Source organism: Nerophis ophidion, linkage group LG12 (genome assembly GCF_033978795.1).
Source record: "Nerophis ophidion isolate RoL-2023_Sa linkage group LG12, RoL_Noph_v1.0, whole genome shotgun sequence".
Lineage (NCBI taxonomy): Eukaryota > Metazoa > Chordata > Actinopteri > Syngnathiformes > Syngnathidae > Nerophis > Nerophis ophidion.
In genome coordinates, this window is record NC_084622.1 from 23,244,886 (window position 1) to 23,366,781 (window position 121,896).

At 40.8% G+C, this 121,896-nt stretch overlaps 2 protein-coding genes across 17 annotated transcripts in view; one reads left to right on the forward strand and one right to left on the reverse strand.

Moving 5' to 3' along the window:
- Window positions 1-17,379, reverse strand: part of LOC133563136 (zinc finger protein AEBP2-like) — an 84,277-nt gene extending 66,898 nt beyond the window's left edge. For 9 of the 12 annotated variants that reach the window (XR_009808997.1, XR_009808998.1, XR_009808999.1 and 6 more), the window contains exons 1-4: window positions 16,459-17,379; window positions 11,833-12,043; window positions 6,784-6,891; window positions 4,746-4,932 (exon numbers count right to left, since the gene is read on the reverse strand). Coding sequence is in view for 5 of the 12 variants with exons in the window: in XM_061917098.1 (XP_061773082.1) it covers window positions 4,746-4,932; window positions 6,784-6,891; window positions 11,833-12,043; window positions 16,459-17,342 (1,390 nt within the window). In the remaining 7 variants the exon portion in view is untranslated. The remainder of the gene's footprint in view (window positions 1-4,745; window positions 4,933-6,783; window positions 6,892-11,832; window positions 12,044-16,458) is intronic. The other 3 variants (XR_009809001.1, XR_009809002.1, XR_009809003.1) reach the window with 1 other exon arrangement.
- A 43,013-nt stretch (window positions 17,380-60,392) lies between these two features.
- Window positions 60,393-120,367, forward strand: sema7a (semaphorin 7A). Of its 5 annotated transcripts, none has more exons than XM_061917105.1 (15): window positions 60,393-60,556; window positions 65,801-65,940; window positions 70,021-70,062; window positions 70,137-70,232; window positions 71,844-71,925; window positions 72,060-72,170; window positions 72,250-72,392; window positions 81,106-81,284; window positions 92,070-92,178; window positions 107,814-107,994; window positions 108,423-108,535; window positions 111,381-111,523; window positions 111,591-112,042; window positions 115,831-115,862; window positions 117,134-120,367. In XM_061917105.1, the coding sequence occupies exons 1-15, from the start codon at window positions 60,436-60,438 to the stop codon at window positions 117,155-117,157; spliced, it is 1,968 nt and encodes a 655-aa protein (XP_061773089.1). In that variant the 5' UTR covers window positions 60,393-60,435; the 3' UTR covers window positions 117,158-120,367. The 5 variants fall into 5 exon arrangements, 4 of the variants coding, with proteins under 4 accessions (XP_061773089.1, XP_061773090.1, XP_061773088.1 ...); XM_061917106.1 differs by having other exon boundaries at window positions 111,591-111,652; window positions 111,731-112,042; window positions 115,831-120,367; XR_009809004.1 differs by having other exon boundaries at window positions 111,591-115,862.
- The last annotated feature ends 1,529 nt before the right edge of the window (window positions 120,368-121,896 follow it).

A 121,896-nucleotide genomic window follows, 5' to 3' on the forward strand; every position in this document is an offset into this window, starting at 1 on the left:
ACCACTGAGCAGTATCAAGAAAAATGATTGGGAAGAAAACCTCACGTTACACATTAGGCTGGACAGCTGCTACTACAGGTGAGGAAAAATAGTCCATTTTTGGATTAATCGCAATTCGGACAATTATAAAATCCATTAGTAAATGTCAATAATTGATAATCGATTTATTTATTGTAAACAAAGTAATGCAGACCGTTTCTAAAATTCGGTTGACTGCAGCGAGCCAACTCTATTATAGGACAATTATGTTCCAGTTTTGCACACATCTAATAATATAAGGGATGTGATCGGAATGAATTTAACTGTTTCCTATTACTGTATTTTCCGCACAATAAGGCGCACCTAAAACCTCAAATTTTCTCAAAAGCTGACAGTGCGCCTTATAACTAAAGTAAAGTAAAGTTGAAGTACCAATGATTTTCACACACACATTAGGTGTGGTGAAATTTGTCCTCTGCATTTGACCCATCACCCTTGATCACCCCTTGGGAAGTGAGGGGAGCAGTGGGCAGCAGCGGTGCCGCGCCCCGGAATTATTTATGGTGATTTAACCCCCAATTCCAACTCTTGATGCTGAGTGCCAAGCAGGGTGGTAATGGCTCCCATTTTTTTTATAGTCTTTGGTATGATTCGGATGGGGTTTGAACTCACAACCTACCAATCTCAGGGCGGACTACTAGGCCACTGAGTAGTTAATCTGGTGCGCCTTATATATGGACCAATATTGAGCAACAATAAGCGGTAGAAATGAATGGATGGATGGATGGATGTCTCGCAACTACGGTAAGCAGCCGCCAACTTCATTTTCCCCAGTGGAAGAAGCGCGCGGTGCATGCTGGGATATATGACTGCGGGAACCGTGGCGTTTCTGTGTTTATGTAAAGACCCCAAAATGGCTCCTATTAAGAGACACACTTACGACTCAGAGTTTAAAGTCAAGGCAATCAGTCACACAGTAGAAGACGGGAATAGAGCAGCAGCGAGAGAATTTAACATTAACCGCAGCGACACTGACTCCTTTAATGACGACTTGGACGAGACGAAGCCGGACATGTTGGATGCCGTATTTGCCCAACTGTTTGATCCCAACACTGAAGAAGAAGAATTTGAGGGATTGGTGGATGAGGAATAACTTAATAAAGTGAGCTTTACATGTTTATTTTGTGTGTTGTGTTGTGTGACATTATCCTTTGAGCAACGTTGAGTTATTGATATATTATTGCTTTGCACTATTTCTAGTGTTACTATATTGTGATTGCACTAACGTTTGATTTACCGTAACAATATCAGACTTTTTTACCGGTTTATTGAATCGGGGAAAATAATAAAACAGCTGTTTATTCATTTTGGGAGTGAACGGAGTTGTCAGAACGCTGGTTTGTAATCTATTAATAAAGTTTGACTGACCTATTTGACTGTTTTGTTGACATTCCTTTTAGCGCAGCTCCATCTAAAAGGATGCATAAGGTAACCCCAGCCTCTACTGTAGCATCTATTCTATGCGCCTTATAATGCGGTGCGGCTTATATATGAACAGCATTTTAAAATAGGCCATTCATTGAAGGTGCGCCTTATAGTGCGGAAAATACGGTATAATTATATTGTACAATTCATTGAATGACGTATAATGCTTTTCAATACCCCTGTGTTATAATAAAACACTTGTTCCCCTGACTTGTGATTTTAAAAGCAAAGACGTTATACATCAATTAACTAAAGAGTCAAATGCATATGGAAATGTGTAATGAGTTGTTACGTTAAAAGGAGAGGCGGGTCTATTTATAGAGCAGAGTTTGTACACAGGACAATTTAAAAGTGCTTTAAATTAAAATTCATATAAATTCACAGTAATAAGCGGCCCTCAGAGAGCAGCCATAACTGGAATGTGTCCCTCAATGAAAATGAGTTTGACAGCCCCACTTTATATTCTTACTTTACAGAGTTGCAGCTGTAATTTCATTGCAGCTTCGTCACATAAATGTAGGATCCATCCATCCATTTCCTACCGCTTATTCCCTTTTGGGGTCGCGGGGGGCGCTGGCGCCTATCTCAGCTACAATCGGGCGGAAGGCGGGGTACACACTGAACAAGTCGCCACCTCATCGCAGGGCCAACACAGATAGACAGACAACATTCACACTCACATTCACACACTAGGGCCAATTTAGTGTTGCCAATCAACCTATCCCCAGGTGCATGTCTTTGGAGGTGGGAGGAAGCCGGAGTACCCGAGGGAACCCACGCATTGACGGGGAGAACATGCAAACTCCACACAGAAAGATCCCGAGCCAGGATTTGAACCCAGGACTGCAGGAACTTCGTATTGTGAGGCAGACGCACTAACCCCTCTGCCACCGTGAAGCCTTAAATGTAGGATCACGTAGTACAAAACCCAGTACCAGTAAAGTTGGCACGTGAAATTCGTAAATAAAAAACAGAATACAATGATTTGCAAATACTTTTCAACTTCAATTTAATTGAATAGACTGCAAAGACAAGATATTTAATGTTCGAACTGAGAAACAATTTTTTTTTGGGGGGGAAAATAATCATTAACTTAGAATTTAATGGCAGCAACACATTGCAAAAAAGTTGTCACTAGCACATTTTTACCAGTGTGTTACATGGCCTTTCCTTTTAACAACACTCGGTAAACCTTTGGGAACTGAGGAGACACATTTTTCGAAGCTTTTAGGTGGAATTATTTCCCATTCTTGTTTGATGTACAGCTTAAGTTGTTCCAACAGTCTGGGGTCTCCGTTGTGGTATTTTACGCTTCATAATGCACCACAGGTTTTCAATGGGAGACAGGTCTGGATTACAGGCAGGCCAGTCTAGTACCCCCACTCTTTTACTATGAAGCCATGCTGTTGTAACACCTGGCTTGGCACTGTCTTGCTGAAATAAGCAGGGGCGTCCATGATAACGTTGCTTGGATGGCAACATATGTTGCTCCAAAACTGTATGTTCCTTTCAGCATTAATGGTGCCTTCACAGAGTTGTAAATTAGCCATGCCTTGGGCACTAATACACTCCCATACCATCACAGAGGCTGGCTTTTCAGCTTTGCGCCTATAACAATCTTGATGGTTCTTTTCCTCTTTGTTCCGGAGGACACCACGTCCACTTTGCAAAAACAATTTGAAATGTGGACTTTTCAGACCACAGAACACTTTTACACTATGCATCAGTCCATATCAGATTAGTTTGGGCCCAGCAAAGCCAGCAGCATTTCTGGGTGTTGTTGATTAATTGCTTTGGCTTTTCATAGTAATTTTAACTTGCACTTAGGGATGTAGCGACCAACTGTAGACATTGACGGTGGTTTTTTGAGGTGTTCCTGAGCCCATGTGGAGATATTCTTTACACACTGATGTCGCTGTTCGATGCAGTACAGATCGAAGGTCACGGGCATTGACGCTTACGTGCAGTGATTTCTCCAGATCCTCTGCACCGTTTGATGATATTACGAACCGTAGATGGTGAAATCCGTAAATTCCTTTCACTAACTCATTGAGAAATGTTCTTTAACTGTTTGACAATTTGCGCAAGCATTTGTTCACAAAGTGGTAAACCTCGCCCCATCCTTCTTTGTAAATGACTGAGCATTTCATGGAGGCTGCTTGTATACCCAATCATGGCACCCACCTGTTCCCAATTAGCCTGCACACCTGTGGGATGTTCCAAATGAGTGTTTGATGAGCATTCCTCAACTTTCTCAGTGTGTTTGCCACTTGTGCCAGCTTTCTTGAAACATGTTGCAGGCATCCAATTCCAAATGAGCTAATTTGTAAAATATAACCACGTTTGCTTCACGGTGGCAGAGGGGTTAGTGCATCTGCCTCACCATACGAAGGTCCTGTAGTCCTGGGTTCAATCCCAGGCTTGGGACCTTTCTGTGTGGAGTTTGCATGTTCTCCCCGTTAATGCGTGGGTTTCCTCCGGGTACTCCGCCTTCCTCCCACCTCCAAAGACATGCACCTGGGGATAGGTTGATTGGCAACACTAAATTGGCCTTCGTGTGTGAATGTGAGTGTGAATGTTGTCTGTCTATCTGTGTTGGCCCTGCGATGAGGAGGCGACTTGTCTAGGGTGTACCCCGCCTTCTGCCCGATTGTAGCTGAGATAGGTGCCAGAACCCCTCGCGACCCCAAAAGGGAATAAGCGGTAGAAAATGGATGGAAAATGGATAACCACGTTTACCAGTTCGAATATTAAATATCTTGTCTTTGCAGTCTATTCAATTCAATAAGTTGAAAAGGATTTGCAAGTCATTGTATTCTGTTTTTATTTACCATTTACACAACCTTACAATGGGTTTTGTAAGATAACATAGTAGAATGATCCAGATAACACACAATATCTATTCATTTTTCCTTATCCCATTTCTGACATGTCCTGAAAGATTCATCGAAATCCGCCCATAACTTTTTGAGATAACTAACCGACAAACAAACCCTGACAAATACATAAACCCTGTGGTGGAAGTATAGCACCGTTTATAGATGCACACCTTCTGGTTTCAAATGTTATGTTCATTAAAGTGGTCGACCGTGTATATTGACGCAAACACTTCTTACTAATAAGGATTAAAGTTGACTTCGACTAGATAAATTGGTCGACATAAAAGGTTTGTCCACATATGCAGGACCGACTTAAGCAAGTTCCACTGTGAGAGTGACATCAAGCCGATGAGAAGGTGTGTGTTGAGTAGTGCTCGACGGAGTGTCTTTTATTTTACGTACGTAGAGAGCACCTGCGTTTGTTTTTGAGTTTCTTCCTCTTGTTGAGACCAGCCTTGGAGGGCAACTCCTCCTTGAGTTTTGCCTGGCTGGACATTTTAGAAGAGCTTTGTTGGCTGAAATGACTGGGAACGTGGCGAGCCAGCCCTCCTTGGGAGGCGAAACTTGCAGTGCAGCCACCAACAACGCACTGCAGCAAAGCACAAGATAAGATAGTGAGTATTTTGATCAGCGTTACATAAAAGACACACTGGTCAACACACACTGGATGGGCAAAGGTCTTCAGCTCAGATAAGTCTCTTAAATAAGGTGACAATGTTGTCATTTTTTTCTAAAGATTCAAGTTCAAATTAAATCAAATCAACTTTATTTATAAAACACATTTAAAATTTACCACAGGGGTAGCCAATAGGCAGGTTAAAAGATAACAAAAGAAACGACCAAACACAACATGACACAAATAGAACACGATAAAAAAATAAATAAAATAAAACATAGAAATAGGTTTACAGCAGGTGCATGATGGGATGCCATAGCAGGATGGAGATCACAGAATGTTAAAGGCCAGGGAATAAAAGTGAAGAAAAGTTGAATGATGTTTTTTGATTGTGGATAATGGGGACTTGAAGGCCTACTGAAATGAGATGTTCTTATTTAAACGGGGATAGCAGGTCCATTCTATGTGTCATACATGATCATTGCGCCATATTGCCATATTTTTGCTGAAAGGATTTAGTAGAGAACATCCACGATAAAGTTCACAACTTTTGGTCGCTAATAAAAAAGCCTTGCCTGTACCGGAAGTAGCAGACGATGTGTGCGTGACGTCACGGGTTGTGGAGCTCCTCACATCTGAACATTGTTTACAATCATGCGAGAGTGATTCGGACCGAGAAAGCGACGATTCCCCCATTAATTTGAGCGAGCATGAAAGATTCGTGAATGAGGAAAGTGAAAGTTAAGGACTAGAAAAAAATAAAATAAAATACTATACAGTGGGAGCGATTCAGGTGTTATTACACAAATTTACTAGGATACTTCTGGAAAATCCCTTATCGGCTTATTGTGTTACTAGTGTTTTAGTGAGATTATATGGTCGTACCTGTACAACCTGAAGGTCGGCCCCGCACCTTTCTTCAGCACCAGTAGACGGGTGGTGGCGATGCCCATCTCTGCCCTTCGTAAGGGACCCTACCCTCTTCGAAACATGATCTTTCGAAATGGTCGCTGTATAATACACTGTACTTTGTGTGTGTGGTCCAATCCAACCGTGTTCGCTTGACAGCATTCTTCTTTGACGTCTCCATTATTCATTGAACAAATTGCAAAAGATTCAGCAACACAGTTGTCCAGAATACTGTGGAATTATGCGATGAAAACAGACGACTTATTGCTCGGAACGATGCTGGAACAAAATGTCCTCTACAATCTGTGACGTCACGCGTCATCATACCGCGACGTTTCAGCAGGATGCTTCGGCGCGAAATTTAAAATTGCAAGGATAGGTTGATTGGCAACACTAAATTGGCCCTAGTGTGTGAATGTGAGTGTGAATGTTGTCTGTCTATCTGTGTTGGCCCTGCGATGAGGTGGCGACTTGCCCAGGGTGTACGCCGCCTTCCGCCTGATTGTAGCTGAGATAGGCGCCAGCGCCCCCCGCAACTTCAAAAGGGAATAAGTAGTAGAAAATGGATGGATACATTTAGTAAACTAAACCGGCCGTATTGGCATGTGTTGCAATGTTAATATTTCATCATTGATATATAAACTATTTGACTGCGTGGTCGCTAGTAGTGGCTTTCAGTAGACCTTTACATATGTTCAACCCCAATTGTAACGAACATGCAATGTACTTGAAAATTGTACAACCTTTCAATGGAAAGCCCCATCCAAAAGTGGCTTATTTTAATACAGGTTGTGTTATTCAAATTGCTGTTTTGTTGGTTTATTGCAAACTACTGTATGTTTAATATACCTTCACAATGGGGAGTTGAACATTTTTGAGCGCACGTATACATGAAGAGAAGGTCATTAGTTTCACCTTAAAGGGTTTATCTCCACTGTGGGTCAGCATGTGTCTCTGGAGCCAACTCTGACTGGTGGATGGAGTATTGTACACCTTGCAACCTTTCCAAAGACACACAAACACCTGCAGGACAACACAGAAGATGGATACGGGATTTTAGGCATTTAGTTAGTGTATTAGAAAGAACAACTGAAATCAGCAAATATTATATTAGTATATTGTCTAAAAAATCTATGTTGTAATAAAAAATAAACTTATCCGCATAATTTTAGCCAATAAAATTTGACTATGATCGGAACTCAAATGTGCACGTCAATTCTTTAATCCAAACATTTTTGTTTTTTGTGCAGACGAAGCAGGAACAACGTGTAACAATGTATTAACTATCCATCCATCCATCTTCTTCCGCTTATCTGAGATCGGGTCACGGGGGCAGCAGCCTAAGCAGGGAAGCCCAAACTTCCCTCTCTCCAGCCACTTCGTCCAGCTCTTCCCAGGGGATCCCAAGGCGTTCCCAGGCCAGCCGGGAGACATAGTCTTCCCAACGTGTCCTGGGTCTTCCCGTGGCCTTCTACCGGTCGGATGTGCCTGAAACACCTCCTGAGGGAAGCGTTCGGGTGGGATCCTGACCAGATGCCCGAACCACCTCATCTGGCACCTCTCCTCTGGGCTGCCACCTTATCATTGTAGAGGAGTTTGCATTTCCCAATAATCCTAGGAGCTATGTTGTCCGGGGGCTTCTATGCCCCCTGGTAGGGTATCCCAAGACAAACAGGTCCTAGGTGAGGGATCAGAACTACAACATTCGAGACTCAGTTTTCCTTCGCCCGGAGCCAGGCCCGGAGTTGGGGCACGATTGCGAGCACCTGATGGCCAGGGGTCTGTCCCCATGGGGCCTTACGAATAGGCAACGTGGGTCCCCCCTCCAATGGGCTCACCATTCATGGGAGGGGCCATAGAGGACGGGTGCAATGTGAGCTGGGCGGCAGCCGAAGGCAGGGCACTTGGCGGTCCGATCCTCGGCTACATAAGCTGGTTCTTGGGAGAGTATATTAGTTATTGTTTAAAAGGAGACAGTCGTCGTCCTCCTCGAATCTCAGACCTACTTCAGGTCTGTCCCATAGGGGGAAAAGGTGGTGCCAATTCTAAGGGCCCACACATCGCCCTCAGTAGCCTCCATGACAAAATGATTATGCATACACTTAAGTAATATACAGTAAAGGGCCAAAAGTTTGGACACACATTCTCATTCACAACACAACTGATGGTTCCAACACCATTGATAACGCAAGAAATTCCACTAATCAACCCTGATAAGGCACACCTGAAGGCACCAAAACCATGACACCAATGAAGTGAAAACCATTTCAGGTGACTACCTCTTGAAGTTCATGGAGAGAATGCAAAGAGTGTGCAAAGCAGTAATCAGAACCAAGGGTGGCTATTTTGAAAAAACTAGAATATAAAACATGTTTTCATTCATTTCACCTTTTTTTGTTAAGTACATAACTCCACATGTTCATTCAGTTTTGATGCCTTCAGTGACCATCTACAATGTAAATAGTCATGAAAATAAAGAAAACACATTGAATGAGAAGGTGTGTCCAAACTTTTGGGCTGTACTGTATGTTCATACAAATGAAGCTGAATAAAAACAAAGCCACAAGTCATACAATATTCTAATTGTCATCATTTCAATGACCACTTGGCCCCATCTTGGTCCACACATTGTGGTTTATTCTTCTGTTGGACAGTGCTTCAGCGTGCGCCCATTAGAGGCGGGCATCCAGTCGTATTAAGACGCATTCAAGTTCTAAGTAATTATTAAACATTTATATTAATAATTACTGAGTAACAGAATAATGACCTTTGTCAGATGCTCATAATTATTTATTGTAAGCATCTGACGGATTTCAGTTAGGTTATCACGATGTGTTCAATGTGGTCTTGTAAAATGTGTTTAGTGGGAATCTTGAATGGCCTAAATACAAAAAAGATACGACAACTAATACATCATTTACGTAATAAAACTCTAGCTTGTTAAGTGCTTAATTGTAAAAAAGGAAACAAATTGTTTGAGAATATAGAACATTACACACGGCGCACAAAAATCTGCCAAAATGTTTTTAGTACGACTTTGGTAGGCACTAGAGATGCGCGGTTTGCGGTCTCATCCGCGAAGTCCGCGGATAAACCACGGGTCGGGCGGTTGACATGACGAAAAAATAGATTTTAATTAGATTCGGGTGGGTGGGGGTTGAACCATCCGGAAATATTTGATATACATGGTTCTGGGATCGGTATCCTTTGCCTTTCAAAGAGCCATTTAAGACCCGTGTCATAAAGCGAAGAAGACAATAAGAGAAGCTATTATTCTCTTGAATGACTGCCGGCAGTCACCCAGATAATAAGTATTAGGGCGTGCTATGAAGTCATTGGCTTTGTCACCTTCTACAACATGTATGATCTGCTTGTCAGTCCAGCATCATGTTGTGTGTGGCTTCCGAGGCAACACGCACACGACTGCAAGGCATACTGGGTGACACAGAGTACACTAATGGTTGTGATATAAACAATTTTAACACTCTTAGTAATATGCGCCACGCTGTGAAGCCACACCAATTAAGAACGACAAACACATTTCGGGAGAACATCCTCACAGTAACACAACATAAACGCAACACAACAAATACCCAGAATCCTTGGTAGTCATCACGTTCCTGACTATTTTATACACCCCGCTAGCAGCAAACCCCCCCCGTGCGTCGTAAGGTGGGCGGGGTTGGGGGTGCGGGGGTGTAAAATAAATTCAGGAGTATCACGGATACAAAGGATTCTGTGTATTTGTTGTGTTGCGTTTATGTTGTGTTACTGGTAGGATGTTCTCCCGAAATGTGTTTGTCAATCTTGTATTGTGTGGCTTCACAGCGTGGCGCATATTAGTGAGTGTTAAAGTTGTTTTTATCACAACCATCAGTGTACTGTGTCACTCAGTATGCCTTTCAATCTTGTACGTGTAATTGCGGAAGCTGCACACAACATGTTGCCGGACCAACAATCGGTTCATACATGTTGTTGAAGGTGTCTAAGGCAATGGCTTCATAGCACGCCCATATTCTTGTCATCAGGATGAACGCTATTGGATAGTCGCGAGAACGTTAACGGCTCTAATTGTCTTCATTACTCTGTGAAACAGGTTTAAATAGTTCTGTGAGTGGTAAAGGTGACCGACCTCTGATGCGGTTGGCGGGCGGGTAGGTCCTGATAAAATGTTGGTTCGGGTGGATGACGACTTTGGTGATGCGGTTGCGGATGATATAATTGCCTATCCGCGCATCTCTATTAGGCACACCTTGATACATACAAGTATTTTATATATATATATATATATATATTATATATATATATATATATATATATATATATATATATATACACATATACATACATACATACATATAATATATATATATATATATATATATATATATATATATATATATATATATATATATACACACATAATTTATATATATTATTGTCCTGGGCATGACGTTAAAGTGCATCCGGCATTGGAGGCTCCTCAAGAGGTCTTGGGGCACTAGGAGGTTAACCCCTTTACTGCTGTCACCCCAGGTGGCCATTGGCAAAAGACTAGTACCTGACTGACCCCTCGCCAGGTATACGGTGAAGACCTCAACAACGGACCAAGCAGAAGACGGTAGATTTAAGAAGTACCACAACGGCTGCAATGGCGGGCGAAGGCTGCAGCAGAAAAGGATCCCAAGTCGTCTTGGACGCCATGCCAATGGACCCTGACCCGATTCTGTCAAGGATCGTGTGGTGACTGTCTGTGCACCAGTCTCCCCACTTCAGATTGAATCACGCACAGGCCTCCTCCATAAAAGGGATACACCCCTACCAGGAGACTCGTCATACTCGTTCGAGTGACTGCCGATGATTATAGTATTAATGTTTCGCAAAATTATTTGACATGATGTCAAATATTTCAAAAAACTATTTGAAATGTGGACTCGTCAGACCACAGAACACTTTTCCACTTTGCATCAGTCCATCTTGGATGATCTCGGGTCCAGAGAAACCGGCGAATTTTCTGGATGTTGTTGATAAATGGCTTTCGCTTTGCATAGTAGATCTTTAACTCGCACTTACAGAAGTAGCAACCAACTGTATTTAGTGATAGTGGTTTTCTGAAGTGTTCCTGAGCCCATGTGGTGATATCCTTTAGAGGTTGATGTCGGTTTTTGATTCAGTGCCGTCTGAAGGATCGAAGGTCACGGTCATTCAATGTTGGTTACCGGCCATGCCGCTTACGTGGAGTGATTTCTCCAAATTCTCTGAACCTTTTGATGATATTATGGAGCGTAGATGTTGAAATCCCTAAATTTCTTGCAATTGCTCTTTGAGAAATGTTGTTCTTAAACTGTTTGACTATTTGCTCACGCAGTTGTGGACAAAGGGGTGTACGTCGCCCCATCCTTTCTTGTGAAAGACTGAGCATTTTTTGGAAAGCGGTTTTTATACCCAATCATGGCACCCACCTGTTCCCAATTAGCCTGCACACCTGTGGGATGTTCCAAATGAGTGTTTGATGAGCATTCCTCAACTTTATCAGTATTTATTGCCACCTTTCACAACTTCTTTGTCACGTGTTGCTGGCATCAAATTGTAAAGTTAATGATTTGCAAAAAAAAATAAGTTTATCAGTTTGAACATGAAATATGTTGTTTTTGTAGCATATTCAACTGAATATGGGTTGAAAAGGATTTGCAAATCATTGTATTCCGTTTATATTTACATCTAAAGCAATTTCCCAACTCATATGGAAACAGAGTTTATAGGTCTACTCAAATGTTTTGCTATTTATTTGGCTTTTTTGTTATATATTTTTTTTGCAACTGAAGAAAACCACAGCATAGCAACACATTGCTCCATACGTCATTTCATCCCAGTATGGGTCGATTAAGAATAACCTAATGATAATAACATGCCAACACAACCAGACAAAATCATTTAGAGGCTTTGATGTTTAGATCTACTGACCCCTCCTCTTTGTCCATCCACATGGATGCTCCTGATGTGCTCGGCAAGATCCGGACTGGAGTTGAAGTACTGAAGACAAAGATCCCAAGAACAAGAGTAGGCCACAGTCTTTGTAGCGGAGGAGCTGGCACTGCCCAGTCCGTTCATCATAGCTGGGGTGGAGCGGCCACTGGACACCGTGCTGTCCATCTCCATCAGGGTGCTGCTTATACTGAGAAGACAGCCAGATATGTAGGACAAGCAAAGGAATAGTTGCACAACAAAACATGTGCAACACCATTCTGTATCTTTTAACCCTTGTGTGACCTAATGATGGACAATACACACTTCTCTGCAGGATCCAAATGGAATCCACTCATTAAAAAAGTTATAAGTCAGCAATGTTGGTTTTTTTTTGTTACTTTCAACGCTAGATATTATATTATTTTTTTGTATGTTGTAATGCAGGGGTGCCCATTACGTCGATCGCGAGCTACTGGTCGATCGTGGAGGGTGTGTCAGTCGATCGCCAGCCACGCATTAAAAAAATAGACATAAAAATGAGCAATCAATCGTCACCAAGACTTCACTTTCGTCAATTGTTTGACATTCTCGGCACCCGAGGATCTTGTGGGATGACACTGGTTGCTGCGAGCTCATTATTAAGAAAAAAATCACTGACAGGACGGAGAGAAAATCTTTTTATTTCAACAGACTCTTGGGCCGTACCTGCTGTCAAAACTCTAAAGACCGACTGCACCGTTCCTGTCTTCACCATAAAAGACCTGCTTCATCCTGCCTGTGCTAACAAAATAAGAGTCTCAGAAAGCTACCGTGCACAAGCTAGCAAGCTACTGAGTTTGATGCCAATGTATTTCTTAATAAGTTGTTGCACCTTTCCTGCTTTCGGCGCCTAGACCGTAGTCAAGGAGCGCAGGGGAGACACTTCTCCAGGGCCGATTGATTCTTGGGGCAACACCCTTCACTTTACCCGGCAGTGGGTCTTCACAATTCCGGACGCCAGGGCAAAATGATGAGTCCAGTGATAAGTTGCAAATCGTGGCGTTTTATTTACGTCTTGCACACAGTCAAAATCCCACACAAAAATATTAGCCACTCCCCCGCCCTCAGCGACCGCTCCCTCTCTTCTCTCGCCCACACACTCACTGACGTCACTCGCCTGCTGTCACACATTAAAGGGCCGCACACACATATGCTACTCTCATAACAAAGTGTTTAAAAAGGAGTATACAAGTTGGACTAACGAGAAGACAAATCCAACCACTTTCATGTGGTATTGGACAGAAACGAGGACTTTTTTCTCCTCCATTTGAAAATGCGGACGTTATCAGCATCACTGTCTGATTCCAATCAATGCAAGTCATCACAATCAGGTAATACACCAACTTATATTCTTGTCTTCATGAAAGAAAGGAATTTATATGTGTTAAACATGTTTGTATTATCATTTAACACCATTAACTTGTTAACAAAAATGTATTCTTAATTAATAAATAAATATAAATTATAAATATGAATGAGGTAGATCTCCTCGACTTGGTCAATTGAAAAGTAGCACGCCTGCAGAAAAAGTGTGGCCACCCCTGTTCTAATGTATTCCGGTCAAACACAGCAACTGCTTTTTAATCATCTAAATCAAAAGGTGTCAAACTCAAGGCCCGGGGGCCAGATGTGGCCCGCCACTTCATTTTATTTGGCCCACAAAAGCCAGGAAATAATATGTATCAATAAAGTACTGTAATGTTTTTTACAAAATGCATTCTTTCTTTCTATGTTGTGAGAAAAAAATATACATGTAGCGTATAAGTCGCAGTTTTCATAGTTTGGCCGGGGGTGCGACATATACTCCGGAGTGACTTATGTGTGAAATTATTAACACATTACCGTGAAATATCAAATAATATAATTTATCTCATTCGCGGAAGAGATGTAGAAAATGTCAGCAATCGTCACATACACCTCAGCAATCAGCCACTGTGACACTATTCTTTTTTTTTATTTTTATAAATGTCTAATGATAATGTCAATGAGGGATTTTTAACCACTGCTATGCTGAAATTATAACTAATATTGATACTGTTGTTGATAATCATTTTTGTTTCACTACTTTTGGTTTGTTCTGTGTCTTCCGTTAACAGTTAGAGATGCTACCTCAGTAGAAGCATTTAAGTCCCATCTCAAAACTCATTTGTATAATCTAGCCTTTAAATAGACCCCCTTTTTAGACCAGTTGATCTGCTGTTTCTTTCTTTTTCTCCTGTGACCCCCCCCTCCCTTGTGGAGGGGGTCCGGTCCGGTGGCCATGGATGAAGTACTGGCTGTCCAGAGTCGCGATCCAGGATGGACCGCTCGCCTGTGTATCAGGTGGGGACATCTCTGCGCTGCTGATCCGCCTCCGCTTGGGATGGTTTCCTGCTGGTTCCACTTTGGACGGGACTCTCGCTACTATATTGGATCCACTTTGGACTGGATTCTCACGGTTATGTTAGATAAACTATGGATTGGACTTTCACAATATCATGTTAGATTCGCTCGACATCCATTGCTTTCGGTCCCCTGGGACCGGGGTTGGGGGGGGGGTTACTGTCAAGTTCTTCAGGTTTTTTCCACAGCCGTGCCCAAAATTGAAAGGGTCAGTTGGACTCGGGAAGGACACAAAGGGACAACTCAATGCTCTTTCCTTGTGATTTATTGAAGTTTAATTTGAAGCAAACAAATAAACTGTTATCGGTGTAAATGAATGGATGAACAGAATGAATAGTCGAATAGTAGAATAGCTGAATAGTTAAATTGTAGAATAGTAGAATAGTTGAATTGTAGAATAGTAGAATAATTGGATAGTAGAATACTGGATAGTTGATTAGCTCAATTGTAGAATAGCCGATTAGATGAATAGTTGAATAATTGGATAGTAAAATAGTAGAATAGTTGAATAATTGGATAGTCCCCTTATTTAAAGTGTCCTCAATGGGTGCCCGAGCTTTCAGCCGCTCTGCCCCACATCTTTAGAACTCTTTGCCACTAGACTTTCACAACTTGGACTCAATATCCCTCTTCAAGTCAGGACTCAAAACACACCTATTCCGGACTGCTTATTCTTTGTAATCATTTTATCTTATCTATCTTTTTGTTGTTATTATTGTTGTTTTCATCCCATTTGATTTTATTGTTTTGATTTTGTACGGTGTTCTTGAGTGCCCAAGAAGGCGCCTTATAAATAAAATGTATTATTATTATTATTATTATTATTATTATATGCGGTCCTCTCCAAGGTTTCTTATAGTCATCAATCAATCAATCAATCAATGTTTATTTATATAGCCCCAAATCACAAATGTCTCAAAGGACTGCACAAATCATTACGACTACGAACCCACAAAAATTGTCGACGTCCCATTGGGGTGAGGTTTTCCTTACCCTTATGTGGGCTCTACCGAGGATGTCGTTGTGGTTTGTGCAGCCCTTTGAGACACTTGTGATTTAGGGCTATTTAAATAAACATTGATTGATTGATTGTGCCTTGATTGTGCCGTGTTTGTGTCTCCTCTCAATTGCTCTGTTTATTGCAGTTCTGAGTGTTGCTGGGTCAGGTTTGGTTTTGCAATTGGGTTGCATTGTTATGGTATTGCTATGTATTGCTTTGTTGGATTGATAAAAAAAAAATAATAGATTTAAAAAAAAAAAAAAAAAGAGAGATTTGATTCTGAATTGCACAACGTGAGAATCGCGATTCGTATTCGAATTGATTTTTCCCCACACCCATAGTAATAATGTATATTACAGTATTTCATGTCCCACTGGGGTGAGTTTTTCCTTGCCCTTATGTGGGCTCTACAGAGGATGTCGCAGTGGTTTGTGCAGCCTTTTAAGACACTCGTGATTTAGGGCTGTATAAATAAACATTAAGATGAGTTTGAGTTTATTTCAAACATGGAAGCATACAACATGATCCATCACAATTTCCAATTCATCTTTTCAACATGTTGGAAAAGGAGTAGGAAGAAGCAGAGCTTATTTAATCCTACCCCTTTTCTTTTACATAACAATTGATAAAACTTTTGTTCACTTCCTGTTCTCAGAATCTTTATCATGGTTCTTCTTTTTTGTACTTTGTAAACACTTTAAGTTTGAAGAGTTTCTTGAAGTGGACCATTTTAGTACATTGTTTGATTGCTTAGCTTAATCCATTCCATCATTTAATTCCACATACTGATATACTGAAGGTCTTAAGTCTTGTACGTGCGTACAAATGTTTTAAGTTACATTTTACTCTAATATTATATTTCTCCTCTTTTGTTGAGAAGAATTGTTGTACATTATTGGGAAGCAGGTTATAGTTTGCTTTGTGTATAGTTTTAGCTGTTTGCAAATTCACTATGTCGTGGAATTTCAGTATCTTTGATTCAATAAATAAAGGGTTTGTATGTTTTCTATATCCAACATTCATTATTCTAACTGATCTGTTAGTGAATTAAGTGTACTTTTGTAATTGTTTCCCATATTTCTACACAGTAACTCAGATATGGTAACACTATAGTGAGCAGTAGAGAATATGAAGTTGATTGATTGATTAATAATTGATTGATTGATTTATTTCGTCCATGTGTCGGTGCTCACACTCCCTACCTGTCTTCGGAGTCCACGCGGCTCAGCGGTTCTCCATCCGAGGATGAGACCTCCAGGCTGGGTCGCCTCGTGTCTCCATCCCCGCTCTTCACTTTGTCGTCTTCGACACTCGCTTTGCTTTTGTCGCAGACCAAAGCCAAACACCCGCTCTCCTCTTTGCTGTCTCTCGCCGTGTGGCCATCACCAGGGTCGCTGTCTTGCCGCGGCTGTGACTGCACCGAGGCCGGCACTCTGGTACTCTGGCCGGGGGCTGACACCTCCACTCTGGTACCCAGGCCGGGGTCTGACACCTCCACTCTGGTACCCAGGCCGGGGTCTGACACCTCCACTCTGGTACCCAGGCCGGGGGCTGACACCTCCACTCTGGTACCCAGGCCGGGGTCTGACACCTCCACTCTGGTACCCAGGCCGGGGGCTGACACCTCCACTCTGGTACCCAGGCCGGGGTCTGACACCTCCACTCTGGTACCCAGGCCGGGGTCCGACACCTCCACTCTGGTACCCAGGCCGGGGTCTGACACCTCCACTATGGTACCCAGGCCGGGGTCTGACACCTCCACTCTGGTACCCAGGCCGGGGGCTGACACCTCCACTCTGGTACCCAGGCCGGGGTCTGACACCTCCACTCTGGTACCCAGGCCGGGGTCCGACACCTCCACTATGGTACCCTGGCCGGGGACTGAGACCTCCACGTCGGTGGGCGCCTGGCTAGCGGCCTGCTCCGGAGCCCCGCCGGCCTCCGCCTTCGGTTGGACAGTTTTCTTCTCTGGACGGCTGTCTGCTTTCCCAGTTTCCGCCTCGCTTTGGCCGTCGACGTCGGTGTCATGCTCGACCGGAGCGCCGCCCTCGACACGCTCCGCCGAGTGTAGCTTCGTGGCGGCCATAGTGCCACTCTTTGACTGACAGGCACGCACTCAGGACCTGGACTGGAAGGAGGCGGGGCATCACTAAGGGCACCCTGTGATTGGTCCTGGAATGGATGGAGGCGGGGCGTCACTCAGGGCACCCTGTGATTGGTCCTGGACTGGAAGAAGGCGGGGCGTCACTCAGGGCGCCATGTGATTGGTCTGCGGCGGCACCAGGCAGATACATTAAAGGCCTACTGAAAGCCACTACTAGCGACCAGGCAGTCTGATAGTTTATATATCAATGATGAAATATTAACATTGCAACACATGCCAATACGGCCGCTTTTGTTTACTAAATTGCAATTTTAAATTTGCCGCGAAGTGTTCTGTTGAAAACGCTGGAATGATAACGTTAATGTTGACGCGTGCTTGTGACGTTATTGGTTGGAGCGGACATTTTATTCCAGCACCACTCACAGCTAAAAGTCGTCTGCTTTAATCGTATAATTACACAGTATTCTGAAATACTGAATCTTTTGCAATTTGTTCAATTAATAATGGAGACGTCAAAGAAGAATGCTGTTGGTGGAAAGCGGTGGATTGCAGCTGCCTTTAGCAACCAAAACACAGCCGGTGTTTCTTTGTTTGTTGTGAAACTTTAATATGGAACAGAGCGGTCAAGCGAACATGTTTCTCTACCACATGTCAACTGGCAGGTTTCGTTGAGAAAATGGTGATATTAAGTCGGCTCTTAACGGAGACATGAGCGGAGCTTGCGTCCTCCTGCAGCTGTCAAAGAGGCAGCTGTGACTTTCTTGGCTCCTCCATGGCTTCCCTCAGAGACACTGGCGGTCACCACACCCCTCCGACTTTCAGGTATGACTTTATAATCTCACTAAAACACTAGTAACACAATAAGCAAATAAGGGCTTTTCCAGAATTATCCTAGTAAATGTGTCTAATAACATCAGAATCGCTCCCACTGCCGTCGCCTTTTTTTTTCTCTAGTGCTTCACTCTCACTTTCCTCATCCACGAATCGTTCATCCTCGCTCAAATTAATGGGGAAATCATTGCTTTCTCGGTCCGAATCGCTCTCGCGGCTGGTGGCCATGATTATAAACAATGTTCAGATGTGAGGAGCTCCACAACCCGTGACGTCACGCGCACATCGTCTGCTACTTCCGGTACAGGCAAGGCTTTTTTATTAGCGACTTAAAGTTGCAAACTTTATCGTGGATGTTCTCTACTAAATCCTTTCAGCAAAAATATGGCAATATCGCGAAATGATCAAGTATGACACATAGTATGGACCTGCTATCCCCGTTTAAATAAGAATATATCATTTCAGTAGGCCTTTAACCCTATGTTTGAATCCATCCATCCATTTTTCTACCGCTTGTCCCAGGGGTGTCAAACTTATTTTAGATGGGGGGGTGGACATCTACTCCCAAGTGGGTAAAATCACAGCACGATAAGTTAAAAACAAAGACAACTTCAGATTGTTTCATCCATCCATCCATCCATCCATTTTCTACAGCTTATTCCCTTTGGGGTCGCGGGGGGCGCTGGTGCCTATCTCAGCTACAATCGGGCGGAAGGCGGCATACACCCTGGACAAGTCGCTGGGTCAACACAGATAGACTGACAACATTCACACTCACGTTCACATCAATGCTTTTAAAATACCAAATCTAAGAAAAAAACAATGTATTGGAAAGATTTAAGCAAAAAGAAGAGCTTTAAATTATTTTACAGGTTTTTGTTTGTTTGTTTGTTTTTTAAAGTATTGGTCTAATCAGAACATTAAAAATAACAAATTGATGAGCAGATACTGCAAAAAGAAAAAAAAGAAAATTACCAGCAGCGGAAACCATTTCATTACTTTAGCGTTGTTGGCACTATAAGTGTTGTGTAACTTATTTTGTTGTAATGTAAGCAAGCAGAGTTAAAAAATAATTTTCAGGTTTTTTTGTTAATTATTGGTCTCATCAGAACATTCAAAAAAACGGCTGGATGAGCAGATACTGCAAAAAGAAGGGGGGCGGGGGGGAGTCTAACTACCAGCAGAGGGAGCCATTTCATTACTTTAGCGTTGTTGTAAGTGTTGTCTAACTTATTTTTATTGTAATGTAAGCAAGCAGAGCTATAAACTAATTTACAGTTCTTTTTTGTTAGGTATTGGTTTAATCAGAACATTAAAAAAAAGATGGATGAGCAGATACTGCAAAAAGAAAAAAAACAGTCAGTTACCAGCAGAGGGAGCCATTTCATTACTTTAGCGTTGTTGGCACTGTAAGTGTTGTGTATCTTATTTATATTGTAATGTAAGCAAGCAGAGTTATAAACTAATTTACATGTTTTTTTTTGTTAAGTATTGGTCTCATCAGAACATTTAAAAAAAATAGATAGATAAGCAAATACTGCAAAAAAACAAAAACAAAAAACAGCCAAATTACCAGCAGAGGGAGCCATTTCATTACTTTAGCGTTGTTGGCACTGTAAGTGTTGTGTATCTTATTTTTATAGTAATGTAAGCAAGCAGAGTTATAAACTAATTTACATGTTTTGTTTTTTTGTTAAGTACTGGTCTCATCAGAACATTAAAAAAAAGATAGATTAGCAAATACTGCAAAAAAACAAAAAAAAAACAGCCAAATTACCAGCAGAGGGAGCCATTTCATTACTGTAGGTGTTGTGAAACTTATTTTTATTATAATGTAAGCAAGCAGAGCTATAAACTAATTTACAGGGTTTTTGTTGGAGCCAAATATCCTTATTTGTTTATATTGTTTTATTTTATTTTCTCTAATTGACTGCCGGCCTCAGTTCATGTTGAATTTCCTTTTTGGCAGATTGCTCCGCCAACTTCCTGTTAAAAACCAGGAAGTGTAGACAGGGATGGGACTGTTGCTAAGGTGCGGTTACCATGGTAACCTCCTTAAACTGGGTTCAGGTGTGAGCACGGGCAGGGCGATGGAGGACAAACAGTGGCGTGACAATGCTGGAACAATGTGCAGCCCAGGTCAGCATACTTCATGTTGTAAAACCCACATTTCATTCACTTTTGATAGCTTGGAATAACCGGAGCCATATCCAAACATATTTCTACAGTACTGCATTTGCTTGCGTCAAACTTGTCGACACAGTCACCCTCAGTATCAGCAAAGAGGTAAAGGCTTTACAGTTTTTTTTTTTAAAGAATTAGTCTGCAGTCCTGGGTTCAAATCCAGGCTCGGGATCTTTCTGTGTGGAGTTGCATGTTCTCCCCGTGAATGCGTGGGTTCCCTCCGGGTACTCCGGCTTCCTCCCACTTCCAAAGACATGCACCTGGGGATAGGTTGATTGGCAACACTAAATTGGCCCTAGTGTGTAAATGTTGTCTGTCTATCAGTGTTGGCCCTGCGATGAGGTGGCGACTTGTCCAGGGTGTACCCCGCCTTCCGCCCGATTGTAGCTGAGATAGGCGCCAGCGCCCCCCGCAACCCCTAAAAGGGAATAAGCGGTAGAAAATGGATGGATGGATGGATAGTCTCATCAGAACATTTAAAAACAAATGGATGAGCAGATACTGCAAATAGAAAAAAATCCGCTAAATAACCAGCAGAGGGAGCCATTTCACCACTTTAGCATTGTTGGCACTGTAAGTGTTGTGTAACTTATTTTTATTGTAATGTAAGCAAGCAGAGCTATAAACTAACTTACAAGTTTTTTTTAAAGTATTGGTCTCTTCAGAACTTAGAAAAAACGGATATACGAGCAGATACTGAGAAAAGAAAAAAAAGGTCAACTTACCAGCAGAGGGAGACATTTCATTACTTAAACCAATGGTTCTTAAAGGGGAACATTATCACCAAACCTATGCAAGCCTCAATATATACCTTTATGTTGCAGAAAAAAAGATCATGTATCTTTTTAACCAATTTCCAAACTCTAAATGGGTGAAGTTTGGCAAATTAAACGCCTTTCTGTTTATCGGTCTTTTAGCGATGACGTCAGAACGTGACGTCACCGAGGTAACACACTCGCCATATTCATTTTCACATTACAAACACCGTGTCTCAGCTCTGTTATTTTCCGTTTTTTCGACTATTTTTTGGAACCTTGGAGACATCATGCCTCGTCAGTGTGTTGTCGGAGGGTGTAACAACACTAACAGGGAGGGATTCAAGTTGCACCACTGGCAAGAAATCTGCCGCCAGACCCCCATTGAATGTACCAGAGTGTCTTCACATTTGACCGGCGATGCTAAGACAGACATGGCACAGAGATGTATGGATAACCTGCAAATGCATTTGCAACGATTAAGTACACTCAATCACAAAGGTGAGTTTTGTTGATGTTGTTGACTTATGTGCTAATCAGACATATTTGGTCACGGCATGACTGCCAGCTAATCGATGCTAACATGCTACGCTAATCGATGCTAACATGCTACGCTAATCGATGCTAACATGCTATTTACGCTAGCTGTATGTACATTTGAAACTAGATACCCACATTTAATGCGAAACAAACACTTACCAATCGACGGATTTAAGTTGCTCCAGTGTCACAAGATGCGAAAGTCCTGATCGTTTGGTCCGCACATTTTACCGGCGATGCTAATAAGGCAGCCATGCTATGGGCCACTTCATTAGGTACACCCATGCTATGGCCGAATAGTGTCAATAGCTATTCGCTCAATATTTCTTCTTCAATTTCGTTTTTGCTATCTGCCTCCATACTCTGACCATCTGTTTCAATACATGCGTAATCTGTTGAATCGCTTAAGCCGCTGAAATCCGAGTCTGAATCCGAGCTAATGTTGCTATATCTTGCTGTGGTAACCGCCATGTTGTTTGTATTGGCAGCCCTGTATGACGTCAGAGGGAAATGGTTTCGAAGATAGCGAAAATAAGGCACTTTAAAGCTTTATTTAGGGATATTCCGGGACCGGTAACATTTTGAAACAAACTTCAAAAAATACAACAAGCCACTGGGAACTGATTTTTTATTGTTTTTAACCCTTTTGAAATTGTGATAATGTTCCCCTTTAACCTTGTTGGAGGTACCGAACCCCACCAGTTTTATTTGCTCATTCACCGAACCCTTCTTTAGTGGAAAAAAAAAAAAAAAAAAAAAAAAAATATATATATATATATATATATATATATATATATATATATATAATTTTATTTTTTTTAATTCAAGCCAAAGTTATATGTTTTCAGCAACACTTTAGTATGAGGAACATATTCTAAGTAAAAGACTTAGGTTGGAGTTTTTTGGACACTAGGGGAACATATTCCAAGTAACAAAAACTTAATTTAGAGTTATTTGGTTAGAGTTAGAGGGTTAGGGTTATAATGAGGCCATGCCGAATAAGGCATAAATAAGTACTTAATAATGACTAGTCAAGACCCAATATGTTACTATTTTCCATGTTAATAAGCAACTGATTAATGGTGAATTTTCCCCATACTAAAGTGTTACCATGTTTTCTTACTGGTGCACAAAATGAACCGTGCATGAACATCACCTTGTTCAAAGAACAAAACCAACACAGTGCATAAACTCACAACAAATTACACACCTGCAAATCAGTCAGCTGTTGCCGTATCCGTAATATGCTGATAGGGAGGAGTTTTTATTTACTCGAGGAGTCAAATATGTCTTGACCTCCGCCGAAACCCCAGTGTTCGATCAAACCCAGGTTAAGAACCACCAACTTAAACGTTTTTGGCACTGTAAGTGTAGTGTAACTTATTTTTATTGTATTCTGAGCATGCAGAGCTATAAACTAATTTACATTTTTTTAAAGTATTGGTTTCATGATCTCATCAGAAAATTAACAAAAAAAAAAGACGAGTAAATACTGCAAAAAAAAAAAAAAAAGAAAAAGTTAATTTACCAGCAGAGGGAGCCATTTTATTACTTTAACGTTGTTGGCACTGTAAGTGTCAAGGAAATTATTATAATGTAAGCAAACAGAGCTATAAACTAATTTACAGGTTTTTTTTAAGTATTGGTCTCATCAAAACATTAAAAAAAAAAACCCAAACAGATGAGTAGATACTGCAAAAAGAAAAAGTCAAATTACCAGCAGAACATTAAAAAAACAGATGGATGAGCAGATAACTGCAAAAACCAAAAAAAACAGCCAGATTACCAGCAGAGGGAGCCATTTCATTACTTTAGCGTTGTTGGCACTGTAAGTGTTGTCTGACTTATTTTTATTGTAATGTAAGCAATCAGAGCTATAAAGTAATTTATTTTTTTTTTTGTTAAGTATTGATCTCACCAGAACTTAAAAAACAGATGTATGAGCAGATACTGCAAAAAGAAAAAAAGGTCAAAATACCAGCAGAGGGAGACATTTCATTACTTTTACATTGTTGGCACCGTAAGTGTAATTTTATTATAATGTAAGCAAAAAGAGCTATAAACTAATTTACAGTTTTTTTTTGTTGAGTATTGGTTTCATCAGAACAGTAAAAAAACAGATGGATGAGCAGATACTGCAAAAACAAAAAAAAACAGCCAGATTACCAGCAGAGGGAGCCATTTCATTACTTTAGCGTTGTTGGCACTGTAAGTGTTGTCTGACTTATTTTTATTGTAATGTAAGCAATCAGAGCTATAAAGTAATTTACTTTTTTTTTTGTTAAGTATTGATCTCACCAGAACTTAAAAAACAGATATATGAGCAGATACTGCAAAAAGAAAAAAAAGGTCAAAATACCAGCAGAGGGAGACATTTCATTACTTTTACATTGTTGGCACCGTAAGTGTAATTTTATTATAATGTAAGCAAAAAGAGCTATAAACTAATTTACAGTTTTTTTTGTTGAGTATTGGTTTCATCAGAACATTAAAAAAACAGATGGATGAGCAGATACTGCAAAAAGAAAAAAACAAAATTACCAGCAGAGAGAGCCATTTCATTACTTTAGTGTGGTTGGCACTGTAAGTGTTGTCTAACCTTTTTTATTATAATGTAAGCAAGCAGAGCTGTAAACTAATTTATAGTTTGTTTTTTTAGACAGTATTGGTCTCACCAGAAAATAAAAAAAAGATGAGTAGTACTCTGAAAAAAAAAAGAAAAAAAACGTCAAATTACCATCAGAGAGAGCCATTTCATTACTTTAGCGTTGTTGGCACTGTAAGTTTGATTGATTGATACTTTTCTTAGTAGATTGCACACATATTCCGTACAATTGACCACTAAATGGTAACACCCCAATACATTTTTCAACTTGTTTAATTTGGGGTCCACGACGTTAATCAATCCATGGTAAAGTGTTGTCTAACTTATTTTCATTGAGCTGTCCTCAAAAAGTCAACTGAAGAGACTTTTGTTGAAGCGTGAACACAAAAAGAGCACACTTGTAATAGAACAAAAACATTTATTCACTATGATAGAAAACAGATGGGATTATAACATTTGGAAATTAAAAATTAGTATGCAACCAATTTTTATACTAATTTTTAATTTCCAAAAATTAAAAAATTAGTATGCAACCACTCCTCTCTGAGCTGCTACCTTACCGTGGTAGAGGAGTTTGCGTGTCCCAATGATCCTAGGAGCTATGTTGTCTGGGGGCTTTCATGCCCCCTGGTAGGGTCTCCCAAGACAAACAGGTCCTAGGTGAGTGATCAGACAAAGAGCAGCTCAAAGACTTCTATGGAATTACAACAAAATGAACTCAGATTTCCCTCGCCCGGACGCGGGTCACCGGGGCCCCGCTCTGGAGCCAGGCCCGGAGTTGGGCCACGATGGCGAGCGCGTGGTGGCCGGGCCTGTCCCCATGGGGCCCGGCCGGGCACAGCCCGAAGAGGCAACATGGGTCATCCCTCCAATGGGCTCACCACTCATAGGAGGGGCCATAGAGGTCGGGTGCAATTTGAGCTGGGCGGCAGCCGAAGGCAGGGCACTTGGCGGTCCGATCCTCGGCTACAGAAGCTAGCTCTTGGGACGTGGAACGTCACCTCACTGGGGGGGAAGGAGCCTGAGCTAGTCCGCGAGGTAGAGAAGTTCCGGCTGGATATAGTCGGACTCACCTCGACGCACAGTTCTCTCGAGAGGGACTGGACCCTCTTCCACTCTGGCGTTGCCGGCAGTGAGAGGCGACGGGCTGGGGTGGCAATTCTCGTTGCCCCCGGCTCAAAGCCTGCACGTTTGAGTTCAACCCAGTGGACGAGAGCGTAGCTTCCCTTCGCCTTCGGGTGGGGGGACGGGTCCTGACTGTTGTTTGTGCTTACGCACCAAACAGATGGTGCGTAAGCACGTCTGGCAGAGTCTCCTGTCAGAGAGAGTTTCAATTCACACCTCCGGGAGAACTTTGAACATGTCACGAGGGAGGTGCTGGACATTGAGTCCGAGTGGACCATGTTCCGCACCTCTTTTGTCGAGGCGGCTGATCGGAGCTGTGGCCGCAAGGTAGTTGGTGCCTGTCGTGGCGGTAATCCCAGAACCCGTTGGTGGACACCAGCAGTGAGGGATGCCGTCAAGCTGAAGAAGGAGTCCTATCGGGTCCTTTTGGCTCATAGGACTCCGGAGGCAGTGGAAGGGGGCCGACTTCCGGATGGCTTCGAAGCGATTCTGGACCACCATACGCCGCCTCAGGAAGGGGAAGCAGTGCACTATCAACACCGTGTATGGTGCGGATGGTGTTCTGCTGACTTCGACTGCGGATGTTGTGGATCGGTGGAGGGAATACTTCGAAGACCTCCTCAATCCCACCAACACGTCTTCCTTTGAGGAAGCGGTGCCTGGGGAATCTGTGGTGGACTCTCCTATTTCTGGGGCTGAGGTCGCTGAGGTAGTTAAAAAGCTCCTCGGCGGCAAGGCCCCGGGGGTATATGAGATCCGCCCGGAGTTCCTTAAGGCTCTGGATGCTGTGGGGCTGTCTTGGTTGACAAGACTCTGCAGCATCGCGTGGATATCGGGGGCGGTACCTCTGGATTGGCAGACCGGGGTGGTGGTCCCTCTCTTTAAGAAGGGGGACCGGAGGGTGTGTTCCAACTATCGTGGGATCACACTCCTCAGCCTTCCCGGTAAGGGTTATTCAGGTGTACTGGAGAGGAGGTTTCACCGGATAGTCGAACCTCGGATTCAGGAGGAACAGTGTGGTTTTCGTCCTGGTCGTGGAACTGTGGACCAGCTCTATACTCTCGGCAGGGTTTTTGAGGGTTCATGGGAGTTTGCCCAACCAGTCTACATGTGCTTTGTGGACTTGGAGAAGGCATTCGACCGTGTCCCTCGGGAAGTCCTGTGGGGAGTGCTCAGAGAGTATGGGGTACCGGACTGTCTTATTGTGGCAGTCCGCTCCCTGTATGATCAGTGTCAGAGCTTGGTCCGCATTGCTGGCAGTAAGTCGGACACGTTTCCAGTGAGGGTTGGACTCCGCCAAGGCTATCCTTTGTCCCCGATTCTGTTCATAACTTTTATGGACAGAATTTCTAAGCGCAGCCAAGGCGTTGAGGGGAACCGGTTTGGTGGCCACGGGATTAGGTCTCTGCTTTTTGCAGATGATGTAGTCCTGATGGCTTCATCTGGCTGGGATCTTCAGCTCTCACTGGATCGGTTCGCAGCCGAGTGTGAAGCGACCGGAATGAGAATCAGCACCTCCAAGTCCGAGTCCATGGTTCTCGCCCGGTGGAATGCCATCTTCGGGTTGGGGAGGAGACCCTGCCCCAAGTGGAAGAGTTCAAGTACCTAGGAGTCTTGTTCACGAGTGGGGGAAGAGTGGATCGTGAGATCGACAGGCGGATCGGTGCGGCGTCTTCAGTAATGCGGACGTTGTATCGATCCGTTGTGGTGAAGAAGGAACTGAGCCGGAATGCAAAGCTCTCAATTTACTGGTCGATCTACGTTCCCATCCTCACCTATGGTCATGAGCTTTGGGTCATGACCGAAAGGATAAGATCACGGGTACAAGCGGCCGAAATGGGTTTCCTCCGCCGGGTGGCGGGGCTCTCCCTTAGAGATAGGGTGAGAAGCTCTGCCATCCGGGAGGAGCTCAACGTAAAGCCGCTGCTCCTCCACATCGAGAGGAGCCAGATGAGGTGGTTTGGGCATCTGGTCAGGATGCGACCCGAACGCCTCCCTAGGGAGGTGTTTAGGGCCCGTCCAGCTGGTAGGAGGACACGGGGAAGACCCAGGACACGTTGGGAAGACTATGTCTCCCGGCTGGCCTGGGAACGCCTTGGGATCCCCCGGGAAGAGCTAGACGAAGTGGCTGGAGATAGGGAAGTCTGGGCTTCTCTGCTTAGGCTGCTGCCCCCGCGACCCGACCTCGGATAAGCGGAAGATGATGGATGGAGTATGCAACCACATTTTGTAAAACATGCTCCCGTCCGGCTGAAGCAAGAAGGTTATATACATAGTACGCCTCTTAATTACACTTTGTACACACAACCCTGGTCGACCAAAGCTTTAGTTTTTTAGTTTTTTATTAACATGTGCTAATATCCTCTGCTAGCTCTGCGCCTTCAAAAATGTCATAAAATAGAGTCAAACGTATACATATATTTCTTTATCTCTCAACTTAAATATCTCTCCCAGCCATTCAACAAACAGAAAGTGGAGAGCGACTCAAGCCGGAACATTCATTTAAAATAATTACAACCAAGGAAGAAGAGAAATTGACGTGATTTTTGTATCTGCAGTTCCAAAGTGGCGGTCGTCCTTCCTTAAGAAAGAAGTAGTTACCGTATTTCCTTGAATTGCCGCCAGGTATATAATATGTGCCTGTCTAGAATTTCCGCCGGGTCAAACTCGTCACGTCACGAGTGACACTTCACCTGTCATCATTTTCAAAATGGAACAGGCTGATTTCTTTGGAGGTGGGAGGGGCCTATCCCCAGGTGCATGTCTTTGGAGGTGGGAGGGGCATATCCCCAGGTGCATCTCTTTGGAGGTGGGAGGGGCTTATCCATTGGTGCATGTCTTTGGAAGTGGGAGGAGCCTATCCCCAGGTGCATTTCTTTGAAGGTGGGAGGGGCTTATCCATTGGTGCATGTCTTTGGAGGTGGGAGGGGCCTATCCCTGGGCGCATGTCTTTGGAGGTGGGAGGGGCCTATCCCCAGGTGCATGTGTTTGAAGGTTGGAGGGGCTTATCCATTGGTGCATGTCTTTGGAGGTGGGAGGGGCCTATCCCCAGGTGCATGTCTTTGGAGGTGGGAGGAGCCTATCCCCAGGTGCATGTCTTTGGAGGTGGGAGGAAGCCGGAGTACCCGGAGGGAACCCAGACAGTCACAGGGAGAACATGCAAACTCCACACAGAAAGATCCGAGCCCGGGATTGAACCCAGAATCCAATGATTTGCAAATTCTTTCCAACCTATATTCAATTGAATAGACTACAAAGACACGATGCTTAACGTTCGAACTGGTAAAGTCTTGTTATTTTTGGCAAATATTAGGTCATTTGGAATCTGATGCCTGCAACGTGTTTCAAAAAAGCTGGCACATGTGGCAAAAAAGACTGAAGAAGTTGAGGAGTGCTCATCAAACACTTATTTGGAACATCCCACAGGTGAGCAGGCTAATTGGGAACAGGTGGGTGCTATGATTGGGTATAAAATCAGATCTGTCCTCTCCAAGGTTTCTCATAGTCATTGACATTGACATCCCACTGGGTTGTGAGTTTTTCCTTGCCCTTATGTGGGATCTGAGCCGAGGATGTTGTTGTGGCTGGTGCAGCCCTTTGAGACACTTGTGATTTAGGGCTATATAAATAAACATTGATTGATTGACACAACGTGCCAACTTGACTGGTTTTGTGAGTTGCATCTGCACTAGCAGAGTAAGCATGGTGAGAAGAGAGTGAAGAAGTGTGGATGAAGGTGCTTACTGGTGCTACTACACACACATGAAGTGGGACCCGTCAGCGAGCTGAGGGTGGGTGTTAGGAGACGGCGGAGGGGGTGGGGAAGCTGACGACGGGCTTTTCACTGCAAACAAAACAGATGAGCTTGTTGAACACCACGACACACCCAAACAGCACACCCAAACAACACACCCAAGCAGCAGACCCAAACGACACACCCAAACAGCACACGCAAACGGCACACCCAAACGACACACCCAAATACACCCAAGCGACACACCCTAGTTTCACAACCAAGCGACACACCCAAACGGCACACCTAAGCAACACATCCAAACACCTCACCCAAACAACACACCCAAGCGACACACTGAAATGACACACCCAAGCGACACCCCCAAACGACACACCCAAGCGACACACCCAAACGACGCACCCAAGCGACACACCCAAACAGCACGCCCAAACGACACACCCAAACGGCACACCCAAACGACACACCCAAACACCGCACCCAAACGACACACCCAAATACACCCAAGCGACACACCCTAGTTTCACAACCAAGCGACACACCCAAACGGCACACCTAAGCAACACATCCAAACACCTCACCCAAACAACACACCCAAGCGACACACTGAAATGACACACCCAAGCGACACCCCCAAACGACACACCCAAGCAACACACCCAAACGACACACCCAAGCGACACACCCAAGCAACACACCCAAACGACACACCCAAGCGACACACCCAAACAAAACACCCAAATGACACACCCAAACGACACACCCAAACAACACACCTAAGCAACACACCCAAAAGACACACCCAAACGACACACCCAAACAGCACACCCAAACGGCACACCCAAACGACACACCCAAACACCGCACCCAAACGACACACCCAAATACACCCAAGCGACACACCCTAGTTTCACAACCAAGCGACACACCCAAACGGCACACCTAAGCAACACATCCAAACACCTCACCCAAACAACACACCCAAGCGACACCCCCAAACGACACACCCAAGCGACACACCCAAACGACACACCCAAGCGACACACCCAAGCAACACACCCAAACGACACACCCAAGTGACACACCCAAACAAAACACCCAAATGACACACCCAAACGACACACCCGAACAACACACCCAAGCAACACACCCAAAAGACACAACCAAACGACACACCCAAACAGCACACCCAAACGACACACCCAAGCGACACACCCAAGCAACACACCCAAGCGACACACCCAAACAACACACCCAAACGACACACCAAAGCAACACACCCAAAAGACACACCCAAAAGACACACCCAAACGACACACCCAGACAGCACACCCAAACGACACACCCGAACAGCACACCCAAACGACACACCCAAACGGCACACCCAAACGACACACCCAAACGACACACCCAAACAGCACACCCAAACGACACACCCGAACAGCACACCCAAACGACACACCCAAACAACACACCCAAACAACACACCCAAACGGCACACCCAAACGACACACCCAAACGACACACCCAAATACACCCAAGCGACACACCCAAACACACCCAAACACACCCACGCGAGACACCCAAACGGCACACCTAAGCAACATACCTAAGCAACACATCCAAACACCTCACCCAAACAACACACCCAAGCGACACACCCAAAAAACAAACCCAAGCAACACACCCAAGCAACACACCTAAGCACCACACCCAAAGAACACACCCAAGCAACACACCCAAACACCACACCCAAGCGACACACCCAAACGACACACCCAAACACCACACCCAAACAACACGGCGGTGGATGACACTCGCTGGTGATTACTGAAGTTCAACCAAGCCAACACATCAAATCAAAAGGTTCATTCATGGATGCCTGTGGAAGTCCTTATTTGGGCATACAGTCAAGTATTACTCCATCTAATGTCGGCCTGTGAATAACAACACAGACCTGCAACATGTGCTGACATAGATCAGCTTTTCAATGCAGTTCTGTTCTGAGTGCACAGGTGTACCTAATGTAGTGACCATGTGAATCTGCAGAATCAAAGTCTCAACTTCAAGATACAGTAAGTACAGTGTGGACACACCTTCTCATTCAATGTGACTATTTACATTGTAGATTGTCACATCAAAACTATGAATGAACACATGTGGAGTTATGTACTTAACAAAAAAAGGTGAAATAACTGAAAACATGTTTTATATTCTAGTATCTTCAAAATAGCCACCCTTTGCTCTGATTACTGCTTTGCACACTCCTGGCATTCTCTCCATGAGCTTCAAGAGGTAGTCACCTGAAAGGGGTTTTCACTTCACAGGTGTGATAGTTTGGACACCTTCAGTGACAATCTACAATGTTAATAGTCATGAAAATAAAGAAAATGTATTGAAATGAGAAGGTGTGTCCAAACTTTTGGCCTGTAATGTGTGTATATATATATCAGTGTTTCCCACAGGTAGGGCATCTATTTGTGGTGGTGTGGTCAGGCGGTGGGGGGGGCAGGGGCCGGGGGGTTATTGATGGGGGGTGGCAGCGGCGGCGGCGGCGATGACCAAGACGAACGCGGAGTTGGAATATAATTACAACACTTTATGTACATATTTATATACATATTTATATAATATGTAACTACAAGCTCCATTCACAGACAGAGTCCCATTGCTTTTATGAGCGGTCGAGCGAGTCAAAAGCCATTAAAAAAAAAAAAAAAAAAAATTATATATATATATATACATATATATTTTTTTTAATTTGTTGCGGCCGTAATTATTTCGTGGCAGGCCGCCACAATTAAATGAATGTGTGGGAAACCCTGTGTGTGTGTGTGTGTGTGTGTGTGTGTGTATATATATATACATATATATATATATATATATATATATATACACACACACAGACATACATACATACATATACACATAAATAAATATATATTATATATATATATATATATATAATATGTATATATATATGGGAGTTATGATGATGGCGGGGCCCGGACGGGCTGTGAGATGGCGGAGCTCCTGCAAAAGATGGAACATTTGGCAGAAATACCGGACAATTCTACAAACTTTATGGCTGGCTCACATCGTGGTCACTCCGTGATCACGTACGACCGCCAGACACTTCTGGATGTGGACATATTGGGCCGTTTTGGACTGATAGACGCGGGCTTGTTCGACGTGCTAACTAGCATGGGAATACGTCGGCGGCTACACCCAGCGGCCTGTGAAGCAGGGGAGTCTAGTAGCAGCGGGGGCCGTCTACGGAGCAGACGCTAGCGCTGTGATCGGATACGCAGATGTCGAGCGGGGCTAAAAACAAAGCAGAAGGCTAATCGCCACAGAACACCACTTCCCTCCATCCTGCAGCCGCATTTAAATGGAAGATGCGAGACTACTGGTCTGGGTAAGGAGTCAGTTAAATTAGAACAAGTTTTTTCTGCTTTGAGTGTTTCAGACTTGGACATGTGTTTTACTGAGGTGGCTAACTATGATGCGTGCAGTTTATCAAAGCAACAAACAAACAATCGGAAAATCCCCGTTACTGAGGTGGCTAACCATGATGCGTGCGGTTTATCAAAGCAACAATCAAACAACCGGAAAATTCCCGTCGTATCAATTCCTAGATATGGTCGTAATTATACTAAATGCACTGGGCATAATAAACACAACATTATTAATATTGCTACTACGGATAATTTGATCAAAAATTCCCTAAAACAGCCCACTACCTATAATATAGGTTTTTTAAACATAAGATCATTGTCTCCCAAAACGCTGTTAGTTAATGATATCATCAGAGACAACAATCTTAACGTCATCGGTCTCAGCGAAACCTGGTTTAAACCAAACAAATTTTTTGCGCTAAATGAGGCATGTCCTCCTAACTTTACACATGCGCATATTGCCCGTCCGCTTAAAAGGGGTGGGGGGGTCGCGCTAATATACAACGAAAACTTTAACCTTAGTCCTAACCTAAATGATAAATATAAATCGTTTGAGGTGCTTACTATGAAGTCTGTCACACCGCTCCCTCTACACATGGCTGTTATCTACCGCCCCCCAGGGCCCTATTCGGACTTTATCAATGAATTCTCAGAGTTCGTTGCTGATCTAGTGACACACGCCGATAATATAATCATAATGGGGGACTTTAATATCCATATGAATACCCCATCAGACCCACCGTGCGTAGCGCTCCACACTATAATTGATAGCTGTGGTCTCACACAAATAATAAATGAACCCACGCATCGCAACGGTAATACGATAGACCTAGTGCTTGTCAGGGGTATCACCGTTTCCAAAGTTATGATACTCCCGTATACTAAAGTATCGTCCGATCATTACCTTATAAAATTCGAGGTTCAGACGCATGTTCGTCAAACTAATAATAATAATAACTACTATAGCAGCCGCAACATTAATACGGCCACAACAACAGCTCTTGCTGACCTACTGCCCTCGGTAATGGCACCATTCCCAAAGTATGTGGGCTCTATTGATAACCTCACTAACAACTTTAACGACGCCCTGCGCGAAACCATTGATAACATAGCACCGCTAAAGTTAAAAAAGGCTCCAAAAAAGCGTACCCCGTGGTTTACAGAAGAAACTAGAGCTCAGAAATTATTATGTAGAAAGCTGGAACGCAAATGGCGCACGACTAAACTTGAGGTGCACCATCAAGCATGGAGTGATGGTTTAATAACTTATAAACGCATGCTTACCTTAGCTAAAGCTAAATATTACTCAAATCTCATCCACCGTAATAAAAACGATCCTAAATTTTTGTTTAGTACGGTAGCATCGCTAACCCAACAAGGGACCCCCTCCAGTAGTTCCACCCACTCAGCTGATGACTTTATGCAATTCTTTAGTAAGAAAATTTAAGTCATTAGAACGGAGATTAAAGACAATGCGTCCCAGCTACAACGGGGTTCTATTAACACTGATACGATGGTATATACGGCGGATACTGCCCTCCAAAATAGTTTCTCTCGTTTTGAGGAAATAACATTAGAGGAATTGTTACAACGTGTAAATGGAATAAAACAAACAACATGTTTACTTGACCCTCTTCCTGGGAAACTGATCAAGGAGCTCTTTGTATTATTAGGTCCATCAGTGCTAAATATTATAAACTTATCACTTTCCTCGGGCACTGTTCCCCTTGCATTCAAAAAAGCGGTTATTCATCCTCTTCTTAAAAGACCTAACCTCGATCCTGACCTCATGGTAAACTACCGACCGGTGTCTCACCTTCCCTTTATTTCAAAAATCCTCGAAAAAATTGTTGCAGAGCAGTTAAATGAACACTTAGCGTCCAACAATCTATGTGAAACCTTTAAATCCGGTTTCAGGGCAAATCACTCCACGGAGACAGCCCTCGCAAAAATGACTAATGATCTGTTGCTAACGATGGATTCTGATGCGTCATCTATGTTGCTGCTCCTCGATCTTAGCGCTGCTTTCGATACCGTCGATCATAATATTTTATTAGAACGTATCAAAACACGAATTGGTATGTCAGACTTAGCCCTGTCTTGGTTTAACTCTTATCTTACTGATAGAATGCAGTGTGTCTCCCATAACAATGTGACCTCGGACTACGTTACTACGGCAACTCTACATGCCCCTAAAGCTGACCAACACGCCGGATTGTAGTCAGCTGGAGGCGTGTCTTAATGAAATTAAACAATGGATGTCCGCTAACTTTTTGCAACTCAACGCCAAAAAAACGGAAATGCTGATTATCGGTCCTGCTAGACACCGAACTCTATTTAATAATACAACTCTAACATTTGACAACCAAAAAATTAAACAAGGCGACACGGTAAAGAATCTGGGTATTATCTTTGACCCAACTCTCTCCTTTGAGGCACACATTAAAAGCGTTACTAAAACGGCCTTCTTTCATCTCCGTAATATCGCTAAAATTCGCTCCATTCTGTCCACTAAAGACGCTGAGATCATTATCCATGCGTTTGTTACGTCTCGCCTCGACTACTGTAACGTGTTATTTTCGGGTCTCCCCATCCATCCATCCATCCATTTTCTACCGCTTATTCCCTTTCGGGGTCGCGGGAGGCACTGGCGCCTATCTCAGCTACAATCGGGCGGAAGGCGGGGTACACCCTGGACAAGTCGCCAACTCATCGCAGGGCCAACACAGATAGACAGACAACATTCACACTCACATTCACACACTAGGGCCAATGTAGTGTTGCCAATCAACCTATCCCCAGGTGCATGTCTTTGGAAGTGGGAGGAAGCCGCAGTACCCGGAGGGAACCCACGCATTCACGGGGAGAACATGCAAACTCCACACAGAAAGATCCCGAGCCTGGATTTGAACCCAGGACTGCAGGACCGTCGTATTGTGAGGCAGACGCACTAACCCCTCTGCCACCGTGAAGCCCGGGTCTCCCCATGTCTAGCATTAAAAGATTACAGTTGGTACAAAATGCGGCTGCTAGACTTTTGACAAGAACTAGAAAGTTTGATCACATTACGCCTGTACTGGCTCACCTGCACTGGCTTCCTGTGCACTTAAGATGTGACTTTAAGGTTTTACTACTTACGTATAAAATACTACACGGTCTAGGTCCATCCTATCTTGCCGATTGTATTGTACCATATGTCCCGGCAATAAATCTGCGTTCAAAGGACTCCGGCTTATTAGTGATTCCCAAAGCCCAAAACAAGTCTGCGGGCTATAGAGCGTTTTCCGTTCCGGCTCCAGTACTCTGGAATGCCCTCCCGGTAACAGTTCGAGATGCCACCTCAGTAGAAGCATTTAAGTCTCACCTTAAAACTCATTTGTATACTCTAGCCTTTAAATAGACTCCCTTTTTAGACCAGTTTATCTGCCGTTTCTTTTCTTTTTCTTCTATGTCCCACTCTCCCTTGTGGAGGGGGTCCGGTCCGATCCGGTGGCCATGTACTGCTTGCCTGTGTATCGGCTGGGGACATCTCTGCGCTGCTGATCCACCTCCGCTTGGGATGGTTTCCTGCTGGCTCCACTGTGAACGGGACTCTCGCTGCTGTGTTGGATCCGCTTTGGACTGGACTCTCGCGACTGTGTTGGATCCATTATGGATTGAACTTTCACAGTATCATGTTGGACCCGCTCGACATCCATTGCTTTCCTCCTCTCCAAGGTTTTCATAGTCATCATTGTCACCGACGTCCCACTGGGTGTAAGTTTTCCTTGCCCTTATGTGGGCCTACCGAGCATGTCGTAGCGGTTTGTGCAGCCCTTTGAGAGACTAGTTATTTAGGGCTATATAAGTAAACATTGATTGATTGATTGATATATACACACACACACACATATATATATATATATATATATATATATATGCATATAAATATATATATATATACACGTGTATATATACATACATGTATACATATATTTGCATATATATACATATATGCATACATATAGAAATATATATGCATATATATATATACACACACACATATCTACATACATACATATAAATATATATATATATATACATGTATTTACATGTATATACACATATATACATATATATATACATAGATATATATACACATATATACATACATATATAAATATACATATATATACAGTATATATGTATATATACACACACAAACAGATATATATATTTATGTGTATATATAATTATATATACATACACACATATATACGTATATATATACATGTATACATACATGTATATACATATTTATGTACATACATATATAAATATACATATATAAGTACATATATACACACACATACATATATATACATACATGTATATACATATTTATATACATATATACATACATACACATATATACATACATACACATATATATATATATATATATATATATATATATATATATATATATATATATATATATATATATATATATATATATATATATATATATATATCCATCCATCCATCCATCCATCCATTTTTTACCGCTTATTCCCTTTCAGGGTCGCGGGGGGCGCTGGCGCCTATCTCAGCTACAATCGGGCGGAAGGCAGGGTACACCCTGGACAAGTCGCCACCTCATCGCAGGGCCAACACAGATAGACAGACAACATTCACACTCACATTCACACACTAGGGCCAATTTAGTGTTGCCAATCAACCTATCACCAGGTGCATGTCTTTGGAAGTGGGAGGAAGCCGGAGTACCCGGAGGGAACCCACGCATTCACGGGGAGAACATGCAAACTCCACACAGAAAGATCCCAAGCCTGGATTTGAACCCAGGACTGCAGATATATGTATATATATATATATATATATATATATATATATATATATATATATATATATCCACTTATTCCCTTTCGGGGTCGCGGGGGGCGCTGGCGCCTATCTCAGCTACAATCGGGCGGAAGGCAGGGTACACCCTGGACAAGTCGCCACCCTCATCGCAGGGCCAACACAGATAGACAGACAACATTCACACTCACATTCACACACTAGGGCCAATTAGTGTTGCCAATCAACCTATCCCCAGGTGCATGTCTTTGGAAGTGGGAGGAAGCCGGAGTACCCGGAGGGAACCCACGCATTCACGGGGAGAACATGCAAACTCCACACAGAAAGATCCCGAGCCTGGATTTGAACCCAGGACTGCAGGAACTTCGTATTGTGAGGCAGACGCACTAACCCCTCTGCCACCGTGAAGCCCCTATATATATATATATATATATATATATATATATATATATATATATATATATATATATATATATATATATATATATATATATATATATATATATATATATATATATATATATATATATATATATATATAAATATATGTCTTGATTGGATTATCCGGAGAATAGTGCTCGATACCGTGGTAGAGCGCAATATGTACATATATATAAATATATATATATATATATATATATACATATATACATATATATAAAACCATCCATCCATTTTCTACCGCCGCGGGGGGTGCTGGTGCCTATTTTAGCTACAATCGGGCGGAAGGCGGGGTACACCCTGGACAAGTCGCCACCTATATATATTTATTGGTTATTGTATTATTTCAAATCGTAAAAAAGCAGTCCAGCTGATGGCAAACATTACTGCTATGTGGCCCTCAATGAAAAAGAAGTTTGACAAACCTGGCCTAAGGTATGTTTGGTGCCGAGACTTGTTGCTTATATTCAGAGGTGGGTAGAGTAGCCAGAAATTGTACTCAAGTAAGAGTACTGTTACTTTACAGATTTATTACTCAAGTAAAAGTAAGGAGTAGTCGCCCAAATATTTACTTGAATAAAAGTAAAAAGTATGTTGTGAAAAAACTACCGAAGTACTGAGTAACTGATGAGTAACCTGTTCCTTTAATGATTACGGCAACAAATAATGCACAAAAAAAATGAAAATAGCAATGAGCAAATTCAGAGCCAGGAATATCTCTTAAGCACCTAAAACAATATTATATATTAAATAATAATACATTAAAATAAAAATAAAAAATAGGGCACATTGAGCTACAATAACTTAACAGCACCATAGGCTCAGTAGGCGTTCATTGATTGATTGATTGAAACTTGTATTAGTAGATTGCAGTACAGTACATATTCCGTACAATTGACCACTGCCTTGCATGGCAGCTCCCTCCATCAGTGTGTGAATGTGTGTGTGAATGGGTAAATGTGGAAGTAGTGTCAAAGCGCTTTGAGTACCTTGAAGGTAGAAAAGCGCTATACAAGTACAACCCATTTATCATTATTTAAATGGTAACACCCCAATAAGTTTTTCAACGTTAATCAATTACTTAATAAATTACAAAGTCGAGGTGATCTACCTCATATATACATATACATATCACATATCATATATATATATATATATATATATATATATACACACACATATCATATATATGTATATATATATATATATTATATATATTTATATATACAGTATATAATTTATATTTATTTATTTTGCCGTCTTTGTTGACATGTTAAAGGTGTTTTAATGAATATACATGCATGTTTAACATATAGATTCCTATCTTTAATGAAGACAAGAATATAAGTTGGTGTATTACCTGATTCTGATGACTTGCATTGTTTGGAATCAGACAGTATAGTGCTGATAACGTCCCGGTTTTCAAATGGAGGAGAAAAAAAGTTCCTCCTTCCGGTCTAATACATCATGGAAGTCGTTGTTTTTTGGCATCTTATTTGTCCAGCTTCCATATTCGTTTTTATACACTTTACAAGAAATACATTGGCGGCAAACTCCGTAGCTTGCTAGTTTGTTTGCGCTGGCTTTTGGAGACTCTTATTTTGTTAGCGCAGGCGTGATGGAGCGGCACTTTTATTGTGAAGACAGGAACTGTGCGATCAGTCTTTAGGCTTTTGACGGGAAGTACGGATGAAATAAAAAGTGTCTTTTTTCCTTTACACTTTTGATTGATTGGTTGATTGATTGAAACTTTTATAAGTAGATTGCACAGTACAGTACATATCCCGTACAGTTGACCACTAAATGGTAACACCCCAATAAGTTTCTCAACATGTCGGGTTCTACGTGTGACGGTCACGTGACCACCTGGCTCTGTTTGATTGGTCCAACGGTACCTGTGTCTGCATGTGATTTGTGAAACGCAAGCATGCGTACTTCCTACTTTGAATGCGTGTCTGACAAAAACAAAACAAACAAAGCGTGCATTAACAGATCGATAAAAAAGAAGTAGCGAGTAGCGACCTGATTGCAGATAAATGGAGCGGAGTAAAAGTAGCGTTTCTTCTCTATAAATATACTCAAGTAAAAGTAAAAGTATGTTGCATAAAAACTACTCTTAGAAGTACAATTTATCCCAAAAGTTACTCAAGTAGATGTAACGGAGTAATTGTAGCGCGTTACTACCCACCTCTGCTTATAGCTGTCCCTACACACAGGAAGCATCTGTCCAAGAGGAACAACTAACATTTGCAGTCGTGTTGTTGTTCTTGCTAAATCAACACAAAGCTGACGTGCATGCAGGTGTTACGTACGTACAGGTGTGGTTATGTTCTTACTTGGTAAAAGCAGTAAGAGGGCGATATATCATTCTGAAGATACATTGGGAAGTTACAGCCCTTTAAGAATATATGTTGCAAACAGCCTCTTTAATTACCAACCGCTAGTTTGCACTTTTTAATACTTCAATTGGCCAGGTTGGCTTCCTTTGAAAAGAGCGAGAGTATGTGGACATCACACCTCAATGTGTGTGTTTGCAGCTCCTGACTGCTGCTGGATCACAAGGAGAGTAGGTCTGCTTTCTAATCTGCATCATTCACTGATTTTAAAACATCTGTTTTCACAACTGCTGCCTTGACCACTCATCAGCCAGACCCCAGGACTCCAGCCCAGAAAAACACCAGGTCGTCATGGCGACACACTTTCAAGTGGGCAACGGTGATATCATGGAGGGAAGGAGCCGCAAGTCGCGCTGTGTTCATTCAAGTCCAAGCCAGCAATATCTTAAATGGGAAATGCAGCGAACTCGACATTAAATACAAACTGTATGCAGAGTTAATCTCACTTTAGTGCACATAGTCACACTTGCACAAGTGTGTCTTTTAATGTCCTGTCTAGTAGTTGTCCTGTATTATTATGTATTTTACAATGTACTGCTTTTATTCATTCAGCCATCCATCCATTTTCTACCGCTTATTCCCTTTATGGTGGCGGGGGGCGCTGGTGCCTATCTCAGCTACAATCGGGCTTTTATATTTCCTGTATTTTATATTATTACTTTAAACTGTTCTATATTTTAATTTTGTTTTAATCCTTTAAAGCGTATTTGAGTGCTCAGAAAAGCACTATACCAAATAAAATGTATTATTATTATTATTATTAAGTCAAACCTCCATTTACAAAGCCCTCATGAAACCAACTTTTCCATCTGCTGGTCACAGACCAAATAAAAATATGCTTTGGTGTACAAACTTAGTCTCAGTGTTCAAACGCAGCACAGCCATATTGTGCCTGGCAGCACAGCCATTGTGGGCGGGGCTGATCGCTCTTGGCTGCTCATTTACTTAGCACGACGGGCTACCGTGCTAAGTGCTACCTATTTTTCGCACTATAAGGCGCACCTAAAAACCTTTACATTTTCTGTAAAGCTGACAGTGCGCCTTTTATATGGACCAATATTGAGCCACAATAAGCGGTAAAAAATGGATGGATGGATGGATGGAGGTCTCGCAACTATGGTAAGCAGCCGCCAACTTCATTTTCCCCCGTAGAAGAATAAGCACCCGGTGCATGCTTGGATATATGACTGCGGGAGGCGTGCCGTTTCTGTGTGTTTATGTAAAGAGCCCAAAATGGCTCCTATTAAGAGACACGCTTACGACATTGAGTTTAAAGGCCTACTGAAATAAGATGTTCTTATTTAAACGGGGATAGCAGGTCTATTCTACGTGTCATACTTGATCATTTCGCAACATATTGCCATATTTTTGCTGAAAGGATTTGATAGAAAACAACGACGATAAAGTTCACAACTTTTTGTCGCTAATGAAAAAGCCTTGCCTGTACCGGAAGTAGCAGACGATGTGCGCGTGACGTCACGGGTTGTGGAGCTCCTCACATCTGAACATTGTTCACAATCATGGCCACCAGCAGCAAGAGCGATTCGGACCGAGAAAGCGAGGATTTCCCTATCAATTTGAGCGAGGATGAAAGATTTGTGGATGAGGAAAGTGAGAGTGAAGGACTATAAGAAAAAAAAAAGTTTAAAAAAAAGCATGGCGGGTTTTGACAGTCCCGTTTCACTAAATGTAATCTCAGGAAATTAAATGTTGACAACCAACTAAACTAAGTATAAACCCTGTTATCATATGAGTTGGGAAATTGTGTTAGGATTTGCAAATCCTTTTCAACCCATATTCAGTTGAATGCACAACAAAGACAAGATATTTGATGTTCAAACTCATAAACTTGATTTTTATTTGCAAATAATATTTAACTTAGAATTTCATGGCTGCAACACGTGCCAAAGTAGTTGGGAAAGGGCATGTTCACCACTGTGTTACATCACCTCTTCTTTTAACAACACTCAATAAACATTTTGGAACCGAGGAAACTAATTGTTGAAGCTTTGAAAGTGGAATTCTTTCCCATTCTTGTTTTATGTAGAGCTTCAGTCGTTCAAAAGTCTGCGGTCTCTGCTGTCGTATTTTACCCTTCATAATGCGCCACACTTTTCCATGAGAGACAGGTCTGGACTGCGGGCGGGCCAGGGAAGTACCCGCACTCTTTTTTTACGAAGCCACTCTGTTGTAACACTTGTCTTGCTGAAATAAGCAGGGGCGTCCATGATAACGTTGTTTGGATGGCAGCATATGTTGCTCCAAAACCTGTATGGACCATTCAGCATTAATGGTGCCTTCACAGATGTGTAAGTTACCCATGCCTTTGGCACTAATACACCCCCATACCATCACAGATGCTGGCTTTTGAACTTTGCGCCTATAACAATCCGAATGGTTATTTTCATCTTTGTTCTGGAGGACACCACGTCCTCTGTTTCCAAGTATAATTTGAAATGTGGACTCGTCAGACCACAGAACACCTTTCCAATTTGCATCAGTCCATCTTAGGTGAGCTCAGGCCCAGCCAAGCTGGCGACGTTTCAGGATATTGTTGATAAATGGGTTTTGCTTTGCATAGTAGAGTTTTAACTTGCACTTACAGATGTAGCGACCAACTGTAGTTACTGACAGTGGTTTTATGAAGTGTTCCTGAGCCCATGTGGTGATATCCTTTACACACTGATGTCGGTTTTTGATGCAGTACCGCCCGAGGGATCAAATGTCCGTAATATCATCGCTTACGTGCAGTGATTTCTTCCGATTCTCTGAACTTTTTGATGATTTTACGGACCGTAGTTGGTAAAATCCCTAAATTCCTTGCAATAGCTCGTTGAGAAATGTTGTTCTAAAACTGTTCGACAATTTGCTTACAAAGTGGTGACCCTCGCCCCATCCTTGTTTGTGAATTACTTAGCATTTCATTTAAGCTGCTTTTATACTCAATCATGGCACCCACCTGTTCCCAATTAGCCTGCACACCTGTGGGATGTTCCATATAAGTGTTTGATGAGCATTCCTCAACTTTATCAGTATTTATTGCCACCTTTCCCTTTCCTTTTGGAGGCTTCTGCTGCCAGCTCATAAGAGATATTAATTATCTTCTCCTTTTCTTGCATCGCAACCATCTCTTCCGTCTCCACTGGGCTTAACGCAACGTTTGGCATCACATTCTGCATGCTGCAGTCGGAAATAAACACGTGGCTTCAATTTAGGACTATTAGAAACCCGACGTGGTTGAGACAACACATCTAATGACAGGCTTTGAGTCAGTCGGTTGAGCCTTTCAGGGAATGTCTTGGACTGGCTGATATCCACAAACAGTACAGACTAAAAGTATGGACCCGCCTTCTCATTCAATTCTCTTTATTTTCATGATTATTTACATTGTAGATTGTCACTAAAAGTTTGGACCCGCCTTCTCATTCATTTCTCTTTATTTTCATGACTATTTACATTGTAGATTGTCACTGAAGGCATCAAAACTATGAATGAGCACATGTGGAGTTATGTCCTTTACAAAAAAGAAGGCAAAATAACTGAAAACATGTTTTATTATCTACAACCCCCAAAACCAGTGAAGTTGTCACGTTGTGTAAATGGTAAATTAAAACAGAATACAATAATTGGCAAATCCTTTTCAACTTGTATTCAATTGAAGAGACTGCAAAGACAACATACTTAACGTTCAAACTGGAAAACTTCAAATATTAGCTCAATTGGAATTTCATGTCTACAGCATGTTTCAAAAAGCAAATTGTCGAACTGTTTAAAAACATTTCTCAACGGGCTATTTCAAGGGGTTTAGGGATTTGACCATCCACGGTCTGTAATATCATCAAAAGGTTCAGAGAATCTGGAGAAATCACTGCACGTAAGCGACGATATTAAGGACGTTCCATCCCTCAGGCGGAACTGCGTCAATAAGCAACATTAATGTGTAAAGGACATCACCACATGAGCTAAAGAACACTTCATAAAACCACAGTTTGTCGCTACATCTGTAAGTGCAAGTTGAAACTGTACTATACAAAGCCAAAGCCATTTATCAACAACACCCAGAAATGCTGCCGGCATGGCTGGGCCTGAGCTCATCTATGATGGACTGATGCAAAGTGGAAAATTGTTCTGTGGTCTGATGAGTCCACATTTCAAATTGTTTTTGGAAATTGTGGACGTCGTGTCCTTTGGAATAAAGAGGAAAAGAACCATCCGGATTGTTATAGGCGCAAAGTTTAAAAGCCAGCATCTCTGATGGTATGGGGGTGTATTAGTGCCCAAGGCATGGGTAACTTAAACATCTGTGAAGGCACCATTAATGCTGAAAGGTACATACAGGTTTTGGAACAACATATGCTGCCATCTAAGCGCCATCTTTTTCATGGACGCCCCTGCTTATTTCAGCAAAACAATGCCAAGCCACGTGTTGAAACAGCGTGGCTTCGTAGTAAAAGAGTGTGGGTACTTTCCTGGCCCAGCCTGCAGTCCAGACCTGTCTCCCATCAAAAATGTGTGGCGCATTATGAAGCGTAAAATACCACAACGGAGACCCCGGACTGTAGAACAACTTAAGCTGTACATCAAGCAAGAATGGGAAACAATTCCACCTGAAAAGCTTCAACAATTACTTTCCTCAGTTCCCAAAGGTTTATTGAGTGTTGTTAAAAGGAAAGGCCATGTAACACACTGGTAAAAATGCCACTGTGTCAACTTTTTTGCAATGTCTTGCTGCCATTGAATTCTGAGTTAATGATTATTTGCAAAAAAAAATGTTTCCGAGTTGGAACATTAAGTATCTTGTCATTGCAGTCCGTTCAATTGAATACGAGTTGAAAAGGATTTGCAAATCGTATCACGTTTCCAGTGAGGGTTGGACTCCGCCAAGGCTGCCCTTTGTCACCCATTCTGTTCATAACTTTTATGGACAGAATTTCTAGGCGCAGTCAAGGCGTTGAGGGGATCCGGTTTGGTGGCTGCAGGATTAGGTCTCTGCTTTTGGCAGATGATGTGGTCCTGATGGCTTCATCTGGTCAGGATCTTCAGCTCTCACTGGAGTGTGAAGCGACTGGGATGGGAATCAGCACCTCCAAATCCGAGTCCATGGTTCTCGTCCGGGAAAGGGCGGAGTGCCATCTCCGGGTTGGGGAGGAGACCCTGCCCCAAGTGGAGGAGTTCAAGTACCTCGGAGTCTTGTTCACGAGTGAGGGAAGAGTGGATGGTGAGATTGACAGGCGGATCGGTGCGGCGTCTTCAGTAATGCGGACGCTGTATCGATTCATTGTGGTGAAGAAGGAGCTGAGTCGGAAGGCAAAGCTCTTAATTTACCGGTCGATCTACGTTCCCATCCTCACCTATGGTCATGAGCTTTGGGTTATGACCGAAAGGACAAGATCACGGGTACAAGCGCCCGAAATGAGTTTCCTCCGCCGGGTGGCGGGTCCCTCCCTTAGAGATAGGGTGAGAAGCTCTGCCATCCGGGAGGAACTCAAAGTAAAGCCGCTGCTCCTCCACATGGAGAGGAGCCGGATGAGGTGGTTCGGGCATCTGGTCAGGATGCCACCCGAAAGCCTCCCTAGGGAGGTGTTTAGGGCATGTCAGACCGGTAGGAGGCCACGGGGAAGACCCAGGACACGTTGGGAAGACTATGTCTCCCGGCTGGCCTGGAAACGCCTCGGGATCCCCCAGGAGGAGCTGGACCAAGTGGCTGGGGAGAGGGAAGTCTGGGCTTCTCTGCTTAGGCTGCTGCCCCCGTGACCCGACCTCGGATAAGCGAAAGAAGATGGATGGATGAACATACCGGGCACCTTCTCAGTTGGTTATTTATGCCTCATATAACGTACACTTATTCAGCCTGTTGTTCACTAATCTTTATTTATTTTAAATTGCCTTGGAAATGTCTATTCTTGGTGTTGGAGTTCATAAAATACATTTACCCCAAAAATGTGACTTATGCATGTTTTTTTCCTTCTTTATTATGCATTTTCGGCCACTGTGACTTATACTCTGGAGCGACTTATAATGGGAAAAATACAGTATAAGATTGAAAAGGAAGAAAGATAAACATTTAATGAATATCCTACTGGTGGCTTGTAAAAGACCATCACTAGGAAATGGATATCCCAGGAGAGCCCAATTTTGAAGCAATGGATGGAAACCACAATGGACATATTTAACATGGAGAAGATAACTGCCTTTATTCATTATAAATTTACTTCATACTGGGTCAATTATGTCCTGACTTAAATTTCTCGAATTAGTGCACTAATTTAAAAAATAAGAATTTGAATTGAATTATATTTATATAGCGCTTTTCTCTAGTGACTCAAAGCGCTTTACATAGTGAAACCCAATATCTAAGTTACATTTAAACCAGTGTTGGTGGCACTGGGAGCCCGTGGGTAAAGTGTCTTGCCCAAGGACACAACGGCAGTGACTAGGATGGCGGAAGCGGGAATCGAACCTGCAACCCTCAAGTTGCTGGCACGGCCACTCTACCAACCGAGCCATACCGCCCCCCAAAAAATAAAAAGATTACTCCCTGTATATATGTGTGTGTGTGTATATATATATACATAAATGTATCTGTTTATATTACTTTTTTTTCTGTTTATTATTATTATCAATGTATTATTTATTTTTTGTTTATTTAATTGATTTATTTATAGGTACTACTTTGTTTTTTGTTGTTTTTGTTTTTTTGTTGTTTTTTTGGGGGGAGGGGTGGTATGATGGGAATATAAACAAAAAATACTTTTGACATTTAGGGCAGAAAACAGCTATATGATGTATGTGAATATGATGTAACGGATAGAAATGTCTGATGCTGGATGTCAATAAAAAAAAAGAAAAAAAAAGAAAAAGGATTTGCAAATCGTCGTATTCCGTTTTTATTTACCATTTACAGCAGTGGTCCTCAACCTCTCGATTGGTACCGGGCCACAGAATCATTTTTTATTTTTTTATTTTATCTTTTTTAATTATATCAACATAAAAAAACAAGATACACTTACAATTAGTGCACCAACCCAAAAAAAACCTCCCTTTCTCATGACGAAAAAATAACAAAACGCCCACCCTCAACCTCCAAATTATCCAGCGTTGACCGGTTTGCAGCGATAAAAAGGTTGGGTATCACTGGTGTAATGGATAGAAATGTCTGATGCTGGATGTCAATAAAAAATAAAAATAAAAAAAATGAAAAAAGGATTTGCGGAATCGTTGTGTTCTGTTTTTATTTACCATTTACACAATGTGCCAATTCACTGGTTTTGGGTTTGTAGTTCCTCCAAAATAGCACACGTTTTGCAAACTCGCTGCATTCTCTCAATAAGCTTCAAGAGGTAGTCGTCTGAGATGGTTTTCCCTTCCCGAGTGTCATAGTTTTGATGCCTTCAGTGACAATCTACAGTGTAAATAGTCATGAAAACGCATTGAAATGAGAAGGCGTGTCTAAACTTTTGGCCTGTACTGTAAACAGCTATGGACATAATCAAAAATAGAAAACAGTGTGCCTATTTTATAGAAAACATCTTGGAGCAAGGCACAAGCATACGTCTCCATGGTGATGTGTTACCTGTTTCTGGCTATGAGGGTGTGGAGAGGGGCGTGTTCCACGCGTCCCCTGCGGGCGGGGTATGTGCAGGGGCCGGCCATGAAGCTGCCAACAGGTGAGTGGATACCTCAGCTGGAACGAGTTATCTAATCACCTGTTCCCTTTATTAGCAGCGCTGGAGACCATGAAGCGAGAGAGACATGAGGACGCAGGAGGACGCAGGACAGGGGCACAGAGACGAACAAGAGACAGCTGAAAAGCTGGACAGACGGACAATTGTGTAAAGTAAAAGATGTACTAAAGACTGTGTCAAACCTGAGAAGCTGAACAGACGGACAATTGTGTAAAGTAAAAGATGTATTAAATACTGTGTCAAACCTGTATCCTGAGCTGTGTGATACTGTGGTCAGAAGAAGCCGGGCGAGACGCAGGAAACCTCCACAGAGGGCTTTGATGCGGTCAACCTTCCTCTGCTTGTCAGCTTGCTGCTCCGGGCTCAGCGCCTCCTCTGGGTCGGACTCCACGTAACGTTCTGGTATCAGAACTTTGTCAGGCACAGACAGCTGCAAGCAGAAAGAGACGCGAGCTGGCTTTACTGCTAAACATTCCTGTGCGCTTTGCTACAAAGGTTGGGTGTGAGAGTGACTCAGCCTCACTTCTCTGTCCACATTGAAAGAGTTGGAGGCTTCTTTTAGACGTGCAATCTCCTCGGCAGGGGTCTCCTGCTCCCTCACCAGCTCTTGCTGCCTGAGCGAGGCCTCCAATTCTAGAATGTCAGTGCTCATCACCTCCTCCCTGCGCCTCAGTTGGGACTGCTGCTAGATGTTCACACAGAGTCCATAAGAGTCCAGGGTTGTTTCAATTTCTATGATACAAACCCTGTTTCCATATGAGTTGGGAAATTGTGCTGGATGTAAATGTAAACGGAATACAATGATTTGCAAATCCTTTTCAACCCATATTCAGTTGAATATGCTACAAAGACAACATATTTGATATTCAAACTCATAAACTTAATTTTTTTTTCCATATAATCATTAACTCTAGAATTTGATGCCAGCAACACGTGACAAAGAAGTTGTGAAATGTGGCAATAAATACTGATAAAGTTGAAGAATGCTCATCAAACGCTTATTTGGAACATCCCACAGGTGTGCAGGCTAATTGGGAACAGGTGGGTGCCATGATTGAGTATAAAAGCAGCTCTCCAAAAAATGCTCAGTCTTTCACAAGAAAGGATGGGGCGAGGTACACCCCTTTGTCCACAACTGCGTGAGCAAATAGTCAAACAGTTTAAGAACGTTTCTCAAAGAGCAAATATAAGAAATTTAAGGATTTCAACATCTACGCTCCATAATATCATCAAAAGGTTCAGAGAATCTGGAGAAATCACTCCACATAAGCGGCATGGCCGGAAACCAACATTGAATGACCGTGACCTTCGATCCCTCAGACGGCACTGTATCAAAAACCGACATCATTCTCTAAAGGATATCACCACATGGGCTCAGGAACACTTCAGAAAACCACTGTCACTAAATACAGTAGGCCACTACATCTGTAAGTGCAAGTTAAAGCTCTACTATGCAAAGCGAAAGCCATTTAGCAACAACATCCAGAAACGCCGCCGGCTTCTCTGGGCCCGAGATCATCTAAGATGGACTGATGCAAAGTGGAAAAGTGCTCTATGGTCTGACGAGTCCACATTTCAAATTGTTTTTGGAAATATTCGACATCGTGTCATCCGGACCAAAGGGGAAGCGAACCATCCAGACTGTTATCGACGCAAAGTTCAAAAGCCAGCATCTGTGATGGTATGGGGGTGCATTAGTGCCCAAGACATGGGTAACTTACACATCTGTGAAGGCACCATTAATGCTGAAAGGTACATACAGGTTTTGGAACAACATATGCTGCCATCTAAGCGTTGTCTTTTCCATGGACGCCCCTGCTTATTTCAGCAAGACAATGCCAACCCACATTCAGCACGTGTTACAACAGCGTAGCTTCGTAGTAAAAGAGTGTGGGTACTTTCCTGGCCCGCCTGCAGTCCAGACCTGTCTCCCATTGAAAATGTGTGGCGCATTATAAAGCGTAAAATACGACAGCAGAGACCCCGGACTGTTGAACGACTGAAGCTCTACATAAAACAAGAATAGGAAAGAATTCCACTTTCAAAGCTTCAACGATTTGTTTTCTCAGTTCCCAAACGTTTATTGAGTGTTGTTAAAAGAAAAGGTGATATAACACAGTAGTGAACATGCCCTTTCCCAACTACTTTGGCACGTGTTGTAGCCATAAAATTCTAAGTTAATTATTATTTGCAAAAAAAACCCAAAGTATTTTGTCTTTGTAGTGCATGTAACTGAATATGGGTTGAAAATTATTTGCAAATCATTGTATTCCATCAATATTTACATCTAACACAATTTCCCAACTCATATGGAAACGGGGTTTGTAGAATGACATCTGTTTCTGTACCTGTGTGTTGCGCTGGTGGTTTTCTTTAGTGAAAGAGTTACTGCGAGACAAGGCGTTCTCCTCGCTGCTCCCCCGGACGCGGAGACCCTTTTTCTTGTCCCTGAAGGCTCCCTGCTGGTGGCGGCGAATCCTCTCCAGCTGCTCCTCCACGCTCATCCTGGGCCGACCGCTCTCCAGGGCGCACAGCTGATGCTCGGCGGCGCTATGCGGACGCTCCTGTCGGCCAGACAGTGCAACCAAGAGCATGGACTCAAACCATGAATCATGTGGAAGACATGCTTACAGTGCTCATAAAGAACATATTGTTACAAACAATGTAATCAATGCAATAATCACAGAGGGATTAGGCTTGCCGTATTTATTCTACTGAATCATTAACATAGCCTATTATTTTGGTAAAAGTACAGAAAAAAATAGCCATTAACACCCAAATGAAGCGGAGGAAGTTACTTTGGCAGCTGTCAGAGCTCCCACTCTTCTGGGGAATGTTTCTACAAGATTTTGGAATGTGTTGGAGGGAATTTCTGAGGTCAGAAATGTCCGATAATATCGGGCTGCCAATATTGCATTAATATTAATGTAATATCGTAAATTATCGGGATCGGTTTCAAAATTATCGGTATCGGTTTCAAAAAGTTAAATGTATGACTTTTTAAAACGCCGCTGTGTACACGGACGTAGAAAGGAGTACAGATAAACCTTAAAGGCACTGCCTTTGCGTGCCAGCCCGGTCACATGATATCTACGGCTTTTCACACACACAAGTGAATGCAAGGCAGACTTGGTCAAGAGCGATACAGGTCACACTGAGGGTGGCCGAACAAACAACTTTAACACTGTTACAAATATATGAACCCACACCAAACAAGAAGGACAAAGACATTTTGGGAAAACATCCACACTGTAACACAACATAAACACAACAGAACAAAAACCCAGAACCCCTTGCAGCACTAACTATTCTGCACTAACAATATATACCCCCTGCTACCCCAAACCCCACCCACCCTCTCATTCAACCGTTTTTCGATTACGCTTGCACCTCCTGGTAATCCAGCACCTCCAAAACCCTCAAATCTAGACTCCAAACATCCCGGAACAAGCTAGTCCTGTTACTTTTAGACCTCCACCCCAGATCACACCTTACTCCAACCCACTTCTCCAAAGTGGGCTGGCTCAGGGTGGAGGACAGAGTCAAACAACTTGCACTGAGCCTAGTCTATAAAATCCGCTACACCTCCCTGATACTGAAGTACATGTCAAACTACTTCCTTAACGTGAATGACCGCCATAACCCCAACACCAGGGGGAGCTCCACAAACCACGTTAAACCCGGATTCCGATCTAACAAAGGTCTTAACTCATTCTCTATCTATGCCACATTAATGTGGAATGCACTCCCAACAGGTATAAAAGTAAGTGCATCTCTATCCTCCTTCAAAAGCGCTCTAAAACAACACCTCCAGGCAACTTCAACACTTTACTAATACCCTCCTCCATCCACATCCCATCTCCCCGGATTGTAAATAACCCAATGTAAATAATCAAATGTATTTCTAATGTATATACTTGCTCTTATGCTATCTGAACTCACTATGTTCCCTACTGGCTGTACATATCCTACTAAGTCAGACCTACACTGTTTCAATGTTCATTTCTCTGATGATGCAATTATTGATGACTGAAGTACTGTTATCAACCAAACCCTCCTCAGCCCACAAATTATCAGTATCGGTTTCAAAAAGTATAATTTATGACTTTTTAAAACGCTACTGTGTACACAAACGTAGGAAGAAATACAGAGCGCCAAGAAACCTTAAAGGCACTGCCTTTGCGTGCCGGCCCAATCACATAATATCTACAGCTTTTACACATACAAGTGAATTTTAGATTACCGTAAGTTATGAACTATACAAAGTGCCATTATCTGACATAATGCACTTTGAGATAATAAATATGGCACCCCCATATGGCATACTTGGTCAACAACCATACAGGTCACACTGAGGGTGGCCGTATAAACAACTTTAACACTGTTACAAATATGCGCCACACTGTGAACCCACACCAAACAAGAATGACAAACACATTTCGGGAGAACATCCGCACCGTAACACAACATAATCACAACAGAACAAATAGCCAGAACCCATTGCAGCACTAACTATTCCGCAGTAACAATATACACCCTCTCCTACCCAAACCCCACCCACCTCAACCCCCTCATGCTCTCTTAGGGAGAGCATGTCCCAAATTCCAAACTGCTGTTTTGAGGCATGTTAAAAAAAAAATAATGCACTTTGTGACTTCAATAATAAATATGGCAGTGCCATGTTGGCATTTTCTTCCATAACTTGAGTTGATTTATTTCGGAGAACCTTGTTACATTGTTTAATGCATCCAGTGGGGCATCACAACAAAATTAGGCATGATAATGTGTTCATTCCATGACTGTATGTATCGGTATCGGTTGATATTGGAATCGGGGGGGATGATACTCCAAAAAATCTACGTGAGATTTTTTTTAAATATTCTAAAAATAGCAACAATTCAAAGATCCTTTATAAATATATTTATTGAATAATACTTCAACAAAATATGAATGTAAGTTCATAAACTGTGAAAAGAAATACAACAATGCAATATTCAGTGTTGACAGCTGGATTTTTTGTGGACATGTTCCATAAATATTGATTTTTAAGATTTAATTTTTTGTGAAGAAATGTTTAGAATGAAGTTAATGAATCCAGATGGATCTCTATTACAATCCCCAAAGAGGGCAGTTTAAGTTGATGATTACTTCTATGACTAGAAATCTTTATTTATAACTGAATCACTTGTTTATTTTTCAACAAGTTTTTAGTAATTTGTATATCTTTTTTTTCCAAATAGTTCAAGAAAGACCACTACATATGAGCAATATTTTGCACTGTTATACAATTTAATAAATCAGAAACGGATGACATAGTGCTGTATTTTGCTTCTTTATCTCTTTTGTTTAACCAAAAATGCTTTGCTCTGATTAGGGGGTACTTGAATTAAAAAAATGTTCACAGCGGGTACATCACTGAAAAAAGGTTGAGAACCACTGCTGTAGGGCCTGAGCTGAACTCTGGGCGGCACTCTCTCACCACTGCAGGCTACATTGTTAACTACAATAAAACCTGCACATGCATGCAGCAGAAACGTCACAAAGTTGATCTACTTTCATTTATGTTAAAACATTTCCTTATGTGTGTTCCAACATACAAACCCTGTTTCCATATGAGTTGGGAAATTGTGTTAGATGTAAATATAAACAGAATACAATGATTTGCAAATCATTTTCAACCCATATTCAGTTGAATATGCTACAAAGACAACATATTTGATGTTCAAACTGATAAACTTTTTTTTTTTTTTTCAAATAATCATTAACTTTAGAATTTGATGCCAGCAATACGTGACAAAAAAGTTGTGAAAGGTGGCAATAAATACTGATAAAGTTGATTATTACTCATCAAACACTTATTTGAACATCCCACAGGTGTGCAGGCTAATTGGGAACAGGTGGGTGCCATGATTGGGTATAAAAACAGCTTCCCAAAAAATACTCAGTTTTTCAGAAGAAAGGATGGGGCGAGGTACACCCCTTTGTCCACAACTGCGTGAGCAAATAGTCAAACAGTTTAAGAACAATGTTTCTCAAAGTGCAATTGCAAGAAATTTAGGGATTTCAACATCTACGCTCCATAACATCATCAAAAGGTTCAGAGAATCTGGAGAAATCACTCCACGTAAGTGGCATGGCCGGAAACCAACATTGAATGACCATGACCTTTGACTCTATCAAAAACCAAAATCAATCTCTAAAGGATATCACCACATGGGCTTAGGAACACTTCAGAAAACCACTGTCACCAAATACAGTAGGTCACTACATCTGTAAGTGCAAGTTAAAACTCGACTTTGCAAAGCGAAAGCCATTTATCAACAACATCCAGAAACGCCGCCGGCTTCTCTGGGCCCGAGATCATCTAACATGGACTGATGCAAAGTGGAAAAAGTGTTCTGTGGTCTGACGAGTCCACATTTCAAATTGTTTTTGGAAATATTCAACATCGTGTCATCCGGACCAAACGAACCATCCAGACTATTATCGACGCAAAGTTCAAAAGCCAGCATCTGTGGTGGTTTGGGGGTGCATTAGTGCCCAAGGCATGGGTAACTTACACATCTGTGAAGGCACCAATAATGCTGAAATGTACATACAGGTTTTGGAAAAACATATGCTGCCATCAAAGCGCCGTCTGTTTCATGGACGCCCCTGCTTATTTCAGCAAGACATTCAGCATGTGTTACAACAGCGTGGCTTGGTAAAAAAAGAGTGCGGGTACTTTCCTGGCCCGCCTGCAGTCCAGACCTGTCTCCCATGGAAAATGTGTGGCGCATTATGAAGCGTAAAATACGTCAGCGGAGACCCCGGACTGTTGAACGACTGAAGCTCTACAATTAGTTTCCTCAGTTCCCAAACGTTTTTCAAGTGTTGTTAAAAGAAAAGGTAATGTAACACAGTGGTGAACATGCCCTTTCCCAACTACTTTGGCACGTGTTGCAGCCATGAAATTCTAAGTTAATTATTTACGAAACAAAAAATAAAGTTTATGAGTTTGATTAATCACATTTCGGAATTTGGATTATTTTTAGAGATGTCCGACAATGGCTTTTTTGCCGATATTGTCCAACTATTAATTACCGTTCTCGATATCAACCGCTACCGATATATACAGTGGTGGAATTAACACATTATTATGCCTAATTTGTTGGATGCATTAAACAATGTAACAAGGTTTTCTAAAATAAATCAACTCAAATTATGGAAAGAAAATGCCAACATGGCAATGCCATATTTATTATTGAAGTCACAAAGTGCATTATTTTTTTTAACATGCCTCAAAACAGCAGCTTGGAATTTGGGACATGCTCTCCCTGAGAGGGCATGAGGAGGTTGAGATGGGCAGGGTTGGGGGTATATTGTAGCGTCCCGGAATAGTTAGTGCTGCAAGGGGTTCTGGGTATTTGTTCTGTTGTGTTTATGTTGTGTGACGGTGCGGATGTTCTCCCGGAATGTGTTTGTCATTCTTGTTTGGTGTGGATTCACAGTGAGCCCCATATTTGTAACAGTGTTAAAGTTGTTTATACGGCCACCCTCAGTGTGACCTGTATGGCTTTTGACCAAGTATGCCTTGCATTCACTTGTGTGTGTAAATAGCCATGGATAGTATGTGATTGGGCCGGCATGCCAAGGCAGTGCCTTAAAGCACTCCCCCAAATTTTGTTGTCTGGGTGGAAATCGGGAGAAATTCGGGAGAATGGTTGCCCCGAGGGATTTTTCGGGAGGGTCACTGAAGTTTTGATAATAATGATTTCAAAGAAAGTTTTCCATCAAACTGTACATTGTAGTATTAGCAATAGTTTTCATGGTAAAATTGTTAAATCGACTCTCACTATTATGTTAGATCCACTATGGACTGGACTCTCACACCATTATGTTAGATCCACTATGGACTGGACTGTCACTATTATGTTAGATCCACTATGGACTGGACTTCCACTATTATGTTAGATCCACTATGAACTGGACTCTCACACTATTATGTTAGATCCACTATGGACTGGACTCTCCTTACTATGTTAGATCCACTATGGACTGGACTCTCACTATTATGTTAGATCCACTATGGACTGGACTCTCACTATTATGTTAGATCCACTATGGACTGGACTCTCACTATTATGTTAGATCCACTATGAACTGGACTCTCACTATTATGTTAGATCCACTATGGACTGGACTCCCACTATTATGCTAGATCCACTATGGACTGGACTCACACTATTATGTTAGATCCACTATGGACTAGACTCTCACACTAGTATGTTAGATCCACTATGGACTGGACTCTCAAACTATTATGTTAGATCCACTATGGACTGGACTCTCACACTATTATGTTAGATCCACTATGGACTGGACTCTCACTATTATGTTAGATCCACTATGGACTGGACTCTCCTTACTATGTTGGATCCACTATGGACTGGACTCTCACATTATTATGTTAGATCCACTATGGACTGGACTCTCACTATTATGGTAGATCCACTATGGACTGGACTCTCACTATTATGTTAGATCCACTATGGACTGGACTCTCACTATTACGTTAGATCCACTATGGACTGGACTCTCACTATTATGTTAGATCCACTATGGACTGGACTCTCCTTAGTATGTTAGATCCACTATGGACTTGACTCTCACTATTATGTTAGATCCACTATGGACTGGACTCTCACTATTATGTTAGATCCACTATGGACTGGACTGTCACACTATTATGTTAGATCCACTATGGACTGGACTCTCACTATTATGTTAGATCCACTATGGACTGGACTCTCACTATTATGTTGGATCCACTATGGACTGGACTCTCCTTACTATGTTAGATCCACTATGGACTGGACTCTCACACTATTATGTTAGATCCACTATGGACTGGACTCTCACTATTATGCTAGATCCACTATGGACTGGACTCTCACAATATTATGTTAGACCCACTCAACGTCCATTGCATCCGGTCTCCCCTAGAGGGGGGTCACCCACATCTGCGGTCCTCTCCAAGGTTTCTCAGTCATTCACATTGACATCCCTCAGGGATATCAGGGTGGACACTCTAACTACTAGGCCACTGAGTAGGTCAAAATAAATTGCATGATTAGTCTAAGTGTTTACATAATCCACGCAATCATTTTTTGGGGATTAATCACATGAATGAATTTGTTAATTTTGACAGCCCTAAAAAACAATAAGTATGCAGCTTAAACAAAAGAAAACCACAGGCAGTGACACAGCTGCAAGCGAGGTCATGAGGTTGACAAGCTTACGCCGTGTGCCATTCCTCTGATTAGTCTTCCTGTCCTCCGTTCTTTGGAGGGATGCTGAGCCAACTCCAGTATGAGGGGGCATAGCGGGGGGGGGGGGGGGGGGGGGATCGGGATCGTAGGCCTGAGGTAAAGGTGGCCGTGGGGGCACAGAGTCCTCCTCCTGGGGATCATACAAGGCGTGACAGGAAGCAAGGTGACATAAGACGCCACCATAGACGACCTGGGCAACTGGCACCTGGTCCTTAGATGCTCACATTACCTATGATGCACTGACTCCGCTTTTTATAATTGTAATAATAATTCTAATAACATAAATACCATATTTCCTTGAATTGCCGCCGGGGCGCCAATTATTTTAAAACCTCTTCTCACTCCGGCGCTTACCAAAGGCATGCGGTAAATTTAGGCCTGCGCTTATACATTTGAGTGTGATGTAAGGATACCATCATGAAAAGCACATTTAATAAAAAAAAAGGTTATTATGGTCTTACCTTTACTTATAAATGAAGTCCATGTGCAGCTCCTTCTGATCAAAAGCATCGATAACTTGTTTATAGAAGTCTTCCTTATCTTTCTTCAATTTTACAAGTCTCTCTGTCTCGATGGAGATCTTCCTTTATTACCTCCTGCTTTGATTGAAAGTCCAGTTTAGAAAACTGTTTTATTTTAGATATGTAATACTCCATGTTAAAAGTGCAAGCGAGGGGAAAAAATAAACACACGCTGCTCATTCTTGTTGTTTGTTGTCACTTCTTCTGCAGCCGAGTAGTCGCAAGAAGGATCACTAGCGCCCTCTACCACCAGGAGGTACACAGGGTGTTGGCGACATAGCTTCAGGTCTCAAACTTAATTTACCTGGGGGCCACTGGATGTAGAGTCTGGGTGAGGCTGGGCCGCAAGAAAAGATTTCTTAAAAAATATATTTTTAAATGTCTTTGTGGAGAGGCGGAGCCGACGGTCCGACAGAGAGGCAGGGCATGTTGGAGCCTGGGCTAAGATGGCGGCGAGGAGGCGGGGATGGCGAGCGAGCGGCGAGGCAGGGCGTGCCGGGAGCGACGCCACAAACGAGATCAGGTGCGTGGATCGCGCACCTGTACACGATTAAGGTATCTCCTCTCGCTGTATAAAAGGAGAGAAGGAGGAGAGAACGGGGCTGGTGATGGTGAGAGGGAACCCAAACAACGAAGGAATGAGAGGGAGAGACGACAACACAAGCAGCAGTGCATGCAACCCGGAAGAGAGCGAAAGCGAGAGGCAGACGCAGACAACGGGGAAGGCTGAAAAGCAACACGCAAAAGACTTTGCCTACTGAAAAATAAAGATGTCTACACCTGCTCAAAGCCATGTCCTTCCTTGGTGGCAAGACGGCACAAGTCTTTCACATTTGGCGCCCAACCTGGCTGGACCACCGGAGGCAGGAGAGGACGATCCCCTGTGGGCTCTCGCAGGCGAAGAAAAAGACAAAGACGAAGAAGAAGACAAAGAAGAAATGGAAGAAGACAAAGACAAAATGGAAGAAGACAACGAACGCCGTGGAGTTTACAGTTATGGTAGCACAATTAGCCTCGAACGGGCTAACATCACGACTAACGTGTTACACGTCCGATTCGCCCTGCGACTATGTCGGAGTGTCAGCGCTGGGGTCCAGTCCACCACAGTTTTGTATTGTCGCTCGGTCCTTCGGCAGAGTGCTTCAGAAGCTACCGGATTGCTTGTCTCCCCGGCCCGGACTGTTTACAGCGGCGCCAGGTGAGGGAGGGAGCAAGAGAAAGAGCGAGAGAGAGAGAGAGCATAACTGAGAGAGCGAAAAGGTGGGCGAGCGAGGGAGGGAGGGAGGAAAAGCACGTGCGGGTCTAGTAGAAAAGAGGCAAAACGTTTCTCTGCTTGCATCAGGCAAGTGACGTCAATGTTCGGCCCTCAAGAGTCATATACCACACCGTGATTGGTAGATCCCTTCAGCTCCGCACACAACGCTGTCAAGCGCCATTCATATAAAACTCACAGGCCGCGCTAACATTAAACTTTCATATTAAGGTGGGGGCCGCAAAATAAAGTGAAGCAGCAATCAGGTGAGCAGATACCTCAGCTGGGACGAGTTATTTAATCACCTGTTTCCTTTATCAGCAGCGTTGGAAACCATGAGGGGGCTGGCAAACGGGAGTGAGAGCCAGACTGAGGAGCACGCTGTTGAGCGTGAGAGACAGAAGCTGAAAAGCTGAAAAAGGAACACTGAATGTAAACTGTTGATAAATAATAAAAGAGTGTAAACCACTGAGCCAGTGTGTGGTGTTTCCTGTAAAGGAACGGAGGATCGAGGTCAAATATCTTCACAGTTGGGTTACTTTTCATTCAAGAATCTAAAAATGTACAGTCATATTATTTTTTGTTGTATCCTGATCACTTTATTTTGAAAATATTGTTTTAAATTAGTATATGTCATAGTGATAAGTATCTGCATTGTTCAGATTTAACCCAATTTTAAATGAAAATGTAGCCAATCTATTTCAACCATAAAAGTAAAGCCAATGGTGTTTCCTTTGTGTCATTGGTTTCTTCTTCCAAGGCTCTTTTACAAACATTAAACTTGCATGAACTGATGGGGACGGCGTGGCGCAGTGGGGAGAGTGGCCGTGCGCAACCCGAGGGTCCCTGGTTCAATCCCCACCTAGTACCAGCTCGTCACGTCTGTTGTGTCCTGAGCAAGAAACTTCACCCTTGCTCCTGATGAGTGGTGGTTAGCGCCTTGCATGGCAGCTCCTTCCATCAGTGTGTGAATGTGTGTGTGATTGGGTAAACGTGGAAGTAGTGTCAAAGCGCTTTGAGTACCTTGAAGGTAGAAAAGCGCTATACAAGTACAACCCATTTATCATTTAACTTCATCTTCTCACCACATCAAAGCCTTTTCAGCCACACACAACAGCCTTTTTATTTACACACTAAGTCAGTTATTATGTAGCGCCTTCTTGAATTTTGTTTCCATCCATCCATCCTTTTTCTACCGCTTGTCCCTTTTTACATTTGATAAATATTTGATTTAGTTAAAGGAGCAGTACGCCCACACTCTTTCTCCCCTCCTCCTGCAGCAGGGGGCTCAGTGAGTCAGTTGGGTAGAGGAGCCAGTCTGTCAGTACTGCCTCAGACAGTTAGTTGTAGACACAAGATGACACGGTGTCTTTACCTTTTCCTGTGTTTTTTGGAGCATTTCCAAAAGATCCTGTTTGTCGGATCAGAGGAGACTCCGACTTTTGGATCCAAAAATATTCCCAGACTTCTGCGCAAAGGTAAATGGACATTTTGTGCAAAGATCCAATGGAAAAGCTGCAATGCAAAAGGACTATGTACAGTATTGTGTTTGTTATTATAGTCTCTGTATAATAATACAATATCTGTGATAGTGTAAATATGATATTTTTACTGCAGATTGTTGTTCACTAGGAAACACTCACACAGTTAAGATTAATTATTTGCAGAGGGAGAATGTTTGTATTGTATGGAAGTAGAATTATTACATCAACTTATATATATATATATATATATATATATGTATTATATTAATACATATGCATATATAAACAACAATTCAAATACAAATACAAATGTGATATACAAATAAATAAATCATTTCTATAAATAAATGTGTATTTTTAAATAAACCATGAATTGATTAACGTTGACCCCAACTTAAACAAGTTGAAAAACGTATTCGGGTGTTACCATTTAGTGGTCAATTGTACGGAATATGTACTGTACTGTGCAATCTACTAATAAAAGTTTCAATCAATCAATCATCAATATATTTTTGAGATTTGAAAATACGTACAAATATATTTTATAAATATAAAAATGTGACCTACAAATAAATCAATAATTTGTATAAATAAACGTGAATTTGTAAATATATTTTTGAGATTCAAATATAACAATTCTTGATTTTATATTTGTATTTGTATTGAATTTGCATATGTGGATTGCTTTTTTGCTTTTGTGTCAATGAGATATTCCTACCACAAACCAGATGCCCAAATAAATGTGACATGTGACTTGACACACTCCCCTGAACAATCAGTAAAGGGCACTGCAGCCAGAGCGGTCTGGGTCACAGACAATGCTAATTTATCCAGTTAATCCCAAAGAACCGTGCTAACTGCTTAATTTATTGTATCAATGCCATTTAATGACCTTGTCCCGATGTTGATACTGATCTTTTATCACTGCAATGTGTGTCAAATCATCCCAAATGAGTAATACTTACAGTGGATCGTGCTTGATCTCTGGCTGCATCATTCATGTTCACTCATGACACAGAAGATTTCATTCTGGGTTCAAAAACGGCGCGGTCTTGTCCATGATTAAAAAAATCTAGCAAAAAGGATTTTACAGCATATTTGATAAAAGATGACAACTCAATTATTGAAAATATAGAAGAAATAGCGGAGGAATTCAATAAGTTTTTAGTGAATGTTGGCCTAAATCTGGCTAAAATTACACATTTTAATATGAATGATGACAAAAAGTTAAAGCGTGTAGCTGACATTAAAAATCACAATGTTTTTTGGTGGAGTTTGTGAAAGTGATGTGTTAGTAATAGAAAGTGTAAGAACAAAAAAATCTGTCGATGGTAACAATGTGGATATGTCACTCACTTGTTAAGGAAGTGATGGATTGTGTCCTGAAGCTGTTTACTTATATATGTAATACATCTTTATTAACTGGAACTTTTCCTGACAAAATGAAAATCGCTAAAGTTATTCCGATTTATGAAAATGGTGATATGGTCTCAAATTATAGTCTCTACTACCTCAATTTGCAAAAATTATTGAGAAATTATTTGTAAATAGACTTGATAAGTTCATCGACAAACATGAGCTACTGAATGACCATCAGTATGGGTTCAGGAGTAATCAAACTACTGTATATCCCTAGCAGTGATGGACTTTGTAGAAAACATAGCTACAGCAATAGAGAAAATCAACACACCGTTGGAGTATTTATTGACTTGTGTAAAGATTTTGACACAGTTCCTTACTTCTGCAAGAAATGGAAAACTATGGCGTAAGATGTGTTTCGCAACAGTGGTCATTTAAGTAATAGATCTCAATTTGTGGAAGTTAATAAGACTAAATCACAGCCAAGAAGAGTAACTTGTGGGGTTCCACAAGGCTCGGTATTGGAACCTAAGTTATTTATACTTTATTTATATGATATTTGTTCAGTATCTAACAAATTGAAATGTATCATGTTTGCAGATGATACAAATGTATATTGTTAAGGAGAAAACTTGAAGGAGGAGTTGAGGATAATAGAGGTTGAGTTGCTTCAGATAAAAAAATGGTTTGATATTAATAAGTTATCATTAAATGATACTAGAAAACTAAATTGATGGTGTTTAGTGGTGCATTGACAAATTGTGAAGCAAAATTAAAATTAAATCAAGTGGAAATTTATAGAGTATATGAAACTAAGTTCTTGGGAATAACAATTAATCATAAATTATATTGGAAACTGCTTATTTAAATTATAAAGGGAAACATATCCAAATCCATTGCTATTCTTTATAAAGTAAGACACTGAATAAGAAATGTCTGCATATGTCATATCATTCTTAGATTTTTACATATTTAATATATTGTGTTGAAGTTTGGGGAAATGTTTATAAAACAAAAATAGACCAAAAAATTAAACTTCAAAAAAGAGTAATTAGAATATTACACAAAGCGTGCTACTATGAACCTATCAATCCATCATTTATATGTTCTAATGTGTTAAAATGTTCAGATATTGTGTTGTTAAAAACAATGGAAATTATTTTTCGAGTAAAAAACAACAGAATTCCGGCGTGTATTCTTAGGTTATTTAAATTAAGAGGATAAAACTATAAATTATAGGGATATTGATTTTTGAAATAGGTAAAGTAACAACGAATATAAAATACAAATGCATTTCAGTTGTAGGAGTTAAATGGTGGAACAAGCTAAGTGGTGAGTTGAACACATGTCGTTGTTAAAGTTTAAGAAAGGTTTGAAAGGTGAAATAATAAAACATTTAAAAATATAGTAACAATTACTTTGATCCCATTGATTTTTTGAATGTTAATGTTCCAGGTAATCTTATTTTCAGTGAAGGTATAGGATAGGCAAATATAAGACTTGGCTTCAGCCTATTCCTTTTTCAGTCATTATTTTTCTTTTCTTTTTGTGTGTATGTGTATGATTGTAAAACATGTATAATATGTACTATTAAACTGATCACACAAAGTGGTTGATTATATGACCAAAATAAACTTATTTAATTAATTAATTCATTCATTCATTCCCCTAATATGGCAAAGTCATGACAAAATATGACCCTCCCCAGTGGGCCTCTGATTGGCTCGCCAGTGTTTGACCATGTCTGTGACCCAGACCGCTCTGGCTGCAGTGCCCTCTCCTGGTTGTTCAGGGGAGTATGTAACTCCCCATTTAAGTCACATATCACATTTATTTGTGCATCTGGTTTGTGGTAAGAATGTCTCATCGTCACAAAAGCAAAAAAGCGATCCACATATGCAAATTCAATACAAATTTAAATTCAAAATCAAGCATATTTATATTCAAATCTCCAAAATATATTTACAAACACACGTTTATTTATACAAATTCTTGATTTATTTGTATGCGACATGTTTTTATTTATAAATTGTATTTGTATGTATTTTCAAATCTCAATAATATATTTACAAATATGCATTTATATATAAAAAATAATTTGTTTATTTGTATATCACATTTGTATATGTATATTCATTAAGATATGCACATGTATTAATATATTCATATATATAAGTTGATGTGAGACAATTCTATTTCCCTAGTTTTGGATCTCATCAGATTGTGCAGGTGTCTCTATTGCTGGGCAGACCTTCACTTGATATAGAAACCCCGTTTCCATATGAGTAGGGAAATTGTGTTAGATGTAAATATAAACGGAATACAATGATTTGCAAATCCTTTTCAACCCATATTCAGTTGAATATGCTACAAAGACAACATATTTGATGTTCAAACTGATAAACATTTTTTTTTTGCAAATAGTCATTAACTTTAGAATTTGATGCCAACAACACGTGACAAAGAAGTTGGGAAAGGTGGCAATAAATACTGATAAAGTTGAGAAATACTCATCAAACACTTATTTGGAACATCCCACAGGTGTGCAGGCTAATTGGGAACAGGTGGGTGCCATGATTGGGTATAAAAGCAGCTTCCATGAAATGCTAAATAATTTACAAACAAGGATGGGGCGAGGGTCACCACTTTGTAAGCAAATTGTCGAACAGTTTTAGAACAACATTTCTCAACGAGCTATTGCAAGGAATTTAGGGATTTTACCATCTACGGTCTGTAAAATCATCAAAAGGTTCAGAGAAACTGGGGAAATCACTGCATGTAAGCGATGATATTACGGACCTTTGACCCCTCAGGCGGTACTGCATTAAAAACCGACATCAGTGTGTAAAGGATATCACCACATGGGGTCAGGAACACTTCATAAAACCACTGTCAGTAACTACAGTTGGTTGCTACATCTGTAAGTGCAAGTTAAAACTCTACTATGCAAAGCAAAACCCATTTATCAACAACACCAAGGAATGCCGCTGGCTTCTCTGGGCTCGAGCTCATCTAAGATGGACTGATGCAAAGTGGAAAAGTGTTCTGTGGTCTGACGAGTCCACATTTCAAATTATATTTGGAAACTGTGGACGTGGTGTCCTCCGGAACAAAGAGGAAAATAACCATCCGGATTGTTATAGGCGCAAAGTTCAAAAGCCAGCATCTGTGATGGTATGGGGGTGTATTAGTGCCCAAGGCATGGGTAACTTACACATCTGGGAGGGAACCATTAATGCTGAATAGTCCATACAGGTTTTGGAGCAATATATGTTGTCATCCAAGCAAAGTTATCATGGTTGTTACCCTGCTTATTTCAGCAAGACAGTGCCAAGCCTCGTGTTACAACAGCGTGGTTTCGTAGTAAAAGAGTGTGGGTACTTTCCTGGCCCGCCTGCAATCCGGACCTGTCTATCATCGAAAATGTGTGGCGCATTATGAAGCGTAAAATACGACAACGTAGACCCTGGACTGTTGAAAGACTGAAGCTCTACATAAAACAAGAATGGGAAAGAATTCCACTTTCAAAGCTTCAACAATTAGTTTCCTCAGTTCCCAAACGTTTATTGAGTGTTGTTAAAAGAAAAGGTCATGTAACACAGTGGTGAACATGCCCTTTCCCAATTACTTTGGCACATGTTTCAGCCATGAAATTCTAAGTTAATCATTATTTGCAAAAAAAAAATAAAGTTATGAGTTTGAACACCAAATATCTTGTCTTTGTAGTGCATTCAAATGAATATAGGATGAAAAGGATTTGCAAATCATTGTATTCCGTTTATATTTACATCTAACACAATTTCCCAACTCATACGGAAACGGGGTTTGTACTTGAATGTTTATTAAAATAACTGATAGTTTCCCCATATTTCCTTTCAGATGTCATCAGAGGAGGTTTTAAATACCCAGTCCATCAAAACCACACGATTTTATGTTATCATGAAGAGTCTGGAGAGATGTATGTCGGGGGCAGCGATTTTGTGTTAAAGCTTGACTCTGATGGCTATCAAATAACAAAGGTGAGTGCTTAGGTCTTCTCGGCTCTATTGAGTGGCGGCTTTGGGATTTGTTGATGCGCCGGGAGACATAATTAGACCTAACGGTGACAGATGGGGCAGCACGGTGGGAAAAAGAGGGGTTAGTGCATGTGCCTCACAATACGAAGGTCCTGAGTTCAATCCCTGGCTCGGGAATCTTTCTGTGTGGAGTTTGCATGTGCTCCCCGTGACTGCGATGGTTCCCTCCGGGTACTCCGGCTTCCTCCCACCTCCAAAAACATGCACCTGGGGATAGGTTAATTGGCAAATGGTCCCTAGTGTGTGACTGTGAGTGTGAATGTTGTCTGTCTATCCTATGTTGGCCCTGCGATGAGGTGGCGACTTGTCCAGAGAGTCCCCGCCTTCCGCCCGAATGCAGCTGAGAGAGGCTTCACCACCCCCCGTGACTCCAAAAGCGGTAGAAAATGGATGGGTGGCTAGGTAACAGATGGTTTGTGCCGCTATTGTGTTGCACACAATGGATCATGGACACACTGACAGAAGTGGCCTTTTCCAAGCCACTTCATACTGAGCTTTTATTCAGCAGCAGCTGGTCATGAGATGCAGCACACTAAAAATGTTTTCTATAAACGCCACAGTCTCTCCGACCTTTAAAGCTGTCACTATTTTTGAACAGAGTAATGAGACAATTTGTTATGTTCATGCAGAACCATACACATACACTAAAAGTTTGATCGTATTATTGCCGAAATAGCAGGGGTGTAACGGTACCCAAAAATTTAGGTTCGGTACGTACCTCGATTTAGAGGTCACGGTTCGGTTAATTTTTGGGTTATTTATTTACCAAATTTGTAAACAATGGCATAACATACATATACACACAGGGTCCATTGCCAAGGTTAATGTGGTCAACATGTATACAATAAAAACTAAATAAGATAAGGCTCAGAATGATTTCTTATCAAAACCTTTCTACCAGGCACCTTATGGGTGCTTGAGGCCCTGCCCTTTTTTGCCTCGTCTTAAAAAGTGCCCTCTGCCCGTGTGTTTTTTTTTTTGTTTTTTTATTTATTTATTTTTTATTTAAACAACGTTCATAAATTCCTGTCAGGAATGTATAAAAATAAAAATGAAAAAACAGCGGTACAAAAACTCCACGTTTTCTTGTAAGGATGGACCGCTCGCCTGTATCGGATGGGGACATCTCTACGCTGCTGATCCGCTTGAGATGGTTTCCTGTGGACGGGACTCTCACTGCTGTCTTGGAGCCACTATGGATTGAACTTTCACAGTATCATGTTAGACCCGCTCGACATCCATTGCTTTCGGTCCCCTAGAGGGGGGGGGTTGCCCACATCTGAGGTCATCTCAAAGGTTTCTCATAGTCAGCATTGTCACTGGCGTCCCACTGAATGTGAATTCTCCCTGCCCACTGGGTGTGAGTTTTCCTTGCCCTTTTGTGGGTTCTTCCGAGGATGTTGTAGTCGTAATGATTTGTGCAGTCCTTTGAGACATTTGTGATTTGGGGCTATATAAATAAACATTGATTGATTGATAATACCGGATTGTCCAACTGTGCCCCTGAGGAAACGTTACAGTGGAGCAACTTGAACCTGTGAGTTATGGTCTAGTCGCCGTCCACTTATTCAGCATCTAATATGGGTCATATTTCAGAAAAACGCTGTATTTTTCTATCATTCAATGTGTCAGCTTCTGTTTTTGTTGGACGTCGGAGCACAGCGCGTCAATTGAGCACGGCACATCAATTCTGCACAGAGCAGAGTGGATCATGCGGGACAGGAAGTAGTGTACAAAATACAAAATAAAACACCGGGTTAATTTTCAAAATAAAATGCACTGTGTTTACGGCGGATCACATTTCTCTCACAGTAGAGGTTTAGATATAAAGTTTATTGTGACTTTTCTATTACTGTGTGGATTAACAAAATAATAATGATAATAATAACAACGATAATAATAACAATAATAATAATAATAATAATGATGATCATAATAATAATCATTATTATTATAATTATTATTAATAATAATTTCAGTATTCTGGGGATATAATATGCAGGTTATCTGTTAGGAATATTACCATCTGCATTTAAACTTGATTCATATTGATTATGCCTGCAGCTCAATGTCAAAAAAAGAAAGGATACAGAAAAGGAAGGAGAAGGAGCGCCAGGAAGCAGCTAAGGGTAGCAGACCTCTTAATGCATGGCTAAAACCAAGTACAAGCACCAGAATTCAAGAAAGACCACAGACCTCAGAAAGTGTCACACCTGAGAGAGAGGCAGAGATCTTAGAAGCAACACCTGAGAGAGAGGAGGAGGAGAGTGTGGAAGCAACACCTGAGAGAAAAGAGGCTTAAGATGCAACTCTGCTACTGATTGTGCACTGATTTTACAGCATTTCATGGAAGCCCTGAATTCACTTTGAGGAGCATATTTGGGTATGGGTGGCCTTCATCCTATAGCCTTCTACTGGCCCCTGGTCCATATTTTTGGCCTTGTATTGCGTTTCAGTTGTTTAGTCTGAGCATTAAGTGAGAAAGACCATAAGTTACAACTTAAATAAATAAATGATAAATGGGTTGTACTTGTATAGCGCTATTCTACCTACAAGATACTCAAAGCGCTTTAACACTACTTCCACATTTACCCATTCAAACACACACTTACACACTGAGGGAGGGAGCTGCCATGCAAGGCGCTAACCAGCACCCATCAGGAGCAAGGGTGAAGTGTCTTGCTCAGGACACAACAGACGTGACGAGGTTGGTACTAGGTGAGGATTGAACCAAGGACCCTCGGGTTGCGCACGGCCACTATCCCACTGCACCACGCAACTTGATAGAGTTTTCATCAAGTTAAGGGAAGAAGGACAGGTCTTCACATTTAAGTTTTTTCCATTTGGGTATTTATTATTGTATTTTTTTTCAAAGTTCATGTTGCACTGTTCAATGTTCAATATTAAAGTGCTCATCTTTAACAATAAATAGCCCAATAATAAACCAGTGTTTTGTTGCTTTTCATGTCTTCCAAGCCTATGATAATGTGAATTAACTCATTATGAAAATAATTTGTTGACACAAAAGAAATGGCAATATTTTTTACCTACAAAGGACACACAGCTAAGTAGTTGGCTTCCTATTAGCAAATTTAATTTTACATTAATTTCCATATTGTGTAAAGGACCCAAAAAAATGTCTTGCCCTTTTCTGACTTTGAGCCCCTGCCCCTCTATAATCATGTGCACGTCCCTGCTTTCTACATATAAAGTGCTTTTTTTATTGGTTGATTGATTGAGAAGTTAAAGCATGACAAGTACATAAAAACATAGTCATACTTAATACAATACACATAGGTAAAAATGTAGTATTTCTATATAATGCCTCTGAATCATACGAAAACCCAACCCACATGGGTTGGGTTTGCTCTGATTGGTCTGATTACTGTTTTGCACACTCTTGGCATTCTCTCGATGAGCTTCAAGAGGTAGTCATCTGAAATGGTTTTCACTTCACAGGTGTGATAATTTTGATGCCTTCAGTGACAATCTAAAATGTAAATAGTCATGAAAATAAAGAAAACGCATTGAAATGAAAAGGTGTGTCCAAACTTTTGGCCTGTACTGTACATTACTTAAAATAATACAAATTGTAAAATTTGACTTGACAAAAACCCAATTTTCCAAACACTCTGACAAAAGTATATTGTTCTGTAAGCAAACTGTTTCACTAATGTTTGAGTACAAATGAAATGACTGAAGATATTAGGCAAATTGATCTCACACTGGAATTGCCTATAAGAAAAAAATTACCTTGTTATGTTTTAGCTTGATTTCAGATGGTGCAGCACATATACAGATATGATCTAATGGAATTTCATACATCCTGACCAGTGTTGAGCTTCTTTAAAGTACTAGTCCAGTATTCATGAGAGGAATGTTGTTATTCCATTTCAAGTCTCTGACCAAAGAGGAAGACATTATCTTAAGTGCCATTTAAGGGGGAAAAACTGCAAAATAAGCATCCATTTGTGTGTACAGTTTGTCTATAGTCCTTTCATTACTTTACTGTATATCCTGCAGACATTCCATCTTAATGCCACAAGCGACCAGCAATGCCAAGAGGTTGGTGATTGTGTAAATGACTTGAATGCAGTGTGTTGTTGCTGCGTGATAATGACAGACTGTTTGCTGCACAGGGCCCTTGTTGTAACATTATCACTGTCATCGAGAGGTTTGAGGACATCCTTTTGGTCTGCGGGACCAACGGTCACAGCCCACACTGCTGGAAGCTTGTGAGTTATGCGTTAATTTATTGGCTGTTAAATGTTTTATGAAGTAACAGACTCACCCAGTTTGTAAATTAATGCATCTGTGTGTGTGTGTGTTTGTACAAAACCCGAAAGCAGTGAGGTTGGCAATTTGTGTAAATCGTAAACAAAAACCCAGCATACAATGATGTGAAAATCTTTTTCAACCTATATTCAATTGAAAACACTGCAAAGATAAGATACTTAACGTTCGAACTGAAAAACGTTGTTATTTTTTGCAAATATTAGCTCATTTGTAATTTGATGCCTACAACGTGTTTCAAAAAAGCTGGCACAAGTTGGAAAAAAGACTGAAAAAGTGAGGAGTGCTGATCAAACACTTATTTGGAACATTCCACAGGTGAACAGGCTATTTGGGAACAGGTGGTTGCCATTAACGTTCACCACTTTTTGAACAAATGTGTGAACTAATTGTCAAAACATTTAAGAACAACATTTCTCAACCAGCTATTGCAAGGAATTTGGGGATTTTACCATTTACGGTCTGTAATATCATCAAAAGGTTCAGAGAATCTGAAGAAATCACTGCAGGTAAGCGATGATATTACGGACCTTCGATCTCTTAGGCGGTACTGCATCAAAAAGTGACATCAGTGTGTAAAGGATGTCACCACATGGGCTCAGGAACACTTCGGAAAACCCCTGTCAGTAACTACAGTTTGTCGCTACATCTGTAAGTGGAAGTTAAAACTCTACTATGCAAAGTGAAAGCCATTTATCAACAACACCCAAAAATGGGCCTGAGCTCATCTAAGATGGACTGATGAAAAGTGGAAAAGTCTTCTGCGGTCTGACGAGTCCACATTTCAAATTGTTTTTGGAAACCGTGATCGTTGTGTCCTCTGGAACAAAGAGGAAAAGAACCATCCGGATTGTTATAGGCGCAAAGTTGAAAAGCCAGCATCTGTGATGGTACGGAGGTGTAGTAGTACCCAAGGCATGGGTAACTCACACATATGTGAAGGCACTATTAATGCTGAAAGGTGCATACAATTTTTGAACCAACATATGTTACCATCCAAGCAACGTTATCATGGACGCCCCTGCTTATTTCAGCAAGACTGTGCCAAGCCACGTGTTACAACAATGACTTCCCAATAAAAGAGTGTGGCTACTGGACTAGCCTGCCTGTAGTCCAGATCTGCCTCCCATTAAAAATGTGTGGTGCATTAGGAAACATCAAATACCACAACAGAGACCCGGGACTGTTGAACAACTTAAACTGTACATCATGCTGGAATGTGAAAGAATTCCACCTGAAAAGCTAAAACATTGGTATCCTCAGTTCCCAAACGTTTACTGAGTGTTGTTAAGAGGAAAGGCCATAGAACACAGTGGTAAAAGTTATCCCTGTGCCTACTGGTTTGCAATGTGTTGCTGCCATTAAATTCCAAGTTAATGATTATTTGCAGAAAAAAAATTAAGGTTCTCATTTCGAAAATAAATATTGTTTATTCAATTCAGTATAAGTTGAAAATGATTTGCAAATCATTTACCTACGATTTACACAACGCTCCAACTTCACTGGTTTTGGGTTTTGTATAATAATCATCATGTTCACTACTCTATTCTCAGTCTCCTGACATAGTGGAGGATTACGAAGGGACGGGTATTTCACCGTTCATGCATACACAGAACTCGCTGTCTCTTCAAGTTGGTATGTTAATAAACAGCCTCGTGAGTTTCTTGAAGTCCTAAGAATGTGACATTATGTAATTGCATCATCGTAAAAGAATGTGACAATAGAGATAAAGCATGCTTAATAATAGAAGGGCCGTATCTTGCTTTTAGAGGGTGATCTATATGCTGCAGCTCCACTGGATACTGACGGAAGCGCCTTGCAGTTCAGACGGAAAGCCGGAAACAGACCCAATATCTGGATGTATGACAGCTGGGTGTCAGGTCAGAAGCGGAATCAATCTACAGTGCAGTCAGTGGACGGTTTACAAATTGCTGAAATGTTGATGTCTTTCTCCAACAGAGCCTACATTTGTCTCTGCATCCTGGGTGCAGCGGAAAGACGACCCTGACAATGAAAAGATTTACATTTTTTTTCGTGAAAAGAACTCCGACCACAACCCGGAGGCTGATCCGTGGATTTCCAGGGTGGCCCGAGTCTGTAAGGTAACCTTGAAACTGACAGACGACATCAAGGGGAAATCTAATCCCTCACTAAGTAACCCTTTTAAAGAGTTGAGTAACTTGAGCTGTACATTTGCTCGGACCCACCTGGAAGTCTATTGTGTGGAAAAAGAAAGGCATATCTCATAAAAATATACTTCTTGACCAGGCCTGGGCAATTATCTTGACTCGGGGGGGCCACGTTTACAGAAAAAATGTGTCTGGAGGGCTGTATATCCATCTATCTGTCTCTGTGTATGTACGTATATGTGTTTGTGTGTATATGTATGTATATATATATATATATATATATATATATATATATATATACATACATATACACACACACACACACACACACACACACAAGCTGTGACAATCTGCTGTTCAGTGTGTTTGGGTCCTATTTCTAGGATCACTAATACAAAACCTCACAATACTGTATCACTGAATGCTAAAAACGGTATGACTAAAAGACATAATGGAATTTAAAATGTTCTACTGAATGAGACACCCAGAATGTACATGAAAATAAAGAATTTGGGTGTGGAGGTTGCCCTCCCATGGGTCCTCCAGACCACCAATCATCAACATGACAGCCCGGTTCAGGTTTTACAACACAATTTTATTTTGCAAGCAGTCTGGATTGCTTTTCAGCAAGTGTCCCTTTTGGCTGTGTCAGGCTCGCTCTCACTCTTTCTCCAGCTCCAACCATGTCTCTCCTCCCGGCTGCTGCTTCTACAGAGCGACAGGTGATTAGATAACAAGGCCCACCTGGGCCATCTACGCACCTGTCGCTGACTTTGAGGCCGGTCCCGGCACGCCCCGTTCCCCTGCAAGCCTGCAGGCCACGCCGCCTCCACATTGGGATTTACAATATCAACTAAAAACACTGAATATTTACAACATATGAACATCACAACCTCCTCGATCGACATATTTTACAACCAAGCGAAACACAACAAAAATGCAACAAACACAGTGAAATAAGAATACAAAGGGTAAAAAAAAAGACCCACCTATAATCTGTTATATCTGATGCATCACAAAACTTTACAACTTTGTTATAAAAATCTCCTTCCGCGTCTGTCCCTGACACCCGTATTTCAGGCTGGCCGCTCTGTGGAAACGCCCCCCAACCACACGGCTTGGTGCCTCGTCTGAGTTGCTGTGACTTAAATCACCATATTAACTAATTAGATTACCATAGTAACTAGTATATCACGCAAAAGCGCAGATTCCAACCACTGAAATACTTTGTATGGTTCAAGACTTCCGTTCATTTGAAAACATCACTGCACATATAAATGGCAGCTACAGTTTCCATCTTAAAGATCTAAAACAAATATTTGGGAATGTACGGCGGACCAGATTGAAAAGCTGAATGGGCCGCATGCGGCCCGTGGGCCTTAATTTGCCCAGGTCTGCTCTAGGGGTTTTGATAAGCACAGGTGATGACTTCAAATTTGGCCCAGCATAGGTCTATTTGCTATCAATACAACCAGGTACTATCAGGTACTTTGTTATTCAGAGGTCCAAGCGTGCTGAGTATAGATAACGCTCTGTCATTATGACATTCATGGCTAGAAATGACCAACAGTCTACGCCAGGAGTGTCAATAGCTTATAAGGACAGTGGGGGCTTAGCCCCCGGGAGATGAACAGGATGTGAGCGAACATAGCGCAAGAGTACAAAACTTCACAAACTGCTAACAAAGACGTAGAAATTATTCTTTGTTATTAATATTATTTCAGTCGGTTAAGGAAATTAAATATATATGGAAGTCTGAATAGAAATGAGAAACGTTTATGCATACTGTAAATAAGAAAGACTAGTAAGTCTGCTGATCCAAAAAAGATCTAGAGCTGTCAAAGAGCTGAGGGACCATCTTCAAAGTGCAATGTTGAAACAAATAATGCAAACAATAAAAGGTCACTTCCAGGGCTTGACATTAATGATGTCCTGTCGTCGCAGGGACGGTTAAAAAAATGCATTCGCCAATGGCTTTTAACCATTTTTTCTTTTTCTCTTTATGTGTTTATTCATTTTACATTTTATATCAAATGTCTTGGATTTTCCTCCCTCTGAAAATCCTATGAAATGTTTAACAAGCCATCCTATAATAATACAACAGCTATTAATGTAACAAATCAATACAATAAAACAGATATATTTCAACAATGTTTTTTTTTTCCATTATTTTAACAATTGGCTAATGTATACTACTTTATATAGATTCTACAAGAAACACAAAACTTAAAAACTAAATTATTTACAATTGCAGACACAAGGTTTTGTGCAGCTTTACTCAATGTAAAGGAAAACGGAAGTCCACGCAAGGGAAATATGACTACAAAGATGGTGTCTAGGTTTTTTCTTTCTATATATATATATATATATATATATATATATATATATATATATATATATATATATATATATATATATATATGTCCTTACGTAACAACCCCAGAAGGACTGACAATTAGGAGGACCAATAGTCAACATGATCCACCCAGAAATAAATACAACAAATGGCTTATCGATAAGCCCTTTAAAATTATTATTTTTTTAAATGTATTAATATGTATCATTATTCTTCTACTCACCTTTCCAGTAGAGGCCTCTCCCCTCTCACTTTCTGTGCTCCTCTGCCCTTACTCCTACAGGTCAATAGGGATTGTGGAGTGATTATTATTATTATCATCTACTGATGATAGTCATACGTGAATGAGCTCAGCTCTTATTTCCCCTTCATGTGTAAAGTGAGAAACACAGCTGATGCTCCAGAGAGAAGTAACCCCAAAGATAGCAAATGGTAAAAAAGAGTGCACATTTAACTTTATAAATAACCAGGACCTTCATGATGCATTTCAGGCCAACTAGCTAACTAAGTAGCAGCATTGTTTTAGAGCAGGAATGTAACTTTTGCCTGCAAAACAACAACAGAGGTTGTCTATAGTGTGCTAGACAGGTATTTATTTGTCAAACACAGAACTGGTGTAAAGTGGAGCTGATACATTTTACTACAAGCAGACAGAGGTGGGACAAAGTCATTGTTTTGCAAGTCACAAGTAAGTCTCAAGTCTTTGCCCTCAAGTCTCGAGTCAAGTCCCGAGTCAAGACAGGCAAGTCCCGAGTCAAGTCCAAAGTCAAAACTGAAAATCCCCAAGTCAAGTCCCAAGTCCTGCATTTTGAGTTTCGAGTCATTTCAAGTCCTTTTAACCACAGACTAATATATTTACACATATTGTGTATGCTTTTAAAACGCTGTATGTATTTATTATTAAAAAAAATAGTGCTGACATTGCACTTCACAATAGCACTATTAACCAGTTATTTTAAACATTTAACTCATTCCTTTGTTTGCAGACTAAACACATTTGACAAAACAAGTGCAACTGTACTTATTTGCTCAAAAGTGTTATCATTGTATTTCTATGGCATATTGCATTGTAACTAGTTCCACAGCAGTTTCCATCCTGTTCTTACCTTATCTCATTGATCTCATCTCATACTGTATGTGTTTATGTGTGCGTACACATGAAAAACATAAATACATGAACATAACAATAAACAGAGTTGTACTTTTTGGATGTCAGGGCCCTATGGAATTTGTACACATATTCTTAATATGGTATACATTTTAAGTGACCTTTATTTGTTTGACCTTGTTTGTCTCTTTGTAGGTGGCTAAAATACGCAGTGCTGCTGACCGCCGTCTAACGTTATGTTAGACGTTATGTGTGATACATTCACTAACCTAATATTATGTGTAGGTACCTCATGCAACCCTACTTAAAAATAAAATCACTTGACAAAAAGTATGAATAAGGGAGCGAACTGCAGTGGATGCAACAGATTGTAGTGTTTGCAATGATGTTATAACCATAGACATCTTATAAGTAGACCCAACATTGGCTGCTGTGACGCGAGGAATTTGGCCGCCATCTTGAAGTGGTAATGAGGAGCTGGCGAGCAGCCGAAACTGACAGTTGAGAGGTAAAAAACAAAGACGCCGGGCTGGTATTTAGCGTTTTCCTGCTCAAATGAGCGGACTGTTGAAAATAGGAATCGGGGATTCCTTTTCACAAGTAAGATTTAACATTAACGTACTATTGGTTGTATTTTGTGAAAAGAATATTACCACAGAGTTGAGAAGGAGCAAAGATCTTCAATATTTGTATGTGAAAATCACAAAGAAATATTCCGCCCCTACAGGTATTTGGCTTACAAACTTTCAGCCCCACCTAAAACAAAATTCACCAGCCACCACTGATTAAGATGCATTCTCATTTTAGGCAAAACATAAGACAATACTTTCTTAACGGAATAACTGTAACCAGGAATGAGTCTTTAAGTAACAATATTCAAATACTAACTGGGTAAGACAGACTTTGGTTTTATTCTGAATCCATTGAAACAGATTGGTGGTTTTAGCTGATACAAAGACTTTCAGGTGTTTATATATGTTTAAGTATTTGGCAGACACTTTTATCAAAAGCAACATACATGAAAAATATATATAAAACAATCAGTGTGAACATGATCGTTTACGGGAAGAATGTAATTGAAAATATCAATAAAAAGTGTCAAGACAGAATAAACAGAGATACAGTCTATTGGTCCGTAAGATATATAGATATCTAATATACTCATACATTGTTTACGTAGGATATACACACGTATATGTAACCTAATCATATTGTTTCTTCAACTTAAAAATAGCTGACCGTTTTCCCCCTTCTCTGGGATTATTATTCCCAGTTTTGATCTTGGACGTCTGGTCACTTATAGCATTTAAGAATATTTTATTACTTTTAAGCAAACTATGAACACGCCAAAACATGTGTCCTTTATCATAGTTACACGTATGACAAAAAAGCGCATGAAAATCAGTGGTATTCAGTGAGATAAAATGCGCTGACAGTTCATTGCTCCTCCCAAATGAAATGGACTGAGTGGAGTGGATCATCACCCCTACAAGATGGCGGCCGCGCATCTCGTCTCGTCAGCGCCAGTAGGCAGCAGCGCTCCATGCTGCGTCTTCTTATAAGATGTCTATGCTTCTAAAGTTAGCAGTGAGTTTACAGCCTCACTCATTGAACCAAACAGCAAATAAAAGTTACTTTACTCAGCCAATAAACGTTAGCTTACATTCAAAATTTACCCTTTGTGCAACTTCAAATGTCGAACAAAGTTGGAAGTTGTTGCTTCTCCGTCTGTAATCTTCGAACTGCATGTTTTGCATACGGCAATTCGTTTTTTGTTGATCAAGTCGTAGTTTTAATAACCGAACGAAACAATTTTTAGCAATTTTCTCCTCACTGGCGGGTTGTTTGAGAGCTCTTCTTCGTTGGTTTTCCTGCAATTTCCTTGGATGAATGCTGTGTGACGAAAATAACGTGGATGTAATTTGATTGGCTGTTGTTCTGACAGGTAGCGCGCACACTCTCATCGCACACAAATGCGTACGCAATGGACGATACGGAGCGCTCCTTAATAACTTTTTAATCGTTGGGTTTTGGGGAAAGTTGCAAGTCATGTCAAGTCAAAAGGCTCAAGTCCAAGGGAAGTCACAAATCATTGACGTTAAAGTATAAGTCGAGTTAGAAGTATTTTTACATTTTGTCAAGTTCAGTCTAAAGTCATCAAATTCATGACTCGAGTCCACACCTCTGCAAGCAGTGATGAATACTTACTTTCTTGAAAAAGTTTCTTATGTCCACTTTGCATCCGTTCACGTGTTTGTTCTGCAGCTGCGTTCTTCAAAGCTGTGTACCTGCAGGACCGCAAGCAAGATCGCAGATAAAATGTGGACTGGCTTTTAGTGATGTGGGCATTTTCTAAATGAACAAGTGGAATGGATTGGATACCGATGCACTGAAGGGGCTCGCTGCCTCGCTATGAAGTGAAGGGAAACTGAGTGAATAATGACAGGTTATATGATTATTTGTTTTAAACTCTTATTTAAAATGAATATTTCGGCATGTATTTGTAAAAAACAAATAAATAAATAAAATACAAATAAAATAAAATATAACGGCAAATTATTTAGGGGGGCTTAAGAATATTTTGAGCCCCCCTAAAATAGATTTAGTGACGCCCTTGGTCTACGCTCTGTTTTGTTGCTGCTCTTATTCTCCTCCATTGTTGTTGTTTGTGAGCAATTCTGATTTCTCAAGTGTGGCGTGCGTTTTTATGATTTTGATCAGTTTAATGTGGAAAAATGACAGCCTGAAACTAAAACGTTTAGAGCCGAGCTGGTACTATTCCAACTCTTAAGTCCGATAAGGGTTTGGATTAAGAAATAAGTAGTAAATTATGTGTTGTTAAATAGTTTAATGTAGACATTAATTTCATTCAGTATAGGGTTGTGGTCGATCAATATTGGCAGATTTTTGTGAAAAAATATGGGATCGTCCCTTGCCAATTAATGCCTTTTAATGCCAATCACCTCTGACTGATACTTTATTTTTGGTCACTCACCTGACAGATAATCACCTATGTTGCAACAAAAAAACTAAATTTCTTAGTGTATAAGTATCATTATCAAGTCCCGTTATCAATGGAGGACGAGGTCAAACAGTACAGTAACAGAAAGTAATAAGAAAGCTTGAAACAAAAGAGGAAATAAAGTTTTCAAGAGGTCAAGATTTTTATTTTTATTGACAAATTCAGGAAATGATTCCCTACTTTGAAGTCAAATACCCTGATCTTAACATTTCTAATTCAGCCTACCAGACCATATAGCTAAATCGGCTCTTATCTGTTTTTTGTTTTGTGATATAATTTAGATAATTATTATTGTCCCAACCTGGGGTCGGCAACCCGCGGCTCTTTAACGTTGTCCTAGTGGCTCTCTGGAGCTTTTTCAAAAATGTATGAAAAAATGGAAAAAGTTGTGAGGGAAAAAACATATTTTTTGTTTTAATACGGTTTCTGTAGGAGGACAAACATGACACAAACCTCCCTAATTGTTATAAAGCACACTGTTTTAATTAAACATGCTTCACTGATTCGAGTATTTGGCGGGTACCGTTTTGTCCTACTAATTTTGGGGGTCCTTGAACTCACCCTAGTTTGTTTACGTGTACAACTTTCTCCGACTTTCTAACACATAATTTATGCCACTTCTTTTTCTGTCTCATTTTGTCCACCAAACTTTTAACGTTGGGCATGAATGCACAAAGGTGAGTTTTGTCGTCGTTATTGACTTGTGTAGAGTGCTAATCAGACATATTTCGTCACTGCCCGACTGCAAGCTAATCGATGCTAACATGCTATTTAGGCTAGCTATATGTACATATTGCATCATTATGCCTCATTTGTAGCTATATTTGAGCTCATTTGGTTTCCTTTAAAGGCCTACTAAAACCCACTACTACCGACCACGCAGTCTGATAGTTTATATATCAATGATGAAATATTACCATTGCAACACATGCCAATACGGCCGGTTTAGTTTACTAAATTGCGCGCGGAGATTCTTGTTGAAAACGTCGCGGAATGATGACGTTAGCGCGTGACATCACGGACTGTCAGGAAATATTAGCGCAGTCGTCTCTTTTCATCGCGCTATTAAACAGTATTCTGGACATCTGTGTTGCTGAATCTTTTGCAATTTGTTCAATTAATAATGGAGACTATAAGGAAGAATGCTGTTGGTGGAAAGCGGTGTATTGCAGCTGTCTTTAGCACAGAAACACAGCCGGTGTTTCTTTGTTTTTAACACAGAGCAGTCAAGCGAACATGTTTCTCTACGTCAACTAGCATGTTTTTGGATGGGAAAATAGTGATATATATCTTACCGGCGAAATCATTGGATTATTCGTCCTCATGCAGTAGCTGTTTGAAAGGCAGCTGTGAGCTTGGGTCCTCGGCTTCTCTCTGAGACACTGCGTGTTCACCGCAGCCATCCGACCTCGAGGTATGTCTTTACAATCTCACTCAAACACTATTAAAACAATAAGCAGATAAGGGATCTTCCAGAATTATCCTAGTAAATGTGTCTAATTACATCTGAAACGCTCACACTGCCGCCGCCCAGAGCCGTCGCTTTTTATCTTATTTTATTTTTATAATTTTTTTCTAGTCCTTCGCTATAGATATCATCATCCACGAATCTTTCATCCTCGCTCAAATTAATGGGGAAATTGTTGTTTTCTCGGTCCGAATAGCTCTTGCCACCGGAGGCTCCCTATTAAAAACAATGTGAGGATGTGAGGAGCCCTCAAGGCGAGGCTTTTTTATCAGCACGAAAAGTTGCAAACTTTATCGTCGATGTTCTCTACTAAATCCTTTCAGCAAAAATATGACACTATCGCAAAATGATCAAGTATGACACATTGAATGGACCTGCTATCCCTGTTTGAATAAGAAAATCTCATTTCAGTAGGCCTTTAAGTCCTCTTAATTCAATTTATATCTCATGACACACTATTTGCATGTAATATGGCTTTTATTTTTTTGCGGCTCCAGACATATTTGTTTTTGTATTTTTGGTCCAATATGGCTTTTTCAACATTTTAGGTTGCCGACAACTGTCCTAACCTAAGATACTGTAAGGAAGGGGTCATATTAATACACCTGCTTAGGATAATAATCTGATCGTTGACCAACTCTTTATTACAATTGTTAATGGTCAAATAAAAAAACATGTTACTGGTACTTCTAATGTTGTTTTTCGTGCGTATCATTCTTTTCTTTATTTTAGATAGATGAAGGCGGATCAAAACGATTCTTCCAGAACATGTGGACATCGTTTCTCAAGGCTCGGCTGATCTGTGGCTTCCCAGAGGAGTCCCTCTACTTCAACCGCCTGCAGGACGTCTACGTGCAGCACGCCGAGGACTGGCGTGACACGAGAGTCTACGCCCTCTTCACCAGCAGCTGGTTCGACACTTTCTCTTCTTTGTGTAGTAACAACAGCAAGTGCGCGTCTGTGACGCACATAGTGCAAGGTCAGCAAGTTTGAAATGTGCTTGCCTGTGGAGGTTTGGGCTTACTCATGGTTTTGCAGTCACAAAGAAATTTCAACTGTAAATTGTAATGGTAGAATGAGCTGGAAGGGGTGTCACTTTATCACCCTGAGCACCTAACAGTTAAACCCAATATATACTAAGGCAATTTTGAATTCTGCTAAAGACTAATTACAATAACAATGCAAACACAAAAAAATGACAGCACAACATACACACATTGGGCAACATCCCCGGGGAAACTCAACAGTGTCACAATATACAAAACCCAAAACCGGTGAAATCTGCACGTTGTGTAATTCGTAAATAAAAACAGAATACAATGATTTGCAAATCATTCTCAGCTTATATTCAATTGAATAGACTGCAAAGACAAGATATTTAATGTTCAAAGTGAGAAATTTTTTTTTGCAAATAATCATCAACTTGGAATTTTAATGGCACCAATACATTGCAAAAAAAAGTTGGCACAGGGCATTTTTACCATAGTGGTACATGGCCTTTCCTTTTAACAACACTCAGTAAACGTTTGGGAACTGAGGGGACCAATTTTTTAAGCTTTTCAGGTGGAATTCTTTCCCATTCTTGCTTGATGTACAGCTTAAGTTGTTCAACAGTCCCGGTCTCTGTTGTGGTATTTTACGCTTCATAATGCACCACACATTTTCAATGGGAGACAGGTCTGGTCTATATGCAGGCCAGTCTAGTACCCACACTCTTTTTACTATGAAGCCATGCTGTTGTAACACGTGGCTTGGCATTGTCTCACTGAAATAAGCAGGGGCGTCCATGATAACGTTGATTGAATGGCAACATATGTTGCTCCAAAACCTGTATGTACCTTTCAGCATTAATGGTGCCTTCACAGATGTGTAAGTTACCCATGCCTTGAGCATTAATACACCCCCATACCATCGCAGACGCTGGCTTTTGAACTTCGCGCCTATAACAATCCGGATGGTTCGTTTCCTCTTTTTCTTGGAGGACAAAACGTCCACAGTTTCTAAAAACAATTTCAAATGTGGACTCCTCAGACCACAGAACACTTGTTGCAGGCATCGAATTCCAAATGAGCTAATATTTGCAAAAAATAACAACGTTTTCCAGTTCAAACCTTAAATATCTTGTCTTTGCAGTCTATTCAACTGAATATAGGTTGAAAAGGATTTGCAAATCATTGTATTCTGTTTTTATTTACGATTTACACAACGTGCCAACTTCACTGGTTTTGGGTTTTGTTCATTTTGTTCGCCCTGTGATAAGTTGGCGACTTGTCCAGTGTGTACCCCGCCTTCCGCCCGAATGCAGCTGAAATAGGCTCCAGCGCCCCCCGCGACCCCAAAAGGGACAAGTGGTAAAAAATGGATGGATGGCTGGACAATTTGTACATTAAATTTAACATAGAAGAAGTTTAGTCACGTAGTTAAAATTTGATTCTGAAGGCAAAACATTGTGCGGCCCAGCCTCACCTGGACTTGACCTCTAGCTGCCCACGGTTATATTAAGATTGAGACCCCTGATGCATCAAATTTAATTCTGGCATCTGTCTATTTATCATATTTCAATCGTGCTGGTTTAAAAATGTACCTTTTAATATTTCACACTTTGTAAATTTTGCCTCTCTTACACAATCCTTATGTGAGACGAGAACACACGTCTGTCCCTTTTCTGTGCGTTCTAGATAGTGGAAAACTGTTAGAACGAGGGGGATAACAATGCAGATAATAGGGATTTTTCAATTCCGTCCATAAAGCATTAAAAAAAAAATAATAATTAAAATTACCAACATTGTTTTATATACATGCTGTAACCATGTATTTATTAACAGGCAGATTCATAATAACATTGTCATTTTAAGCACTACCCAAACTTCTTTGAATTCACAAGGCACATAGTAACAAAGGCTTCTTCCGTCAACAGTATAGAGATCGTGTCCTGTGTTGGCCACAACTAATCATAGCAGACTTAGTGACAACGACTGCTGACGACTACTTTGGGACAAATGATCCTGCTGTAGTTAAACACTAGACCAGGGATGTCAAACTTTTTTTATTGAGGGCCACATGGCAGTTATGGCTGCCATCAGAGGGCCGCTTGTAACAGCGAATAATGTATGAATTTGCCTCTGAATTTTATCATTAATTATATAAACTGTTTTAAGTAGACTGTCAATTTTACAGTAAAAACTTTACATTTATAAAATGTCACTGTGGGAAAAAAACAATTAAATTATATATATATACATATATATATAGTATACATTTATTTATTATTATTTTTTTAATATTTTATTTTTTACAACATTTTACGGTAAATGCAAAAACAGTAAAACTATTTTTTGGGATGGGGTTTACGGAAAAAGCTGGCAGCTCAGTTGCCAGAATTTTTGTGTTAAATTTACATAGGTTTTTACAACATTATATTAATGTTTTTTTTTAATTAATGGAAAATTGATGGAAAAACAGTACTAGTTCTTTCTTTATTCTGGCAACTTAGCTGCCAGTTTTTCTACCATAAAAACAAAAGCACCGTATTTCCATTTACAGTAACACACCGTTAAAAACAACAACCGTATATTTTACAGTCAAAAACTGGCAGATTAGTCAACAGAATTTTAATGCAAAAAACAGTAATAGTTTTTTTCAATTTACAGTTATATGCTGTGAAGAACGGAAAATGTATTGTCATGTTTATTAATTTAGTGTTTTGTTTGCTGTAAAGTGGAGTATTTTTATTTAGACAAAAACATGTATGATAATATACTGTTTGCAATTTCAAGCAGTACATATTTTTCTTCTGTCAAAATGAAAAACATTTATCATATTTAGTGAGAAACTATTAACTACTTCATTGACACATATCATTTCCAGGCGTTTGCGGGCCAGATAAAATTATGTCGCGTGTCAGATCTGGCCTCCAGGTATTGAGTTTGACACATTTACACTAGGACATTGATTCTCCAACTGTGGTATGGTACGCGAGCTCCATCTATTCGTAGGCCAAATAAGTCGGTAAATACGAATTGCGTATGGAGTATCATTGTTGATGATGTTTGTGCAGTCTGTGTAATATTACAGTGGCAAAAAAATATTCAAAATATTTGTTAAATAAAACATTTCCCTTGTTTTAATGAATGATTAGACCTACTACACAACTGCATTTTAATGTTGGGCATTATGGTGGTACTTGGAGAGCCAGGTGTTTACTGGGGTGATCTGTGGTGGAGAAAAGTTTGAGAACCACTGCACTAAAGCATTGTCATTATCATGTAGCCCTAGTGCGAAACATTGTGTGTACAAAATAGGAACATACCAAAACAGTCACTTACAATGTCCGCTCTCACTATGATGCAGCCTAATGGGATGTTTGTATCTTTCAGCATATTTCTTTGTTCTCCCCGTTGAGCTGGTATTTTAAAATAGTCCTCAGGTAAATAATAATGAGAGCAAACGGGTATCTTGCAGAGTCTTCCTTGCAACGTCATCAAGTTAGTTGAGAGCCAGTATCTACTGCTTTAGTCGATCAAGATTTTTTGCGATACGTGTGGAATTTCAAAATTTCAAAAAACCTTCTACTATTCAGCTGCGAGGCATGATTTATAACCCAGCATTGACTACAAATACGAAGGCGATACATCAGCAGCACCTTCGATAGCTGGCTTACCTTTTGCTAGTGGCCTAAGGCCTGTGAGCAAGGCACTACACCAGAAAAGTAGTTCATAAGTGTAAGTTCTCACAACAACAACAAAAATAACATTTTGGATACTATGCAGGTTATGCATATAGAGTGTTGTCGGTGGGTTTTGGATGTTTTTACAAGGGTTTTATAGGCGGAATATATGAATCCCCATTATCTGCATCGTTATTGAAAAACTGCCAGGATGAGGTGGCTATCTCTAACACAAAGATATGTCTCACATAAAGATTGTGAAAGGCTGGGTAACATTTTTTTAAAGTGCAGTTTTCCTTTAGAGGTAAAGATTTCTCTGCTGGCCTAACATAACCAGAAATCATGATCATAATTAAAGATAAAAAATATTATTTATTTACCTGAAAGCATTCATATTCTTTTCATGTCATATTATGCTCCTTGCATCGCTGTTGTTTTTAAGTTATAGAGTTTTTATCCAATCAGAATTCAGCTAGTTTATGTTGTCATGCTGTACTAAATCTGCCCTAATCCTTCAAAATCAACAATGCTGGCTTATGTGCACTGTAAGTGAACGGACACATACAGTTGATAGACAATTGCAATAGCCAATCCGATCACGAGTTGTTGTCAGTAAGGCCTTTTAGATGGCTTAAGGCATATATATAGTGAGGTTATGGATAGGTTCCAGCACCCCCGCATCCCCGAATGGGACAAGCGGTAGGAAATGGATGGATGGATGGAGCCAGGTAACATAAGAACTCCATTACCCGGCATGCCACGGTAGTGAAGAGCATGCGCAATAGCCTTGGGATGTTTTTGATGAGCACATTGTGGAGTAAACTTTAAAAAGTCAGCCAACATGCCTCGTCTGCATCTTTTACGATTAGACAAGACAACACATAGGCCATTTTCAAGAAGGATATTTAAAGAGAATCATGTGAGACGATGTTGGCCAACTCTGGAAGCTCGAACGGGTTCTACAGATTATGAGTTCAGATATTTTATTAATTTTTTATTTTTTTCACGTTTAATATGTTTTTTTGCTATTTTATTTTTGACAGTACCACATAAGATATTTTTTAATTGATGATGCGGGTTTTTCGATTTTTAAATGCGCCAGAAAATAACCTGTTACGTTTACTGTTGGTGGTGATTCAATGCGCAGGGTGTAAATGTGTTTCTGTATAGTATTTCTCCAGCAATGGTCATGTGGTGACATTAATGATGGTATTTTGAGAGGTAATCATTGAAGTCGGACATCACTGAAGGCCTAAGGGGGAAACGCACGGCCTGCCACTGTTTAAGGGTGTACGGAGGTATCACTTCTACAAAAAAGTTCCACCCCTGTTTTGCCCAACTATTTGCATACATACTTGTTCACGAGTGAGGGAAGAGCGGATTGTGAGATCGACAGGCGGATCGGTGCGGCGTCTTCAGTAATGCGGACTTTGTACCGATCCATTGTGGTAAAGAAGGAGCTGAGCCGGAAGGCAAAGCTCTCAATTTACCGGTCGATCTACCATCCCATCCTCACCTATGGTCATGAGCTTTGGGTCATGACCGAAAGGATAAGATCACGGGTACAAGCGGCCGAAATGAGTTTCTTCTGCCGTGTGGCGGGGCTCTCCCTTAGAGATAGGGTGAGAAGCTCTGTCATCCGAGAGGAACTCAAAGTAAAGCCGCTGCTCCTTCACATCGAGAGGAGCCATATGAGGTGGTTTGGGCATCTGGTCAGGATGCCACCCGAACGCCTCCCTAGGGAGGTGTTTGGGTCACGTCCAACCGGCCATGGGGAAGACCCAGGACACGTTGGGAAGTCTATGTCTCCCGGCTGGCCTGGGAACGCCTCGGGATCCCCCGGGAAGAGCTGTACGAAGTGGCTGGGGAGAGGGAAGTCTGGGTTTCCCTGCTTAGGCTGTTGCCCCCGCGACCCAACCTCGGATAAGCGGAAGAAGATGGATGGATTTGCATACAGTCCCAGATATACAGTCAAAAATTGCTCATAGTCCTATTATTTCTCGTAATTAAATGTAGAATACCACGTGTCGGTGACTCAGTTTCTGTGCTTTTTTTAGCATATGGCTGAAAAATAAGGGGCCAAAAAAGTAGCAAGTGACAGCATTTGGTTCAACAAGTTGAAAAACACTCTTAGATTCAAGAAATAATTTGTAGCACAACAGTACCCCCCTACACACACACACACTTAGACTTAGACTAAGGCTAAGTCTAAGACTTAGACTAAGTCTAAGTCTAAGTCTAAGTCTAAGTCTAAGACACAAACTTTGAATAAGGAAAATTGTTCCACACAGTGGCTCAGTTACAAAGGATGGAAAAGGTAGGGTGGAAAGGATAATGCAGGTATTTTTTATATAATATATAATATATATAACAAATCCCAATTACCATGTACAATATTACAGTTACAGCGCACACACACGCAATTTTTGATCATCTGGTGACCACCCTTTCTACAAGTTGTGGAAGCATAAAAAGAATTTGGTAAGATGGCCTCTGCCTAGTTAGCTCATATAAATCTTTAAATCTCTGGATTGATGAAGTAATGTGCTGACCATTCTTACTGGGGACCCTGGGTTTCGAAAAAGAGTTAATATGGTTCATGGGGACCAAATTTGAATCATTTTGCATAATTCACACAAACATACACAGTAAACATGATTTACGGGCCAAAGCTTAAAAATCACTTAGGCATCTTCAGAATGGATCTGACTATCATTTAAAGAGGTTTCCCTTTAGGGGACCTGTTTTTTTGTCCCCATACCGTCAGAGGTCCCTTAAAGTTGACTGTGTAAACAGAGCGATGTCCCCATTAAGTAAGCATTGCCAGAACACACACACACACACACACACACACACACTCCCTTTCCGCTCCTCGACATCTTCACCAACAAGTGTCAATAAAGATAAAAGTAATGGTAAATGTTCATTTTATTTTCTTTAAAAACAAAATATAGACTGTCATTTTGTTTTATTTGTAGATTGATTTGATTTGCGTTATTATGGGAGATATTTTTTTTGTTTTTTGTACAATTCAGTTCCTTACAAAATCCGAGGTATCTCTGTACTGTATGATGAGACAAAGCAATCAATTATTATAAAAACTTCCTTATATGAAGTCAAGTTCTACAAGCACAATACTAAACAGGTTATGACATGAATAAACCTCTCTGACAGTGCAGATCACATTGGACGTGATGAGATTGTGCAGGTGTGCCTAATGTTGGAAGTGGTGCGTCTATCATTAGTCTTATTTGACAGAGAAAACGTCCCCCATATCTGTTTGTTCTGAATACTGAAAATAAGTAGAATACTTGCAGGGAAATTGTGTGTAACTCTTGGAAATAACATTCGGAAAACTTGAGGAGTGTGCTTTTGATTGTACTGTATGTCACCGGGGTGGTGCTCAAGCAAAACATGTGTCATACTCCCACAAGTATATTTCAAGCATGGTGAGGGAGTGTGGTTAAAAAAGTTAAAGATGGCTTGGATGATTTGTGACTTCTAGACCATATGTATGGGTGGATTTTTGCTGAATCAAAATACTTTGATTAAGGATGTTTACGATCAGGATTTTAATTCTGATACCGATCACCCATGAGTGATACACACCACCAGTTATTGTATTATCCTCTTTAGACTATTATTCATCTATTTGTTAATTTCCTATTAATATCTGCTGACTTTCTGCTGCAACATGGTTCCATCTACACTTCTTAAACTTTTCTAAGCACTTATTGCTTGGTGTTGTTTAAGGCTAGCTTTTTCGGTTAGCTTAGCTATCTCGGTGTTTACATGATTATCCTCGTCCTCCAGTGATAATGGTATCCAACTGTATTGTTGATAATAGAGGAAAATACTGGTATTGTTCGTTATCAATAACGCTATTTCTATTGGTATTTGTAATGTTTGATACTGTGGTCAGAAGAAGCCGGGCGAGACGCAGGAAACCTCCACAACTGGCGCCCCGTATTGGGCGCCAGTTGTGGAGGTTGCCTGGCGCCCCATATTGGGCGCCAGTTGTGGAGGTTGCCTGGCGCCCCATATTGGGCGCCAGTTGTGGAGGTTTCCTGCGTCTCGCCCAGCTTCTTCTGACCACAGTATCACACAGCTCAGGATACAGGTTTGACACAGTATTTAATACATATTTTACTTTACACAATTGTTCGTCTGTCCAGCTTTTCAGCTGTCCCTTGTTCGTCTCTGTGCGTCTGTCCTGCGTCCTCCTGCGTCCTCATGCCTCTCTCCATTTCATGGTCTCCAGCGCTGCTAATAAAGGGAACAGGTGATTAGATCACTCGTTCCAGCTGAGGTATCCACTCACCTGTTGGCTGCTTCATGGCCGGCCCCTGCACACACCCCGCCTGCAGGGGACGCGCGGAACACGCCCCTCTCCACATACATTTAATGAAGTCAAATACAAATAAGGCAACAAGAGAAGAATCTTACACTTCTCTTTTGTAAAGTCAATCTGAACAGCCGACATGGGCATCTACAAACCCCGTTTCCATATGAGTTGGGAAATTGTGTTAGATGTAAATATAAACGGAGTACAATGATTTGCAAATCCTTTTCAACCCATATTCAAATGAATGCACTACAAAGACAAGATATTTGATGTTCAAACTCATAAACTTTATTTTTTTTTTGCAAATAATAATTAACTTCGAATTTCATGGCTGCAACACGTGCCAAAGTAGTTGGGAAAGGGCATGTTCACTACTGTGTTACATCACTTTTTCTTTTAACAACACTCAATAAACGTTTGGGAACTGAGGAAACTAATTGTCGAAGCTTTGAAAGTGGAATTCTTTCCCATTCTTGTTTTATGTAGAGCTTCAGTCGTTCAACAGTCTGGGGTCTCCGCTGTCGTATTTTACGCTTCATAATGCGCCACACATTTTCGATGGGAGACAAATCTGGACTGCAGGCGGGCCAGGAAAGTACCCGCACTCTTTTTTTACAAAGCCACGTTGTTGTAACACGTGCTGAATGCGGCTTGGCATTGTCTTGCTGAAATAAGCAGGGGCGCCCATGAAAAAGACGGCTCTTAGATGGCAGCATATGTTGTTCCAAAACCTGTATGTACTTTTCAGCATTAATTGTGCCTTCACAGATGTGTGAGTTACCCATGCCTTGGGCACTAATGCACCCTCATACCATCACAAACTGGCTTTTGAACTTTGCGTTGATAACAGTCTGGATGGTTCGCTTCCCCTTTGGTCCGGATGACACGATGTCGAATATTTCCCCCCAAAAATTTGAAATGTGGACTCCTCAGACCACAGAACACTTTTCCACTTTGCATCAGTCCATCGGGCCCAGAGAAGCCGGCGGTGTTTCTGGATGTTGTTGATAAATGGCTTCCGCTTTGCACAGTAGAGCTTTAACTTGCACTTACAGATGTAGCGACAAACTGTATTTAGTGACAGTGGTTTTCTGAAGTGTTCCTGAGCCCATGTGGAGATATCCTTTAGAGATTGATGTCGGTTTTTGATACAGTGCCGTCTGAGGGATCGAAGGTCACGGTCATTCAATGTTGGTTTCCGGCCATGCCACTTTTGTGGCATGATTTCTCCAGATTCTCTGAACCTTTTGATGATATTATGGACCGTAGATGTTGAACGCCCTAAATGTCTTGCAATTGCACTTTGAGAAACTGTTTGACTATTAGCTCACGCAGTTGTGGACAAAGGGGTGTACCTCATCCCATTGTTTGTTGTGAAAGACTGAGCATTGTTTTGGGAAGCTGTTTTTATACCCAATCATGGCACCCACCTGTTCCCAATTAGCCTGCACACCTGTGGGATGTTCCAAATAAGTGTTTGATGAGCATTCCTCAACTTGATCTGTATTTATTGCCACCTTTCCCAACTTCTTTGTCACGTGTTGCTGGCATCAAATTCTAAAGTTAATGATTATTTGCAAAAAAAAATGTTTATCAGTTTGAACATCAAATATGTTGTCTTTGTAGAATATTCAACTGAATATAAGTTGAAAATGATTTGCAAATCATTGTATTCCGTTTATATTTACATCTAACACAATTTCCCAACTCATATGGAAACGGGGGTTTTTACATCAACTATATGATTTGCCTGAGAAGCTGGACAGGACAAAAAAAAGATAACGGTATCCAGTAATTATATTTAGAATACTAAGAAATGTTGTTTATTTGCTGTAATGGAGGTAAATATTATTAGATAGAGAAGCGGCTCCACACTGTGTATGGACATACATAATTAGCTGCTAGCCGCTTGTCTGCCGAGGGACTTGAAATGAATAGTGTCAGCCAGAGGCAGTTGTGATCAACTTTAAAAGGCATCAATCAGCAATGAAAAATTTCAGCCCATCAATCTACCAAAGATCTACCAAGCCTCTGGTTTTACTTAATGATTCCTTACTCTGACAACCCTGCATTGCCGACGCAGTGAATGGCCATCCAGGATTGTTTTAATGCTCGTGTTATGACTCAGAGTTGTTTCTAGTGCTTTAACTATTTTTTTCTGCGCATACATTGTTTTCATTTAGATATTGTTTTCATAAAGACAAGCATTGTTAGTTGTTAATTAAGCATGCTTAGATGTATGTATATACAGTACAGGCCAAAAGTTTGGACACACCTTCTCATTCAATGCGTTTTTTTATTTTCATGACTATTTACATTGTAGATTGTCACTGAAGGCATCAAAACTATGAATGAACACATTCTCTCGATGAGCTTCAAGAGGTAGTCACCTGAAATGCCAAGACTGTGCAAAGCTGTAATCCGAACAAAGGGTGGCTATTTTGAAGAAACTACAATACAAAACATGTTTTCAGTTATTTCACCTTTTTTTGTTGAGTTCATAACTCCACCTGTGTTCATTCATAGTTTTGATGCCTTCAGTGACAATCTACAATGTAAAAAGTCATGAACATAAAGAAAACGTATTGAATGAGAAGGTTTGTCCAAACGTTTGGCCTGTACTGTAATTTGTATCGTCACTGCAACAATGCTAAATTCAACCCTCCTCATGTTCTTGTGTTATAGGAACTCCACTGCCATTTGCATTTATTCAATACAGACCATTGAAGGCATTTTTGACAACTCCACCTTCAAAGGCTATGACAAAGCTATTCCACAACCAAGGCCAGGCACAGTAAGCGTTATTTTTGTTCTACGCTGGAAATTGCACCAAAGTATTGTCATGTGTCAAATGTGGTTGAGCCGTGTGGGCTTGACTAAACTAATGGGTGTATCTGTATAAAATGTGTTTATGTATCACTCTTTCCCATCAAGGGTGGTTTCCAAGTCCACACATAACAACTATTTGTTGTTACTGCTGTACCTTTTACAGTTTGAGCTCACTGCTATGTAGGAAATGCAGTCTTCCAACGAGGTTGTCACAAATTGTAATCCTTGACAAATTAGCCTAACATTTCATTAGGAAACAACATTTTATGAAATAATCAGTAAGCAAGACATAAGTGTCTGAACATTGTGTTTCACATTTCATTTGCTATTGGGTTGTACGGTATACCGGTAGTAGTATAGTACCGCGATACTAATGAATCATACTTTTTTTAACGGGCATGACGCCGCGTCATCGCTGATTTTACGAGGATTTTAGCATGTTTGGCAGCGCACAATCAAAGAGCACTCTCAAGCAGACACAGTATGTAGACAGAAAAGGGAGAGTGGACGCATTTTGGCTTAAAAACTAACGATAAAGGTGAATTTATAACACTGAAACACCCTCAGGAAGAGGTGCTTTAAAAAATGGCTAGCTAGCTAGCGGCTAACGTCACTGCAGCCACAGTCTGCAGTGTTATAGCTACTTTTAAATCCCTAATCTCGCAACCATGGCGACAAATAAAGTACGTTTCTTACAAGTATCATCCCTGCAGGACGAGAAATAGCTAAACATGCTTCACTACACACCGTAGCTCACCAACATCACAATGTAAACAAACACCATGGGTGGATCTACAACTGACATCCACTGTAATGATACCAAATACAGGAGCGTATCTCATCGGTACTACTATGATTACGTCAATATTTTTCAGCATCACAAAATCTTTTATCTTTTAAAAAAATAACAATATTATGTTATTATATTATTTACTCAGAAAATATGTTGCTGGACTAGGTTGAGTAACGGTACGTTTATTTGTATTGAACTGTTTCGGTACGGGGGTTTCGGTTCGGTTCGAAGGTGTACCGAACAACACGGACATATTAAGTAGCGCAACGCATGTTGTGTAAACAATGCACACCAAGGCATCATGAATTGATTTACGAGGTCCCCGACTTAAACAAGTTGAAAAACTTATTCGGGTGTTACCATTTAGTGGTCAATTGTACGGAATATGTACATACTGTACTGTGCAATCTACTAATAAAAGTTTCAATCAATCAAAAACACAACAACACACGGCATGCTAGCAACGACTGGGCTATGATAGACCGACCACACCTCCACTTTTCACGGGATATGTCCTCTTTGCGGGGCTTTCCAGGTGGAGTTTCTTAAATGCCTCAAAAGTCCGGCATTTTAAGTTAGGGTTGCGTGTATTTTCACTGTATGTTCAGGGTTAAGAAGGGGTTAAAAAAAAAAAAGTGGTACGAGCAGCAACATTCGTGAGGGAGGGGCAGAGACAGAGAGAGCGAGAGAGTTATGATAAACGCGCATGTGTCGCCAGGCTCTGCTTTTTATACATAGATTTATCAGATTTTATTTTTTAATATCTATAGCAGGGGTGTCAAAAGTGTGCCCCGGAGGTCATTTGCGGCCCACAGCTAATGTTTTAAAGGCCCACGGCACATTCAAAAAATACTATTAAAATAAACAAAAACATAAACAAAAGTGAAATAAAAAAGCTTAAAGTCTAAATGTAATTAAGAAAAAGTTGCTATGTTGACTAATAAAACAAAGCTGTTTTTTTTTCTTTCAAACTGTCATTGCTCAAAACATAATATTGAATCAAAATCAATGTTATTATGGATTATTGAGCTATCCAAGTTTCTGATTACTTCACATCAAATATTCCACTAAGAAAAATATTTTTGGTGGAAGAATTAGCAAATTTGTTAAATAAATAATCACAACATTTATATTTTGTGGTTTTCTTACTGCAGTGGTTCTCAAATGGGGGTACGCGTACCCCTCGGGGTACTTGAAGGTATGCCAAGGGGTACGTGAGATTTTTTTTTAAATATTCTAAAAATAGCAACAATTCAAAAATCCTTTATAAATATATTTATTGAATAATACTTCAACAAAATATGAATGTGAGTTTATAAACAGTGAAAAGAAATGCAAAAATTCAATATTCAGTGTTGACAGCTAGATTTTTTGTGGACATGTTCCAAATATTGATGTTAAAGATTTCTTTTTTCTGTGAAGAAATGTTTAGAATTAAGTTGATGAATCTAGATGGATCTCTATTACAATCCCCAAAGAGGGCACTTTAAGTTGATGATTACTTCTATGTGTAGAAATATTTATTTATAATGGATCCATTTGTTTATTTTTCAACAAGTTTTTAGTTATTTTTATGTCTTTTTTTCCAATTAGTTTAAGAAAGACCACTACAAATGAGCAATATTTTTCAATGTTATACAATTTAATAAATCAGAAATTGATGACATAGTGCTGTATTTTACTTCTTTATCTCTTTTTTTCAACCAAAAATGCTTTGCTTTGATTAGGGGGTACTTGAATTAAAAAAAATGTTTACAGGGGGTACATCACTGAAAAACGGTTGAGAACCACTGTCTTACTCTACCGAAAATTAACCGAACCGTGACCTCTGAACCGAGGTAAGTACCAAACCGAAATTTTTGTGTACCGTTACACCCCTACGCTGAACACATGAGGACTTTGAATATGATTAATGTATGATCCTGTAACTACTTGGTATCGGATCGATACCCAGATTTGTGGTATCATCCAAAACTAATGTAAAGTATCAAACAACAGAAGAATAAGTGATTGTTACATTTTAACAATCTAGAACATGTTAAAACAGAAAATAACCAGATATAAACAGGAGATTAATAATTTATTTTCTACCACTTGTCCTTAATAATTTTGACAAAATAATAGAATGGAAAATTACACAATATGTTACTACATATTTATGAGTCAGCAGCTGAATTAGGAGCCTTTGTTTGCTTACTTACTACTAAAAGAAAATGTGTTTTGTATGTTCACTAAAAAGACAAACTTGCAATAAGAAACATATGTTTAATGTACCCTAAAATATTTTGTTAAAACAAAGCCAAACATGCCATTTTTGTGGTCCGCTTCATGTAGAAAAGTATTAAAAAGTATCGAAATACATTTTGGTACCGGGACAACCCCAGTTTCCTCCAAAGCATGGAATTTGAATTGGAACAACCTTATTTTGCTTTGACATTACAGCTTCTTTACCCAGATATTAAACACTCGTCAGGCAGGTGGTGTAGTGGTTAGTTGACCGAGAAGTCAGGATATCGAGGGTTTAAATCTGCGGTTGGACAGGTTGCATGGTCTCCCTTTCGAGTATGCCAGATTTCACCCAAATTCCAAACACAGGTGAGGCTGATTGGAGATTCTAAATCAGGGGTGTCAAAATGCATCACCCTTTTCACATCCAGGCAAAAGTTACAATAATCTGGCCAGGTTGGTAAAGAGGCAGTGCCAACAACTTGAGGGTTCCAGGTTCGTTTCCCGCTTCCGTCATCCTAGTCTCTGCCGTTATGTCCTTGGGCGATACACTTTGCCCACCTGCTCCTAGTGATCTAAAAAATGGGTTCTGCAATGTAAAGCGCTTTGAGTCGCTAGAGAAAAACGCTTTATGAATGTAATTCCTTTTACACTTCACATATGCACATCGTACGTATTTCTGGTCTTGTCATCCTCATCCGGATAGAAGGGTGACACGGCAGTGCGGCTGGATCAAAAGACACGTAGGAGACACTTTACTCAACCAAAAGTTGCTTTATTACAAGCGAGCATCATTATACAGGACTGCAGTTCCTGGAGGAGGTCAGGTAAGGAAAATGAGGAAGTCCTAACTTGGAGAAGCCAAACCAACAGTTTTTATATTCTTCCTTTCTGTCTCTGGGTGTGTGCTAAGTCAGGACAGCACAACATGACCATGTAAAGAGATCTTCGCGTGTAGGTGACCGGAAAACAACCTCTGTAGGTTGCACCTTAAATGTTGGCGTGAAGATAGACATGGAGTCTCTCCTCCAAGATAGAACTATCACTTTTGCATTCTGAATTTATTTCTTCTTATCGTCACAAAGTTAATCCAGTCCACATTCAAATGTCCAACTAAGGATCCTTAATTTATTATGGGCTCAACCATTATTTACTTAAACCTGGTGGTTCGCTTTCTCCAAGTTGAATATAAACATTCACCATATGTAGAACATAATGTGAGTTAGTTTATTCACTTCACACACATTAACATCAGAATCATAAAGTTTGTAACTTCAGTCATGATGTCGGTAAACAAAGGCAGTTTCTGTGAGTCTTCCGCAGAAAATCTGAGCATGCATCTGTGCAGCAAGCGTTTCCCGGTACGGACAGTGTTTAATAGTTAAAGTGGTTTTATTTTTAGCCGTGCACAATTCAATTATTGCTACTTTTGGTGGTAACATGAGAGTCTTAGTAACAATGGTCAATCCAATGCTCCCAGTGGTACACACATTAGTATTCATATTATTACATACGATGTACTGTAGATGGGTAGATGATGCTGTAGTAAGTTTGGTTAGGAAGGTGGTTATTTGCTGAAATTCCACATGTAGTTGGGACTTTTTCCATATGGTCCTGTGGGCCAGGTGAAATACCTCTCCGGGCCGGGAGTTTGAGCTTTTAATAGTCATATAGTTGTTAATATGACAAATCGTTGTTGTGCCCTGTGATTGATTGGTACCCAGTCCAAGGTGTACCCTGCCACTTGCTCATTATCAGCAAGGATAGGTTCAGTGTTGTCAAATTTAAAAAAATACAAATACTACCATAAGTATATGCCGTGCCAGCAATCTGAGGGTTACTGGTTCAATCCCCACCTTCTACCATCCTAGTCACGTCCGTTGTGTCCTTGAGCAAGACACTTCAACCACTACGCCAGTGCTTCTCAAACTTTTTTTTGTCATCCCCCACTTTGGACAGGGGTGAGTTTTCAAGCCCCACCTGCCCCCATCACCCCAACAGAACGCTAATGCCAAGCTTAACATTTTCAAATTTACCGAACATCAAGTAACATCAAGTTGTATACATTCAAACTCAATAACATAAAATAACATCAAGTTTTTGTTTGATTAGGCCCATCAGATTTTTGTTTCTCTGCAGGCGCTGGCTCTGGTTCGACGACCTTTGAGGTGCGAGTAACAAATGTATCCATTTTGTGTAATTGTGGTCCACATATTAGCCTGCTACCCATTCGCGCGAAAGTTTGTTCCGCTTAGCCCCGCCCCCATTAGTTACTGTTGCTATGTCTGTCAAACTTTCGCTCCTACCTAGAAATTTAAAGCCTACAGGAAAAATAAGTAATTTACATTTATTTATATAGCGGATTTCACAGACAGAATCACAAAGTGATTTACAATGTGTATAGACAATGAAAGCATAATAAATACTTAAAAAATCTAAGAATATTAAAAAAAATTAAAAATTAAAGTGAAATTTCCTCCCGTTCCTCGCGCCCCACCTGTCATGTCTCTATTCCCCACCAGTGGGGCCCGCCCCACACTTTGAGAAACGCTGCACTACGCCATGGGGCAGCATGGCGTAGTGGGTAGCGCGGCCATGTCAGAAACCTGAGGGTTACAGGTTCGCTTCCCACCTATTGACATCCAAAAAATCGCTGCCGTTGTGTCCTTGGGCAGGACACTACACCCTTTGCCCCCGGTGCCGCTCACACTGGTGAATGAATGATGAATGAATGATTGGTGGTGGTCGGAGGGGCCGTAGGCGCAAACTGGCAGCCACACTTCCGTCAGTCTACCCCAGGGCAGCTGTGGCTACAGATGTAGCTTACCACCACCAGGTGTGAATGAATGATGGGTTCCCACTTCTCTGTGAGCGCTTTGAGTATCTAACAATAGAAAAGCGCGATATAAATCTAATCCATTATTATTATTATTATTGCTCCTGATGGTTCCTGGTTAGCGCTTTGCATGGCAGCTCCCTCCATCAGTGTGTGAATGTGTGAATGTGGAAATACTGTCAAAGCACTTTGGGCTCCTTAAAAAGGGTTAGAAAAGCGCTATACAAGTACAAACATTTACCATTTATAATATTGACATATCTATACTTTACTCCGTCATTTATATTTCTGACAAGTCAACACATTTTCATATATCAAATGGGTACTTTTACTGCGATACATTTCCCTGAACCAGGATGGGTCATCGTTACTCAAAAATAAAAGTTGAGTTGGTGACGTAATGCCTGTTTGTTGTTATAGCAACGCTAAGCGTGAAGAAGAAAAGGCCCAGGTTATAACTCTGTTATTGAAGTAGTATTGATATCGACAATTAATAAGTCAATTAATACAATGGTAAATTAAAATGAACTCGATAACTCTGCCGGCTTGAATAAATGACCATTTCTGTGTGTTTGTTTTTCTTGTCTCTTGCTTTCAAACAGGGTACAAGAGGGTTCACTCTATGCATCACTCTCAGCCCCTGAGCACGTTTATTGAATAATTAAATTAAATGAATGGAGTGAATCCTCTTGCCAGTCACCCATAATCATTGTCTCGGTGGGTAGAGGCATAGATTGAGAGTCCATTTTATTTTTATTGTTTACTTATTTACGACAATCAAAAGTTATTTATATTATAGAAATATTGATCCGATCACTGTAGTATCAATCATATACTGTTACTACCCTTAATTTTGACACCACTAATTTATGGATGGATCTGTCCTTCTCTCAGGTGTTGTGTATCAAGTCTTGACTGTGATGATGCTGAAACACCAACAGATTTTGTTATATTATCCTCTCTCTCGACTTATTAGGTACTTTTTCATTTTCCGTTCATATCTGCAGTCTCATCTACGCTTCAATGCACTTATTTAGTGTTCTTCAAAGCTACCGAAAGTGTTAGCTTATTTATTAGCAAGCCGGCTCATTTCTTACTCTCGGTGTGTAACATGTTTAACCTCCTCCTCCAGTGATAATGTTACACGATAATTATACTGACGATACTAAAACATGCAGTTTATTTGATGCAACGGAGGTGGTGATTGTTAGTTTAGGAGATTGTCTCCTCAATGTGTATGGAGACACACAATTAGCTGCAAGCTGATTGTCAGCAAGAGAGTATCGGCCTTTGTGATTGTCAATAAAAGGCATTGATCTGCAATGGCCGATCACATAACGTTTCTACAAAAAACCGTCAGTACCGTGATCGGCCACATCTCTAAGTATTATTGTACATTATGGTTCAATTGTGCTTAATTTGATCTCAAAATAAGGCTGACAATAATAATGAAAATAATTTGTAGAACAATATACTGTATCGTCAGTGTCAGGTTCGAACACTGATGACATCTATTAAACAGTACAAGAAGCAAAGAATCAAACAGAGACAGAATTAAATTTGGCTCAATTTGAAGGAGAAACGTCTTGTCTGTAATCTTGTACAGTCTCCAGCATGCTCTGCCAAAAGATTGCACGCCTCCTTCTTTTATTTGAACCTTCGCTGACTAAATGGCAACAGTTGTTTCTAAGGGACGAGGGTCGTAAAGAGTTCACAGAAAAGGTCGTAAACAGTTTACAGAAAAGGTCGGTTCAAAAAAGAGGTTGTAAAGGAGTTCGAAAAGAGGTTCGTAAAACAGTTCATAAAGAGGTTCGTAAAACAGTTCATAAAGAGGTTCGTAAAACAGTTCAAAAAGAGGTTCGTAAAACAGTTCATAAAGAGGTTCGTAAAACAGTTAAAAAAGAAGTCGTCTGGAACTTGGGCAGATCCCGCCTTCTCTCGGCTTTGTAGTTCTTGGGTTAAAAACAATATATTTCTGTTGATTACAATACATGAAAGAAACAGAAACACCTTCATGTTGCTCCCCCCCTTACACAGAGGAGTTTTACAAGCCTTTTTCTTGGTAGGTTCAAAGACAGCTTTTGGTGATCTCACCGGGAACTCATTTCAACACAAAGTTTTTGTGATAACTTAGATAAAATTATTCTAACAGTCAGGCAAAATGTATTGTCGACTCTGCAGCCCTCGGTAACGGGGAGTATCCAAATTTCCATCCGTCCATTTTACCGCCGCTTATCCGAGTACGGGTCGCGGGGGCAGCAGTCCAAGCAGAGATGCCCAGACTTCCCTGTCCCTGACCATCTCCTCTAGTCCTACATGGGGGATACCGCGGCTTTCCAAGGCCAGCTGTGAGACATAGTCCCTTCAACGTGCCCAAAGTCTGCCCTGACGCCTCCTCTTGGCTGGACATGCCCAAAACACCTCACCAGGGAGGCGTCCAGGAGGCATCCGTAATAGATGCCCGAGCCATCTCAGCTGGCTCCTCTCGACGTGAAAGAGCAGCGGTTCTACTCTGAGTCCCTCCCGGATGACCGAGCTCCTCACCCTATGTCAAAGGGGGATCACAGACATCCTGCGGCGGAAACTAATTTCTGCCGCTTGTATTCGCGACCTTGTCCTTTCCGTCATTACCCAAAGTTCATGACCATAGGTGAGAGTAGGAATGTAGAACTTTGCCTTTTGGCTCGGCACCTTCTTCACCACAACAGACTGGTGCAGTGACTGCATCACTGCAGACGACGCACCAATCCATCTGTCAATCTCGCGTTCTATTTGTCAGGTTCAAACACTGATGACATCTATTAAACAAGACAAGAAGCAAGGTATTAAACAGAGACAGAATTTAATTTGGCTCAATTGAGGAGAAACGCCTAAACCTGTACCCTTGTTCAGTATTTCTCCACGCTCTCACAAAAGATTGTACACCTCTTTTTTTTGGACTTTCCCTGATTACATGGCAACAGCTGTTTCTAAAGGAGGGGGGTCGTAAACAGTCATCGCCTCTGGTAACAAAACAGTTAAAAGAAAAGGTCGTAAACAGTCGTTGCCCTCGGTCACAAAACACTTCAAAGAAAGGGTGCCTGGCGGGGAGTCAGGCACTGCTTCTTCTCCGCTTGGTAGATCTCTGGTCAAGACCAAATCTTCCTGTGGATTACAATAGAAGAAAGAAACCAACGCCTTCATGTCGCTTCCCATCGTATAGAGTGGAGTTTTACAAGCCTTCTGCTTGGTAGGATCAAAGACAGCTTTTGTCCTCTCGCAGGGTGAGCTGAACTCAATGGAAGACAAAGTTTTGTGATAACTTAGATACAATTATTCTGACACTTTTCTTCCCTGACTCGTGAACAAGACCCCGAGATACTTGAATTCCTTCACTTGAGGCATAATTTAAGTCCCGACCCGAGGGGTGCAGTCCACCCTTTTCCGACTGAGAACCGTGGCCTCAGATTTGGAGGTGTGATCCTCATCCCAGCAGCTTCACACTCGGCTGCAAACCACCCCAGTAAACGCTGAAGGTCCCAGCCCTATGAAGCTAACATGATCACATCATCTGCAAAAAGCAGGGATGCGATCCTCTCGCTACCAAACTGGAAACCCTCCACATCCTGACTGCGCCTAGAAATTCTGTTCATAAAGATAATAATCAGGATAATGAACAGTATCCAAAATTGAGTTTTGAAATACAGGTAAAACATGTGGAATAGTTCATCCCAAGTGACATTACAAACTTTAAATACTTTTATTTTGGATACATAAGTACATCAATATCAGGTATTACAATACTTTTAGGATAGGATAGGATAGGATAGGATAGGATAGGTCTTTATTGTCATTGCACCAGTACAACGAAACTTTGTTTTCAGCACAAACCTGTTCAAGATTAGACAGTGTACAGGGTTACAAAACAAAAACGCTGATGGGTCGCCTTAAGGCGCCCCGTAAAAGATGGGAAAAAGGTAAACGCTGGGGAAGGATGAATAAAAAAATACAATCCAGACTGGGCTCCTAGGGGGGCCCAGTTCGGAGTGGGAAAAAACCTCCATAGCAAAGCACATATACATATTACAACATACATCTCGAGATATCTAGCATCAGAGGGAAGGTTGTTCAAGGTCATGGTGGTAAGCCACAGCTTTCAGGCACTGACCATCCATTCATCACCCCTAAGGGTTTTGCGTCGAGGGCGTTGGGTTGGGGTGGTGGGGTGTGTATGTGTGGCGTATATTTTTGTGTACGTGTGTGTGTGTGTGTGTGTGTGTGTGTGTGTGTGTGTGTGTGTGTGTGTGTGTGTGTGTGTGTGTGTGTGTGTGTGTGTGTGTGTGTGTGTGTGTGTGTGTGTGTGTGTGTGTGTGTGTGTGTGTGTAAGCCCGTAGTGTGTCTCTGTTCCACGGCCTTGATGTATTGTACCGTCTCGTCCAAAGTCAACAACAGCAGGTGTGTGTCCATGAGAGACAAGAAGGGAGTTTGTTGTGTCTTCGCTGCGCTGTTCTTCGGGAGAGTCTCGAAGCCAGGGAAACAATCCAAGTTAGAATGATTTTGTATGCGGGTGAAAATAAAATTTGCTTTTCACCCTAAATTGTCTATGACTGGTCCTCAAAAACTGCGGGGTAGACAGTCCGATGTAATCCACAGTTCTTCCCGCATCCTACAATCATTTGTGGCAGCTTTGGGGTACTTTGAAGACTGCCAGCAATTTCCAATTTGTCGACAAACCTGAGCAACGCTTACTCCAATCAGCAGATGTCCTGTTGTCATAATTCCGAATAGGTGGATATCTTCACGTCCTCGACAGAAAAGGGTCGCCAGGCACGCGGCACTCCTTCTTCTCCCAAGAGTCCGTCGTGTGTCCAGCAACAACCGCTTCGTCACGACAGCAGGTTCCCCCAAACCCAAGATCTTGTCAATTTTGTTGAGGCCAGTTAAATAGTTCCAATGTTTAGATTTGGAACTATGTTGATGATGATGATGGGAAAATCCAAGATGGCGCCAGTGTGTGCTATGGCCTGCCGTCTATCGCTGTCAGTTCTGTTTGTTTTTGTGCTGTTCACGTTTTTTTTTGTCCCTGTCGACTCACTGTTTGTGTATGATCGCCAAACGCTGTTGGATCTGTGTCCCTTTCAAATGGACATGATCAACTTCGACGTTGGTTTTTCGACGTCCAAGTCAGCGTTCTCAAGTAGCCGGATTCCTCCTTTCCTTTTTCGCCCACTGGTTCCTCCCCCCCGCGGCAAACATGGCGGCCAGCTGGTGAGAGTTAGGGCACTCCTGGCCCGCCTTTCCGTGGCTTCCCGAAGGAGGTATGGTCCGGTACCTGGTCTCTTCCTGCACCCGCGTTTGCTGGATCCCCCCGGGTCCTGGATTGTGCCTGTTGTCGGTCTGCAGAGGGAAGCTCCTGCTGGCCCCGCCCCCGGAGACGCGGCGTGAATTCCCGCCACCTGCGGGCTCTGTGTCGGACCTGGATTAGCAGCGGCCTTGGACGCGCCGGCCCCCGTTAAGTTCAGTCTTGTTAACGCAAGATCCTTGACCAACAAAACATTTATCCTGAAGGATTTATTCGTCTCCCGCGGACTGGACCTCCTCGGTTTGACAGAAACCTGGCTGAGAGTGTTGTGAGTCCGCCGCTCTTAATGAACTTCTGCCTCCGGAGTGTTCCTATTTTAATTCTCCGCGGCCGAAAAGGAGGAGGATTAGCAGTCGTTTTTAAAAATGACTTTAAATGCCGTCAGATCCGCCTGCAATCCTCCTTTTTAAGCTTCGAACTGCATGTTTGAACAGGGTCTTTCTGATGTCGTCCTGTGTGTCGTCGTATATCAACCACCCAAGTACCACAAAGACTTTATAAATGACTTTTCTGAATTTCTGGCCGAAATCCTGCCCAAATATGATCGTGTCTTAATTGTTGGTGATTTTAATATTCACACCTGCTGCCCAGACGAACCATTATCCAGGAGCTTCCTGAATGTCATTGACTCTTTTAACTTTGTACAGTCTGTGTGTGGTTCTACACACGAACGCGGGCAGACACTAGACCTCGTACTGTCTTATGGTTTTATTGTTGACAATGTTGTTATTGGTGATGCGGTGTTCAGTGATCACAGTCCTGTTATGTTTAATTGAACTTTTGAACCTGATGTAAAGCCGCTTGCCGTGCGTCATGCGCGTGTTATTAGGTCTGACACCGCAGCCGCCTTTTCTCCTTTGTTTACTGAGTACATGCAGAGTATATCACACCCTGCAGACACTGAACAATTGATGTACTCTTTTCTTTCGACATGTTCTAAGATTCTGGATAGTATAGCGCCCCTCAGAGCTATACGTCCTAAACCAAAACAGGAACCTTGGCTCAATGAAACCACACGCACAGCTCGGCGTGAGTGGCGGAGGGCGGAGCGCAAGTGGAAAGGGGATCACTTGGAAGTCTCTTATCAAATTTTAAAAGAAAACTGTCGAATTTATCAAAGTGTGGTTAAAGCTAAGAAAACAAAATATTTGTCAGACTTAATTTTAAATAGCATCAGTAAGCCACGTGTTCTTTTTAATACTATTAGTAATGTTCTTAAACCGAATCCAGCCACTTCACTGGAGATGACAAGTGAAACTTGTGAAAAATTTCTCTCCTTTTTTAATGATAAGATTGCTTCTATTCGGGCAAATCTTTCTCGTTTTCCATTAAGTTTTAATGTGGCCACTCGGTGCTCGACTGTGTTCTGTCACTTTGAGCCTGTGTCCATGCCTGAATTTACAGGAATAGTCGGCAAGCTAAAACCCTCGTCATGTCCCACAGACCCAGTCCCCCCTCGCTTTTTTAAAGAAATCTGGGACACTATTGATTTGTCTGTTAGGAACATCATCAACAGCAGCTTGATTTCTGGCTGTGTCCCCTCCTTTTGTAAAAGAGCTGTTTTTGAGCCTTTGATTAAAAAAACAGGTCTTGATCCGACAAGTTTGTCAAATTATCGGCCCATTTCCAAATTATCTTTTGTGTCAAAGATTTTGGAGAAATGTGTTCTGGCACAACTGCAGCCTTTTTTAGATGAAAATAGCACTTTAGATCCATTTCAGTCTGGATACAAAGCTATGCACAGTACTGAATCCGCACTTTTAAAGGTTTTTAATGACTTGCTTTTAATGTCTGATTCTGGCAGCTCTGCCATTTTAGTGCTTTTAGATCTTACAGCTGCCTTTGACACAGTTGACCACACAATTCTTTTAGACCGCCTGAGAGACTGTGTGGGTGTCAGGGGGACTGCGTTAGCATGGTTCAGATCTTACCTGTCTGAGAGGTCCTTCTCTGTCAGGCTGGGGGACGCCACCTCCTCTTCTGCCCCGCTTTACTGTGGTGTCCCCTAGGGATCTATTTTAGGCCCCATCCTGTTCGCTCTTTATCTCCTCCCTCTTGGAGATATTTTTAAGAAACATGGAGTGTTTTATCACTTTTATGCAGATGAATGCCAAATTTATATGCCGATTTCAAAAAGCCACGGCCCCCTGATACCCCTTCTTAACTGTCTATGCGACATCAAGGCTTGGTTAGCCCAGAATTTTTTAATATTGAATGAGGGAAAAACGGAAATTTTTGTTTTTGGTCCGGCCCTCACTGACTTGGGACCATTGCCAAATTATGTGCGTCCCAAAGTCACCAGCCTTGGCGTCACTATAGACAGCGATTTTAAACTAGACAAACAAGTCAATGGCGTTTTAAAATCATGTTTTATCACCTTCGTCTTTTAGTAAAGGTTAAACCGTTTTTATCTTTTAACCTTTTTGAACAAGTCGTGCATGCTTTTATTTCAAGTCGCCTGGACTACTGCAATGCACTTTATGTTGGCATTAGCCAAAAAGCTCTCTCCCGGTTGCAGTTAGTCCAGAACGCGGCAGCACGACTTTTAACAGGGGCCAGGAAACGCCAGCATATAACCCCAATTCTTCAGAGTTTGCACTGGCTCCCTGTTCATTTTAGAATTGATTTTAAAACATTGCTGTTTGTTTTTAAATCTTTACATGGACTGGCACCTCAATATATCTCGGACCTTATCCAAATTTACATTCCTGCGCGCGCTCTGAGGTCCGAGAGCCAGTTCCAGCTTGTGGTGCCCAAGACCAGACTTAAGACCAGGGGAGACAGGGCCTTCTCTGTGGTCGGCCCAAAGCTCTGGAACACTCTGCCGCTCCATGTTCAATCTGCTTCCACAGTGGAGTGTTTTAAGTCTCGTCTTAAGACCCACTTTTATTCTTTGGCTTTTAACACTACGTGAGTTGTGTGGTCCTCTGTTCTCTGTTGTCCTCTGTGTTTTCTATACACTTTGATTTCTATTTTACTGTTTTAATTGATTTTACCCTTTAAAATAGTTTTTAATCATATTTGTTTTTAGGCTTCACGGTGGCAGAGGGGTTAGTGCGTTTGCCTCACAATACGAAGTTCCTGCAGTCCTGGGTTCAAATCCAGGCTCGGGATCTTTCTGTGTGGAGTTTGCATGTTCTCCCCGTGAATGCGTGGGTTCCCTCCGGGTACTCCGGCTTCCTCCCACTTCCAAAGACATGCACCTGGGGATAGGTTGATTGGCAACAATAAATTGGCCCTAGTGTGTGAATGTGAGTGTGAATGTTGTCTGTCTATCTGTGTTGGCCCTGCGATGAGGTGGCGACTTGTCCAGGGTGTACCCCGCCTTCCGTCCGATTGTAGCTGAGATACGCGCCAGCGCCCCCCGCGACCCCGTAAGGGACAAGCGGTAGGAAATGGATGGATGGATGGATGTTTTTATATTTTTTTTATTGGTTTTATATTTATTTATTTTTTGTTTTATTCAGTCATTGGTGGAGCATAATATGTATATATATATATATTTTTTTTTTTATTTATTTTATTTATATTTTTTATTTTTTTTTTACAATTGTTTTTAACATGGCTGTGCAGCACTTTGGAAACGTTATTGTTGTTTAAATGTGCTATATAAATAAAGTGGATTGGATTGGATTGGATTGGAGAGCAGTGCAAAAAGAGGCAACAAGAAAGTTAAGACAAGACGAAACAAAGAAGCAAGCAGGAGAGATAAGGGAGAGGAAAGGGGAGCTTCCACCCTCGTTGAGTGCCAGAGAGAAATATATTACTCAAGTAATATTGTAAAAATAGACCTTCATTTTTACCAAAGTCATCTTCTGGTCAGATACTTGTACTCTCTTTCAAGTACTGTATATAAAACTGTGTAGGTTCCAGGCTATATGTGTACAGGCCAAAAGTTTGGACACACCTTCTCATTTCAATCAGTTTTCTTTATTTTCATGACTATTTACATTGTACAAAAGTAGATTGTCACTGAAGGCATCAAAACTATGACACCTATGAAATGAAAACCCTTTAAGGTGACTACCTCTTGAAGCTCATCGAGAGAATGCCAAGGATGTGCAAAGCAGTAATCAGAGCAAACGGTGGCTATTTTGAAGAAACTAGAATATAAAACATGTTTTCAGTTATTTCACCTTTTTTTGTCAAGTACATAACTCCACATGTGTTCATTATACTTTTGATGCCTTCAGTGACAATCTACAATGTAAATAGTCTTAAAAATAAAGAAAACACATTGAATGAGAAGGTGTGTCCAAACTTTTGGCCTGTACTGTATGTGTACAAGCGATATATACAGTGGTTGGTCAAGCACCATGGACCCAAGTATGTGTATACAAGCAAATCAAAATTAAACAATTTCATCCTTTTGAACAATAAAGCCTTTTGTGTGTTGTTTTTCAGTGTGTAAAAAACAGCCGCAGCTTACCGCTGGCCACAGTCAGTGTGGTGAGAGATCATCCTGAAATTAGCGACTGGGTCTACAAAACTCCTTTTTATGTCAGCAACAACAACTACACCAAGATAGTAGTGGACCGCGTCCAGGCAGTGGACGACATGTACAACATTCTGCTGCTCGCCACTGGTACGTCCTGTTTTCTGAAAAAAAATCCAAGATGTCACTATTTTTAGTGCTTTGTTTGGCTGATTATATCCACAATCAACAAAGCTGTGCACATCCTGTGGCATATTCTTCATAGCTAGAACCGCCCATTGGTTCCAAATATAACCATTCTGTCAGAATGGTCACCTTGAGGTTGTGATGATCCTGTAATATTGACGATGTAGTTGTTCTAACATCATGATTATGAGAAACAATGTGATACTGTGTATATCGGGTTTTAATTTGTGACATTATACTGTAGACAAAATGTTCCCAAAAAAGCATTTTTCAGTGGGGTATTCAAGGCCACAGTGGTATTTTATTCTCTAAGGGAAGGCTCAGTGCACCTTTAAAGACATCTGCTGTATTTGTTTATCATTGCTTAAATTAATGCTTATCATATCCTACAGATTCCGGAAGGATCCATAAGATTCTCGAGGCCGGTTCTGAACCTTTCATCATCTCCGAAACCCAGATTCTAAATCAGTCCCCCGTACAGTCCATGAAACTGGACTCCAAAAAGGTACCATTCATCTAAATCTATTTCTAGCCCCTCCGCTTCTGTCAGTTCTTATTTGATCCACATTCATGCCATGTGGATCCCGCCATCAGTGTGTGAATGTGTGTGTGTGAATGGGTGAATGTGGAAATAGTTTCAAAGCGCTTTCAATTCCTTAAAAAAGGTAGAAAAGCGCTATACAAATACAACACATTTACCATTTATCATGTGTTGTCTTGTCTTACTTTGTAGTTTCAAAGTCTACTCAGTGTTTTTTAAGCACTACATTTCTTTGTTTTTGTCAGACTGCCATTCAATTATTGCCTTTTTAGGGGTTTTAACTTTGTTATGTTATGTTATTAAACGCACAGGGTTCACTTATTGGTGTTAAGTGCTTTCAGTTTTAATGACCTCTGTTAAAGGGGTGTTCATTTATGTTTATTATTGTTGTTGTATTACGCATCATGCATTTTTTTTTATTATTTTAGGTTGTTTCTAATATTGTTCTTGTCCAAGGCACACTTCTCTGTATGATATAGTGCACCGTAAAAAAAACACAACATTATGTACTACAGCAGTACTTGAATTGGTTCTCAACTCAAAACACTTCTATCTCAAATCATCGTCTCCCTTTGAAAATAATTCAAATCAGTGCTTAAATGTTGCTTACCACCCCTCAAACCCCACACAAAAAACAGCACAATTATGAAATGTAACATGCCTTTTAAAAAGACAGACAAACTTATTGATAAGAAAGATTGTATGAAAAATAATACAATAGAAAGTACTAAACACAACTGTAGTGCTTTTATGAAATAATGTAATCGTAAGGTACAACATTTACCTCGGAGAGTGGACTCTCTTCCAACAAACACAACATCAGCAACTTTTTTATACTTTCATGGATAAATATATATATAATTATATACTATTGTAAAGTGGGCCTATTATGCAAAACAACCTTTTCTTACCATTTTAATACCTGTTTTTGTGTATTTGGGATATGTATGAATCCAGAAAATGTGAAATCCAAGCATGGGGGAGATATTTATCAAACAATCTTGCCTTCCTTCTTACTTCCTCCATACCACCAGCCTTTTTGAATTCGCTCAATTTGTTACGTTTTTCCAAAGTGTGACGTCAGCGGATATCTGTATATATGGTAGAGATTTACCCGAATGTTTTATATCCACCTGTTCTTGTAACTGCTGTCCTTCACAGTATTTTTCTTCCTTCCCATCCATCCATCCATCCATTAATTTTTTACCGCTTTTCCATGTTCGGGGTTGCGGGGGCGCTGGGGTCTATCTCCCCATTTTTGGAAAACAAGGTCATGTCCATCTCTAGCCGTAGGCTAATGTTAGCGTGTAAGACCAGATGTTTTTGGGCTGAGCTTACAGGGTTCACTGTAACATTTGCTACACCAACTAATGGGGTGGATGCTTGTAACTCCAATTTTTGCTCGCATCGTAAATCACAATAATTAGCCGAGAGACAGCTCTTATCTCAAAACCCTCTTGAGTTGAGGTACCGCTCTATATATTTACAGTATGCATTGATGTAATGTTTGTCTGCTCTTGAATGGTATTGTACTGAAAATCTAAATTTACCCTCGGGGATTAATCAAGTATTTCTGATATCAATTCTGATTCTGATTGACCTAATAATAGATAATTACACTATCACATGATCACTTACAGTACAGGCCAAAAGTTTGGACACACCTTTTCATTCAATGTGTGTTCTTTATTTTCATGACTATTTGCATTGTAGATTGTCACTGAAGGCATCAAAACTATGAATGAACACATGTGGAGTTATGTACTTAACAGAAAAAGGTGAAATAACCGAAAACATGTTTCATATTCTAGTTTCTTCAAAATAGCCACCATTTGTTCTTATTACTGCTTTGGACACTCTTGGCATTCTCTAAATGAGCTTCAAGCACACCCGTGAAGTAAGAAAAAAAATTCAGGTGTCTACCTCTTGAAGCTCATTAAGAGAATGCCAAGAGTGTACGAAAATGTAATTGGAGCAAAGGGTGGCTATTTTGAAGAAATTAGAAGACACAACATTTTTTTCAGTTATTTCACCTTATTTGTACATAACTCCACAAGTGTTCATTCATAATTGTGATGCCTTCAGTGACAATCTACAATGGAAATAGTCATGAAAATAAAGAAAACACATTGAATTGAGAAGGTTTGTCTAAACTTTTGGCCTGTACTGTATATAACCACTCATCTTTTCACTAATTGATGAAAATATAAGTAAACAACATACACCCTAAATATATTTAACGTCTCCATCTAACTGTCACATAGATAAATGGGTTATACTTGTATCACGCTTTTCTACCTTCAAGGTACTCAAAGCGCTTTGACACTGTTTCCACATTCACCCATTCACACACACATTGATGGCGGGAGCTGCCATGCAAGGCCCTAACCACAACCCATCAGGAGCAAGGGTGAAGTGTCTTGCTCAAGGACACAACGGACGTGACGAGGTTGGTAGAAGGTGGGAATTGAACCAGGTACCACTCTCCCAACCGCGCTAGGCCGTCCCCAAAATATATATTTTTTCCATTTGGTTTTAAATTGGCCCTAGTGTGTGAATGTGAGTGTGAATGTGAGTGTGAATGTTGTCTGTCTATCTGTGTTGGCCCTGTGATGAGGTGGCGACTTGTCCAGGGTGTACCCCGCCTTCTGCCCGATTGTAGCTGAGATAGGCGCCAGCGCCCCCCGCGACCCCACAAAATAGAAAATGGATGGATGGAGGGGTTTTAAATTGCACAATGTTATTTCGTCGTTTTATTTCCTCATCATTCCATGTATCCACTATATTGTTTCTTTCATCTTTTGTCCAGAAAAAACTAGTTGTGAGTTTTGCAGAGAAAATCTCTGTGATGGACCTCCAGAGTTGTCAAGAATACAACAAATCCTGTGCGGACTGCGTCCTCGCCCGGGACCCGTACTGTTCCTGGACTACATCCGGATGCGTGCCAACCACGTAAGTGTTGCATGAAACACAAACAAGTCAGTAGAAATGGTTGGACAAGTCTTTTTTATTGTCACAGTGAGGGGATTCAAAATATTCGAGATGGGCACACCTATGTCTGCCATACAGGTCTGCCATCAGGTATTGAATATGACATCCTTTTTTCAAAATGCAAAATTACTGTTGAGGATCTTTTTGTGTCCTTAAAACACACTCAAGTCAACCGGACCAGACGGGACACCGCACCGCCTGTGGATGTGAATTTGCTAACTCTGCCCGCTGTGCCTGGGTGTGTCCCGTTTTACCTGTCGTGCCCCATTGACTCCTACCATGCCGTCTACATGTGGAAGCACATGGACCAGAGCAGCCCGTGTCTGCAGATGCACACCGTCTGCCTCTTCCTCATCCCCGCTGTGACCCCGGAGAGCTACGGCAGCTACGAGTGTGTTTCCAAGGAGAGGGACCACGTCGGCGTGGTGAAGAGGTATCATCTAACGCAGCAAATCGACCAACGAAGCAGGACTAATGGCGGTAAAGCATCAGCTGTGGCAGCGGAGATTGTGTGTGTTGCACTAGTACTTTTTGTTGCCTTGTTGAACGCTTAATGTTTTCCAGATTCAATTCTCAACACCGTTCATTAAGCTTAGAGAAGCCACTGTGTCATCCAAAATTGTTCAGCATAATTTTTCAAAGGGTTCAATTCTAATTAATCAGTTCCAGAGTCAAACTTACTGAAAATCAATTTAGGGGCAATGTTTGAAGTTCCAGTTTAGTACAAAACCCAAAACCAGTGAAGTTAGCACGTTGTAGAAATCGTAAATAAAAACAGAATACGAGGATTTGCTAATCCTTTTCAACCTTCAACTGAATAGACTGCAAAGACAAGATATTTAACGTTCGAATTGGAAAATGTTGTTATTCTTTGGAACTTTATGCCTGCAACATGTTTCAAAAAAGCTACGACAAGTGGCATAAAAGACTGAGAAAGTTAAGGAATGCTCATCAAACACTTATTTGGAACATCACAGGTGAAGAGACTAATTTGGAATAGGTAAGTGCCGTGATTGGGTATGAAAGCAGCTTCTATGAAGTGCTCAGTCATTCACAAACAAGGATGGGGCGAGGGTCACCGCTTTGTGAACAAATGTGTGAGCTAATTGTTGAACAGTTTAAGAACAACATTTCTCAACGAGCTATTGCAAAAATTTGGGGATTTCAGCATCTACGGTCCGTAATATCATCAAAAGGTGCAGAGAATCTGGAGAAATCAAGCCACGTAAGCGATGATATTACGGACCTTTGATGCCTTAGGCGGTACTGCATCAAAAAGCTACATCAGTGTGTAAGGATTATCACCACATGGGCTTTGGAACACTTTAGAAAACCACTGTCAGAAACTACAGTTGGTCGCTACATTTGTAAGTGCAAGTTAAAACTCTACTATGCAAAGCCATAGCCATTTATCAACAACACCCAGAAGCGCCGCCGGCTTTACTGGGCCCGAGCGCATCTAAGATGGACTGATGCAAAGTGGAAAAATGTTCTGTGGTCTGATGAGTCCACATTTCAAATTGTTTTTGGAAACTCTGGACGTTGTGTTTACCGAGTGGTGTAAAAAAAGGAAAGGCCATGTAACAGTGGTAAAAATGCCCCTGTGCCAACTCTTTTGCAATGTGTTGCTGCCATTCTAAGTTAATGATTATTTGCAAAAACAAATTATGTTTCTCATGAATATCTGCGTTCCGCCCGATTGTACCTGAAATAGGCGCCAGCGCCCCCCGCGACCCCAAAAGGGAATAAGGGCTAGAAAATGGATGGATGAATATCTTGTTTTTGCAGTATGTTCAATTAAATATAAGTTGAAAAGGAATTGCAAATCATTGTATTCTGTTTATAGTTACGATTTTCACAACGTGCCAACTTCACTGAATTTGGGTTTTGTATTATAAATTGTTAAACAAGTGTAAAAATAAGTTAACCAATGCTGCGTAATGCAGTGTGCAACATTTGCTTAGGCAAAGTGCATGCTTAGACTCTTTTTGAGTTATCCATCATATGCTGAGCAGCCTGGACCGATTTAAAAAAAAAAAGGAAACAGGACCGGTTTAACTCGAATGTTTATTCTACTGAACAACCAGGACAGAGGCATGTGTCTTTTGATTTTCAATATGCACGGCTCGACCTCAATATATCCTACTGAGAACCCGCGTCCACTGGCCATTTGTGTTTTGCATACCGTACCATATTTCATATCCGAAATGTGTATCTCTGACAAAGAAAATAGACCTGAGAAGCAAATGTCCACTGCGTTGGACGCTGGTTCTCAGGAGGAAATATGACCCTTACGTGTTTCGATTTCGGGGGTTCCGTTGCAAAGTAAGCCGACGGAATGACGGGAGGTTGTGTTTGCTCCATGACTCTCTGTACTGGTAAACACAAGTGGACCTTTTGTTAACCAGCACTCACAGGCCCAACTGACTGAGCCAATGAACAATAGTATTAAACACTAACAGAACTGGCAACACCCTCACCTTGCAGCAAACCTTTTTTTTCCAAATTTTCTCAAGGAACAATGCTAATATGAAATGAATGACCTGAAACGCATATATAATATAGAGTAGTCAGTGTACAGCTTTACTATCCACTGAAAATGAGTCAACAACACCCAGACATTATTGTCTAAATAGGTGTCAACTTGAGTGGGTGGCATGATGATTATGTCTTGCCTGCAGTCAAGTATGGTGTCATGGTCTGGGGCTGCATGAGTGCTGACGGCACAGGGAAGCTACGGTTCATGGAGGCGACTTTGTAGCCAAAGTGACATTGCATTGTTTTAGACAGTGGAAGAGACAAAAAAGTGAGAAAAAATATAAAAAGCAAAAATATGAATTGAAATACAAATTAACTATTTGGGGCGGTATAGCGGGGGGGCGCTGGTGCCTATTTCAGCTACTATCGGGCGGAAGGCGGTGTACACCCTGGACAAGTCGCCACCTCATCACAGGGCCAACACAGATAGACAGACAACATTCACACTCACATTCACCCCAAAGGGAATAAAAGGTAGAAAATGGATGGATGGATGGGGCGGTATATCTCGGTTGGTAGAGTGGTTTTGCCAGCAGCTTGAGGGTTCCCAGTTCGATCCCTGCTTCCGCCATCCTAGTCCCTGCCGTTGTGTCCTTGGGCAAGACACTTTACTCACCTGCTCCCAGTGCCACCCACACTGGTTTAAATGTAACGTAGATATTGGGTTTCACTATGCAAAAGCACTTTGAGTCACTAGAGAAAAGCGCAAAAAAATAAAAAAATCACTAATTAATTCATTAATATTCTTATGTCGCTTCATTTTTCGGGGTGGGGGGAGTAGAGTTATGTCACAAACAATATGGAGATGCGTATAAGTGCTTTTAGATGGGAGTGGGGCAATATTTGATTTCATGTTAAGAGTCTCAAAAAGTGTCCGAATCGTCGTTAACTTTATTGTCAGTCACCAACCAAATTCAAAAAAATCAGACGGTGTTGTATTTTAATAGCTTTGTGGCTCAACTTTGCCGTTTAAAAGGGCGTCCGCCAGGTTTTTTTTTTGCATGCGCAAGTTTAACGCATGAGGCCCCTGGTCCGTGTGAGGTGTGTTATCACGGTCCTATTCACAGACAGTGCCATTACCATGTGCTTTTGAGCAAAGGCGAACAAGTATTGCCAAATCAATTTGTACACCTGGTGGGCCGGCACGATTCCAAACTAACTGAACACCTGTCTGACATCTTCCAGCGGAAGAAAGTTGAATGTGTCCTCGCTTGTGTCGCCATTATTTGGACACCAATAGCTGTGTGTCGACTTTTTATTTATCTATATGAATCTATACTGCGTTACAAGCTGTACACCGACTACTCTAAAGCAGTGTTTTTCAACCTTTTGTGAGCCGAGGCACATTTTTTGCATTGAAAAATCCGGAGGCGCACCACCAGCAGAAATTATTAAAAAAACAAAACTCAGTTGACAGTAAAAAGTCGTTGCTGTTGGATACGACTTTAAACCATAACCAAGCATGCATCACTATAGCTCTTGTCTCAAAGTAGGTGTACTGTCACCACCTGTCACATCACCCCCTGAGTTTTTTTTACTGTTTTCCTGTGTGTAGTGTTTTAGTTCTTGTCTTGGTGGCTTTTTTCTTTTTTTTTGTATTTTCCTGTAGCAGTTTTTTGTCTTCCTTTCAGCGATATTTCCCGCATCTACTTTGTTTTAGCACTCTTGAATATTTCAGTTGTTTTTATCATTCTTTGTGGGGACATTGTTAATTGTCGTGTCATGTTCAGATGTACACTGTGGACACCGTCTTTGCTCCACAGTAAGTCTTTGCTGTCCTCCAGCATTCTGTCTTTGTTTACTTAGTAGCCAGTTCAGTTTTAGTTTTGTTCTGCAGACCCTTCCCTAAGCTTCAATGTCTTTTCTTAGGGGCTTTCACCTTTTGTTTATTTTTGGTTTAAGCATTAGATACCTTATTACCTGCACGCTGCCTCCCGCTGTTTCCGACATCTACAAGGCAATTAGCTACCGGCTGCCACCTACTTATATGGAAGAGTATTACACGGTTACTCTGCCGAGCTCTAAACAGCACCGACATCCAACAACAACACATCATTTGTAGACTATAACTACTTTTTTACAAAAAATATTTTTAACCCAAATAGGTGAAATTAGATAATCTCCCACGGCACACCAGACTGTATCTCGTGTGCAGTGGTTGAAAAACACTGCTCTAAAGCAGTGGTTCTCAAATGGGCGTACGCGTACCCCTGGGGGTACTTAAAGGTATGCCAAGGGGTACGTGAGATAATTTTCAAATATTTTAAAAATAGCAACAATTCAAAAATCCTTTATAAATATATTTATTGAATAATACTTCAACAAAATATGAATGTAAGTTCATAAACTGTGAAAAGAAATGCAACACTGCAATATTCAGTGTTGACAGCTAGATTTTTTGTGGACATGTTCCATAAATATTGATGTTAAAGATGTCTTTTTATGTGAAGAAATTTTTAGAATGAAGTTGATGAATCCAGATGGATCTTTATTACAATCCCAGAAGAGGGCACTTTAAGTTGATGATTACTTCTATGTGTAGAAATCTTTATTTAGAATTGAATCACGTGTTTATTTTTCAACAAGTTTTTAGTTATTTTTATATCTTGTTTTCCAAATAGTTCAAGAAAGACCACTACAAATGAGCAATATTTTGCACTGTTATTTAATTGAATAAATCAGCAACTGATGACATAGTGCTGTATTTTACTTCTTTATCTCTTTTTTCAACCAAAAATGGTTTGCTTTGATAAGGGGGTACTTGAATTAAAAAAAATGCTCACAGGGGGTACATCACTGAAAAAAGGTTGAGAACCACTGCTCTAAAGTATATATGCAATTTCTACAGCGTTGTCTCTCGAGAGGATATGTAAAGCATTAATAGTTAATAGTTAGGTCATCTATGGTTGCTATGGCAACGACAGAGATGCTATTATTTAGTTTTAAGCGAGAATAACTATGATTTGTGAAGCGAATATTTAAGGTGACACTAAAGAAATGCCATTTTTTGTGTGTGTGTCCTCTGTCCCACAGAGTGGTGAGTCAGTGAGTCAGTGATGTGGTGAGGCATGCACATGTTGAGGCAAGTGATTTAGTCCACCGGGTCCTCTTTGCAATCTGGCACTAGTGTATTGTGTGCAAATGGACGGAGTTGCTTCAAAGAATGTCCTTGTTTTGTTTCCCCTCACACCAACACCACCTACCTCTACTGAGGACCACACCCTATGGTCAGGGAAGCCTTTTATCAACATGCAATAGAACAAGCTTGGTACAGTAGTTGAGTAGACAACCTTTAACCTCCGTGAGTGATATATTTAAGTGTGTCGGGCAAAAGTCTTGGGCCGCCACTAATTGTGTTTTTAATGAACTTTTTCAAAGGAATCATTTTGACTCATAGCCTACAAAACCGACCTAACTTTGGCATCAAGGCATCAACACTATGCGGCTGTTTAGGACCACAACCACTAGGACAGGGGTCGGCAACCCAACATGTTGAAAGAGCCATATTGCACCAAAAATACGAAAAACAGATCTGTCCAGAGCCGCAAAAAATGTAAAGTCTTATATAATGAAGGCAACACATGATGAAAGTGTCTATATTAGCTATATTAGCCTACTATGAAAATGACTTTAAAAGTCTTATAAAACTGTTATAATGAAGGCAACCCATGATGGAAGTGTCTATACCAGCTATATAAGCCTACTATCAAAATGACTTTAAAAGTCTTATATAAGTGTTATAATGAAGACAACACATGATTGAAGTGTCTATTTATATTAGCCTACTATCAAAATGACTTTAAAAGTCATATATAAGTGTTATAATGAAGACAACACATGATGTGAGTGTCTATTTTATATTAGCTTACTATCAAAATCAATTTAGAAGTTTTATATAAGTGTTATAATGAAGACAATACATGATTGAAGTGTCTATTTGTATTAGCCTACTATCAAAATGACTTTAAAAGTCTTATATAAGTGTTATAAGGAAGACAACACATGATGTAAGTGTCTATTTATATTAGCCTACTATCAAAATGACTATGTGTCACAGACTGATGCAAATCTTTGTTGACAGAAATGTAATATTTATTCTACACATTTTTATAACATAGAATTTTTTTTTAATAAAACGTAGGCTTCTCAGAGGGTGAGACAACTCCTGGAAAATGCTAACTTAGAATGTGTGTGTCCAAGTTAAAGGAAACGGCTGGTTGTCTTCTAATGGATTTATTGCAATCTTTGGGTAACCTTCTCTGTGGTCTGGAACAACATGGCACACAAACAAGTAACAGAAATGTGTCATGTGACATGAAAACATGTATTAAATACATAGAGGACATAAAGGATGTTAAATGAGCTCAAATATACCTACAATGCTAAATAGCATGTTAGCATCGATTAGCTTGCAGTCATGCACTGACCAACAAAGTTCAAGTTAGTGCATTCACGCACAGCATAAAACGTTTGGTGGACAAAATGAGACAAAGGAGTGGCATAAAACATGTATGTCTGTGGCAGCATCGGAGAAAGTTGTACATGTAAACTAACTACGATGAGTTCAAGTACTGCTGAAATTACTAGGACAAAACGGCGCTCGCCAAAAACTCTCTCCAGTAAAGCAAACATATTAAACAGTGGGATTTTTAACATTCAGGGAAGGTTTGTGTTATTTTTGTCCTCCTACAGAAACCACATTAAGACAAAAAATGTTTCTTACCTAATTTTTTGTCATTTTCATACATTTTTGAAAAAGCTCCAGGGAGCCACAAGAGCGTTGCTAAACAGCCACATCCGGCTCGAGAGCCGCGGGTTGCTGACCCCCCTACTAGGGAGTCACATGATCCAGGTTTGTGTAAAGGATTTTTTAACTTTCATTAAAATCTGTCAGTTATAAAATACGATTTTATAAAAGTTAAGATCAAATCAATGTTGCTGTCAAAGTTCAATCACAAGGTTGTTTGAATCAAAGAAACATTTCACTTGTTTAGCACATAACTGTGGTGCCGGAGGGTTCAAAAAACCCTGATTAAGGTTCAAAACAGAGGCACCAGGTCATTTAATTTTTAATTTCGTGAATTTATTTTGAACACAAAGATCTTATATAGCATCTTCAATTCAATATCGCCACTGAAATAAACAATCATGGTATTAAAAAAAAGAAGAAAAAAAAAACATGGTGCATGTCCAAAATTAGCAGGAAGAAGCCAACGATTACATTGTCCTGCCCCCAACTCAGATATAATAATAATAAACATCTGATTATTTGTCAACAATATAATACATAATAACCTTATACAACAATGTCGATCAATAATAATACAAAATAATTACATCCATGAGTACAAAGAATAACAAACTCGGTCATCATTTCATCAAATGTAGTTTATATAAACACTTTATACCCTTTGTTGTTGTCCCTTTAAAAACAATTGTAATATTTATTTTTAATTTTCACTACTTTTTAAAAACAGGGGAGGCCAGACCTAGATGCACTAATACTTATCACAAAATATATATACTGTATATGTATTTTTGATAATTATCATCCACTGCTAATAATCCTACATGAATCAGACAATAGAAAGAATCTTGGAGACACTACCAGCTACATGCAAAAACCTTTTTTAGGTTTTCACGTGTTTTAAAAAGCTAGTTTGAACCAAATGACGTAAATAATTTGTTATTAGTGCATCTCGACATACTGAGTTTGCGTGTGTGAGGCAGTGATGTTAGGTTTAGGGTGATGTGGCGGCCCTTTATGATTTCCGTAATAATAATAATAATAAATGATTTATATTAAAGACCAAAATGGGCCCACAAACAAAAATTAGGTTAAACAAGGAACATCAACAAAATGTTTATTTCCTTCTGAAGCAGGAAGTAACCTAACTACATTTCCCTGATTGAGAAAAAAACTCAACTTTATTTCTATGTTGTTAACAATTGAGCCTGGGTGGAGGTCCTTAAAGTAAAGCATACACGTAATGTGATGGCGGCCTGAGACATTTGCAGATTCATACTTCTACTTCCGATTTATGCACTTTTTTTTGTATATTTATAGTTTATGTCTGAGTTGGTATTCTGCATTATTCTGTATTTTCGTTTGCAAATGTTTTTATTCAATAGACACAAAAAGTTGTTTTTGTTTTGCAAATGATTTCGTATTATAAGAATATATTTTTATAACAATAATCTAATGATTGCTGGGTTGATATGATTGTTTATGGTTTCAATAAAAAACAAGATGATCTAAACAAGTCATTTTACGGATCTTCATGTTTTTGACATAATGGAAATGGTGTGTTTTCCTGCTCTGTTACTCGTGTCTAGCTTAGGCCAGTCACTCTTGGGAAGTTGTTGGCAGACATCATGTGAGTATGCATCATCTTCTTCTTCCTCAATCCCTCCTTGGTTTGCTCTTGTTTCCATGCCAAGTCTCATGAGAATGAGCGCCCCGATGCAAACTTTCCCCTCAGAGCTTTCAAGGTCTGCTTGGCTCCTTAATGATGAGATGCAACCAAACCCTTAGTGCCGCTGCAGCTTAGACCAGAATGTGTTGGCGTCATGTAACCTTGCTTAAGCCCTCGCTGATAGGATTGTCATCACTCCTGTTCTAATAAATAATCTCCTCCACACAAACACACTTTTACTCCCTTCAGCTCGGCGTCACTTTGTAACTTCAACTGATACGGCGGCCTTGAAGTCTGCAGGGCTGCTGAGAGTAAATAGACCTTAGACCTCGGGGAAATTGTTAAGCCACCGTTTGAAGCAACTAATTGTTTAGTCCCTTCCTGTGAACAGGTGTCCAAAGTGCGGCCCGCAGCTCATTGTTTATTTTATTTATACGTAAAGATGAATTAAACATGTCCCAGATTAGAACATAACATACAGTAAAAACCCTAACAAAATTATACAAAGGCCCAATTTTCCCTATAAATGGGACCTGAAAATCTAAATGGCCGATGACCGATGCGTCATATGGTCTTGGATGGCTTCCACAAAACATTTCTTGCAAGCCACGCTAAGTTTTCAGGTGTACTAAATTAAGCCCTCAAAATGATACTGGTTGTCGGTATTATATTCATATCAGATCATTACAGATATAATGATTATAATAAATATATCTCCAGCGGGTGCAGGCGAGGCAAGTTTATTGTCGAACACAATTTGTATGCAAGACAATTCAAAGTGCTTCACAGATGTATAACATCATTCATTAACGGTGTTACAAAAGTTAGACTGAAAACATAATGTTGGATATAGAGAACATACAAACCCCTTATTTATTTAAACAAAAATATTGAAATTCCATGACATAGCGAATTTGCAAACAGCTAAAATCATACACAAAGCAAACTATAACCTGCTATGCAAGAATGTACAACAATTCTTCTCAAAAAAAGAGGAGAAATATCATCTCAGATAAAAATGTAATATTTAACATTTGTATTTAATTCCAGTATGTGGAATCAAATTATGGAATGGATTAAGGAAAGCAATCAAACAATGTACTAATATGATCCACTCTTTAAACTTAAAGTGTTTACAAAGTACAAAGAAGAAGAATCATGATCAACATTCTGAATTTATTTAATCCAGCCGTTCATTTTCAAAATAATGTTACTCGTCTCACTATATGACATGTAACTTACTTACTTCACCGAGTATTATTTATTTATTTAATTACTTTTTTTTTCTATTGTGATTATGGAGTATATTGTGAATAAATTGAGAACAGGAAGTGAACAAAAGTTTTAGCAACTGTTATGTAAAAGAAAAGGGATAGGATT

Coding starts and splice junctions, on each gene's coding strand:
- sema7a (XM_061917104.1), top strand. CDS start 60,436: ATGACACGGTGTCTTTACCTTTTCCTGTGTTTTTTGGAGCATTTCCAA. Junction 71,926..72,059: donor CTCGCTGTCTCTTCAAGTTG/GTATGTTAATAA, acceptor TCTTGCTTTTAG/AGGGTGATCTATATGCTGCA. Junction 108,536..111,380: donor TGAAACTGGACTCCAAAAAG/GTACCATTCATC, acceptor TCTTTTGTCCAG/AAAAAACTAGTTGTGAGTTT.